General features: G+C 41.1%; 8 protein-coding genes across 13 annotated transcripts; 5 read left to right on the plus strand and 3 right to left on the minus strand.

Moving 5' to 3' along the window:
• Window positions 1-25810: 25810 nt before the first annotated feature.
• Window positions 25811-42051, plus strand: s1pr2 (sphingosine-1-phosphate receptor 2). The gene is given in 3 exon segments (XM_023279640.3): window positions 25811-26516; window positions 38870-39024; window positions 39026-42051. Coding segments are annotated over 2 exon segments (1113 nt in total). The 5' UTR covers window positions 25811-26516; window positions 38870-38989; the 3' UTR covers window positions 40104-42051.
• A 1567-nt stretch (window positions 42052-43618) lies between these two features.
• On the plus strand, window positions 43619-56038 carry dnmt1 (DNA (cytosine-5-)-methyltransferase 1). Of its 2 annotated transcripts, XM_035952551.2 has the most exons (35): window positions 43619-43810; window positions 44260-44296; window positions 44850-44957; window positions 45059-45299; window positions 45390-45462; window positions 45579-45660; window positions 45762-45802; window positions 45879-45933; window positions 46032-46115; window positions 46234-46343; window positions 46467-46585; window positions 46704-46796; window positions 46886-47037; window positions 47289-47476; window positions 47977-47991; window positions 49323-49503; window positions 49642-49739; window positions 49955-50102; window positions 50210-50325; window positions 50409-50610; window positions 50694-50827; window positions 50918-51097; window positions 51660-51884; window positions 51961-52153; window positions 52415-52505; window positions 52592-52732; window positions 52854-53136; window positions 53236-53377; window positions 53662-53828; window positions 53957-54134; window positions 54226-54421; window positions 54515-54678; window positions 55109-55225; window positions 55557-55650; window positions 55745-56038. In XM_035952551.2, exons 1-35 carry the CDS (start codon window positions 43764-43766, stop codon window positions 55780-55782), a joined length of 4533 nt encoding a protein of 1510 aa, XP_035808444.2. In that variant the 5' UTR covers window positions 43619-43763; the 3' UTR covers window positions 55783-56038. The 2 variants fall into 2 exon arrangements, with proteins under 2 accessions (XP_035808444.2, XP_023135385.2); XM_023279617.3 differs by lacking the exon at window positions 47977-47991.
• A 1794-nt stretch (window positions 56039-57832) lies between these two features.
• eif3g (eukaryotic translation initiation factor 3, subunit G) lies at window positions 57833-60960 on the minus strand. Its single transcript, XM_023279627.3, has 10 exons — window positions 60849-60960; window positions 60713-60759; window positions 59951-60039; window positions 59373-59432; window positions 59155-59259; window positions 58837-59032; window positions 58621-58731; window positions 58378-58514; window positions 58018-58124; window positions 57833-57934 (listed from the first exon to the last, which is right to left on the minus strand). The coding sequence occupies exons 1-10, from the start codon at window positions 60869-60871 to the stop codon at window positions 57919-57921; spliced, it is 891 nt and encodes a 296-aa protein (XP_023135395.1). The 5' UTR covers window positions 60872-60960; the 3' UTR covers window positions 57833-57918.
• A 598-nt stretch (window positions 60961-61558) lies between these two features.
• p2ry11 (purinergic receptor P2Y11) lies at window positions 61559-63338 on the minus strand. The gene is made up of 2 exons (XM_023279609.3): window positions 63231-63338; window positions 61559-62977 (listed from the first exon to the last, which is right to left on the minus strand). The coding sequence occupies exon 2, from the start codon at window positions 62915-62917 to the stop codon at window positions 61988-61990; it is 930 nt and encodes a 309-aa protein (XP_023135377.1). The 5' UTR covers window positions 62918-62977; window positions 63231-63338; the 3' UTR covers window positions 61559-61987.
• Window positions 63339-66340: 3002 nt separating this feature from the next.
• ppan (peter pan homolog) lies at window positions 66341-70407 on the minus strand. The gene is made up of 12 exons (XM_023279608.3): window positions 70207-70407; window positions 69724-69894; window positions 69433-69534; window positions 69299-69349; window positions 68944-69114; window positions 68673-68749; window positions 68275-68382; window positions 68022-68145; window positions 67845-67923; window positions 67524-67653; window positions 67284-67441; window positions 66341-67199 (listed from the first exon to the last, which is right to left on the minus strand). The coding sequence occupies exons 1-12, from the start codon at window positions 70219-70221 to the stop codon at window positions 66781-66783; spliced, it is 1605 nt and encodes a 534-aa protein (XP_023135376.2). The 5' UTR covers window positions 70222-70407; the 3' UTR covers window positions 66341-66780.
• A 1539-nt stretch (window positions 70408-71946) lies between these two features.
• angptl6 (angiopoietin-like 6) lies at window positions 71947-76399 on the plus strand. The gene is made up of 7 exons (XM_023279628.3): window positions 71947-72228; window positions 72812-73302; window positions 73387-73524; window positions 73615-73822; window positions 74650-74843; window positions 75852-76122; window positions 76204-76399. Exons 2-7 carry the CDS (start codon window positions 72838-72840, stop codon window positions 76386-76388), a joined length of 1461 nt encoding a protein of 486 aa, XP_023135396.2. The 5' UTR covers window positions 71947-72228; window positions 72812-72837; the 3' UTR covers window positions 76389-76399.
• A 512-nt stretch (window positions 76400-76911) lies between these two features.
• LOC111574831 (hemicentin-1) lies at window positions 76912-81679 on the plus strand. Of its 3 annotated transcripts, XR_004848140.2 has the most exons (11): window positions 76912-77052; window positions 77833-78111; window positions 78204-78518; window positions 78623-78925; window positions 79041-79307; window positions 79724-80050; window positions 80144-80380; window positions 80531-80758; window positions 80865-81134; window positions 81254-81554; window positions 81597-81679. XR_004848140.2 is itself a non-coding variant. In XM_023279620.3 (10 exons), exons 1-10 carry the CDS (start codon window positions 77001-77003, stop codon window positions 81442-81444), a joined length of 2469 nt encoding a protein of 822 aa, XP_023135388.2. In that variant the 5' UTR covers window positions 76912-77000; the 3' UTR covers window positions 81445-81679. The 3 variants fall into 3 exon arrangements, 2 of the variants coding, with proteins under 2 accessions (XP_023135388.2, XP_023135389.2); XM_023279620.3 differs by having other exon boundaries at window positions 81254-81679; XM_023279621.3 differs by having other exon boundaries at window positions 79044-79307; window positions 81254-81679.
• Window positions 81680-82199: 520 nt separating this feature from the next.
• Window positions 82200-98909, plus strand: trip10a (thyroid hormone receptor interactor 10a). Of its 3 annotated transcripts, none has more exons than XM_023279599.3 (15): window positions 82200-82507; window positions 87679-87794; window positions 88389-88445; window positions 88844-88991; window positions 89775-89837; window positions 90240-90344; window positions 90462-90590; window positions 91060-91206; window positions 91338-91526; window positions 93924-94088; window positions 95348-95457; window positions 95699-95831; window positions 96082-96170; window positions 96256-96389; window positions 97976-98909. In XM_023279599.3, the coding sequence occupies exons 1-15, from the start codon at window positions 82484-82486 to the stop codon at window positions 98125-98127; spliced, it is 1761 nt and encodes a 586-aa protein (XP_023135367.1). In that variant the 5' UTR covers window positions 82200-82483; the 3' UTR covers window positions 98128-98909. The 3 variants fall into 3 exon arrangements, with proteins under 3 accessions (XP_023135367.1, XP_023135368.1, XP_023135369.1); XM_023279600.3 differs by lacking the exon at window positions 93924-94088 and adding an exon at window positions 94753-94776; XM_023279601.3 differs by lacking the exon at window positions 93924-94088 and having other exon boundaries at window positions 82201-82507.
• Window positions 98910-122128: the final 23219 nt, after the last annotated feature.

Raw genomic sequence — 122128 nt, forward strand, 5'->3', positions numbered from 1 at the left:
ACATGTTGATTTATTTATAAAGAACATTTTGTGGTGTGTTACACTTCCAGGAAGAAGCAAGTGTGAACCCTGGAGTTTCCACATTACCAGTCACATCCTGTTTTTTAAGCTGTTCCTGATGTCAGGAGTCTGCGATATTCCGGGATATGTACAAAGTTTCCCTGAGATGAGGATAAATTTGAACTTACATGCTGACGGAAGGGATGTTGGAATGCCAACGATGAGTAACATTATGCTCTCGAATTCTTGGGAGGCCTATCTCCGACAATGAATAACAAATCTTAAGGCAAAGACAGACTCTGTAGGAGTGTATAAAGGCAAGTAGTGTAATCGTATCCTCCCTGAGCTCTTGTGACCTGCAGAAATGATGAATAGGAATCAGAATAATGTGTTTGTAGTTAAAATAGGGAGAGTGAGAGTGCTGAGAATAAGCAGATGCACACAGCAAGTTGTCTTTAATCCAGTGGGGGTCAGAGCTCATTTGAGCAGTTCATCAGGTGGGAGCAGAAGGAGGGATAGAAGAAGATATGCAGCGAGGGAGGCTCTGAAAGACAAACAGGATCCTTCAGTTAAGAAAACAAGCATTGAGATTCCAGTCATGTAGCTGAAACACTCTCTACTCACAAAAAAAGGGAAAAAAAAGGAATTACACGCACTATTCTCCTCTCTCACTCCGGGAGGTTTATATGCAGCAGCTATTAAAATTTCAGTCAACTGTTACTGGTCACATGTCAATAGTGAGCTTTAATATCCTGACAAGAGGTCTGTGTTTCCCAGCAACAATGTCAGAGGAATTCAAAACGAAACAAAGTGTTGCCAAACAGAACAAAGTGTGTTGGACCGCTCTGAATTTTATCAAGCCGACAGCGAGATCGCTATCAGCTTACTTTTAACCGACGGTACTTCCCATTCATGCCTAAAGACGCACAGGGAGCAACCTCAGAGAGCCTCACCGACTGACGCTGAAGGCTTTCCAGCTCATTTGGATTAAGTGTGCTCAGATGTTTACCCAAGAATCACAGGGTAATTAATGGTGTGAAAAATGACAGCTCCAGCACGGAATTTCTTTATCTCACAGTAAAAGGTTTCTTGCATGTAATGCTGACGTGGCAATCCTTTTCTAACAGCAGAGTAGGTCATTTTTTTCCTCCAGAAAATAAATATTAAAAAATTCCACAGGACATAGTCAGCATTGTTTGTGTCCCCTCTTGAATCTGTCCTCATGGTAAAAAAAAAAAAAAAAAAAAAGAGGTGACACAAGAGCAGAAATTCCCACCTTTTAGAAAGCTGGAAGTGATGGAGTACCAGGAGGAAATTAACCACATGGTTCTTAATAAAAAAAATAAAATCACATTCTGACTCTCTGTGTGGAAGGGCAGGGAGATAAGGAACAAGTGAAAGCAATGAGTTCTCTGGAAGTTGTCTCAGAGATGCCAGGACACAATGTAACCTCAATAAACATCTTCCTGTGACAAAGAGGAAATGGCTGTGAAAATATGACAATAAAAAGGCAGAGGAAATACACTTGACTAGTTGTAAAAGTTTGTATTCAGGTCTGGTTTCATCCAGAGACTAATGAATTGTTAGATCAATGATTAACACGACCTTGTACTTCTAGAGAAATATCAGCTCTGGTGTCCAGATGCTCTTTTCTCACTCTTTGCTGTATCTGTGTTATGAAACTGAGGGGGCATATAATGTTCAACTGCTTAATTTGCGACAACAGAGACTAAAACAAGGATATTCACAGAGGAACAATATGAGTGTTGTCCATTTACTTACTGAAGCTTTGCTTACTGTAATGTGATCATGGAAAATGCATGAGTCTAACAGAGAAGCCACTGTGTCCACAGATTCCTTGTGTCTCTGTTGGCATTCTGAGGCCTTTTTTCTTTATCTTGTGCAAGAGAAATGATCCCAGTCTCAGGGGGACTGGAAAGATTCTGTACACGAGTTTTGCTATGATGCCTTTCTACACATAGAAAATCATAGATAAGGCTCTGTCTGTGCATATGGTACAGTGCAATTTTATCTTAGCTGCTGGGAATACGACATGGTAAATCAAGTAACGGGATGAGATTACTCGACGTGCTTTCAAAGAGGATATTTTACCACTCTATTAGGGATTATTTCACTCCCAACTTAGTCACATTCTCACAGGAATTTCAGAGTAAGATTTCAGATCCAACAAGCTATTACGCAAAGGAAGTAATTTTTCTTTCTATTCACGTTTACTTTGAATATAGTTTCAACAGACTTTCCTTGATTTCTATATAGACCTCGCATCACACCAACTCCCCACTGCTACATACCACAATGCTGACAAAGATGAATACCCCTGCCAAGGACTGCGTTCTTCCCTCGATCATTAACCTGAGCATATCTGGAGTGCATATGTGCTTTGGGGATGGGTACTGTATATACATCTGATTTCATCTACATGCTGCTGGAAAGATTCCCAGAAGTTGCGATATTCCAGTCCAACCATTCAAAAGAAAGATCTTGACAACACTCATCCAACTTTAATGCTACAAAACAGTGCTCCATACTAGCAACAGTGTGTCTAATACACTACCAGTCAAAAGTTCAAAAACACTCAAATTTTTTTCATTTTTTAATTGAAATTCAAGTAGTGCATATCCAACGAATAGTTTAAAATGGAACAAAGGTCAGTGGTGAACTGCCAGATGTTAAAAAAGGGAAGATTACCCAAAATGTAAATATAATGAACATTTCAGAATTATACAAAAAGGCCTTTTTCAGGGAACAAGAAATGGGTTAACAACTTAAAGCTGTTCTGCAGCAATGCAGGTTGATAAAGCCTTGAAAGTTGGTGCTACCAAATCCTACAGGTGCCCCAACTTTTCTTGATTATTTACAACTCCCTCTGTCTCCATAAAAGTAGTTTTGGAACACACTGTGGCACCATACACTCCAGAGCATTATGTGAACAGTATTATATTGCAAAAAGTGGTGTGTTGCTATAACAATGGTGAGGAAAAGACAATTAACACTTAAAAATGTGATCTTTCCTACAGAGAAATTGCAAAAAAAAGTCAAGGTGTCAATGAGTGCACTTTTCTTCACCATCAAAAGGCACTCAGAAACTGGTGGAAACTCTGACAGAAAAAGGTCTGGAAGACCTAAAGCCACAACAGAATCAGAAGACAAGTTTCTGAGAGTCAACAGCTTGATGATAGGCAGCTCACAGGACAACAGCTTCAAGCACAGCTTAATAGTGGTCGTAGTAGGAAGTCTCAGTTTCAACTCTGAAGAGAAGATTTGGAGTTGTAGGTTTGACAGGTTGAGTTGTAGCAAGAAAGCCATTGCAAAGATGTCAGAATAACAAAAAGAGGCTTGCTTGGGCCATGAAACAACAAGACTGGAGGAAGGTAACATAGACTGATGAATCAAAATTTGAAATCTTTGGTTCATCACACAGGATTTTTGTTCACTGCTGAGTAGGAGAAAGGATAGTTCCTCAGTGTGTGACATCAACTGTCAAACATGGAGGAGGAAGCGTGATCGTCTGGGGCTGTTTTGCTGGATCCAGGGTTGGTGACTTGTACAGAATGAGATATCCTGAACCAAAACAGCTACCACAGCATTCTGCAGCACCATGCAGTATCCTCTGGTATGTTTGTAGTTGGTCAAGGGTTCATCCTACAGCACGATAATGACCCAAAACATAAGTCCAAGCTATTCCAGAAGTACCTTAGGAAAAAGAACAAGATGGTAAGCTTGAAAACATGGAGTGGCAGCACAGTCTCCAGACTTAAACCCCATGGAGCTGGTTTGGGATGAACTGGACAGAAGAGTGAAAGCAAAGCAACCTACAAGTGCCACACATTTATGGGAACTTTTGCAACAGAGTTGGGAAGAAATTTCTGAAGAATATTTGATTTCCATTGTGGAAAGAATGCCATGAGTGTGTTCAGCTGTTATATCTGCCAAAGGTGGCTACTTTGATGAGTCAAAATTTTAGAATACATTCTGGTTTCTAAATAGAGTTGTTTTTTTTACTTCATTCGTTTATTTGTTCTATGCTTTCCTTTTGGAGTACAATGAGACATCAACATGCATAATTTCAAATAAAAAATGGAAAAATTGAGGTGTTCTAACACTTTTTACTGGTAGTGTATATATAAAAACTATATGCTAGCTTTGGACCCAGTATATAGAAAAGACATCAATAAGAGTAGAGTCATACTAGAGATTATATTTAAGCACAGCGATGCTTTAAACCACAGATGAACATAACATGAAAAATGAAGCAAACGCAGAAGTGTCAAAAACTGCAGTTTCTCAAATGGCCACTTGAGACAGAGTCCAAAAACAAGTCAATCTAGACTTCCATGTTAAAATCTCCAGATTTACAGCAGAAATAAAACATGTTTACCGCCTGGTACAATAAACAGCTTTGGTTTTTGCAGTGAAATTTGTTTGTTGTTCGTAGCAACTGTATGACAGTTGACTTTTTCTGCAACTCACCCCCTAAAACTGTATTGAGGCTTAAAGTTATGCTTAATTAAGGGCATGGGCGCTGTCAGTAACAGATGGGTACCATCACAGGACAGTCTATGGCCCAGAGAGCTCCACTTTTGCTCCATACCTTTGCTCATTATCAAATTAGCTGGTAGTTAGGAGGACTCAGGCACTGCAGAGATGGCGAAGAACCACAACACTGAACATCAAAACTGCTGTTCAGGAAACCTTGACGTTTTCACCAATCTGTATACACCATCTATGATCAACATGAGAAAATGCTGATAAACAAGAGCAATGTAAACCATGCTCACCATCATAGTTCAGGGCATTATCATGCTAACTTTTGTTATTTAACACCAAATACAAAGTAGCTACAGCTGAAACATAATTAGTTTTGCAGCTATTTTGTCCTTTAAAATGTTGGATTGACAGACTGACAAAGCCATTAGCAGTTTTATTATCATCAAAAGCAAGTGACTTCAAGTCGTTGACCTTCTCATGTGGATGTTTGGTCAAAACATGCCAAAACAACAGTAATTTATAAGATGATTAGATTGCGATGGAAACTTTCTAGCACATTCAGTATTAGAAGGGTAAACGTATCGTATGCAGGAACCAGATAAGAAACAGGAAATATCGCATTTACCACAGACAATTGCAAGGAGTTTACAAATGACAGGAAGAGTGTGAGAAGTAGAACCATGCTATCAGATGACTTTCTGCCCAGCTCACTGGACACCACATGCTTGGATCCCACTCCTCGTAAAAATTGTTGTCCCCTGTGTCTCTCATTTCCTAATTGTGTTGTATTAGTTTACTAATCACACTGTGAGCATTTTCCACTTTATCAACCTCTCCTCTACCTTTGCTTATTGACAAAGACAATACATTCTGTGCTTTGAACTTACAAAGAGTAGATTTGATCTCCATATCACTGTGAAGACAGCATTGCATCTGCTGACCTAAATCCTTCTCTTGTTTTAAGTTTACCCCGCCCTCTTCTTTCCCTCTGCTCCTTTCTCCTGTCTTCTTTAAAACACAACAACTATTCCTGACAGCTTTTGAAACTTTGGTCGAGACTAAAGGCCTCCTTTGACAGTAACTGCATTGTTTTGTGACATTGTTTTGTGAAAAGAGGCTTACTCCTGTCCAGCTGAGTCATAGGAGAGAGAGCCTCTCCAAGAACAATCTGCCCCTTTCAGGCACCCCCATTTGCTCAACTGTGTACCGACAAAAAAATCACCAAATGATTCCAGTTGCAGACATCAGCAGAAGATAAAACAAGACACATTTAGATTTATACATTGTTGCACAGATTTCCAAGGAAATCTTAATCACTTCACACGTTTGCAACGACATCAATTTTTGTATCCTCTCTTGCTCTTCGAAGGCATTTCCAGAGAGGCCAAAAAAGCACATTCAGCAGGACAGATGTTTTCTGACAGTAGGTTTCAGATCCTCATGTTGAGGGAGGTTCTAACTACTCTATATGGACCCGATGATCCCATGAGAGGATCATTGCTCTATAACAAAAAGCCTGACATCACTGTCATATGGAAATGTTTAGGGGCTGCATTCTGGGGATAGACAAAGTGTTCCAACAGAAGCTCATTCAGTTTTCCCTAATTTCTTTCTATTACTTCTATCACTGAAATTGAAGAAATAAAGTCAATGTGATCATTTAAAGTTGCAACATCCTCAGTTTAGTTAGATTTAACTATAAGAAAACTGGGTTTAGGAGGGGTATGTGAAGAGGTCGTGAAAAGTGATGTCATGCTTTCTGGGAGTAATAAACTGTAAATATTTTTCCAGCTGAAGGCAGATGCCCTCCTACATCATCTGAGATCCCCTCTGAGGAGAAGTCCTCCAAACCCTTCGCATGATATCCTCTAAAGCCCACCAACAACATGTGAACAAGATTGGATCATGGCTTTAAAAGCATCCACAGGGAGAAATTCAAACATAATGGAACGCTTTATCTTTTGGATCTTTGTTTAATATCTGTTCAGGGGCTTTGGTGCGTAAACCAGAGAAACCACTGCATGGAAGTCAGCGACCACCACTGATCTCTGGCTCCCCCTGGAGTTGGAGTCAACAAACTAATCCCACAGTAAATTACAGCACACAGCCTAACAACCTAACAATGGTGGAAATATTCACATTCTTTATTAAGTAAAAATACCAATACATCAATGTAAAATATTCATTTTAAAATCTATAACTACCTTTTTTATAGTTTCACATACAGAGACACCAGATAAATCTGAGAGGATTACTGATAAAATTTGTTTTCAGTTTTTGGACTTTTTCTCTAATGATTTCTGGAAATATACTAGATCATTTGAACAGTCCCTAAAGTGAAATCATGTTTGATGTGTAGAGGGATAAATCATTATTTGGTGAAGCTGTTAACAACTCATAGATATTTGAAATGTGACGCGCCAACACAGTGCTTTTAAGAAGTGCCTAAAAAGATTAGAAATTACTGGTGTAGTATTTTAAAAGCTTGTCAAATTGTCTATTGTGTAAAATCTTCATCTTAAAAGTAACTAAAGCTGTCAAATAAATGTACTTAAATGGAAATATTTATCCTTAAGTAAAGAACAGTTACCTCAAAATTGTATTTAAAATTTAGTAGATAAGTAAATATGCCTTGTTACTTTCCACCACTGCAAAAATAATGTCCATAACTATTTCACATAATAGTTTTCCATTGGTTTCCATCATGCAACACAAACCTGATTGTTACTGACCACTAGATAGCAGCATAGTGTCAAATCACCACACCCCTTAAAATCCGCTCGTAGACCATGATACAAATTTGATCTCCTCTGGCAGTGCAGGGACTTGCGGAGCTGGCTTGGTTTATAGTAAAAGTGGAGGAGGGGGCTCCTGCAAACACTGGGATATCATATGGATTTGGGAAACCTCAGTGGTGGCGACCACAGCGACCGCATGCACCCATAACAAAGCTCAAACCCAATTAGGAAGGTCAGAGCCAACTGGCAAGAAACATGGTATTCCTGTTTGTCAGATTTAATTTGAATTAATCATCATTTGTGACATGTAAGAAAGAACCTCGCGCGGGTTCAAAGGCCTCCACGTTTCTTTTCTTAACCACTGCCATCAAAAAACTGCATAAATAGAAACTGCTGTAGCTGCAAGTCAGTCTCACATACACACTTGCACATACACTTTGCAGGAAATGTGATTCTACTGTGACTGCATGACAAGTCACGTAGCTTTGTGATCTCATGTCACAGTTTAAGGAGAAGGTTCTGCAAAACTTTACTTTGTCTAATACTGGAGTTTTATCTTCGAGAAACAGACATATACACTACCGTTCAAAGGTTTGGGGTCACCCAGACAATTTAATGTTTTCCTTGAAAACTCACACTTTTATTCATGTGCTAAAATAATTGCAATTAGCCTTTCAACACAGTGTAGCATTAGAACACAGGAGCGATGGTTACTGGAAATGTTCCTCTGTACCTCTATGTAGATATTCCATTAAAAATCAGCCATTTCCAGCTAGAATAGTCATTTACCACATTAACAATGTCTAGACTGTATTACTGATTAATTTAATGTTATCTTCATTGAAAAAAAATGCTTTTCCTTCAAAAATTAGGACATTTCTAAGTGACTCCAAATTTCTGAACAATAGTGTATTTGGTGCTCTTTAATACTAATTAATGGCAACCTAGTTAATAAAGTAGAGTATGGTTAATTCAGTCCCACTGTGTTATAATAAGTCCAACTAATTACACTGTAAAATACAGCAGAAAATGAATGTCACATTTAAAATTTATCATATTTTATAATAAAGTTTGTCAAAACTGGTTTTATCACTTTGTAGAAAATCATGTGTGGAATTGTTATTGCTTCAAAGAAACAATTGCAAAATATTAAAGCCCTTTCTACAAACCATTTGGAATTCAAGAACATTTTCATATTTTTTATGAAAACTATGTGCTATCTTCCTTCATTTATGTGGCAACCAGCTGTGCCTCAGCCAGCTGTGTAGCTGTTAAAGAGATTATTGGTCATATTGTGGTGGAATAAACCACAAAACTGACAATTTCTCAGACCTTTGAAATGGTAACATGGTAATCCTCTGTTTGTAAGAACTTTAAACACACAGATTGGCTGTCTTTCTGTGGTTTAATTTTAACCTGTTTGTTTTGGGCCGTCTCCAACATGTGCTGCAGATGGACACTTTCTCACAGAGCTCTTCAGCCCGGAGCTCTTTCCCTACTCTCTCCAGCTTGCTCTCTCCTCTTTGGGTTTCAGTCTGGGGCTCGCTCAAGGCCTCAGCGGACCCACCATCCAGTCAAAATGTTGTTGCGTCGTCTTGCTTCATGTGCCTTTGCCCCAGTCATGCTAGTGATGTCGAATTGTCTGTCCTTGCTCGGCTGCAAGTTGCCAAAATAACAGAAACACCCCATCTTTGGAAGTGGTTCTGTGTCACTGATGGTTGTATTTCGTCATTCACCACCACAAACTTTCATAGCAACTGAGCATAAATGAATAACTAACACTTCTAAGGCAACTGAAAAGGTTCAAATGCTGCTTGTATAGCACTAGCTTTTAGACATATGCCCAGAGGGACTGTGAATGTCGATCATGTCCCAGGGACTTTTAGGGGCCATACTGAGAAACAGATAGGACCCTAATGATTGGCTTGGAACATTGTATAGAACATAAATCTGAGACTGTGACACAAGATCATTTAGTGAGGGTCACAAGGAGAGAGAGGGGGGAAGACAGTAACACAAGCTAGCTATTGAGGGTAGGACATTGATTTTCATGCCAGAGGCTCAATGAATTAGACTGAAAAAGAGAAAGAGGGCAAGACTGTAACAAGTTAATGAGGAGCAGTTGACACAAGATACTCAAAGACCCAACCCAAGGATGCAGACAAATGAAACCTAATAGTATTTACCACCACTGCTGCCCATCTGGATAGAGAACAGCTGCAGAGGACTTTGTTATCCTGTTTGTAAGTCCACCTTCCTTTCCCAAATGTTACCAGGATGTCTTTTTAAACCACACCCAGGTTCCTCGTTAAGCATTTCATTTGAACCCCTGCTGATCAATGCAAAGAGGAGACAGATCAACGATTACCCTGTGAAAGGGAAAGGATCCTGAGGTCCTTTTTGTATGCTCAGTAGGCGCTTGAAAGGTCTTGTGACCCCCCTCTCATCCCCTCCCTTCCCCCCTTAAAGGCCTCCTGGGCACCATTAACACCATGAGAGAGGGGGCACTGACTTCCAAGGTTTTGGTATGGCCAGAAAGTACAGCATCCCAACATCTGGAAGGCATTATACTGTAGCTGCCCAAGGGTGAAGCGTGGGGAGTCAGTGACGGGGGAGAGACAGTGTGTGTGTGTGTGTGTGTGTGTGTGTGTGTGTGTGTGTGTGTGTGTGTGTGTGTGTGTGTGTGTGTGTGTGTGTGTGTGTGTGTGTGTGTGTTTTGACCAAGCTGTGTGTGTTTTAAAGGGAATGCCTTAATTGCATTGTTTTGTGAGCGTGAGGTTACAAAACTGTGACCTCTTGAGAAATACTCAAAGTTGAATGAGGGTGGCATCACAGAGTAAAAACAGTTGAAATGAGATGAAGGGAGATAGCAAAATACTGTATAGTCTTTCTGTGTGTGTCAGAGGGGTGTGCATGGGTGCTCATAGCCACAGTCTGTATGGCTCTTTGTTCATGCGACTTGTTTGAAGACTGGGTCTTTCACTGGACGGCAGGATGTAGAGCTCTGGACCCTTGGCAACAGTGCAGCTCCATCTGAGCCTGGTCTAAAACAAGATGGCTTTGTATGTAAGATCACCATCCTGCCCCTCCCTTCCTTCCCCTATTCCTACCTATAGCCTCAGCCTCAGCCTCGGCGCACCAGGTGCTCCCCCTTGTTAGTGTCACAGCAGTTTTGGTTCTGCCGCTTATATGGAGCAGCACTTACCTCAGAGCAACCTGACCTTCAGTGGGACCAAAGGCGGCTTGCTCTTTAATCAACAGTGCGCTGACATCAGCTGGGAGACAGCGAGAGGTCAGGCAAGCTGTCAGGGGAGTAGCATGTGATACCACAAGTTAGCTATTGCTTATACCATACATAAGTCTCTTTCCTTTTGTCCAATAGTGCTTCATTGTGACAGCATGACAGCTGTAAAAGTTCAACAGACAATAATGCAGCTTGTTGAAGGCCTCATTTTGCTGGTAATAAATGAGGCCTGCCTCAGGATGACGCAGAGCATTCTGGCAAACAGGGTTCAGATCTTTATTTGAACCAACAGATTAACACATAGAGTCATACTTCAGGTCCCTGCACTGCCTCGAATTGCAATTACTAACTGGCCCATATGTGATTAATGAAAAACAGAGCATTTTGTCAGACAGCTGAAGAACATTTTTTAAGCATTTTGTGAGATTTTCCTGGCCGTGTAGCATTCACACCCCCACCCTCTTTGTCTATTTTTTTTTTTTTTTTTTAAAAGAAAGAGCTGAGTCCTCTCCATAATATGAACACATGCTATGTGCCGCCAAAAGCCTCCAGGCCCTGGACGACCCCCCCCCCCCCCCGCTCCTCTTTCACCCCCACATCAACCTGTCATCTACTCCCGCTTCATGTCCCAGTCCTCCTATTCGTCCCTCCTCCTTCTCCCAGCATGCACTGCCGTCAGTCGCTTGTTATTGAGCAGGCATTTTGCAGACACTCCCACTGAGACCAGTGACCTCATCAGCGGGCAGGAAGTCAAAGGGTTCAAGTTCCTCCTGTGAGAGTAATCCCACACATCTCTGCGTATTTGATTCAGGATGGGGGGAGCATTGTGAGGCCATGGGGGTGTGGAGTCCCCACACTCAGTAGTTTCTCACTATCAGACCATGCCACATCATCATATCATCACATGGCCCTGGAAGGAGAACAATCTCAGTAAAAAGCAGCAAAATCCAGGTGTCTCTACTTCCCTGGTTGCAACGTGGCAGTGGAACAATATGGAGGAAGAGATCAGATTAGAAAAGAAAGAAGAGAAGAGGAAGGAGCTTTTAACAAATGATGAAAGATGTTGGGTATATTTAACCATTAATGGTCCAAGTTGTGGTGTGAGGTCATTGATAGACAAAGACGGCTCTGTTCCCTCATCTGCTGTCCTACACCAGGGAATAATCATTAATTTGAAACATCAGGGACACACAAACTGATTGGTGCCTTTTTTTTTCTCTGAAGTGGGTCAATGACCTTGACTGTGTCAGTCCCTTCCTGCCAAAGTTCTGTTGTCTCAACAAATGACATCAGTGGGAATATAAACCAACACTGAGTCAACTCCTGGCTGGACACACCCACCTGGTCTTATCACGTAGAGCTTACTACATGTTATTTCTTTTGCGGTTATGTTGCAACATTTAAGTATTTTACTGAAGTGTGCAATACAATCAAAGTTGCATAAAACTTTTTAAAATGAGATTATAACAATGTGGGAATGAATATAATTTCAAAGAGCATTTCAAAAAGGTATCCTTGGTGATCTTTTTAGACAAAATGCCTGATGTTTTGTTCAGGGTGTTTTTAGCAATACTGTATTGATCCACTTGCCTTTCATCCAGCAAAACTGCGTGGCATGTTTGCAGCAGATCAATGTTGCACCAATTAAATATGTCCTGGAGCTGCATCATGCAAGCACACAGGCTCACCAGTGCACACTACCAAATGTGAGCGTGGATTATATATGTATAGCTATATATATTCACATCCTGTACATAACTCCTACTCTGAACTTCTTTCAGGAGACTAAAGTGACTGAGTTGCAACACGTTTGCTACTGCATTGTGCTGAGTGTGCAGAAAAACAGTTCCACAGAGATGCGTCTGGGCTTGGCCACTCCTGGCTTGCACGGCACAAAGAGGTAAGCACTGCCAGAAATCCCATAGCAATTCCACAGAGAATGAAAAATACAGAGAACCCCAGAGCAGTTCACAAGACCAGGCAAAAATCAAATGGAGGGTGGGGAGTGCGTGTGTGTGCGTGTGTGTGTGTGTGGAGGAGGTGTAAAATGACTGCGAGCCGGGCAGCAACTCAGCTCAGTTCATGTCAGATCTCTCCCTACGGTTACATTGACGGGTTTGTACCCAGATGTGTGGGAGGGAGACAGAGTCGAACAGTCATATCCAGTTTTTGCAAATTCTTTCTAACTCCTCAGACACAGGCCATTCTCGTCAATAAATCTGCCTTACTTCCAGGCACTTGCCGTCAGTGACCAGATTACTGATTTAAACACTTGCAAATAACAAGCTTTTTCTGGCCTTGGAAATTGCATTTGTGTGTCTATGCGCGTGCACTTCTGCACCCCGCAGTTACACAGCAAAGGAGAGAAGCAAAAGGAAGTGTTAACATGTATTTTTACCCCAGACTTATCATTCAGGAAGAAGAATGCGGAGATAAAGTGATGCAATTTAAACAGCACCGCATGACTGTGAGGCCCACTGTCACCAGGGCACATATCACAATCAGTTCTCTCTGCATCAGATGTGCTGTCAATGCGGAGCCTCAATGTGTTTTGAGAGCATTTTCTGCTGCCTGACTCAGAGCCAATATTCATACTTTAGTGAAACAGAACATTCAGATAGAGACAGCAGTGAGACTGGGAGGACATTCACTGATAAACTCTGAACCCTGACAATGAGAACATTCAGACTTTGTAGCCAGAGACGAGCTGCTCTCACTCAACACCCAGCAGATCAACATGGTGCCCCTAGTTCGGAGCCACATGCTGTCGTCATTCAGTCGATTACACATTTGCTTTTACTCTCACTAGAAACCTAGAGCTGGTTAAACGAAAAGAAATGGGGACTGGACTGGGGAAAAGAATGTTGCGAGTATTAGTGCACGGAAAGAGTTGTGTGCTCAGGGAAAGAGGTGATAGTGAAAGCATGTGAGAGTGAGAGAAGGTGCGTCTGTGGAGATAAATGCGGGTCACTGGAGTCTGGTTGCTTGAGGGTCAAGAAGGTCAACGCTGATGTAGAAACATGGAACGTCATGAACCGTTGCTGTGTGGGAAAACTTGGGAAAGGAAAGGGAAATATTTTCAGGTCTGTTTGGGATAATTGAAGTGCGTCCTTCAGCTGGAGTGTGTGTCGACGGAGCATTGGTCATACAGAGGAGAAGAGGAGGGAAGGAGAAAGAGGGGATTTGGTCCTTGAGCAGGTCTGGTTCCCATTAGACCAGAGGCCCGGGGTCGGTTTGTTTGTACAGGCAGAACGTCCCAAAGGAGAACAGAGGCAGCCTGATGTTGCTCCTCCCAAACGGGCCGCCATAGAGGGAATATCAGCTGCAGTGCTTCACTCTTTTGCCCTTCTGTCTCAGTCCCCTTTCTGCATCCTTCATTCCCACCCACCCTTTTGGAACAAAGTCCAAGCGAGTCCTCTAAACTGTTTACGGATGTTCTCTGTTTATGTGCTATTCATGAGAGCTGTGCCGAGAGTTCCTGTCAGAGCCCTTGGCCATACTGTCCCAGAAATGGAGCCGTGTGATGGATATGTTATTCAGATGTGAAACTAACCCAGCGCATTAATTAGCTCACCTGCATCTAATAGGCATGCAGAGACAGGCCTATCACTCACATGGGTTGGGCTAAAGCACTGCAGGCACACTCTCCTTTTAGGCACGGTCCAATCAATAAAAATCAAAGGGTAATACAATGGTTGCGTAACACATTTTTTCCCATTAGCCTGTGTCATGGAACATTTTCCCAACGTAAATTTTGCAGATCTGTCCTTTTTTGTGTGTCATTTCTGCAACATGAGCTCTCCTCCCACAATTTCCCTGCAGGAGTTTTTTGGTCATGCTTGCCGCTGTGCTTCCTATAAAATGACTGTTGAGAGACAGCAGTCAGTCTGACTTGACTGGCACCATTGTTGTGGATTGCCGGCAATAAAGACCTAACAACAACACGACCACATGCAGAAACACTAACAGGTAAATAAAGTGGGGCGACTGATTGAAGCAGCATGACTTTGACGCCACGGTGGTGTGACAGATGGGGGCCGTAAAGATCTGAGCACACAGCGAGCGGCTCAAAGTGGAACAGAGACCTGTTGAGGTTGTGGTAAAACGGTGAGGAAGTTCTCATCTGCTAATTTTGACTGCATTAAAACAGTCAGAAGAGGGGGGAGGTCGGGGAAAGGGAAGGGGATGATGTTTCTCCCTCGGTGCTCCACAGGGAGCGGCTGGGGAGTGGAACTGTGATTTATGGAAGCCAGAACTTTGCTGCAACTTTTCCTGGAATTCGGTGCTGCTCTGAGGGGGTTGGTGGGGATCGGCTAAGGAAGGGGTTAGGGGGCAAAACTGGTCCAATGCCAGGACAAGAGCAGTATTTTACTGATGCCCTTAAATCATTTCACATCAGAAAGCAACAGGGCTGATGAACATGTTGTCTGTTCTTTCAGAAAGTTTCATTGACTTCAAGTCTGCCCAGGTCCCCTGAGACTTCAGGGCTGTTTCTCCAAGATGGAGACATACAGTTTAATTGTGTTTTTGGAACTAGTTGAGGTCAGTGGTGCGAAACATTAGGTGACCAGCATTCACCCAAAGTACAGAAAGCTGGAACTGGAGGAGTTCTTCAAAACAGTAATAAAAGCCACAGTTTGTACAAGGGGACCCTCCTGCTCTTTTCCACTGGGAGCAGCGTGAATTTATTCAAGCAGAGTCGGTGAAAAATGAGACAATCATCATTCAAAAGTGACACCTATGCTGAATAAATATTTAGTACCACAAAATAAAAACATGTTACTGAATTTTTAAAGGATTCAAAATAACCAAAAGCCTGCGTTTACTGAATTGCAGATTACAGATTGCCTGAATGTGCATGTATTTGCAACATCAGACAACAATTATGGGTCTAGATTAGTAACACCATGTGAATTTAGTAAAAACTGTGGTTCTTTAGCTGCTTTACAATAAGGAGGAATGTCTAATTCAATCTGTTTTAGGTTAGTGAGATTACTGCCAGTCATAGAACAATTCGTGTGAGCTGTTAATTAGAGCCACATTTCTTTTTTGTTATCCGGCAGCGATATTCAACAGTTTTATGGAGCATTCTCTTTGGCAGCTGCAGTGTTACCAGATTCTACATTTTATGGCTGAGCATCTCCGACTTCACATTTCCCATCATCCAATTCAGACATCCCGAAGGACTGATTGCTCACAGCGGATGCTTTCCCTATCAAACCTGCAGTCTGATTAGATAATGATGCAGCAGTCGCTTTACTCCACCGTGCAGACTTGAGGCTCTAATGGCATGACTCACAAATCTCTAAGCAGAACCACACCAGTTGGCAAGCAGCAGCATGAGCTAACAGTCATCATCATGTGAAAGCCTCACTCACAGATGTGTGTGTCTACGTTAGAGCTCCTTGAAACAGTGAGGAGTCGATGAGAGGGCGTCGTACTTTAGTCACCATGCCTCATCGTGGACTTCAGTGGGGGAAAAAATTATGGTGAGATGTTATTAGCTAGCGTGATTATTTAGTGATGAGATATTTCACTCTATGTGGGATCGGCTGGCAATTCTTGAGCAATTCTGTGGAATCTGAAGCTGCTGTTAATTATTCTAAGTACTGTTTACATTGTGCTCCTACAGCGACGCTTTTAATGTGTATGAACAGATTAACTTTCAATTGGGTTCTTTCTCTATGGGATCTGGTAACTTTCCTTTAATTGCTGTTTTCATTCAGCTGTGGGTGATAAGTAATACTGAACTTGATTGGATATGGCCATGAGATCATCATGCAATTAGAGTACAGCTGTATCAATATTACCAGTCTGTCTTGGCTACAAAATCATTTTCCTTCTCCACCTTCTCACTTACTTAAAGCGTTGGAGAAGTTACTGCACTTTTGAAACTAACTTTGTTTTTTCACCACAAATGGTTCTTTTCAGTTACTCAACAACAATTTAATACATCAACACAGAGGAGGAAACAATGCCAGAAATGTCAAGTCATTTGGATAGCCCTGCATTATACAGTTGGATTGTACATATACGTTTCTATTCAGCGTAAAAAAACAAATCCTGAGGGCTTGTATCAATGTTTAAACCTTGCTTGTGTCACTGGTGTTATGTGGGAGACTCGCCATTAAAAGAGTTAAAGTATAACTTGTGGGAGAAAAGACTTTAGAACTACGGTATTTTGAGGCAAAGTCATCAAACTTTTTAAATGTTTTCTATTAGATTTGATGTGTGATTTGATGCATGCAGCTTTAAATGTTCCAGTGAGCATTGAAACTGCAGCAATGACTCTCTCTCCATGTCCATTTAGCTAGGGGTCTGTTCTTGTTAGCCTGAAATAACTGCAAAGACGGGGTATACCAACATGCCTGCAAAGATAAAGGTAAGATTTTCCTATAAGGAATCTAACTGTATGCACGGCTTTTAATTTGACATGTTCTGGAACAAATGTTTGCCAAAAGCTAAAAGAAGGAAAAGCTCAAGGCTAAAAATATGAGATGATCTCTGGCTCCATATAAGGATGGGCAAATCATCCATGATGTCACCTATAGGTTTCCCAGACAATGGGCTTAAAGCTCAGTTTGGTGGCATGACTCTGTCTAAGTCCCAGATAATCAAAAAATGAGCAAAGACATGGAGTAAAGCTGAGGTGGACCATATAAACATTTCTGAGCATTGTACTGTATGTGCCATGCTCTTATTTATGCACTATTTTAACTTTATTGCAATATAAATGGGTAAGTTACACTACCAGTCAAAAGTTTTAGAACATCCCAATTTTTCCAGTTTTTTAAATTGAAATTCAAATAGTTCAAGCCCAACGAATAGCTTAAAATGGTACAAAGGTAAGTGGTGAACAGAATTATAAAAAAAGGCAAAGCCTTTTTCAGGGAACAAGAAATGAGTTAACAACTTAAAGCTGTTCTGCAGCAATGGAAGTTGATCAAGCCTTGAAAGTTGGTGCTACCAAATCCTACAGGTGTCACAACTACAGGTGTCACAACTTTTCTGTTTACTTACAACACCCATGGAGCTGCATAAAAGTAGTGTTGGAACACACCTTGGCACCATACCCTCCAGAGCATTATCTGAACAGCACTGTACTGCAGAAAGTAGTGTGCTGCCATAAAAATGGCAAGGAAAAGACAATTAACAATAGGAGAGAGACAGACCAGCATAACACTTAAAAATGTAGGTCTTTCCTACAGAGAAATTGTGAAGAAAGTCAAGGTGTCAGTGAGTACAGTTTTCTTCACCATCAAAAGGCACTCAGAAACTGGTGGAAACTCTGACAGGAAGAGGTCTGGAAGACCCAAAGCGACAACAGAATCAGAAGACAAGTTTCTGAGAGTCAACAGCTTGGTGATAGGCATCTCACAGGACAACAGCTTCAAGCACAGCTTAATAGTGGTCGTAGTAAGAACTCTCAGTTTCAACTGTGAAGAGAAGACTTGGAGTTGTAGGTTTGACAGGTCGAGTTGTAGCAAGAAAGCCATTGCTAAGATGTCAGAATAAGAAAAAGATGCTTTCCTGGGCCATGAAACACCACCAATGAAAATACTGAAGACTGGAAGAAGGCATTATGGACTGATGAATCAAAATTTGAAATCTTTGGGGTTCATCATGCAGGATGTTTGTACGCTGTCAAGTAGCAGAAAGGATGGTTCCACAGTGTGTGACATCAACTGTCAAACATGGAGGAGGAAGCGTGATGGTCTGGGGCTGTTTTGCTGGATCCAGGGTCGATGATTTGTACAGAGTGAGAGGAACCCAGAACCAAAACGACAATTACAGCATTCTGCAGCACCATGCAGTATCTTCTGGTATGTCCCTAGTTGGTCAGGGGTTCATACTACAGCAAGATAATGACCCAAAACATAAATCCAAGCTATGTCAGAACTACCTTAGGAAAAAAAAACAGAGGGTGAGCTTGAAAACATGGAGTGGCAGCACAGTCTCCAGACTTAAACCCCATGGAGCTGGTTTGGGATGAACAGGGCAGAAGAGTGAAAGCAAAGCAACCTACAAGTGCCACACATTTATGGGAACTTCTGCAACAGAGTTGGGAAGAAATTTCTGAAGAATATTTGATTTCCTTTGTGGAAAAAACGCCACGAGTGTGTTCAGCTGGTATATCTGCCAAAGGTGGCTACTTTGATGAGTCTAAAGTTTAGAATACATTTTGGTTTCTGAATTGATTTTTTTTACTTCATTCGTTTATTTGTTCTATGCTTTCATTTCAGAGTACAATGAGACACTAACATGCATAATATCCAGTAAAAAAAAAAAAAAACTGGAAAAATTGAGGTGTTCTAAAACTTTTGACCGGTAGTGTATATAAAAATTCACACCTTGTACAGTTGTCATGGATGGAGAAATTAAAGAGACCGAAAAAAAAATTTGTGCTGGGCTTGAAGCATGTTTATTTCTGCTGTAAAGTTGGGCATTATATCATTGGTGCCTATGGGGACTGACTTGCTTTTGGAATCAGCTTCAAATGGCCATTCAGAGAACTGCAGCTTTCCCCATGTTCAATTTTCAGCCCAGGAGGTTGCTGTTCAGACATGACTCACGCCAAATAACAAGATAGAACCACATCCCCTGTCAACAATCTCATGCATTAGTGGTGGATTTGCCTATTTGGTCAGGGGAGTGATTAAAATATCGTGTGAGTCATTTTTGTAATACTGAACAATTCGGTTATAGTTTCTTTTTTCTTTTGTTTGCATTTTGCCCTAGTCAAAACATGAAAAGCATTAGTCACTATTAATTATGTGTGTTTATGAACTAAATTAAGGTAACATGTTTGATTACTTATTGCAACAGAGAAGTAATGCTGACCAGGTTCTCAGTAAAACCACATCACTGTCAGCTTCCCCATAAAGGTGTCAGAGGTCATGGAAAACAGAACAGAGTTGCAGCAGGAGCAGGTGAAACTGTACAGCTTGTTCAAACATAATTTCCCAGAGACGAAAAAAAAGAATTTATCTCCAATTATCTGCAATGTACTGAAGAGACTAACTTGAAGATCCACATTCAGAAGAAAAACAGACACATTTGATCTAAACTTGTACAGATGCTTTCAGTTTAGAGCGCTAACCAGCGCTAAAGTCAAACAGAGGTGTGCCGTTCCAGCATTGTGGAGTGGGATTTTGTCAGCGTGACCTTGATGGAGTGAGGTCCGAGAGACTGGAGGTGTTCCAGCTGCAACCCATAATAAACAGTGGGGAGGGAAGTGAAATGATGATGGGAAGAATGTGTGCAGTGTGCCGATCAAAGCAACACTTCCCGGGTGGCGTGTGGAGCTCGACCACAGGGGAGGTAATAGCGTGCAGTCAATAAAACTGGGAGTGTTACTCTGCGGTACAAAGGTGATTTAGACTGTCAGAATTTTTTTAAAAAGCAACTGTAATAATAGTTTAAAATTTGCTTCTTTATTCTTATATTAATACTGTAACTGTTCCCTCTTATAAAGTAATTTGTAGTCAAAACACGAGTCATTTTGAGGAATTTATGCAGCTTCCTTTTTGCTTGTAATTATGTTAACAAACAAAAGGACAAATTTGTCGTGGTTCTTGCTGAATCTTTGATCTTTCACCCCATGTCTAGCCAGGTCTGGCTCACAGTGTGTATGTTTGTGTGTTAGCTTTAAAGACAGAAGTGCTTCGGGCTGTTTCAGGAAAGTGTGAAATTTCGACCCCAGCTGCCCACCTGCCATCTCTCCTCGCACCCTTTGTTTTTTTTTATTATGCGTTTTACTACTTTGACAACATAACTTGGTTCTGCGACTGCTCATCTTTATCCGAGGGCATGGAGGTCATGTGAGAGAACAGCTGGATAAAAGTAATGGCCTGACCCTGATCCTTCTAATCTGATGACCCCCAACATTGACCCCAGCAGCCAAGTGCCATCCTCCCTTTGGGCAACACAGGATATGTTCTCCTCGAGGACAGACGTGCGTCTTTTGACGCAAGTGTCAGGACAAACGCTCTTTTGTAAATGCACTTTCACAAACAAATACTGAGGCCTCTGCCTCAAGGAAAAATACACAAAGATCAGCTCACTGAGGTCGGCTTCTCTGTCTCAGCCACACAACATCCATGCTTCTCCAGGCAAGAATCCAATAGGTGCATGCTTGACCTGGTTACTGAAAGCTTATTTTACCCTCTATTGACCACCTCCACCTCACTTCCTTAACTCCTCTGCTCACACACATCCATCTCTTTTCTATTTCCTTTTTTAACTCCTTTACCATGCCGCTCCATTACCTCCTTCTGTCCCTTTCTATCGTAAAATCTTCAGAAGCTTTCCGCATGAGAAGAAAAAAAAATCTTTCTTCTCTCAAGCTGCTATGGAACATCTGTGGTTTAGTCTTCTGTCTTACAAGCACGTAGCATTCTTTCAAATCCTGCATAGCAAAGGTCAAAGAGTGAAAGCAGGTGTTATGTAGCTATTACACATGTGAGAGAATAGCAAACTACATCTCATGACCATCTTATACAATCTGAATGTGGAACGACAGACTGTCCTGTCTATCACCACAAACAGGCAGTAATGCGAATCGAGTAAACAGGAGGGACTCTTGCTGATGAGTTACATTTTGGATCCTGGTATTGCTTTTCATTACAAGTAACACACACAGATGCACACACACGTGCACATGCAAACCAATGACTAACCTTTTGAACTTTTTTTGAGCAAATTAGCAAAAAACGTCAGGGTTGGGTTTCTGCGTCGATGCAAGAGGAGCCACTGATGGCTGCCATATGGTTTCAGGTCAAAACAACAGATTTTTAGCCGTGCCCTTTGCGATGCCTCTGAAGATTAAATGACAGGGATCCTATCTGTGGCTCTGCTAAATGCCAAACCTTTGAGATGTTGCTACACCTCACAAAACACACCTAAACTTCTAACTGCCAGATGACTGTTGGACCACAGCGCAAACAGCAGTTGCATCACTTCTTCTGCAGCTCTTCTCAGCAGTGTAAAAACAAACACTTTGAGTTCTAATGTTAATGGAAGACTCTCATAATGAATGCGTGGATTTGGATGTGTTTTGCTAAGAACACTTCAGCATGGCTCTATAAACACTGCTCTAATCTGCAGGAAGCCACAAAAGTCATGACTTGCCCCCCCCCACCTCCACCCGCATGGGCCCCCATCTTTACTATCCACTAACACTCTTTCCCTCAGTGGACTGCAGGATTGTGAACACAACAGACACCTAATACTAATACTCAAGCGTGGCAACCAGTACACAGAATGATGCAAAACTGGACCATGGGAACAGTCTTTTCAGGCCTTACTGTAAAAATATGGTAACTTTATCCTCCTGTGAGAGACACTTCAGTAGATGGGTGGAGCGCCAAAATATTTTAAAAGCGTCAGAGAGACATTCGATTTAAATAATAAAGACAAATCTGTAAGGAAGTATATACAAACATGTTGCAGAGCCTGCAGGATAAAATGCCACACAAGAAGATGCAAACCGTGTGAGTTACATCAGAACTTCTGTTTTTATAAGTTATCATTAGTTACACATGAGGCCTATAATTCTTTTGTTTGTGAGCAGATAAAGTGACCTGAATGCAGACGGTGACCGAGGCTTTATCCCTGCACAACAGATCAAGTTCTTTTATGCAGGAAAAAAAGTTCCTAGATGGTCTACAGATAAGAAGTAAGAAAACACTGCAGGTTTTTTGAGGGGGGGCTGGTGAATGCGGGGTGGACGGATTTCTTCTAAACCTGTGAACAGCAGAGACATGTGGCACATCCATCACTTAAGCCCACTGTTTAGAGTGCAGAGAGAGATAAGCTGCCCTGACTCCAGGCAGCACTATTGCTGTTAGGTATTAAGAACAGAGACCAAACTTCCAGCAGTCTGTCTGTGCCAATTAACTGCATGCACGGAGCCTCAAATTAGATATTTTATTGATTTTAACAGAACAGTAGAGCAGCAGCTGATCCTCTTTGAGAATTAAGATGCAGTTTTATTGTTTATTGTCATCTATTACGAAACTAAAAGGAATTATGTAAGTGCAAGTGCAACAAAGTGATGGTTGTGCCAACAGTTCCTCACTTCCAAACTGACCAGATTCCCTCCTCTCTTTGTGGGAGTTAAAACCCCATCATCCAGATCACATCAGTCCTGAGTGAACTTTGATGCGCGTGATCTGAAGAACATTCTCAGCGCTAAAAATACACATCTAACGTTGGTCAGAGCATCTGTGAGGGAAAAGAGGAAGGTTTCCACAGAGACTGTTTTATGTCTGTGAGGGTTTTTTTTATTTGGAAGAGGAAGTGCTGAGATATCTTTCTCTTACGGCTCACTTTCTATGTCTATTTTATTGTTTGTCATTGAAACAGTTCATTGTCTTCTTGCCTGGATAGATTGGTGCATGCGCCAAGCACACCACCGGTAGAACAGAAAATGTGAACGCAGTGACGTGTTGGGGCCTAGATCGGGTGCCCTTATTTCATACTTTTCACATTGACAGCTGCATCTGTGGTTCTACTTTATGTACTATAAACAAAGGATGGAAAGTCCCAGATCTCACACGACACAGAGCCTGAGAACAGTTAGACTTTACTGTTAATGACTTCCCCGGTGTAATCCTGTGCCTAAAAGTAGGACTTCAGAATATTTAGCCACTCTTCTCAGGCCACTTTGCCTTTTTAGGTCTTTAGCTCTGTGAACAAAGGTCTACAGAGATGAGCAACACAAATAAAGCAGCGTCTTCACTTTGTAAGTTTGATGCAGCGATTTCTGTTGCTGCTCAGTCTGTGACATAAGACCTGCTTACTGTACCACTTCTTGCAAGTTCAAACGTAGGCCAAGTAACCACAGCCCTCGAGATGGTTTTGTAGTCAGTTTTGTGTGAATGTCAAGATAATATCGTCTAAGGAGTAGTTCAAAATACGGGGAAATAATGTTCTTATCTCTTTATTTGAGAGTAAGATGACAAGATTGATAGTTATCACTATTATGTCTGTGTGATAAAAATGATGCTGGAGTCTGCGGTCCACTAGCTTAGCTTAGCACAAACATGTTAAACAGCCTGACTCTAGTCATATGTAACAAAATCCACCAACCAGAAACCCTTAAAGTTCACTAATTAACGTCTTCTTGTTTAATCTGCACAAAAAGTGTAAAAGCCAGCCTATACATGTGTCTTACTCGATGTAAGCTGTGGTTATGAGCCTGCTATTCGCTTGAAAGCTGTGGTTATGAGCCTGCTGTTGGCTGCACATTTCAAATGAGTTTCTCCTTCCCTTCCACTGTCTACATATTACCCATTTCAAAATCCGTGACAGTATGGGAAACAACAATACCATCCTCCAGGCTAGCAACTCACAGCACTGAACATTTCAAGTTTTTGCAGAGGATTTGAATCGTGCAGCGAGGCAGCCCTGCAATTTTTTTCTGTAATTTAGCTATTTTAATGACAGTGTTCAGCTCTGTGTGTGCAAATGTTCCACCAAAACAATTCCCCTTGTTGCTGAATAGAGTTTTTTTTCCCACCCTATAGCCTAATAATATTGAGATACAGTCAGACAATTCTGCAGTACAGTACCATCCACCTATACCTGGATCTGTTAGGATGTTCAAAACTAAAACATGTAAATTAGCAACCTTTGGAGGTATAGGTTGGTGTTACTGTTGGTTCCCCCTGTTTTCAGTCTTTGTGCTAAGCTAAGCCAATCAGCTGTTGCCTGTAGAGTGACATTTAACAAGCAAACACAACAACAGTATAACTCCGCATTAAAGGCCTTCCTAAAATGTCAATTGCCTTAACACCACTCCTTCTTACTGTAGGAGTAAATTTCCAAAATGTGCTGTCCAGGCATGCCAGGCTCATGAAAAGACACCATCCCAGAGAGTTTATTTTGAGGTGTGTATCGGGGCGCACATCCACCAACACATGTAGTAATCTTCCTCGGGGGGGGGGGGGGGGTTGGGTACAGGAGGTTTGCTAATAACAGCTGCCAGATGTGCAGAGTCCCCCGAGCCTGTGCACATTCTCACAGACAATGGAATGCTTGTGAGGAGCCCCAACAGGAAGTGAGGTCAGGGCTCTTGACCCCTCCCCTAAAATCTCAGTGAGAGACACAGCAGTGGGGCAGCTTTAGTGGAGCAGCGTCCCGTCATAAACCCGCTGACAGTGAGCGGTGAGTCCATAAAGGCCGTCTGCTGCACATCCATTACAGACTAACCTGCACTTCAGCTGAGAATGCAGAAAGCGAGAACAAAAGCTTTCAAGATGCACCGTTAAACCGTTAAAATTGGCTCCACATCCGGGGAGATTGCAAGTAATCAGATTTTGGCAACTTAGAAGTATTGCAAAGTATTGAATTTTTTTCTTCACAAGCTCTTCTTCTTTTTCTTTAGTGAGCACTTTCCACATAACAGCCAGTGCGGGGGTGGCAGGGATGAGTGCGGTAAGGGTGGATTGTGCAATCTTTCTTCCCCCTAACTCAGTCGCGACATGAGTCAAAGTTGTTGAAACTCTGGGAGAGCCCAGACGCACAAAGACACCAATGGAAACTGCCAGTGCGTTTCTGCTGTGGGTCATTCACTCCTCTAGGTGGGCTACAGTTACTCTGTGTAATGTCTTTTGACGTCACCCAGTCAGGGTATGACGTGTGAATCTGAAGAAAGCCTGATGAAGTGCCACCTGCTTCCTGCCGTTTGCATTGTGGTCGTTTTGAGAGGAAAAACATCTGAAACTCGCTCTCTTAGTCACCAGGCAGGTTTGTTTCACTTCAACCAAAGCCTTTCCTTTTCCATTTTCTTTTCACACCTCTCCCCCTCAAGAAAAAAAAGCCAAAAAAACCAAAACAAAAAAACCCCAAACTATTTCAGAAATGCTGCACCCACAGTCCCTTATGCAAATTTCCATAGCATAGGATCCAGCTGGGTTTCAGGTGTTTTGTTAAAGTACTGTGATAACATTATGCAGCTCCTTCTTTTACATGACATCATAGCCACTTAGGATGACTTCGGCTTTCAATTTAATGACTGTGAAGGCATTATTACCTCCTCTGGGGTTGGATAGAGGCTCTTTCACTGCAACCAGCACTTGCCCCAGTGTAAGTCTAGGCACATCCCTGGTGACTAACAAGCCCTGACTTACCTTCACCTCACCCTCCTTATTACACCTCTACCCAGACTGGAGGGATGAATATGTAAATTACAGCTGAGTCACCAAAAGCAACTAGATCACATGTTGATATTTACTGCCACACAATACATTTCATTTCATTTCCCTGTCACTGAGCTATATGTGCATTTTCATCTGCTCTCACGGGAAACTGAGCCAGGATGAGCTGAGAAGTGTGGACTCCGGTTCATGCTGGGATCTGCAAGGAGAGAGGAAGTGAGGAGGTGGAACATCTGGACTTCATTTGTGCGCTCCAGAGTGGAGAAAAGGGTCCAGAAATCGGCTCGAAAACGTATTTTCCATATTAATCGCAGTCTACAAATCCGCACTGTGATTATATTTCGACACTGAAACTCGCGTCTCTTTATGGGCATGACGTTTCCATACACTCCACGCCACCTCTCGTGTGTGGGTGTGTGTTTACGCGTGTGTGTGCGAGCGCGTATTGTGTGCGCGCCTACATGACGCTCCGCAGCCCCTTGGAGTCTGTTGTTCCCAGAGAGCAGTAGGACAATCAGACGGACTGCAGGATTAGAAGGACAAAAGAGAAAGTGCGATCGTCACTTTTCGGAGAGAAAGAAAGTCCGTTTTTGTCATTTTTTAAAAATTTTGGAACCTTCGCTCTTTGTACGGTTCCGCAGTGGCGCACAGACCGGTATGGATTTACCACTGACTAGACAAGACACGCCGTCTAGTCCTCCACCAAAGTTTTGATTGTCATCGTACTTGTGGACGCCGGAGCAGAGGAGAGCGCTGAACTTTTACGCAGCATTTTGTGGAAAGTGGTGACCACATGTGAGGACATTTGGAGGCAAATATTTACCGGAGCGTGTTTTCGCTGCTCTCTACGATTTCTCTCATGGGGTAAGCAAATGGCACCTTCATAAAAAATATTGTTAGTGTAAGCGCATGTGCTGCAGCAACCTAACAAAAGGATCTCCATTAGTACTGTAAAATCCTGCATCTAACATTAATGTGATCATTTCAAGGAAGGGCTTCAAAAATGAAACAATCGTTCATTTGGAAACTCGGATTGCATCAAAGATTAGTCAACAGCGAATGGAAAGTGTCCCCTGACGTTTAAAAAAAAAGTCTCAAAATGAGGACGTATGACAGCATGATGGCCCACATTAAGCAACACGCCACTTTTGTACTTGCCAGAGGCAGAAACACTATTGCAGCCTCAGGCCACTAGAAGTACTTGGATGTGACAGCTGCGTTTGTGAAACACGCTGCGTTTTATTAATGGATAACATTGTTTGGTGTTAAATATTAACACGCGGGGTTACAGCTGTCGATCATACAGGGGAGGGAGAGGGGGGCAGTGCACAGTCGGCTGCATCATATGTAGACTGCATTAGTTGTTGTTGGGGGTGCTGAGATGAGCTGGGTGCAGCACACATTCACACTGGGTTCCTTGGAGCCGTTGCGCAGCCTGCTGTGCGCCCCCCTCCCGCCTCCCTCAAACGCTGACCTCCGACGTTGTTGGGGCTTGTTCATCCGTCACTCTAAAGAAGGCATTGTATTGAGAGGATGTATTAATAAGACAAAAGCCCCCATTATCCCCATGTACCGGAGTTAATCTCGTGGGGTTGGAGATGGGCTCCTCACGTCTTACAGTATATTGTTGTCAGGGATTTACGCACAGTTCACACTTGAATACACTTTTATAATGAAATACAGTTGCATTAAACAGAATTTAAAGTTGACCTAGTAGATTCGTTAAGCATAGCACATGTTGTTTCAGTGTGCAAAAGAGTAAATCTTGTAGGATACATAGGTGTCAGCAGTCCAGTAGACACCCTGGGAGATTCCTCAAGTCCCAGTGAGATAAGATGATAAGGTAGAGGAACTAATGTTTATTGCCCAGATAAAAGCCCCATCTGTCATCCTCTATCCTGTGATCGCCCTGCTTCAGTCTGCACAGTGTGGTGCTCATTAGCAGGCCTTCTGAAACTGCAAAGGCCTGCGATGATATTATCTCGAGCCCCAGCAGAGTTAATAGGGCGAGAAACCAAGCTCTCACATGCACACGGATGCTGCTGAGTTGCGACTAGCAAACATCTTCTTGTGATAACGTCAAGAGCGGGATGATGAAGAGGAAGCACAGTCAGCAGCGTGAGGATGGGACTGTCGAAGGCCCTGTCAACAGGTTCCTTGATGCTGCCGTTGTGCAAGAGCGGTTTGGTTTGTTTAAGGCGTGCATGGCCGCTTCAGGACTCGGGTGGCTCTCCCAGCAGGTCTTGGACTGGCTGGAGTCAGGGCATGATACGGCCACCCGTCCATCTGTGTTTGGCCCATGTGCCTACATGGCTCATTGCTCCTGAACAACACCCGCCACCCCACTGGGCCCGACCGCTGCCAGGCTTCCTCACACATGCACCAGCCTTGGCCTCGACAGAGGTTGCTGTGAACAGCGTCAACTCATTGGCCAGATACTCCACATCTCCGGCCTGTCGCAGAAGTGGAGCACACATGGTATTAGTCTTGGCAGTCTATATAGAGGAGCTTTAAAATCTTTTATGTTAGGGAGCAGTGCAGCAGCCCATGACATCATGAGTTCAGGATCTGTGTGTTTATGACCCAGCTCATTGCACTCAGTTTCTCTCTGCAAGATGAATGCTGTAACTGGACCCTTCTGAATGGGGATTGCCAGAGATAGCATGAGAAATGAAGACAAATAGATACATTGAATAAATAAACAAATCTATAAGCGAATGGACGAATAAATAAATTAATGGTAATTCAGTGGTGGGAACTAGATTTGTGGGACTTTTTCTGATGGAATAGGTCACTAGGGGGCTGAAGGCGGGGATGGGTGGTGGGTGGTGGGTGGGTGGGTGGTGTCGATCCCTGAAGGATGCTCGGGTTTCAGCTCAGGCCTGGGAGCGGTCCGCTAATAGGAAGCAACGAGAAGGCTTTTCCTTGGGGAAACTGACTTGTCTTTTGTTGTGTACGCTCACCGCTTTATCCAGCCAAATCGGGCGGGTAACAACACTGAGAGATCAGAGGAGTGACCTGCCAGAGGCGCCCCATCTTTCACCTGGTTAAACGAAACCAGTCAATGCATGCATAGATACTACTAAAAGAAGAATGGAAGTCATGGCAGATAACAGAAGACTGTGTGTGTGTTTCCACACTTCTTTTGGGATCTCTCTGTGATATTAATTGTGGTCTATGGACAGCCATCTGGGTTCTACAAACTCAGAGTTCTAGCTGCTACTCCCCTTTGCAAAAAAACACTTTCCTTGGGTGTGGCAGCTGGAGCAAAATAAACGCCTTCTGTTCACAAGCTACCGAAGCGCAAGTCACAACACACAGCTGACAGCATGTAGCTTTGTGATTCACAGCCAAGAGCGGGGAGTGTCTCAGATCTGAGAAATAAATATGGCGTCCTTTGCTTTTTACTCATTCTGTACACACACGACTGAGAATGGGATGTGCCTGATGGCAGATAGACGCTTACTTGCCCCATCCATCTCCTCTTTTAAAAACAACATCTGAGCTGTAAAAAGCACGCTGTCAGCGCTGTTCTGATTATTACATAAACATTTACATAAAGTGATATTTGGTGAAGAAAAAAAAGGTCTGAGTATTTTTGGAAGGTGTTTTACCCAAGGAAAGAACCCATTAGCTTTAAAGTCTCCTCTTACATTCCTTTTCCACTTGAGGGACTTGGGCAAACTATAAGACCCCCCATGACCAGGCACTGATGCTTGTAGCAGCATGCCAGGATTTCCTGACACTTTCTGTTGTGGGGATAAGTCTCTTCGTCTACTCTCACATTTCAAGCTTGAACCAGCCTATGTTCCAAAACGCTGCCAGTTGGAAATAATGCAGAAAATGGTTTTCAGGACTCTGACTGGCATTTTTCATTGTGCAACACTACTGTGCAGACAGGAACATTATACGTCTTTCAGAGACAGTGACAAGTAGATTGAGTGCAGGGTTTCTGGTTACTGCCGCGGCTTTGGATGGGATCGGCAGCACTTTGCAACCTGTCCGTAGGTTGTACAGTGTGATTTATGAACTGAGTGGGAACAACCTCATACTGTCTGTCCTGGTGGCAGGCTTAATCAGTGTGGTCATGTCGTGGTTTCCTCATTTCTGGTCATTCTCGGAGTTCACTCCGGAGCAATCTTGGAGCAGGTACACATGAAGATGCTGTGGTTTTGGAGCCCACCTCCTCCACTTTCTTCTTCCCTCTTGGATGTCTTTGTTATCCAGTCGGCTTTGTTTGTGCAGCTGGAAAACTCAGCGGGATTACTTCAACAGCCCACCTCCCCAGATCCAGAAGTAAGCTGGAGACGGTTTTCTTGGATTCTGAATTGCCCCGGGCAGCCAGTGAGAGCCTGTTGAAGCCATTCGCTTTATTTGGAACTGAATCTTAACTTGGTCTCTCATCCTAATGAGCTCTTTTAGCCTTTAGATTTCCTAGTGACTGTCAGACTTGGACATAGTCATGTGTGATGGTGTGTTATATTAGTAATAGCTATTAAGATTGTTTATTCTGTAAAGACCTCAGCGTGATTCTTTCCGAGCTTAAAGACGTGATGGATTTAACCTACAGCCCAACACAAGCCGGGTCATGATAGAGGCCAGACAGCTCTGATGGAACAGACAGATTGAGTGGAAGTGGATGTTGTTTACTTAACTGGAAACTGCTCCAACATGTCCATTTTAGATGAGCCTCATTTAAGTCAAAGTCAAGTAGCTGTCCTGTGCCTCCTGAAAAGCTACACCATAGCCGTAGTCACATTCTGACCTGTTCTCTATTTTTGAAAAATATCCCTTGGCAATCTCCTCTACCAAAACCGTGCATAAAACTCTGCAAAACGGTACAAAAATCCAAGCTATTTATTGTTAAGACTTTTGTTTTGAAAGAATTTACTTGTGTAGTGTTGCCAGGATATAAAACAGACACAGCATCCATCCAGAAAGAGACAACTTTAAATACCCTCAAGTCTTTTCCACAGGTCTTTAAATGCACATTGTAACTGTACTAGCAAAGCGCATTTTTTCACATTTTAATCTACGATGTGTTCATGTTGAAGAGTTTTTCAAGGAATAAGTTCTTCTCTTCAAAGCAAGAAATTCTTAAATTGTATAAAATACTTGGATACAGCTGTAGACTGTGTGGACACAACAATGTTCCCTCTCCAGGCAACCGTGTTTTTCTCCAAAAACACAGCTTTGTTTAATGGATCTGTGTTTGCCAGAAGAGTCTGGAGTTGTTTTCCTATGCTGGACCAAGAGGAGAGGTGGAGGCCCTCCATCAATTCATCATCTTATCAGTGGGCACAAGGCAAAAGCAATCAGGGTGGCTTTGTGCCCCTGTGCGTTAGCCTGTGCAGACGTTATCATTTTCCATTGTGTGGTGCTTTGCTTTGTCACTGGCACCTTCCCTGTTCTCTTCCCCTGTGTCTTTGATTTTGGCATGCTGTCATGTTACTGTTTGTTGTGATGTTCAGTGCAGTGGAAATCACTGCAGCATCAGTGGAACAAACACCAGTTTCACAGTCACATCAGCTCCTGACACTATCAATATGCACAGTGTGCATGCATCAATATGTGTTGCTGGCACGCCATGTAACAAATGATCACAAGTTCTCACACGGCGTCCTCACAATTTCCCAATGAGGCAGGAGAACATGAGAAGGGGTGGAGTTCAAGGTCTAGCAACTGGGTTGAATTGGAGCAGCGACAAGGACAAAAGACACCTAAAGAGGGCTGAAAACCATTCATTAAAGGAGACCTGAACATAGTAAGGTGCAAGAGGGGCTGAGTGGTTGAAACTTGAATCAAGCACAACTCAGGCGTCAGACCTGAGGTTTTCTGATGCAAGCAATCCTGATTTAACATAGGTTCATTTTCTGCATCAAGGAGAGACCAGAGTGTACATTGCAGGTGGCAGCCACAGAAACCATTTTAAAAAAAGCCTTGCAAAGTGCAGAGATGAACTGACTGTGTGCACACGTAATGCATGCATGTCCTGCGTCTCCGCTAATGGCGCCATGTGGTTAACACTAACCAGTGTATGCGCATACATACCTAGAAATAAAAAGCTCGGTATTCGTAAGTGTGGTTGCCCTCTGTCCTGTATAAACCTTGACTACTTAGAACAGTTTATCACTTTTTTTTTAAGCTGAGCAAATCTCAGGACATTTTGTACATCAGACTCACATCTAGCACGCTGAAGTGATGCATAAATATGTCTCCAATAGACAATGACAAGGATGATAACTGCACTTTTTTGGAACTATTACCAGCAAATCTGCATGAAAACATTTGCGCTTTGTCTGAAAATGTAGTTTCTTAGTGCAGAGCTTGAGAGTTTTTTTCAATCGAGAGCTGATTGCACACTATGTGCTGTAATGAAGTCTTTAATAGGGGGCTATAAGAACACTTCAGCTCCAGATGTGTGCTAAATAAATCCCTCTTGATGTGCATTTAATCACCTCTTTGTGGCTTTGTCTTTTGATCTCTGTGGTGAACTTTAAAATATACTAGGCGGGGAGGGGGTGTTAGAGTGAGGACGATGTGGCTCTGCAAATCAGGGAGCAGCATGAAAGGGAAATATGCAAAATAGAGCAATCTAAAAAGATGCATAATTTGGAAACGAGACTTAAGTTGACAGGAATGGTCTGAGGGTGAACGTATTACAGTAATTGCCTCTCAGGCGCCACCTTTGGAGATTCCCCCACCCCCCAGTGGGGTTGAGTGGGGAGAAGAGGGGGTGGCGGTGTGGTGGGGGGCTGTGGCACCTCAGGCTGTATGATGCCCTTCTTTATGCAGCTCTTTGTCTCCAGCTTGCCACTCTACGAACCCCATAGCTCATGAACAGCTGCAATAAATAAAGCATTGCAAAGCTGCAGAGATGAAGTGACTGTGGAGAGGAACAGAAAATATCACAAGTCACTGTGAAACATGGAGTCGGGATAAAAAATCCAACCTCTTTTTGTTCCAGACTGAACTGTGTTGACAGATTGGAAACCCTCAGAAGAGGCTGTACCCAAACTGTCAAACTGTTTGACAAGCGAAAGGGTAATCCCTAATTATATGTTGAATCTCTGTATTGGGGACACCCACTCCCCTAGTATCCAGCAGCTTATACATGGTTTTAATGAAGCATGATTATGTTAGCATAAGACCAGACAAAGAGACAGGAAGATTGCTGTTTGGAGCTAAAATTAAATCTTAAAGTCAGCATGAAAGCACAAGAAGTAACTGTTTAATCTGTTAATGAAAAAGGAACTACATTGGTATTTACCACTCAACTAATGCCACAATGTAGAAACAGACACACAGTTGTAAAAAATACTTCTGTATTTCTTTTGACACCAAAAAAGGATGTGATATGTGTAGGTCTGTGACATAGTTTGGCAAATCACAGACATATCTTTGCCAAGTTTTTGCTTTCTGTTAAATTTGTTGTTCCCCTAGTTTAGTTCCTCTCCAAGCTATAAACTGTGAGATGTTGCAGGCCCCATCTTTTGTTTTTCAGTCGGCTCTGCCACTCGATCACGCAAGTCGCACCACAAACTGAAACAGACTTTCTTCTCTCTCCTTTGCACTTCTCCTTAAAACTTTTAGTTTTTGTTTGTCTGGTGATTTTGTGAGCTGCTGGTGCTTCAAAACAGCAAAACCAGCCTACTTATATACTAATATTCCACTCATCTGTCTTTGAACCGCTTTGTTTTTCTTGGTCTCTTCAGTGTGCACTTGCAGTGTAGAAAATCACTGCTAGAATGCATCAGTTTCTCCTTCTCTCTAGAGTTTACTACTGTACTTTCCGCTGTTTGGGAAATATCAGTAAACACCTGTGGTTATCTAGTCAAAAAGACAAAGAGCAAACATGACGTGTTGACTTGTAGAAATCTTTAAAATCTGCTGTGACATTTAGTATTGTGAAGATGCAGTATTAGGTTAAGGCTTGTCATCTTGACATTTCTACTTTAACAGGACTTTCAGTGCATGCCATAGTAGGAAACTGAGGTTGTTGCTGCTTAAAATGTCATCTTCGTGTCAGCTGTGCTTCTTTATCGTCACTGTTTTTGGCTTCAGTTTATCAGTGAGCTTGTCTACAGTGTGGCATGTAACAGAGATAAGAGCAGCGGCTTAAGATAAGCTCAGGCAGCCATGACTAAGTAAGAGTAAGTAAGTCATTGTACATGACTATAGGGTGTGCTGTGTCCAAGGTGATTTCAAGGACCAGGACACAGTTCAACAACATGAATCCTCCTCACCCCAGTTACAGTATCACTGGAAACATGGATGTTTTTTTTTCCTGGAAATTGCCAGCCAACGATCAATAGTGTTGCTGTTCTGATGTAAAAAGATTTCACAGACTGAGGCCCGGGGCTCCGCAATGGAAAGAGCGGCAGATAGACTCTGCAGCCATCTGCCAGCAGACAGTCCATCCCTGTGTGTTCTGGTTGCACAGCATGATTGCATCTGGCTGCTCAGTGCAAAAAAAAAAAAAAAAACGGCCTGTTTGATGGGCCAATGTGTGCACTGGCTTGTGTGGGCTCTGAGGAGTTATCAGAGCACACACAAGACAAGGACCTGTACGCCATCGCTGATGAAGTTTAAGAAATGGAAAACAGGTAGAAATGGAGAACGGGTTCAAGAATGCCATGAACGTGCTGCTTTTGGTTTAGTCATTTCCTTAGAACTTCTGTGGTAGCAGTGGTGAAACCTTGTGGCAGTAAGAGTTGTGTTTTCTCTTTTGCGTCTGACATGTCAACACTTGACTTGGGAAACTTTGTGACTACTTTGCTTATATATGGAATTCACTTCCTTAGGAACCTCAGCTCTTGCGTTGTATTTGTACCCTGTTTTGTCAAATGTTTTGCTTCCACTGAAAATGAAATACACAAAAACACACAAAAAAAGTACCAAGATTTTTGCTGTTCAGCTGACTAACTTCATTATTCTAATGCTTCCCACACAGTCACAAGGTCTCCAGGTCAGTTACAGGATGCTGGACATCAAGAGTAGAGGGAAGAAGAAGGATGTAGGCTGATCTCGCTCGTAGTTAGAGCAAAGCACTCACAGATAAGATAAACAGTAATATTAACGGCACGGAAACTGAACAGGAAAGAACAAATCAAAGCAGCAGAAGCTTTCATGATGGATTACTTTGTAGCTGTTCTAAAAACTAAGGAGAGATTAAGTGTGTAGAAGAAAAGTTCAGTGTCTCGTAGAGGGTGCAGGAAGCCATTAAATCTCCTTAAAACGGAAAATGTGCATATTAACTTTTTCATATTATAGTCTTAACAAAGAAGACCTTTTATTTTATAGTCTTGTACTGCTGCCTTTTTAGAGTGCTATGAGGAAACACAAGGGGCTGGATTAGTGCTGTGTTGTCACTACAGCGGCTTGTGAGCACGGAGTATGAAGGGCAGGTGGAGAAAGATGTGTCACAGGATGTTTCACGCCACAAACTGCTCCATGGCGATACACTCTGAGCAAACAATAAACACAACTGAATGCAAATAAGATAAGATGAAAATATAAACTAAACTAAATTGAAAGTTAGTCACTGTCCTCAGCTAAAACAGCTGTGGGGGACTGTAAAGTGTGTTCATGGATGAAAATGCCGGAATTCTTGCTTCTTGTTTTAAGTGCTTCCCCCCCAGAGAAAGTGGAGCCGAGTTCAAGCAGAGTGTGACCGGTAGCAGGTGGTGTCATGGGGGCAGCATTACCTTGGTTTTTGGTGAGCAGGCGTTCTGCTAATTGGGGCTTATCAGGTGTTTCTGGGAAAAACACCTGAGGCTTTTGTGTCGCCGTCAGTCCCCGTGGTGAAGAGGTGAACTAGAATTAGAAGAGAACAAGAATCATCTTTCAGTCGCAAACAAAAACCCTTTTCAGTTACCTTTTCGCATGTTGTCAAAATCTATGCAACCGTGCTTATATGGTCGAATAGAGGTTTTCATCTGTACATGCGGTTGTGAAAAAGTAGGCGTAGCTGTGAAATAATGAAAAAAGTATTGGCATGTGTGTCTGAGAAAATGCACCACAAAAGCATCTTGGAGTAATTTCTTAGATGCTCAAATACATTTTTCAGGTCTGGCAATGATAATAATCTAATAATCTTTCTAACAGAAGATCCTGCCTCAGGTGTTTGTCTCTTGTTTGACTTCCTTTGTCTCTATGTCACCTGCTCTCCTATCAACAGTTGCTTCTTTCAACTCCTCCTCTAACCTTGTTTGAGCCGCTGTGTGAAATCTCGACAGGATGTTGTGTTTATTTTTATTTCTGCAGCCTTGCTAAACATTCGCCTACATCACAGCACAGGAGGGAATAATTCAGCTCAAAACTAACTATGCAAAATGATGTGACACACAATATCAGCATAGATGTATTTCCAAATACTTAATACTAGCTCAATGCACTTGCATATTGTTCATGAAATGAAAGAACAGACATAATGAAAGAACTTGCAATGTTGCACAGCATGTTGCATCTAAATTTAAAGATTATTAATGCAAATAATTGTGCATATATTATTTTGAAGTTCTGTGGAAATATATCTCAATACATAGATGCATTAAATGTAAAACTGCACACCTCTGTAGTGTATAAAATTAATTCTAAAGTGTATACAGTGTTCAAACACATTTTATGAACTTGGATATTTGCAATATCTAGCATACTTTTGTATATTTTAATACAGCTCTAGTACGGCTAATGTGAAATACTTAAGCTACTCTGTTGATATTGTAATTTGAGTGTTTTGCTGTTGTTTCTTTCCCATTGTGTTAGTTAGGAAAAGAGTCATTGGTTGACATGGCATGACAGCATTTTTTGACAATGTGTTATGTCTGCTGTGGAAGTGTGACAGTGACGTCTGGGTCGAATGCAGGGCACAGTTTTGGCGACTGCTCAGGAGGGAGGGGATACACTGCAGGAAGTGCGCACCGATGATGACCAATCACTGTGGAAACTTGCGAACGCCACACTGCAGGTAGAGGGGCGGGGCGCGGCTGCTGCAAGACTGTGCTGTAGGCAAACCAGCCTGTCAGGTTTCCCTCGTACAGTGAAATCCCTTGATGACAGACACCAAAGACTCCTTGGTGACAGGAGGACCTCGAGCTGTCTGCACGACAGATGGAAAAGAGAGCCGTCCTGAAAAAAACCTGGCAGTGCTGAGAGAAAAACCGAGATGAAACAATGCAGTGTGCTTTTGGGGACCGTGGAGATACAGAGCGGGTCTTTTCGGTGAATGAAAAAACATTACAGACTCCTATAATGTAAACTAATGTAATTACCCTGGTGCAGCTGCCACATGTGCTTAAGCTCAATCCTCCTATTTGTGTCTATTAACAGAGCTAAAAAGGATGAGGAGGAGACGAGCTGTCCTGATACAGCAGTCTGATAAGCGAGTCCTCAGCTGTAAATAAATTTTTGCTATGATACAGTTGCCCCAGCCAAATGGAAGTGTGCTGTCCCATTATTAAGGCTGAAGGCCAACGCTATCCACACTGAAGGAGACTATTGTTCTTTGTTCCTGCTTGAGGAAACAGTGTGCTGGTTATTACTGGCAGCCAATAGCAGCTGTGCGCTCAACCTGCCTGTATACGGCGGAATGCTTTGCTACATTGCTCTGTTTCTGTCACCATTTGCAATGTGTGCGAAGAAAAATTTCTGTGCACGAGTGAAATTCTGTGATGAAACACATCACATCAATGAGTTTGTGCATGTGCGTGCACGTCACAGTGATGTCTCAGATTCCTGCCTTTGTGTCCAGATGCCGTTCCACATGCATGCTCTCTGTCAGGCTTTTGTCTCATTCCTTCTTTATCTTTTAGTCTCTCAGGTTTTGATTCAATGCCCGGCAGAACTGGGAAAAGGTTCAGGCCCACTTTCCACTATTTATTTATTTTTTTTATAGCCTAGAGTTGCTGCAGCCGTCCAGTCTAGCAAAGACATGCAGTGGAAGCATCAGTGTTGAATTACCTCGGGAGCTGGCCTGCAGAGGGATCTTGTTACTTTTGACAGGTTTAAGACACCAGCTCCACCTCTAATTAGATTTCCAGAGCCTTCAACTTTCCTTTGTTCTTCAGTCCTGTAGCTGCAGCACACTTTATTTTGTTTTTCTGTTTGTTTATAGGTTTCTTCTTGAAAAGAGAAATTTGACGACAGGTTAGCGGTTCACAAGGTGTTTTTGCTGTTATTTCTTAAGGTGATAAAACTCGACACTTCATTAGCTTTACGTTTTTCTGTGTTGATGTCACACCAGTAATTCAGATTAAAATTGCACTGTAGCCATACACCAAAATCAAATACTAAAAGGCTTTTTCTCAAAAACTTAAGGAAGCCCTCATCTCCTCCTCTTATCTATTTGATTTGCTGTTCAATTTTTTTGTAACTTGTTGGAAGTGGGTGGTTGGGCAGGTCAGGATGAAGAGGTCTGGCTGATCCACATGCTATGCTGAAGTTTCAAGAGGTAGCTCACTGGAGTGGAATGGTTCGCTCTCCACAACAATGCCATGTGTTGACAGCCGAGTGCACGGACGGGGTTAGTGGAATGTTCCCCTCAGACTGCGAGTGCAGCCTTTTGTCTGAACGCCAGCACTCACAGAGCATTCATTCATTTACCTGTAGATGATCTCTGCCTGCCCAGGTTGACCATTCAAAAACAGGGAAGACGTTTGTATGCTTTTTTCTCCTCAGAGCAGATTTAAAATTTCCCCCAGAGTAATTTTTTATGATAACATGCAAAGCCCTTGTGAGTCAGTGGATTATTACTTTCCATTCCTCTCAGACCGCAACAAACTGCGAGGGTTGCCTTTGTGGGTTTTTCAGTTTGGGATGTAACAAATGGACACAGTGAGTGCAGCGTGTTCACTGTGTGGTCAGTCACATGTGTTATGTCATTGTAAATGCCAACTCCGAATTCTGAATCTGTTATCTGTTAGATCAAGTCAAGGACTTCTGATAATGAGAGGGTTTTATTTTGAAGCTTTGCTCTATTGCTGTTCCTGCTTATTTTAACTTTGGGTCATCACAGGGGAGTCTTCAAGTGAATTAGTTTAGTTTCCACTGTGCAGACTGAGGAACAGGTTGTTGCCTGGATACTGTGTTTTGCTTTCTGCTTTGCCTTTGAGAGTATATTTCTTTGCTAAAAAATTATGTTTGCCACAATTTAGTTCATGATTGCCACATTTTCTCTGTCACTAACTCTGGTCTTTTCTCTTTCTTTGTGTCTGCAGGTGACCCACATAGAGCTCCAGAGACGTGACTGTAGGACAGGCAGTCTCCCTCCCAGCCCTCTTCCTGTCCTTTCCTTAAAGGCAATAATTATTGGCACAGACCCTCTGCACACTGTGTGAATGAATCTTTGCCGTAAAGCCGCTGTGCTCTGCCACCGTCACCATGAAAAGCAAGTATTCTGAATACTACAATCGGAGTTTGATCCACTCCTACTATGCCTACGCCAAGAACATGACCACTCAGGAGATGGATAAACACATTGAGAATAAAAAACAGCTCACCACCCTCAACATTGTCATTGTGGTCCTCTGCACCATCATCATCCTTGAGAATCTGCTGGTCCTGATTGCCGTCTGCCGCAACAAGAAGTTCCACTCTGCCATGTTTTTCTTCATAGGCAACTTGGCATTCTCTGACCTGCTGGCCGGCTCGGCCTACATAGCCAATATTTTTCTATCAGGGTCAAGGACCTTTAAACTGGTGCCTGTACAATGGTTCATCAGGGAAGGCACAGTGTTTATTGCGTTGGCAGCTTCAGTCTTCAGCTTGCTGGCGATAGCATTAGAGCGCTATATTGCTATCACCAAAGTCAAGGTGTACGGCTCCACCAAAACATGCCGCATGTTTCTCCTGATTGGAGCTTGTTGGGTCACCTCCATTCTGCTCGGAGGGCTTCCCATCATCGGCTGGAACTGCATCTACAACCTCCCTGAATGCTCAGCCGTACTGCCTCTCTACTCAAAGAAATACATCCTCTTTGTTGTCACCATTTTCAGCCTGATACTGCTCTCTATTGTCATACTCTATGTGAAGATCTATTTGATTGTACGCTCCAGCCACCAGGAAGCGACCAACTCACAAGCCTATTCCCTTTTGAAAACAGTCACAATAGTGCTGGGGGTATTCATCATGTGCTGGCTGCCAGCTTTTACCATTCTACTCCTAGATTCATCCTGCAGGATACAATTCTGCCCCATCCTCTCCAAAGCAGACATCTTTTTTGGCTTTGCCACTCTGAACTCGGCACTTAACCCAGTGATATACACGCTGCGCAGCAAGGACATGAGAAAGGAGTTCCTGCGTGTGTTGTGCTGCTGGGGGGTGCTGCAAAGTGGGCGGCCTTCTGACCGTTGCCTGGTCCCTCTAAAGAGCTCCAGCTCTCTGGAACACTGCACCAACAAACATGAACACCAGACCACACCAATCATGCAAAACTGTACCACCTGTGTTTGATATGGTGCAAACACATCAGATATCTGTGAGAGACAGAGGGGATGTGTGCATATGAAATCAAGCATGGAAGCTGTGATGAGATAGACAGATGTTCAAAGTGAAGCACACTCTGGCACTAAGATGTCTGGTAAGGCTGGGACACAGCCGTCTGTTGAGACACGCTCTACAATGCAGACTTTTTTTTCCTGTTACAATCAAAATTGTGTGAATTCACAATCAAATTCACCCAGAAAGAGACTGTAACAACAGAATGTTTCAAGAGGAAATCAGCTTAGTGGTGAAAATGTTCAGAAATGTGAAAATTGCTTTTTCATGGGTACTTTTATTAATTACTATGGAGCAAACCATTTTCATGTATATGTCTATCATCTTGTTTCACTTTTCTTTCTTAACATGTAAACCCTTACTAAATGCCAAAAATACAAACATAACATGCATAATATCATAGTTATGGTGAGTTGTTTTGAGCCTTTCAATAACTGTGTCAATGCAAAGCTTGCAAAGTTGCACTTTGGAGATTACTGTAGAGATTGTTGTCCATTTTGAGGTTTAACCACATAACTCTCCTTCACTGTTATATTTCTAAATTAGGCCTAAAGATTCATTGTTCATTCTTTTCAGAGCCAGAGGCAGTGATCAACTCCAATGAGCACTCCGTCTTACAGAAGTCAAATTACTAAGTGGCCCCTCAGCAAAACCAGGGCTATATATTCTCTATATAACCTTGCTTAAACCATTTGATAAACTACCACAAACTTACATAACCTGCTTACATTTAATGCATGAAATTCTAACTTATTTGTAAGTGCTAATATGTATGATATAATCTAAGCTCCAGCTTTCATCACTAACACCCCTTCCCTCATTTGTCCTCATAATCTGTCCCTCTTGCTTTTACTGTTGTCTTTTGTATCTTAACAGTTTCCGTCGAGGAAGGCCTAATCAGAAAGCACATTTCCTTAAGTGAGTTGGCACTGATGTATTTTACTCAATGACAGCTGTCCAGCAGCTTTGACTCACGGGACCGGTGTCCTGACAGTGTTGTAGCAACATAGCAGCAATGTGTTGTCTCTGTTTGTGCCTTCCTCCTGAGTAAAAAGGCTGAATGTACGTATGAAGTGTTTGGGGCTTGTGCTCCATTGTTGACAGTATTATTGATCATCATTTTGAACTACCAAGGCCTTGACAAGCAGAGAGTGGGATGAACAGGGTAGGCCACTCTCACTGTGAAGTCTTAAATAGCATCAAGAACAAAAATTGGTTGTGAACATCCTGGCCGAAATTGCTAGCCATATGCCTTTTGCAACTAAAGATGTAAACACATCTCATCTTTCCAAAGACCCCTTACCTCCTCTACAAAACAGGAGAATATCCGGTTTCAAACGCTCAGGAGGGATCTGCCCTCCTGGGAGGTCAGCTTCATCCTCATTCTCTGACATCCTACAACACGCAGCTTCCTTAAACTGTAGGAAGTCCTGTTTTCGTTGTCCGGTTCCTGTTGTTCAGGGTTACACTAACCTTCTCCCTGTAGACACAGAATTAAAACTCTTCTCTTTGTCGGTGTTCTTTATATTGACTTTCAAATTTAGATGGCCAAGTAGAAATGGTGAAAAGCACTTTGGCAGCTTCAGTGATGTTTGCTTTCCCCCAATTTATTTTTTGAGATGGAGAGGTGTTTTAATATGCGTACCTATGACTTCATTGTATGTCTGACTCTGATTTTTTTATGATAAATATATGAATAACTGTATGTTTGTAAGTATGTATGTATGTATCTATGTACAGTATGTATGATTTTATGTTGTATGAAATGTCTCGTGTGCAATAGCCTTGTGTGTCAAGTAGCACGCTGCCTGTGTTAAAGTGGTACAAACACTAATGTAGGTACATAAGCATTTTGTTATTTGCATTCCAATTTTATAAAATAAATGAAATAATGAAAAATGTATTGTGCGTTCAAGTTTATTTTTGACCTGTATTCAAATTACCAGCAGCTGTAACCTCTCTGCAGGTCTTGAGATGTATTCTTCTTGTTCCTCATCTGACATGTACTCAAATAGCAGCATTAAATCCAAACATGCTCTGACAAGGTCAGAAAAACACTAGCTTCAACATGAAATCCTGAAATTGTGCATGCAAAAGCTGCTTGGTCATTAATCATGGTTCTCTTACCTAATAAAATTGTTCAATTGCTTAAAGGCTGAAGCAAGACAGGGATTTGCTGGAAAGCCGGGCAGAGCTGGGAGGCTGAAATGGGGTGTGGTGCAGAAGACCGTGTATTTGTATGATAGCCTGTCTAAGAGAAGCATAAAGAAAGGCCCCAGGAGAGGTTTTCGGCTGAGGGGGAGACTTGGGGTGAGGGGAGAGGCTGACTTACAGTGGCCTTGGGAGAGTTGGGCCTGTTTCCTGTCAGACGTCCAGGATTCCTGGGTGGGAACATTGGCTGAATCAGCCCCAGGAGGCTGCACTGCTGGGATGTCTGCCAAGTCTTTCCATTGCCCTACAGGATATTACATCAGACTTAAAAACCTGTAGGTGAAGTTGTATACACAAAAACATTTAAATTCGTTCTTGTGAAACAGAACAGTTTGGGATACTTTACAAATGACACTTTAATTAAAGCAAAACATTGACAAAAAAGACACTTGTCAATCATTTCTGTTACATTTTCTGACAATAATGAACACACGCACACACCGATCACTATTCAATTACTATATGTCTATAGACTAGACTTGTGCCTAAGCTGGCAGTAAATTTGGCCATGGTTGGTTTACATGTGCAAGTATGAGAGGCAGATTAGAAAACATTATTTGACTACCTGAAGAAGATACGGACTTTTGTTTACAGGTTACAATGACAATTGTGCCACCTTGTGGTAAAGCAGGCAAACATCTGGCCATATTTGAAGGACGTTTTTTCCACACATTCTTTAACTCTATAGCTCCAAAAACAGCATTCTCTCAAATTTAAATGAGACTCGCATCAACACATACCACCGAGGTACCATCACCCAGCCAGGACTTGAATCATACTCATGCGTTACAGTAACACTGGAAACAAAGTTACCCGCAGCTGGAACCGTGCAATAACACAACTTCATCTTGAAGTTTTATATTTCTTTACTATTGAATGGTTTTGTTGAAAGTATAAATAGGAATGCATACAGTATTTTTATCTTAAAGGGGAAAACTCAGACTGTTATTGTGTATTAGTAAACAATATTCATATTGCTTCCGCCTGGTCAGTTGACTTCGACATCTATCAAACAGTAGGGATGAGTCGAGTAGGTTTTTCATTTTCAGAAAAACATAGAGATTTAGAAAAATATCATGTACAGTATTTATAGCTATATATAAAGTAGATACGATACAAAATGTTTTTTTTCTGTGAAAAACTGTGCATTAAACAGGGAGATATTCCGTTCCACACTGAAAGTAATTTACCCGTGGATCACTTTAATGGTACAGTCCACAACACCCGGGTTTCCGCGCGAAAAGACGGCCCGCGCGCCCGAATTGCATATAGCATCCATTGGAAGCAGCAGCACGCGACAGGCAGTCACAGTGGAGCCGAGCTGTGGTGAACAACGGCGGCCCGAAACAGTGTTTTAACGCAGTTTTATCGTTTGAGTCTTACGTTTTTAGATAGCTGTTTACGATGCCATCCAGGACGACCCTTTCTCTGCCAGACGATGTCAGGAAAAGGTGACGATAGTAACCTGAATGCTAATACTGTCCTGATGATGTAGCTAGCATGCAGCTTGTTGTCTCAATTCAGAAGCAACAACAACAACAACAGCAGCAGCAGCAGATAAAACTGTGTGACTGTCGCTCCCGTAGGCTTCCCCGTATGTCGTAAGCGTGTCGATCACTTTACATTTTGCTTGTATTAGCAGCTGCAGCTAGCGTTAGCTTGTTGCCACTTGACAGTCGGGGTTGATACGGCATGCATTAGTCCCCCGTTAACGTTAGCCAGTTAGCATTGGTAGCCCTTAAATGGATGGAGCGGCGTGTAAGATTTGGCGCCAATCCGGAAGTTTTGTTACCTATATTTCTGCTGGTTCGCTGTCACAATAGTTTTGTTCCCGTAGCATTGCAAGGTGTGCGCTGTGTAACTTGCCGTAGCGTTGTTTTGATGTGTTGTTTAATTACAGCCTGCAGATGCTGGAGGAGGATGAGTTTTCAGACGAGGTGAGTTCTCTATGGACTTATTGTTACTGATATCCTACTAGTAATCTGTAGAGGTGCTACTCCAGCTGCTCGCTAATTATTGCAAACGAAAACACGGTTTGGAACTTTTTATGCCATCAACGATGATTGCAGGTGCACAATAAAGAAAAATCATGTTAAAAAGTGGCTTTGAATGAGTCTCTCAATATGCTTAATAGCTATTAGACTAACTATGCAGATGACAGTTTAAAAAACTAGCCCCAGGACTGCTTCATCTATGCCATGCATGTTTCAGAACAAATCTGCATTTAATGTCACTGTCAATCCCAGAACTGTCATGAAGAAGCCATTAATTTAAGTCTTGATTTGTGATGTTAAGTTTATCTGTGCATTTGCTTCTGGACATCATCTGTACTGGAATATTATATGTACATATGTTGTGTGGAAGTATTTCATTAACTGTGCAGTAGGACTTTATTGTACTTTTTCTGAGCTGCCAAACTTAAACTTCTAGAATGTTTTATGTCTTTTAAAGTGTAGCTTTAAAGACAGCTTTTTAAAAATGTCATTCCAGGATCATGTGAAAGAAAAGCTCAAGTTGGTGCAGGACTTCTTGCACATCGATGCTCAGGACCAGCTGACTAACCTGGAGGAAAAAATGAAAAGTTCAGAAATCTCAATGGTCTGTAACTCTTTAAAATAAACAAATCAATACTACTCCTCAAGCTTTGCTGCTCGTTGCTTTTTCTCTGACTTGGGATGCATGCCATCTACTTTCCTCAGGAGGTCTACATCTCTAAAGTAAAAGCCTTGCTGGGGAAAGAACTTCATCTTGAAAATGGCTCTCACGTTGATGGTGTGGAGCAGAATGGAAAGACGAATGGCTTCACAAATGGTTCCCACAAAGATGAGGATGATGAAGCTGTAACGTTGGGCGTACAGGAAGAAGAGGAAGCTGTGAAGTCGCCATCTGGGCCCAAAGGGAAAGGTGGACGCAAGAGCAAGACAAACTCTGACACAAAAAGTAAGTTTTAGATGTTTGTATGTTGCTCATCTAACAACTGGTATTCAAAATGAGATGACCCACAAGAAAAATGATTTTCTTCTCTTATAGAGTCTCCACCCAGCACCAGAGTCACAAGAAACAGTGGGAAACAGCCAACCATCTTGTCCATGTTCTCTAAAGTGTGCGTATGAGCTTTATCTTTTCTCAAACATTGTGTTATATATTTTCCAGAAAGTAAAAAAAAAATCCGCTACTGTAAAGATGCTTTTTTTCTAGTAAAGTAAATCTGTCTTGCAGTCAAAAGCGCAAGTCTGAAGACTTGAATGGCGAAGCTGTCAATGGACAGAATGAACTCAAGAAAGAAGATGACACTGAGGAGGTGATCCGTTTTTATATATCAATGATGTTTTAACGTCTGAACAGGCTATAGTTTTCAGTGTCTGGTGAATAACACTGTTCATACTTACAAATCTTTTGTAGTCTCGGGAGGAGAAGCGTCTCAAAGTGGAATCAGATGAAAGGTAAGTCTTTTGCCTTCGAACACTGATGATGATGGCAGTTGAACAAGTGAATGTACTAACAGTTTACTTTCTGCAGTGCTGCCCCAGAAGAAGTAAAGAGTGAGATTACTAAGCCAGTTTCTGCTGCAAAGGTAATGAATTATGTCCTACAGCTCTGAGCCATAGCTGTAAACGTTTGTCAGTGCTTGGTAATTACATGGCCTGTATATTTGTACTTTTTTCTTTTCAGACGCCGCCCCCCAAATGTCAAGACTGCAGACAGTACTTGGATGACTCAGATCTCAAGTTCTTTCAAGGGGATCCTGATAATGCGGTGAGAATTTGTCACATTCAATGTCATTCAAGAACTACCTTTAACTTTTTTTTTCTTTTTAAAGATGTCATTACTTAGAATTTGAAACCTGACGCATATTTTCTATTTGCATCTTTAGCTGGATGAGCCAGAAATGTTAACAGACGAGCGCCTCTCCCTCTTTGACTCAAATGAGGATGGATTTGAGAGCTATGAAGACCTGCCGCAGCACAAGATCACAAACTTCAGGTAACTGATTCTCCATCAGGATTGGTGTAGAGGACTGGATGTGGCTCTTGCGCTGTTTGATAGTTCTATATTCCAGCCGTTGAGGGTTTATCGGTCTGACAAATTAACTGCCATGCCTTGCAGCGTTTATGACAAGCGTGGCCATCTTTGTCCGTTTGACTCTGGACTGATCGAGAAGAACGTGGAGCTTTACTTCAGCTGTGTTGTTAAGCCCATCTATGATGACAACCCCTGCTTGGATGGTATGGAAACCCACCTGTTAAGCATAGAGTCTTAATCTTGCTGGTACATCTTTATTTTATTAGCCTCTGCAAACAAAGTCATCATAATTTTTTGTTTTGTGTTTTTTTTTTCTTTCAGGTGGTGTTCCTGCCAAAAAGCTTGGGCCCATCAATGCCTGGTGGATCACTGGTTTTGACGGTGGAGAAAAGGCTTTAATTGGTTTCACTACAGGTAGCGAAGTTTTTTGCTCTCTTTTTTAAAATGTATTTTACATCCATATACATGATGCACTAATGTTTATTCATGCCTTCCTTATCCAGCTTTTGCTGATTACATCTTGATGCACCCCAGTGAGGAGTATGGTCCCATCTTTGCACTGATGCAGGAGAAGATCTATATGAGCAAGATAGTGGTTGAATTCCTCCAGAAGAACCCTGATGCTACTTATGAAGACCTTCTCAACAAGATCGAGGTGAGGTCTTCTGTGAATGGAACAGGCCGCCATCTTTGATTGTCTTTTACTGCCATGTTACTTTTTTGGGAATTTAAAAGATATGTTGTCATATTCTGCGTGGTCCCTTCCTTCTAGAGGTTGTCCGTCAACACTGCTATTATGCAATTTTTTTGATAAATTTTGATTGTACTGGGCTCCCCTAGCAGAAGTACTGAAGCTCTTGACAGTGCAGCACAGTGCTAACGAACTGTTGTTCCTTCTGCCGCCAGACAACCGTGCCTCCTGCAGGGCTCAACTTTAACTGCTTCACTGAAGACACGCTGCTGCGCCATGCCCAGTTTGTGGTAGAACAGGTGGAGAGCTACGATGAGGCTGGTGACTCAGATGAGCAGCCCATCATTGTTACCCCCTGCATGAGAGACCTGATCAAGCTTGCTGGAGTTACTCTAGGAAAGAGGTACTGCTTAAGATGATTAATTATATTTTTTTCTTTCTTTGAAGGTAGTCAACGATCCTAAAGGTTTTGATTTTTGAGTCCTTCACCTTTTTAAAGGAAAAGTATTCAGGTTTATAATCATTAGCCTACGTCACTAATTTACATTTAAAAGGCTGAGTGTTTTAAACAGGGTCAGACTTTGCTTTTGAATTGTGAGTCTGCAGGCTTGTGACCTTTCAGAATATACAATCCAGAAATATTGCTGTAAATACTTCAATTGGAACAAGTACGTTTTCCATAGCTGCTGTGTGTTAAACAAACGAAAGCAGTGCCATTGCACAGTGCTACATATTTAACCTTCACCTAGTTTATCTAGCAGCAGATTATTATTATTTTTTTTTAACACAAGCTTCCCAATTCTGGGGTTTCCATTTTATTTATTTTTTATTCCTGTATCTCTTATCCTCCTCGCTTCTTGTTCTCCCTAATGTCTAACGTTCCTTTGACATTTCCTAATGCAGCATGCTGTTGTACTGGTAGGTAGGCCTTATTGTGAATGCATCCTTAGCTTGTTTGGTGGTGTGTTAGTGTGAAGCATTTCAAAACTCTATTTAATACTGGAACACAATACTAGAGTTCATGCTAAAATTTTGTTTCTAGTTTTGATCATCTATATATATTTTGGCTTTACATTGTGGTTTATTTCAGTTTATCTGGCATATTTGAAATCTGGCCATATATAACACTGGACCAGTGCCTTTTTGAGTCACAACGGTTGTGATTAATTTATAGCACAATCTGGCATGATTAAAAAAAGAATCAGGAAAGTTCTTAAACCACATAGACTGGCTTACCCCATTGTCACAAACTGTACCGTTATGAAATTTTACTATTCAAATATGCAAAGCTGCTTGTCTCCTTGTCACTCCATACCATCGTGCAGAGTCTATTTCAGCATTTTTGACAAACATTTTGCTATGGAGCATGTAGAGTGATTGGATGAGATGTTTTCAAATGGTAAATGGTAGGCAAGGGAAGCAGTTTTTTCCTAAAGTTTCAACTTGTTTTTCATGCAAATGATTTTTTTTTCTTCAAAGGAAATCCGTTAAAACCTTGGACTTAAGCAGTGTCTATTAATGGTTTTTCCTCATGGTACTTACTCCATGGCACAAGAGACTGTGGGACTTCCCCACTGCCGTGGTGTAAACATCAGAGTCGGAACAAAAATGCTGCATTCTTTTCATTATCTAGTTAAAAGTCAGTAAGTCATGGAGACTGTGCTCCATGAATGCTAGCCCTGTTTGATAATTGATGTTTATTTTGCATTGCAAATTTATCCAGAGCTCAGTAAATCAAGTCCAGACTTAAGGGTCAAAATTAAAGATGGTGAAGGCTGTAGGAAAGGGTTCTCCATAGTGTCATTTAGAAAGACAAAGTCAATGCTATTTACCGAAGAGTTTAGCCAGAATGAACAGAACATTTTATTTGAGAGAAGTCTTCTCGAGATGCTTATTTCTAACTTTCAGGGCAGGAGGAACAAAAGCCAGATGAGATCAAAGCACCCTAAATCTTTTAGTAACTTGGCGTGTGTTGGTGTTTTCTGTGCCAGCCAGATTGCTTCCCAGTTTGGGAAGAACTTTATTGCCACTTACATCTAATGGAAACTCTGCATTGTACATCTTTACTGTGTTTTGTTTTGTTTTTTTTTTTTTTAATTTTGTTTGCTCGTTTCTTATGTTGCATGGCCTGATGCTGTGGTGTGTTGACGGCCAGGGCCTTCATAATGCCATCGCTCCACATATCATCAGGTATTTGTGCCAAAGCAAATAGGCTTCTCCTCTAAACACAAATTTTATTCTGTTGACAGGAGAGCTGCCAGAAGACAGGCTATTCGCCACCCAACAAAGATAGAGAAGGACAGCAAGGGACCAACTAAAGCGACCACTACCAAGCTAGTCTACCAGATCTTTGATACCTTCTTCTCTGATCAGATAGAGCAGAATGACAAAGAGGGTGGAGTCAAAAGGCAGCGCTGTGGTGTCTGTGAGGTGAGTTACAGAGAATGAAGGCCTTTTGTGACAACATGCAATTGCAAAACATATACTTAACGGCATCTGTTGTGTGTTTTGCTTGCATCCTCTGTAAACGTTAGCCGTTAAGATCCATACTGTTATGTTTGTCTTCAGGTTTGTCAATCTCCTGATTGTGGCAAGTGTACAGCTTGCAAGGACATGATAAAATTTGGAGGAAGTGGCAAAAGCAAGCAGGCATGTAAGCAGAGAAGGTGAGCATGTCTCAGTGCAGTTTCTAAAATGTTTCATCTGTTGTCCACAAAAGTCTGTTCTCAAAGGTCTCTGTTAGCTCGGTTGTTTTCAAGATGGAAAAGCAAATGTTTGCATTACTCTTCACAAGCTTACATGTACTGTTGTAATGCCATGGTACATTTGTGTCTGTAGTCCTTATTTCCTTTTGTTAACCAGTATGCGTCCCTCTGTGTAGATGCCCAAACCTTGCCGTGAAGGAGGCTGAAGATGATGAGAACATTGAGGAGGAAGATGTTCCAGTGGAGAAGACCAAAAAGGTTTCTCATGCCAAGAGAAAGAAGCAGACCCAGTGCAAACTTGCATGGATCGGAGAGCCTGTTCAGGTATTTGTTTTTTTTCCTCCTCCTTACTTGTTGAGCAAAGTTTTCCTGTCATGCATGAGAAGCCAGCAGTGTGTATACAATATATATCTATCTCAAACCCTTCTTAGACTGAAGGGAAGAAGCAGTACTACAAGAAGGTATCTGTGAATGATGAAGTGCTGGAGGTGGGAGACTGTGTCTCTGTTTCATCAGAGGATCCATCCATTCCTCTATATCTGGCAAGGTACAACATTTACAAAGATGTTCCTTGATAACATTTTGTTGCCACAGAATGTTTTGTATTAAACTAATGGGGTTTCCTCTCAGGATCACATCACTGTGGGAGGACGTTGGTGGGAAGATGTTCCATGCCCACTGGTTCCTTCGTGGGATTCACACAGTGCTCGGAGAGTCTTCTGATCCACTGGAGCTTGTTATTGTGGATGAGTGTGAAGACATGCTGCTCAATTATGTCCAAGGCAAAGTCAATGTCATGTATAAGGCCCCATCTAACAACTGGTTTATGGAGGTAAGTTAACTTGACAGCTGATCAAATTGCTTTTTATTGTTTTATGTGTTTTACTCCTCTCATTGTTCCATTTTGTCCTTCAGGGTGGCATTGATGTTGACATTAAAGTGATTGAGGATGATGGGAAGAGTTTCTTCTACCAGTTCTGGTATGACACAGAATTTGCCCGATTTGAGACGCCACCGAAGACCTCTCCATCAGAACAATGCGAGTTCAAGTAAGCACAAGCCACATGTGTATTTGTACAGCTAATGATCTTTGCTTTGTTTCTTGTTAACTTCATGAAAATGCATGTCTTTGCTTTCAGGTTCTGTGGCAGCTGTACACGGACTAAAAAGAGAGAGGAACAGGAAATCCCTTGTGCATTTGAACCCCTTGCAAATGAAGACAATGACAGCAAGGCTCTGTATGCTTTGGCTTGTTTTAAGGGAGTGCAGTTCAAAGTGGGAGACAGTGTCTACCTGCCTCCTGAGGCTTTTAATTTCAGGTGAGGGAATGGATTTTTACATTTAGGCAAAGCTGTACAGTGATGAAAAATAGACATTGATTGCATTGTTCATCACACTCGTGGGACCTGGATGCTGTCAAATATTTGCTTATTTTTGTTTAAACTGAAAGAGAAGCTGTATCAGTCTGTGTGTGGTGTGTAGTGCAAGTTGCACCATGAGACGTCCCTCAAGATGCAAGTAACGGAACAGGCAGGCAGCCAAGTGTTGATTAGGATACATGTGCATTAAGCCGAGTAAAGATCAATTTCTCTTTGACTAGATTGCTTGGAGGCTAATTGGGCTATATTATTCAGCCTTTCAAAAATAATGTATAGGCCTATTTTTGTGCCTTAAGCCAAAACTCCTGCAAGAATAATGTTTAGTCCAGATATTTTTAGCAACATTTCAGTTGATTCACGATGCAACAACAAAATATGAGTCAAAAGCTTTTAGTCCTATATAGTTTGTCCTTTTTCAAAGTTGATAAGGTATGAAAAAATTGTTGTCATCTAAGCCAAATGAGTGTATATGAGATATATGGCCTCTGTGTCTGGTTGTCAGTGTGAAGCCAGCCAGTCCAGTGAAGCGCTCCCACAGGAAGGACGATGTGGACGAGGACCTGTATCCAGAGTATTACAGGAAGTCCTCAGACTACATCAAGGGCTCAAACCTGGATGCTCCAGAGCCTTTCCGTGTGGGCCGCATCAAGGAAATCTTCTGTCACAGGCGTAGCAATGGGAAACCCGATGTCTCAGAGGTCAAACTGCGACTGTACAAGTTCTACAGGTAAAATCCATTACCAATAATTTGGCTCCCATTTGGAGTTTAATGTTCAGAATTAACTGGTTGTCTCTTCTCCAAGGCCTGAGAACACTCACAAAGGTGTCAAAGCCAGTTACCACACAGACATCAATCAGCTGTACTGGAGTGATGAGGAAGTGACAGTCAGCATGACTGAGGTGCTCGGCCACTGTCAGGTGGAATATGCAGAAGACCTGATTGAATCAGTCCAGGACTATTCTAGTGGTGGACCTGACCGCTTCTATTTCCTGGAGGTACAGTTTTTAATATTTGTATCTGTAATGAGTTAAAACATCTCTTTTTCTCTCTTATCTAATCTACAAAGTGGTATTTTGCAATAGCTACCCCACTGCACTTAGTTTCTAACCCTGCAGAGGTGAGAAAATAAAGCCATGAAACCATTTTAGATTTTGCTATATGCAGTTGGACAGTCCTTTTTAAAAACTCAGACTATATTTGAATATGTCTGAAGTGCAGTGTACAAGCTTAATGTTATACTTATTCCTCCCTCACAGGCTTATAACGCAAAATCAAAAAGCTTTGAAGATCCTCCAAATCACGCTCGTTCTGCTGTTCATAAAGGAAAAGGAAAGGGCAAAGGAAAAGGTACAAATGCAGACACGGAAAAGCAGATTTTATTCATAGTTAGTTTTATAGTCAATTTCCTAATCTAACAATCCTTTGCCCACAAGGTAAAGGCAAAGGAAAGGTGCCGGCTGCTCAGGAACTGCAGGACACTCCTCTAGAACCACAAACACCTAATGTGTCCAAATATCGCACACTGGATGTGTTCTCTGGCTGCGGCGGACTTTCTGAAGGCTTCCACCAGGCTGGTAAATGCCAATCATGAAATGTGTTCTCACATCCACAGATGGTGACTTGCAGAAAGTTTGGGCAGCTGCAGTTTCATTTCCTACTCTTAATACTCAAAACTTGACTGCGTGTTGCCTTTAGGCATCTCTGAGACCCTCTGGGCCATAGAGATGTGGGAGCCGGCAGCACAGGCCTTCAGGCTCAACAACCCAGGCACCACAGTGTTCACGGAGGACTGCAACGTCTTGCTGAAGTTGGTCATGTCTGGAGAGAAGACTAATTCTCTTGGCCAGAAGCTGCCTCAGAAGGGTGATGTGGAGATGCTGTGTGGAGGACCTCCTTGTCAAGGGTTCAGTGGGATGAACCGCTTCAACTCACGCACCTATTCCAAGTTCAAGAACTCACTTGTGGTCTCCTATCTTAGGTAGGTACAAGAATATATTCTCAGTTTTCCCCTTGGGCCACATCAGGTTTCTTTAGTTTAGAGCAAGCGGTCCTTAACTACACATTTTGTTTGTTGCAGTTACTGCGATTACTACAGACCCAAATTCTTCCTGCTCGAGAATGTGAGGAACTTTGTGTCATTCAAAAGCTCCATGGTCCTGAAGCTGACTTTACGCTGTCTTGTGCGAATGGGCTACCAGTGCACGTTTGGTGTCCTTCAGGTGGGTCTGACTATACAGACTAATGTATTTTTTTGTATGGACTATTTAGAAATTGGCATGACTCTATAATTGTGAGGTTCTTCTGGAAAAGCAAAATGACAATTACTATCTGACTTGTCATGTAATGCTTGTCTGGAATTTTCTTTAGGTAGTCAAAAATCAGATTTGGCTCTTCCCATATTTCATTGTCAGAGCTTCTGTTTTTTTCATGGCAGTATTTTTTATGTTGACTGAAACCGGCTTTACAAGATCACTAATATGCTCGTTTCTCTCCATCTCGTTAGGCTGGTCAGTATGGTGTAGCCCAGACCCGCCGTAGAGCCATTATCCTGGCTGCTGCTCCTGGAGAGAAACTTCCTCGCTATCCTGAACCCCTACATGTGTTTGCTCCCAGAGCTTGCTCTCTGAGTGTGGTGGTGGACGAAAAGAAATATGTCAGTAATGTCACACGGTATGTAAACATCGTCTTCTACCGGAGTGTTTTATGTTCTGTAATCCTAGATCACAAACCTTTGCAGCTCCTCACAAAGAATATGATGCAACCTCAGTGCGATTGTTAAATGTTCTGTCTTCCAACAGAGGTAACGGCGGCATCTACAGAACCATCACTGTCAGAGATACCATGTCGGATCTGCCAGAGATTCGCAACGGTGCAGCTGCTTTGGAGATTTCCTACAACGGGGAACCTCAGTCTTGGTTCCAGAGGCAGATCAGAGGCACGCAGTATCAGCCTATCCTCAGAGATCATATCTGCAAGGTGAGCTGTACTGTGGTAACGTAATACCACTTTTGGTCTGATTGTTGGCAAGTGATGATTGTATAACAGATGATGTGATTGCTGTTCTCAGGACATGAGTGCTCTGGTTGAGGGTCGGATGCGTCACATCCCCTTGGCTCCAGGCTCCGACTGGAGGGATCTGCCCAACATTGAGGTTCGGCTAAAAGACGGCACCATGACCAAGAAACTGCGTTACACACACCCTGATAAAAAGAATGGACGCAGCAGCACTGGTGCACTCAGAGGTGTTTGTACTTGCGCAGGAGGTATGGAGGTCTAGTGTCGTCTATAAATAAGGGAGATTGCAGAGCTGAGGTCTTCATCGTGGAGAAGTGTCATATTTTTGCGTGTCGTTTTAGGGAAGCCTTGCGACCCTGCAGACAGGCAGTTTAACACCCTGATCCCCTGGTGTCTGCCCCACACTGGGAACCGCCACAATCACTGGGCTGGACTCTATGGCAGGTTGGAGTGGGACGGCTTCTTCAGCACAACTGTCACCAATCCTGAGCCCATGGGCAAACAGGTAGACCAGCTTTTTTTTTTTTCTTTTCTCTTTTTAATTGTTTGAGTAGAAGAATTTTTGGCCACAATTTTCAACACTAGCTTAACCATATATTCCTACTGATCTCATTCACATAGGTGAATACTTTCAGAACAGGAGATCGATTTGATCATAGGAACCTCAGCTAACTCAGGTTTCAAGAGATTCTTTTAATATATAATGATGCTTTAGGTTTAGTTAAAAAAAAAAGTGTACTCCAATTGGAAGGAAATTGATGCTTTCTAGGCCTTTAAAAAGTTTCCTTTTCCTTTGGTTGTTGAAATAAGCCATAATGAATCCCACAGCAGGACCAATTATGCTAAAATGTAGTGACATGAGTAGAAAAATGAACACGAAATATACATAAATATTGTGGATATTGTACAGGGTTAACCCAAACGTTTGGTTTCAGGGCCGTGTCCTGCATGCTGAGCAGCACAGAGTGGTCAGTGTGAGGGAGTGTGCACGCTCTCAGGGATTCCCCGACACCTACCGCTTCTTTGGAAACATCCTGGACAAACACAGACAGGTAAAATCTTGACCACCATAAAGTTTACACCAAATACAAGCAGAAGTACAGTGAAGCTCAGTGGTGAACTACCAGTGTCTGTGTTGCCTGCTAATTAAAGGTTCACCAGATATTTTTTGCCACTGAAATTAGCAGACAATTGTTCTGTTTAGCTTCATAGCGTTTTTCATTTGTAGTGTTTTTTTGTTTTTAACTTTACTGTTGGGATTCACAATTTTGTTTCTCCTTTTATTTATTAAATTTGCATGTACATGTGGCCAGAATCATGACTCCACATGAATAGTTTCTCTTGTCTGTAAACTCATCTAATTGTTCTGTTGCTGCCTCCCAGGTTGGAAATGCGGTGCCGCCTCCACTCTCCAGGGCCATAGGGCTGGAGATTAAGAAGTGTGTTATGGAGAGAATGAAGGAAGAACAAGCATCAGGTGACTTCATCTATCTGAATTTTACTTTTATTGTTCCTGATTGAAAGCTTGAATACTGAAACCCTCATTTAAACATGTATTCTTCCCTCCACAGAGAACATCAAACAGGAGAAGATGGAAGTTTCTGATTAGTCCCTCGTTTCCCTTTCCAGCAAGAATCTGTCAGGACAAATCCTGATGATGCTGATGTCGGGAAATAATTTCATTTAAAATAAGCTGGCTTTTAACCGTTTCACTAAGTGGCCAGTATGGACATTCAATGTAGTATCATTCCATGTTGCGTTTTAAATGTGCTTTTAATCACGTTGTTCAATGTAAACCTAATGTGGGATAAATTGTATGTAGTTTTTATATGTAAAATTTCAAATAAAGCTCTTACAAAATCTTACTTGTAAATTAATTATGAAGGAAGCCAGTGATGTGTTACAAAGACATAAATATTCAAACTAAGATCCATATATCCACACTGATTGGATGGTTGGCAGTTTTAAGGGTTTTGCCAACAGCTTTTAATCATACATGCCAGCCTGTGTTTAACACAAACCAGTGTACATTGTGAGCCCACTTGAAATTTTTCAACACAAATTTTCTTTATACAAAGCTCTGGGGTTTGTCATGGAGAGCTGGGGAAGAATTACTACAGGAATGCTAAATATAATACACTGAATTTGAAAAATTTGCACCAATGTAGGGGAATTGGATCTGCTGGATACTTTAGTTTTTCTCAGTCGCTTTGGTACATTTTTTGACTCATCCTCGACATTTGCAAAAGAGTTAAGAGCATTTCTCAAAACAATTGGTACAAATAGCATAACATTGTGTATTACCTGCAAAAGCCAGTCTTGCTCAGAATCCATAGTTCATCTCTTAAAAGTAAATGTCTGTCAATGAACATGTCAGTGGCATCAGAATGACAAGTCCTTGCATCATTGTAGGAATAGGACAGTCAAATTGCTTGGTCATGTCATTACAACAGCGGACTCTGGAGGGATGTTCTGATGTAAACTATGGCTAAACATTTGATGACAGTTATTGTAAATTGTAAGTTACACCTTAGTGTATGTGGGAGATTGATTGCAAGAGACTGGACAAGAGTCACGTTGATGCTTTTACTGTTTGTATTGTAATTTGCTGACAGGCTACGTCATTGTGATACAGAAAGGAAAACAGTGCTGCATAGCATAAAGAAAAAAAACAAGAAATGTGAGCATGGGACAATCTCCTTAGGGAAAATTGTACATGCAGTGCTGTAGGAATTACAGTGCAGTCTTCCTACACCTCCTGATATTCCTGTCTGTTGGGCCACAAATTCTCATCCACATCACAATTATCTTCTCGTGTCTGAGCGATTTCAGAAAATCTTAACTCTTCACACATTTCCCTTCATTAGAGAGTCAAGATTCACCTGGGAGCAATTTACCAATTCAGGACAGATTTAGAAAAAAAGAAACAGAAATGTATACAAATATCCTTGACATGTGACAACTTGTTCAACCATTTTGCATGTAAAGACTAATGCGATGAACTAATGCCTAAATGTTGTGGGGGGTGAGACTATTCAACAGAGACCCATGATAATACATTTTGATAAACACGACAAATTGATAATGTAGGAAACAGCAGAGAATTGTTCATATCATTTGCATGGATGTACCAAAGCATTTGCAACTTGTTCAAAGAAATGAGAAACTGCTTTTTTGATGTGCACAAATGACACAATGATGTGAAGAAGGAACAAGTAGTTTTGAGAATTTCGATTGTGATCTGAGAAATGTATCAAAGCGAGTGAGAAAAACTAATAGTTTTTAAATCAAATGTCCACAATGCACCAATGAAGTCAATAGTTGCTAATGTGCATTTAGCAATGCAGACCAAGTTTGCTGGAAAAATATCCATGGAAACAGTTTCAGGTCTCACTGCAGGCAGTTTCAGGTCACAAACAGTCGATCATGTGGTCCTTTTGAGCAGCAAAGAAAGAATTCACTTAAAAAAAATGTGTATTTGTCTTCAAGTGTGTGTGTGAGTCATTAAAATTTAATGCTCTTGCATTTACATCTGCTTTGGATCTTAATAGTTTTAATGTTAAGACGATGACTGTAGCTTTAGTAAAAGTAAAGAACTGCATGTTGAAGTCAGAATAAAAGCCTGAAAAGTTACTGTAAACAAAACACTGACAAGAAAATTGAGAGACTTCTTTTTATTTGGGTAACAGCCATATTCACCATGATAAAATCTGGCCATTCCTGGACACATATTCTGTCAAATTCCTTAGTTGTTTGATGGTCTGCAAAGAGAGTTGAATTAGGTTAGCAACAAGATTACATGAAATGCTCATCACTTAATTGACAAAGCTGAAAATTAACTTACTTGGCCCATTCAACATTGAGAATAAGATGATCATATCCGAATCCTGACACTCCTGCGATGGCTCTGGCTGCATCCTCCCTCCGGTGGAAACTGATGAAGGCAAATCCCTGCAAGAAACACAGCAAGCAATTCATAGATGAGAAAATGGGACCACATTGTCACACAAAAAATAACATTGCAGTGCCATCTTGTCATTACCTCAACAGAACATATTTTGTTAAACAGATGCAAAAAGCAGCACTGTAGTCAATTTACCACCTACAAATTATTGCACTTGTGTGACATTTGCAAATGATGTATACGGTCCACAAAAGTGAAACACCTGCTTTAACAACTCCTCACAGCAAGATGAGTACTGACCTTAGACTGCCCCGTGTTCTTGTCTTTGGCCAGGTAAATCCTCGAGATGGAGCCAAATGGCCTGAAGAGCTCCTGTAAGTCTGTCTCACGGGTGTCCTCGGACAGATTGGTCACACGAATGGTGGCATTGTCATCAGCTGTCAGGTGCAAACATATTCTGTTTATACTGAGCAAGACCATTGTTATCGCACAATGACTCAAGTACAGGATGAATGTTTAAAGGTTACACCAACATACACTCACCTCTGCGGTTAGGCTGCATGGACTCCCCTCTCCTCGTGCCTCCATCCCTCAGGCTCGGGGGAACATACTTCCCTGTCTTGCTCTGTGCAGGCTGTGCTGGCTCTGGCTCCGCTGGTGAATGAGAGGAAACATCAGGTCAAATTAATAACAATAACTTTAAGAACAATTAATCTCCAGCAGTAAATAATTTGGTTGTGAATGGTGGGCTGAGGGTACCAGAGCCAGCAGGTTTCTCCTTGTCTCCAGTGGAAAGCCCAAGCTGTTCAGCCAGCTCCTTCTGCATTGGGCCCAGGGTGTCCTTGTATGGACAGCGGGTGGTCCAATGGTCACCTTTGCAAATACGACAAGATACAATCTTCTGCCCTTTCAGTTTGTTCATGGGATCCTCATCCTGGTCTTGGGCATTCAAGTCCTACAAGAGTACAGGTTGGATAGTCAGGCACAACCAAATACAGACCAATAAAAAGTTTTAGCAATCAGCAGCAAAATAAATAAATCTGTAATTGTAAGCTAATGCTCATAAAGCGTTCTCACCTCTTTGCTGGAGATGAAAGTCATGAAAACATCATCGCTGACTGTGGTGGTGGCAACATTAGGACCTGGTGCATCAAACTCAGAGTTGCCAAATTTCTTCCAGTTCTGAACGAGAAGGCAAAATACTATATGACACCACACCTGACTTTATCAGAATCTTTTTCCAGAGGCATATCTAAATTAATGCAGCTTCAACTTAATTCAATGTAAACACAGACCTTTCTTCTGGCAACAGCTTTGGAGGCTTTCCTCGTCTCAATCTTGAAGGTCCGCACAATCTGGGGGACATTCATAAATCAGTTTTACATTACAAATGCAAGTGTTTTTGCTTATTGTAGTCAAAATGTTCAAAGATTAATGGAAGTTAAAAATTACCGTGTGTTGTACTAATTGTGATCTATAAAAGCCACAAAGCGTACACTATATTTCAAGTTCTACTTTTAGTAATTAAGATAAACAAGCATGGTAGAGAACCAATGGTATACAAATGAATTACTAAATCTGTTGATTTTCCATTTTACACTCCAAATGGCACGTTTGCAGTATGTCAACCTATGTCAAAGGAGGTACATCAAGAAAGACAAAACCCCTGCATTGTGTTTAAATGAAATTACCAACTACTGATGTTTGTACGACAAACTAATAAACACCCCCGTACCACAACCTGGGTTTCATAGCACATGTACTAAAATGTAATATCAGCTTCATCAGCTGAGGTTGCACCCAGAAAGTGGAATCACATACAAAGCACAACAGTGAACACATGAATTATATAGCTCAATAAAACTTAAATTACCTTGAACTTCTTTCCATCATCATCTATTTTATATTCTGTGATGGTTTTAATATTTCCTTTGATGGTTTCCTTGGGAGATGGTAGTGTGCCTGTTAAAAAACAGAACATTGAGTCATTCACGTTGTTAAGACAGGGAAACATTTTTCCTGCCATTTTCTTAGATGTTGTGTTTGTGCAGCTTTAGCAGCTGCTTTGGTCTGACTGTTATCTGTGCTAAAAATTTAATTGACTGTTACTATTTAATATAGTGTCCACACGGTCTACGAAGGCTCCTGAGTTTTTTCATTTATTGATCACACCTCCAGTTTTGATTTAGTCCAGGACTCACTTCACACCCAAACGACAGTGTGAATATTCAAGAACAAAGAAATATATCAATTTCTCACGCTGTCACACAGTGGTCGAGTACATAAATTGACATGGACCCTCTTTAACTCCAGTAACACAAATATCTCGCTAATGCAGCTTGCTAGCTGTTAGCTTTATTCATGTTGCTACTGAAAGACTGCAGAAGTCACAGGCCTCAGCATGTTGGTCACACGCTTCTTTAAAACAGTCAATCTATGTCAGTCACTCAAATTTTCTGATTCGCACCTTTAAATTGATAGATAACCAAAACGTACATAAATAAGGACATTTTAGCCAGCGTATTATGCCCGACAACCACGTGGAAGTAGAAGCCGCGTAGCCGGCCTCATCCTGCGGCCACTAGACTACAGGACCTCTGCTAGCATTAGCTACAAATGCTAACAAGCTCTTTACCTTCATCTCCTTCCTCCTCGACTTGGTCTGCCCAGCTGGGCTTGGAGCTGGAACAAACACACAAATGCGCAATATTAGACCAGTAACATGCTTCTCATATCACCAGAAATTTGTAAAACTCTGTATGAACACTCACTCGTCGTATTCAATCGACGGCATCCTCTCAGCTAGCTTCTAGCTTCAGCGTGGCTAGCGGACCGGGAAACGCGCCTCAACGTCACGTACCTCCAGCGCTTTACCTTCGCAATAAAAGCGCGGATTTTTGCTTCACAATAAAAGTCAAACATTTTGGTTCTTACACTATTAAATATTTGATAGGTGGGGTTGATAATAACGAGAAAACATAAATATTATTGTAGAGTTTTAATGCTGAAGTCTATGCTCAATTTAATCCTGATCAACTTCTAAAAAATTAAAATAAAAAATATAACAGAGAAAAGATAAACTATGAAGGGAAATACTAATACAGAAAACAATTTTTGGAAATTTCTCTGAATTAATCTTCATTTATTTCTGTCCTTTTTTTGTTAAGGATAATAGAGTTCATTCATCATTTTAGATCTCAAAATGTGTAATAACTGCTCACTGCCACACATTAGAATATTACAGTAAACACTGGTTCCTAAAAAATATTGGAAAACATTTCAGCACAGAGAATTGGATTAAATCTTTGTTAAATTCTGTATAAATTGGAGTTATACGCCATCCTTGAGAACAATGTCTGTTTATTCATTATGTTGATTAATGCAAACGTGTTACTTATGCATAAAATTCAGTTTCAAAATTTGACATTGCCCTGACTTCAACATGCATTAAATATTCTTATCTCGCATTAGCCTATGTGATTCCACTTAACTTTTATCCTGATGTCTTTTGTTAGATGTCTTTGTATTTTTGTGCAGTCATATATTGTATAAATACACAGGTCTTCTCTGAAATAAAGCAAAATGCCTGGGATTATGAACCCAACATGCTGGTATGGGTTGGAGATCCTGATACTGAATAATAATTCTTGAATCTAATTTTCATCCTGATTCCAGTCAAACAAGGAAGTTAATCAGAAGATAATCAAAACTGTTACACATTACAGAAGCAATCAGAAGAAATCTTTATTACTTATGGTTATGTTTTCAAAGTTAATATGAAACAGTGACATTTGTCATTAATGAAAATAAGTTTCCCTTGTAAGGAATTCCTGGGTAGAAAAACAATCTTCGTGAGTTTATGAACATGTAATAAGAATGCACTTTACTCAAAGGTTACCAAGCAGCAGCTCTACTTTCTGCTCCCTCTCCTGATGTTGTCCTCTGGGCTCTTCCCACAACAAGCTACTCTTATACTGTCGAACACAGCCATATAAAGGATTGGATGTATGCACATATTCAGACTTGCCAGGCCCTTGGACGCTTGGTACATGTTGTAGATCCAACAGATTGTGTTGTGGGGTTTCTGAATTCTCAAGTGCAAGTGAAAAGTCTGAGAGAAATGATAAGGAATGAAGGAAATGGCATACAGCACAATCACTGATATGACTAACAGGGCAACTTTACGTTTCTCTAGTGAGGTTATACTGACATTTTTCCACACTACCCTAATCACTGCACAGTAAGAAGTGAAAGTAACCAAGAAGGGAAGAAGACACCCAAACACAGCAAGAAATGATTTGTAAATAAAGTGAGGCTTTTCATTCTCAGGGCCACAGAAGGACACACACAGAGTCTTATCATTGTCCTTAATGTGGCAAATGGAGGCAAATTTCAACACAGGGCAGGAAATGACACCAACAATAATCCAGATGATGACGCTGGTGGCTTTGGCGTGGGCAGGCTCTATGTGGGAGCGGGTAAAAAAGGGACAAACGAGGGCGACGCACCGGTTCACACTTATCGCCATGATGAAGAAGATGCTCACATAGAGGTTGCAGGTGAAAAGAAACTTCTCAATTTTGCATGCAGCATCACCAAACATCCAGTGTTTCCCCACTGAGTAGTAGACAATCAGCAAAGGCAGGGTGAGGACGTACAGCAGGTCGCTGATGGCCAGGTTGCAGGACAGGACGACTCCAGTGTGCCAGTTTCCCCTCTCTCTGACCACCAGCAGCCACAGGGCAAACAGGTTTCCGGCCAGAGCCACGACGAACTCGACTCCAAACACTGCAGGCAGCACGCCTGTTTGAAACTTCTCACATTCAGAGAAGTTGTACATCGTTTTGCTTTCTGCTGAAAATTATTTTGCTTTTCAGCTGCTTTCACACAATTTGATTACCTGCAAGAGAAAAAAAGCGGATTTATTCAACTCCATCATTTGAAAAAGTCACCTTAATTTTGACTCACATATAATCTGTATTCGATTTTTTTGTGGTCAAGTAGAGGAAGTTAGAGAATCTCTTCAGAGAAAGCACTCATTTTTAATAAGCCAAAACAAAACAGTGCATATTAACTGTTTGAAATGCTATACTGTTAGGAAAGTTAATAGAATAATTTGAAAAGCAGAAATTAAAATGCCAACTTTGACTTACCGAAAGGCAGATGTGCAGTGTGTGAAGATGAGTGAAGCCTGAGAGTTCATTTCCTGTGTGATGGCACAGAAAGCCTGAAACGCTCCACCGCTACAATCTATATCTCAGGCTAAGATAAAAGTGATCATCAACCTAAAAGTTACTTCCTCATACCCTCTGTATGCATTTTGCAATTTGGAGAAGCAGAACTATGACGACACCAGTGCTGTGCATTTAAAAACCAAACTGGCAATAAATAGCCCTGAGTTTGCGTTAGTCAGATAACAGCAAAGTGCTTTATCATTCACATTAAATTCATGACTTGTATCTAACTGATCTCTAATGCCGGATATATCGTGACTCAGACCTGCTACGGATGTTGCTTCTCTCTCATCATAACTGACACAAAGTGTTTCAGATTCACTTTTCCAGTACTTCAGAACCAATATCATCACAGATTATTAGTAATCAAGGAGGCCCAAAAACATTATTTGGAGCTGATGCATGTTGTGGAAATCTGGAGGAGCCGCAGCAAAAGCAATCAAAGTGCAACAGTATGTGTCTTGTATTTCATTGAAGGATAAAAGGAGTAACAAAGAATAAGAAAGAAATGAAATGCAGAGTGGATATTTCAGCTGAGGAGCAGCGCTCCAACTGTGTTCAAAGGTCCAACCAAGATTCAGACAAGACAACTGAGACTTTTAGTGTCATCTGTCCTTCAAGCAGTACAGCTTCACCATCACCACCTGAAGAGTCTGTTATTCTCACCATTATCTGACCTCGGTGCTTGATACTAGTCACAGCATAATTACAGTCAGGCTTTTGTTGGAGTCGTGCTTCAGTAACTCTACTTAAGATTAAATATCCTCAGTGGAGTCTATATTATTATATGCTATTATAATAGTGGGGGCAAAGTTTAGGGTTGTTTCATGATAAATTCACTTCATTCAGTGAATCTTCAAAAGGAAGATTTGCAACAATATACAGTGGTGGTAAAAAAAAAAAAGCTTTCGGACACCCTTTACAAAATCTCAAATATTATCATGAAATATTTGTAGAAAAATCTTTTTTGTGTTTCAAAAGGTGTGGCTGCATTAGACAGACACAAACAAATATATATGTTTTGGGTTTTTTGCTTTTTGTTTCCAAGAAAAACTAACAAAACTAAATTCTTGACAGTTTCAATATGTCAGTTCATCATCACATCATCAAATTAATATTTAGTAGTCCAGCCATTAACACGCAGTAGAGCTCTAATCCTGGCTGGCATGTTCCCCACGAGCTTTTCACTCTGTTGAGGGGAAATCTTGTCCCATTCTTCTTGAATTACTGCTTCTAATTCTTCTAAATTCTTTGGTTTACGCTTTGAAACAGACCTTTTGATAATCCACCACAGATTTTCAACGGAGCTCATGTCTGAGGATTGAGATGGTCACTCTAAGACCTGGATACTGTGCTCCTGCAGCCAAGTTCTACTGGTTCTGGATGTGTGGCAAGAGGCATTATCTGTTGAAACATCCAGTTTGACCTTGACAGAACAGAGCACGTGCAGAAGGGAACACGTGGGTTTCCAGAATGGCTGGTTTCAATGTGCCATCACAGACAGTGAGATGACCAACACCAGCAGCACTGCATCCACAAACCATGATACTGCCTCCACCATGCTTGACAGCAGGTACTGTACATGCTGGAGATAATGCTTCACCTGGCCTTCTGCATCCCCTCACATTAGCAGGACGAAGATAAAGCTGGAAACTGGACTCATCTGACCACAAAAAATTATTCCAATTCCTGCCTATCCAGTTCTTGTGTGCTTGGGCACAGCGACGCCAGGTAAACCTCTGTCATTGATCAGGGGCTTGTTGACAGCCTTGCAGGACCTTAAAGCATGATCTAACAATTGTCCACGAACAGTGAGGTGGAAACTAGACACCAGTTTTGTTTAACCACTGCTGCTGAAGCTCTTGTGATGTCATTCAGTAGTTTTCCCTGCACACGTGGATCAGGATGTGGTCATTTCTTGCTGAAGAAACCCTTGGACGCCCAGATCTTAGTCTTTCAAGCTGTTGGTTTGTCTGTATTTCTGCAGAGTGTATCTAACTACTGAAGGACTGCATCTGCACTTCCTGGCTATCTGGTGGCAGCTGTACCCTTCCTGGCTGAGAATCTGTATCCTCAAGCGTGTTTCCTGCGTTAGTTCCTTGTTTTAATCATTTTTGTCTCTGAAGAACTTTCAAATGTGCTGGCTTTATATAGACACGAAGCACGGCAACAAAAATTGTCTTTTAGTAAAAAGCACAGCCTTCATTAGTGGATCACTGGTACCAAAATGACCCAATACTCAGAATTTGTGTTTTTATGGAACCAATCAATCTGAAGTTTTTAATGTCTTTTTTTAAGGATTTGTTTAGTATTCTGGCTGTGACTGTACTCAAAGAAATTGCCCTTGAAGACCTAAGAGTGATTCTTAGTGCAGTATTTCACAAACACATGAATTGTCCAAAAACTATTTTCCACCACTGTATATGTGCAAGAAAAAAATTCTAAGTGAAAAGAACACCACCTCCAACACTAAATTTATTTGGAATACATTTGTTTTACGTAAATTTATTTAAAAGACAACTTATGAACATTTTGTTAAGCCATTATTTGTGACACGTAAGCAGTCAGAGTACTGCAGGCAGGACGTTGCTCAAGATCTGGATGGTGACTGCAGATAGAAAGAGGCAGCTGAATAAGAGCCAAAGCCAACAGATTTTTATCAGGAGTCTGTTATGAAAAATGATAATTGCAAAAAACCTGAGTATCAGACCCACAACTCCACTAGGCCAATAATTGTTTTACCTTTATTTTTTAAAAATCTAAGTAAAAGCAGAGCTCCCTTGTCATTTTATTAATTCTGGAATTATCTGTTGTAATTGTACAACACAAACCCCCAATTCTAAATCACTTATTCCATGAGGACATCAGTGGAGAAAATCAGTTGTCACTGGTGGCATTAAATTAGTCTTGCTAAACAAACTGACCTGTAACGATAATTGAAATTTAAGTCATGCCTGCTGCTGCTTTCATTAAATTCCAGCTTCAATTATTTAGTCTTATTTCAGCTTAAAAACCAAAAAGACCAAAAGTCATTAAAAAGGACCCAGTGGCATCCCTTGTATTTATTCTTTGTGTGTAGTTTTATATTCAAAGATCTGGGTTTGACAAAAACATATCTGCACAAAACTGACAACACTGCAATAACTTTCTGCAATGATTTCCAGAGCTGTGGAGCTGAATTATAAAAATATACAGCATTTTTGTGGCCTTGATGATGACAAACATCAATGTGGACAAAAAAGAAAGGACATTTCAGTATATGACTACAACCAGGTATTATCCTAAAGAAGATGGCTGTATCCCTCCCACTCATCCCAAGATGCTTTCGTTGCTCATTTTTTTCTCTCCATCTACTGAGCAACATCACTAACAGCTGAAGTCTTCAAATGTAAAAGAGAAAAATTCTTATTTGCTGCCATCTGTTGCTTCAGAGTAATACTGCACCCAAAGTCCAGAGAGAAGAGAAAGTTCAGCTTTTTCCTTTCCTTTGTGTGAAGCTTTGCTTAGTTCCAGCACCTTTCCTCTTGAAGCCCGACTTGCCTTTCTGACCTTTAGATTTAAATGGTTTGTCCTTATTTTTGTTTGCATTAAATTTCTTTTTCCCACCAAATTTATTTTCTCTATCCCCATGTCTCTTTGCTCCGAAAGCTTTTCCTCCAGGTTTCATTTTCTGTCCAAATGATTTTTCACCATCCCTGGATTTCTTCCATCCTTTTTTCTGTTGGTCTTTTCCTGTTTTGCCTCTAAAAGGTCCTCCTGGTCCTTTTCTCTTTGGTGATTTGGAATCTCTGTCTTTTCCCGAGGGTTTACCAGGAGATTGCTTCCTCTTCTTGGCAGGTCCATGAGACTTTTCTGAGAACCGTCTCTTCTTGGCACTAGGGAACATATCTGCAAAAAAATACATCTTGGTCAATATGTAGATTAAAAACAAACTCAAGAGCAAACAGTTTGAGGTTTATCAATTATAGTCACCTTCATCAGGCTCCTGCCCCACAGCCTGTCTGTAGTACTCCACCTCATCATCAGATTCAACAGCAGCAGCCTGATCGTCCTGCATCCCTGGATCTTCCACCTCACTGTCTGCTTCATCTTCAGCGCGTTTCCTCTTAATCCCTTCCAGGCTCTTTTTCCTGTAAGGAAGAGAAAAGACTGTTTACACTTCAACCAAGTGTACAATCGATAAAACAAAAGGGTCAAATTATTTTAATTTACTTGTGGTCTTCTTGTTTCTCTTTCTTCTGAGCCACGTTCTGCGCCTGTTTCATCCGGCGAGCCTCCTTCTCTTTAATCTGGGCCTCCTTCCTCTTCAAAATCTCCTGGATTTCTTCCTCTGTCTTGGAGACTGTAAGCATGGCGTACAACAAAATCCCCATTAAAAGTCTGGTTGTGACAGGTGCCCATAAAACCAAGTGAGCTCTGGATGCATCAGTAAGCGTTTACTTTTAGAGAGAAATCATAGAACTCATACTGTTTTTTGTCATCATGTACACCCTTTTATATCAAGCAGAAAGACAAAATTAGGAATGCACTCACGAGTAGAGTGATAAAGAATATTCCCATCGCCCATCCCTTCTTGAATCTTCGCCAGCTGCAAAGTCATGCGAGGACCAATCTAAGGACAACACAATGCAATATTCAGCTGCTATTCATGCATCACTGACACACTGTTTTCCAAGGAAAAAAAAAGATTCACTGCCTCTGCATACTTACTTCGGTCAAACGGACAGCGCTCTGCTGGGACGTCATGTTGCCTCTTCCAGAGTACACTTGTGGAAGTTCAGTTATGTTGTGCTCCCCGTCTTGCTCAGGTTCACTTTCTGAAAGGTTCGCCCCCCTAAGAGTGGTCACAGAGCACAACGTATTTCATCAGATTACACAAATATCAAACATTGTGCAACAGCTCCACATCTAACCACATTTCAGCCTCGGGACTACAACAATTGTACCTTCATAAGAACCTTACTTCATCAGCAGCTCACTGATATCCTCAAACTTGCTCATGTTGGGGAACCTCTCCTGCATCAGCTTCTTAACTCCGCGACTCATGCCCACAGGGACCACCTTCAAGCTGCTGCAGGTTCAAAGTAACATCACTTTGGTCAGTTTGACATACTAATAAATAACAGAAATTAGTTTTTTTTTTTTTTTGTCTGTGTGTAGGGGCCCATCAGTGCGTTTACTTTGGACATACATCACTGAACAGTCAAGTCGTAGTCTGTCATCATCTGAACCCAACTACACAGTAGTTAAATTAAAATCTAATTTTAACTAATCAAACCAGTTTGGCTAGTCACATGTCTATAAGACACTTAGATTAACTGACAAAATAAATACAAAATAAATGTTAATATTTTTACTTACTAATGTCGAAACTCAATTTCCTGGGTCTCGGGGTTGTAATTTAACAGCACACACCTCTTGATGTTGTTGAGGCTTATCTGAAAAAACATTATTTCTCAGTAGTATTCAGGATTATGCTTTCACATTACTGATGAACTCATTAACAGAGAAATCAGAAAGCGTTTACTTTTGACAAATCTTCACAAAAACTCTGAAGACTATACTTTCATCATGCCAACAATGTTTTTAACCTTCAAACCAAAAAAGACAACGGTTGTACAGCAAAACATACCGAGTGCACATTTATGGAAGGGAACATGTTTTGAAACATGGTAGCCATGAGTTTGACATGCATGCCGTCCACTCCAAAGTTATTGAGGATGAGCAGCGGGTGATGGGTGAACTGCTGCTCATGCATCCTGTGCTTCTTCAGAGATGAAACCACATCTTTGACAAGAGAATACTGAAAAAAGGAAGGTGAGATTACTAATAATTGAGGGAAAATATAAATGTAAATATGACATTGGTAGTCTGGGCACATCAGTGCGTTTACTTTGAAAAATATCACTTCACAATCAAGTTTTTAAATGTCATCATCTGAACCCAATATTTTATAAAAACAAGTTTTATTCAGGAGTTATATTTACCTTAAGGACTCTGAAGTGAAGCATGGGACCTTTGGGAAGTCGAGCGAGCCTCTGAAAGACAAAAAAATGGATTGTTAGATTGGTTGGAGTACAAGTTTAACATAGAAAAACTGCGAGTCTGATTATGTTCTCACCATGTTGATACTGCTGGGTGTTTTGCTGAAGATCATGAAGTGCGTTACTCCCAATGGTCCTGCTATGGCCACAAAGTCTTTGAGCACATTCTTTTTCCTAACCTGGTTTTAGAAAGGATAAAAAGTCCAGACATGGTGTGTGAGGAAGTGTGCTTTGACAAAACATCTTAGCAAAAACAATGCGAAGAGGTCTGCAGCAACCCTAACTCACAAATCAAAAATATAACAACACGGCCACCTAAAACAGCTACTTGTATACTCCAGATAGATTTGATAAGCAGACACACGGACCTTCAGAGACTCTGCGGTGAACGGCTCCATGACTCTCCGCACGTCCAGGATGAGTTGACCCACGTTTTTCCCAACCTGACCCCGATTAAACACGAAGGAATGGGGCACAGCTCCGTAAGTCTCCTCGGCCACATGGTTGGCTACTGCTCGGGATTTCTTCTGGTTCTTGGTCTGACAAGCACAATAGCAACATGTCCATTAGTGTGACAAAAAATGTTAAAATGACGCAGTTCGCAAGTTGAGCTCGAAGTTAACTTTGCTAAAACAGACAGCTAACTTTATAGGACCTCACTACGAAGCTAAGCTAACTTTACGCAAACGCCATTTCTCAATTGCAACTTCCAAAGAGCCGAAACTCAACAACAAGCTTGTCATTTTATACAAGTTATATTTTCGCAAAATAACAAATACCTTTTTCAAAATTAGCTGTACAATACCGGCTAACCAGTTTTAGCTAACCTGCTAGCACAGGCCGTTACTTACCTTTGATTTCCCCATTATTCACCTCGATAAAAGCTGGTAAATTAAGTCAACGCACTCAGTAATTATCCCTACACTCTATTTAAAATACCAACAATTACTACGTTCATTTTTTTAAACAAATGCATTCAACGGCAGTATTGAAATCTCAGCTCCGAAGTCAACGCTACACTTTCCACATGGTTCTACTCCGGTGTCACATACTAATATGTCCGCCACGTGTTGTTAATGGGACTGTTGGTTCCTAGATGATCTGGTCATTGTAATTTATAATTGTGGCCACTAGAAGGCAGAAGACAAACAAGGCAGTACTATGGTTTTAAAAGATGTCGTATGAATAAAATAATATAATCAACAGATTGCAATTTATATGAAGGATGTAAATACAGAAATAAATATGAAGAGAAAAATAATACAGTAAAAACAAACATATTTCATTTGTTTGTTCATTTATGTAACCATGCTTTTGAATTATTCAAAAAGGAAAATATCAGTCTAAATGAAGGGCTGCAATTTAAATTGCCACTAAAAACTACATAATCTCCATCCAGTTAAAAGATGAAAAGATGGCTGATATGCAAGATATGATTAACATCACCACTGTAGAGTAGAAGTGCAGCTCAACCAGCTGCTGAGAAACCACAAACAAAAAAAGAAAAGGTGTGGTGATGAGAAGTCATACTTTGTCCTCTTCACAGAAGGAGTTTTCACAAGTCTGTGGGTGGTTTGTCTGAAACAAGATCAGAGATACTGGCAATGCTGTTGTGTAAACTGTCCCTTTTCCCACAGTACGGTATACAAGTGGTATCATTCGAAAGGCGTATGAGCTGTTACACTGATATTAGTCCAGCTGATCCAGCGATACTGGAGGACCATCTAAGAAAACAATGCATCAGTAATGACATTTGGAAATTTGGTGCTCTACTAATCTAAACATTGCTGACCACAGAACATCCATCCATTCATTATCTATACACCGCTTAATCCTCATTAGGGTAGCGGGAGCCTGGAGTCTATCCCAGAACATGGTGAAAGATAAACTCTCAATGCCGAAACACCAGCAAGCAGCAGCACAGGCAGCTGTGATAGCTTTTGAAAGACACATTTTGAAACTTGTTGTTGTTGCTGTTGCTGTTATATTATTTCACAATCTGTTCCGACCTCAAACCTGATGAGCTTCGATATCACGGACTAGGTGTGAGTATGAGTGTAAGAAAACAGACTCATCCAACAACAACACTCCAATTAATAAAAACAAAACATATATATCCACATTTAAGACTGCAGGGCTGCAGCTTACTAACAGTGTTACAAAGAAGTACTGCAACTTTCACTTCAGTAAAAATGATTTGTTATTTCTTCCTCCTCCCTGCACCAGTCAGACAAAAGATAAAAATTCCTATGTTGTTAAGAAGACATAAGAATATGGATACCTAGAAGGCTCCAAGGCAGTTGTATTATTGTTCAGAAGGCATCTATTCAGATTTATTTTTTTTTTTGTAATAAAAGTGCAACATCTCTAACAGATTAAAAAATGTGCCAGCTTCAGAAGACAAAAGCCACGAATCAAACTAAAGATGTTTGGATGATGGGGTGAAAGTTTAAATCACAGCATTAGCACACCACATTTCGCTGTGGGATGGAGCCTATGGCAGAATAACACTGATGGCAGAGGGAGGAGACATCCTAGATTCCTGCACTGAGCACCAGGTAAACAAGTACTGAGAGGCGGCGCCATTAGGATGGTTTGTAATTAGTTGTCTTCTTCTTCAGGGACAGAAACTCTGGGGTTGAAGACATATTGTGGCTCCGGACTGGTTTCTCTTTTTTCTGGGGATTTATTTGCGACCCAAATCTGCCCACCATCAGCTTCAACTCAACATTTAGGGTTCAACAGTTGTTTATGCATTTCTTCGTGATCTTTAAACATGTGATTTTTAAAAAGCATTTGTCTCAACTTCACATCCTTGCGTGTTGGGAGCTGCTGCTACACACAGAAAGAGAACAAAGACATCAGCTGCCACAGTAAGTTATAAATGATCTCACACTTTTCAATATAATCTGCATTTAGGAAAATGTAGGGAGCAGGGAAATGCATTGTTTACAGCACTGTTTAAATTATTATAATGTAAATTGTTAATCACCGGTACTAGAATAATTCATATTCTTGCCCAGAGTAACAAGAAAATATATTATTTTGCACATGACGGCATATTTTTTGTACCAGTAAAATATCACAGTGAGAAAGTTGTATATCTTTAGTCTATTTGCACTGTTTATGGTGTTGACTATGGTTGTTGTGGCTGGATGTGGAGCTAGTGGTTCTGTTGACTGTAAGATGGAGTTGTGTTGATTCTGGCTGGTTTCTGTTGACTGTTGTCCCTCCGGTGTTGACCAGCTAAGTTCCGGCTTGGGAGAAATGTGTGTTTAACTCTACAAAGAAACATCTGGTGAACAGTCAAGACCCACCAAAACACTCTTTTACTCCTTTCTGGGCATTTATCGAAGCGTTCCAAATGTTTCTGAAACATTGCTTCTCAGTTACAGATGATCGGGTGTTATTTTTGTGTTATTGTTGTGGTAATTGTGTTTTCTACTCCACTACCAGGTTGTTCTCAGAAGCTTCACAGATTCATGGAGAAGACACTGACCACAGGTCTGGCTCTTTTCCTTGCACTTTGTGTGGCCATTCCACAAGCTGGGGGGTGCAAGGAAGGAGGCAATGCAGAAAACAAAAGTTCATCACGTTCTTCAGATACAAAAGCAGGCCGCTGCTCTTACACCTTCATTGTTCCCCAGCAAAAACTGACAGGGGCACTGTGTTTGAACACGCAGTCTGCTGCTACCAACTACTCAGAGGTGGCAGCGCTGCGGGTGGAGCTCAAACGGCAGCAGGAGCAACTGGAGAAGCTCCGGGGCCACCTGGAGCAAGAAGGGGCCCTTGCCATGGAGGTAAGAACTCTGCGCAAAGAGAGCATCAGCATGAATTCTCGCATTGCTCAGCTCTATGCCCAGCTGCTACATGAAGTCATAAACAAGAAAGACCAGGCTTTGGAGCAGCAAAGGGTGGAGAACCTCCTGTTAAATGCGACAACACAGGTGAGCAGAGAACTGCAGTGTCAGCTACATCTTCTTTTAGTCATTATCAAACTTATGTGTGTTGTGGGTGTTGGGACATCTCAGGCACTGCAGGTGTCCAGTAATTACAGGGAACTGGAGAAGAAATACGGAGCCCTCACCTCCATGATGAGCTCCCAGAACCAGTTTATTGCTCGTTTGGAGAAGCAGTGCCAGTGCAGGGACTCCACCCAGTCCTCTCTGGTAGGGAACCCACTGTGGTCTGCATGTTGCACGTTTATTCTGGGTTATACACAGGAACTGAGAATGCTGTTTTTGTGCTGGTCTGAACAGGTGTTGACTGAAGCACCAAAAAGCCAGTCTATATTGCATCCTAATTACAGCTCTGAAGTCAACGAAATGACCAATGATGTTCAAAGGGACCAAAGTGCTCCTCCACCACAACAAGCAAACGCAGGGAGGGTTCATTCCCTCCCCACCACGACCCCCAGCGCTCCTACAGACCCTCCCTTCATTAGCTTCCCCGTCACGAAGACTCCAGGTACATCAGTGTGAAATAGCAGCAAATGTTTAGAGTCAGACTTGTGTGTTTCAATGTGTACATTTTCTGTCAGAGTTATTTAACTGCTGAGATAAGCAGTAGAAGCTGATGGGGTCAATAAACCTCCCTGCTTGGGAGAGGTCTTATCTCTCTGGGAAGACCTAAACAAAGCCTAAAACAGCAGAAAAACAGGCAGCTTTATAATGAAGACATACTTGTAACACTGCTAGTGTAAGCTTGCACAACTGGAATGTTTAAAATGACAAAGGGCTGCACAAAGACGATTTGAGTTAGCAGAACCAGGGTGACTCCAGCATGTGTGTGACTCAGTGCTTCCTAAAATGTCTAATGAAAGAGCACACATTGCCACATCTTGTCTGTGTGAATGTGGTTGTTGTGGCAGACCATTAGGTGCTATCTTTTGGTATAGGAGATTTTCCTTCATGTATACATTTCATCAGTGCAGATTCCTATGTTCATCTTATCACTGTGACACTAAACACTGGCCATGTGCTGGAGGAAAAAATCTTAAGCTTCAGATAGATAAGCTGAGGCTGCAGTGTATACAGTATGTGATCTTCCTTACATTGAAACAAAATCCTAAGACTTTCTGTAAGCAGCACCCTTTTGTATGTCCCAAATCGCCACTCTTAATGACTCGGACACAAAATAAATTCTCCATTTCAAAGATCCAGTCTATATTTTTCACATTAGTGGTTGATATTATAAAATTTCAAAGTATTATGCATATCATAAATTCTTAAACATTTCTTCATATTGCTTATTTTTACACCCTCATGCAGTTGCATATTTTTGCCCCAACTCAGGGCCATGGAGGGACTGTCAGCATGTGCAGGAATCAGGTGAGACCACCAGCGGGATCTACCTGCTCCACCTACAGAGTGCCAACCGACTCCTGCAGGCCTGGTGTGAGCAGAGTCGGGCTCAGGGAGGGTGGACGGTCATCCAGAGGAGACAGGATGGGTCGGTCAATTTCTTTAGGACTTGGGAGCAGTACAAGGTGATTTCATGCATCTTTAAAGTGTGGAGAATAATGGTAAAATGGTACAAGCAAGGCCAGGATCTAAGAGGCTACATCTTGTCATGATGACATTTTAATTCTAGATACTAATGTCAAAGACAGTTGGTACGTGCCTTCAGGTAATTGGTTGTAAACCAAAGTATTTGACAAACTGTATATTTGACCTGATGATGATGAAAGCCAATGATTAGTTGTTGTAACTATCAGCATGTTGGTTGTGGTATTGGTAGAATCCAAGAATCACCAGAGGCAGTGGGCCTTATCCCCTATGAATGTACATACAAAATTAAAATTGTTCATTCATTTGCTAATATTAGTTATTAATGTTCACCATTAACTCTTTAAGCTCCACACTTTTTTCAACCTAAAAATCATCTCTAAATTCATTCAGCGACCACTCCAAAACTGCAAATTAGAGATAAAACAACCATAGAACAGTGAGATAGTAAACACTGATGTTATTATATCCAATTTCAAGGTGCTGCTGATTGCTAGAAGTTCCATACATTTTGTTGGATTTATACAATGACAAGTAAAAAGCCTCTATTTACTGCAGCTGTTCAAAAAATTCTCAACTGTAACTCTATCTGATATAATACTGCAGAATTAAAGCCCAACAATGCTGCATCCCTATAGTTGTAGTAGTATCAGGCAGCCTCTTCAGTTCATACACCAAGCATGAGTACTTTTGAAAAATGACGTATTTGGCCTAATATTGGTACGGGGACCTCAAGGGTGGAAGTGGAAATTAATAATATACATTAAGAAGCAAATATTTCACAAGTGAAAACACTGGCTGCTTGTGACTGTGAATAGGAAAAGTTATCACCAAAATGATTCTAGTTCATCCTGAAGGGGGCATGAATGCATTTATCAATTGCCAATCCATCTCTTTGCTAGATGCTGCTAATTGTAAAGCTATGCATCTAGCAAAATCAGAGTAATTTATGCACATTATGAGGAAACCAGTGTCCCACTGTGTTACAGCAAGGCTTTGGGAACCTAGATGGAGAGTACTGGCTCGGCCTGGAACACCTCTACTGGCTGACGAAACAGGCCCAGTATAAGTTACGGGTGGCCCTGGAGGACTGGCAGGGTCGGCAGGTGTTTGCTGAGTATGACAGCTTCCACCTGGAACCAGAGAGCGACTGGTACCGACTGCGGTTAGGACAATACCACGGCAACGCGGGGGACTCCCTCTCGTGGCACAACAACAAGGCCTTCACCACTTTGGATCGAGACAAGGACAGCTACACAGGTCTGGCCCTGTTGTTCACTCTCTGTTGTCTGGCGACTTTTTTTGTCAATAAATTTTTCTGTTTCTCTGTTGTGTCATCAGGCAACTGTGCTCATTACCAGAAGGGAGGCTGGTGGTATCATATGTGTGCCCATTCCAATCTGAATGGTGTGTGGTATCGGGGTGGACACTATCGAAGCCGCTACCAGGATGGGGTCTACTGGGCGGAGTTCCACGGAGGGTCCTACTCCCTCAAAAGAGTTTCCATGATGATCAAACCCACATAACATGTTGTCATTATGAACATGTGGAAACTAAGCACATAAACTAATGTGGAAAAATCTCACACACATGTAAAAAGAATCAAGCAATGTCTGCCCTTCAATGTCTGTTTGAAAAATAAATAGTCTTTGCATGAATCCAGTCAGTGAAACTGGAGAATGACTAAGATGTACCAAGTTAACAAATCTGCTCTCTGTGTTGCAATTTCCTGTCAAAAACCTGATGTTTTTCAGCTTGCAATGTACTTTTCAATAAAAAAAGATGTGAAATTAGTTCCTTTATGACATTTAGAAACACTTTTGAAAACATACAGTGAGTGACTACACAAAATATGGGAGGAGGCAACATATCATGCACAGTTGTTCACAAAAAGCTGAATGTGGTCATGGTTTCGTATTTCCGCTTTACTGGCAATTTCCTGTTCATCTGGGCGTTGAATTTTTCCAGTAGCACTGTATTTTTTTCTACCTAAGCTCTTGTAACAGCCAGCAGCATCCTGGGTCAGCTCTGAGCCAGGTTTGATCTAATACAGAACTTTGAGCTGGACATCCTCTGGACCATCCTGAAACAGACCTCATCTCTTCCATCCACCTCCTCCCTCCTTCGTCTGATTCAGCATGCTGCCACTGAGGATGCTGGGCATTGGCTTGCTCATGTTTTCACTGTGTGGTGAGTGATAATGATGCTCTATAACATGTCTGTATTGATTTTAAATGCTGTATGCTATTTTATTCCACAGCTAGAGATAAATACGGGGTTAGTTTTGTTGCTTGCTTTTAGTTTCACTTGCTCCTTGTGTTACCCGCCATGTGAACCACAGAGCTGTATGCCAGAAAATAAAATGATAGAAAATATTATCCTTTTTGTGTGACTTTTAGAGGAATGTAAAGGAAGACAAGATGCTGAAAATTGTAGTGGACGCAGCATTTGACTGTTTAACAGAGTAAAGTGTAACAGGCAAAAAAATTAACTTGAAATATGAATTTGGGAGGGGTAGGTGGCATCATGTCTGAGGTTTAAAAAAAACTAAAAAAACTTCCGCTGTAATATCACTTGACAGTAAAAATCGAGCCAGGTGCATTGAGTGGGTGTGATGATGGACTGTATATAAACAACAGGATCGCATAATTAAAAAAAAAAAGTTAAAATATAATACCTCCCCCACCCACCCACCCACCCACCCACCCAATGAAAAAGAGAAAAAAAAAGCCAGATGCAAGTTCTTACTTTCTGTGAAGAGTGTCAGCATTGGTGCTTGTTTTAGTGGAACAATGGTAAAGTCTGGTGAGACAAGATCACAGATTTGGCGGTTTAGCTCTCTTTTTACTGGAAACTTTCTGAATATGACCGCGTGCTGCGGCCATAAATCAAGCATAAGTGAGCACAAGCATGAGTGAGCCACCAGAGTGCAGCAAAGTCTGTTTTAAATAACTCTTTGTCTTTCCACAGATGCAGACACTGCATGCTCTGAAAAGCACAACCCCCTCAGCCTGGATCCTCCTGAGATCATAGGGGAATACGGAACTGAAGTCTTGGTAAACTGTACCAGCACTGTTCTTCATGATGGGATGTACTGGAGAGTTAGAAATGAAAGCTTTGTCATCGAAGTGCAAGAAAACTTTATTGGCCAATCAGTGTTGCTGTCAGACTGGAATGTGACAGCCGAGTGCAAAATAAAGTTGAATGAATCTCATGAGTGCAGCAAAGAGCTTGAAATTACTACTTACAGTAAGTGTAATTTCAAATGAAGACAGTGCAGTTGAAAGAACAGTCATGGAAAATGTGTTTATGTTACTGACTTTTATTATTTTTTTCAACAGAGAATCCAGAAGTCCTTTCTTCAATAAAGCTTGTGCATGCAACACCAAAAGAGACACAATACGAGCTGAAATGTGATACCATCAACGTTGCTCCTCTTCAGAATCTCATTGTGAAGTGGTACAAAAACGATAAACTCATCAAGACAAACTTTTTTAACGACACAACCAAGACACCAGTGAATGAGTCTTCTGTCCTGCCAGTCACCGTCAGCAGAGGGGAAGAAGTTCAGATTAGGTGTGAGGCTCAGCTGAACTTGGTGCCACATGGTCTACAGCTTCCTGTTGTTTTTCAAACACTCAATGTTTTGGCACAATGTAAGTACACAACCTGCTGTGTTTAGTTTAGATCCAAAAAAACAAAACTTGGTGTATTTATCTAAATATTTGAATAATAAAAAAATCTATATTTGCAATTTTAGATCCTCCTGAGCTCAATCCAAAAAAAGATATTGACTACATTGTTGCATCTCAGGATGGTGAAATTACGCTAGAATGTAAAGCTGAGGGGAACCCACCGCCTGTCTTTCATTGGACCTATAATGGGATGACTATGTCGGAGAGCTCAAACACTCTCAACATTACTCGAGTAAATGCCAGTGCAACCTACACCTGCACAGCTAGCAATTATCTGGGAAAGACAACTAAGCAAATCTTTGTTCGTGTGATACAAAGAGAAGCAGTTCCTGCAGCCCTGCCCACCGCTGAGGCAGCAACACCGGAAGGTAAACATCCTTGTTCCCTTTACAGCTAATATCAGTGTTGACCACCTTGTCGATGATACATTTCTTATTGTACATCAAACTGAAGTGCTGATTGAATATGTTTGCTTGTGAATAGCAGAGGATTGCCCCCTTACGTTGACGCCTTCTGAAATAGTGGTGAGATTTGGAGATCCAGCTTCGGTTAACTGCAGCACATCAGCCACAAATGCAGTGGGAATGGGCTGGGAGTCTTCAGTTGGAGGCACAGGTTTTGTACCACCTCCTATTGTCACTTGGATGGTTGCAAAACTGGAAGACTGGACTGCAGTACCCTCCTGCTTTGTTACTCTGAATACTACTGATGATAAACAGTGTTCGAAGAGTCCAACCGTCATTCTTTATAGTGAGTACGCATCTACAGATTGTCAATCAATCAATCAATCAATCAAAATTTATTTATAGAGCACTTTACAACACTCAAGGTGACCAAAGTGCTTTCCAGTTTAAATCAAACAGTAAAATTAGACATAAAAGCAAATTAAAAGTCATTCACATCCCACAAAATATTTGGTATAGTAAAGTGATGATGCACAATTTTCTAGCAACTCTTTGCAGTATGTACATACACAGTGCCAGTTCACAAAAGCACTAAAAGTGTGAGATATTATAGTGTGCAACAGCATGGAATAGAACAGATATCACTTTGTTAATACTAGTAAATGCATCTGTGCATATTTATTGTATTGTGGTTACAGTGTTTGGGATATTCATATTATGCTTGGATTGTTTTTCAGTTATTTTCCTTTGCTTTATCTACAGAGACTCCAGACACCGTGTCAATCTCTGCAGTGCATCCTGGTCCGATGGTGGAGGGCACAGACTTCCACTTGAAATGTGACGTCAACAATGTAGCTCCAGTGCAGAACCTCAAAGTAAAGTGGTACCGCGACAATGAAACTGTGTCCGAGCAGATGTTTCTCCACACCAACACAACCCCACAGAATGTGTTCTCTACCCTCATCATTACCGCTAAGAGAGATTACAATGGATCACTATATAGATGTGAGGCTGCGCTGCATCTTGGACCCAATGGACCGGAATTCATCCCGACTGAAACATCAGAACCTTACACTGCTATTGTGCACTGTAAGTTTTCCACACTTCTATTATTTCTTTAACCCGCTAAACACTTTTGCATCTATACATTTCAGATAAATCTGTAATGATGTTCTCTTGCAGATAAGCCGTTCATCAAAGATTGTCCAAGCAGTTACACTGCTGTGGAACACAAGCTCAGTATGGACACGTTGCCCTGTTCATCTGAAGGAAACCCTCCACCTATTGTTCAGTGGTATCACCAGGGTAAACTGATCAATTCATCTGAGCCACTCACCAGGTTTGGCACGGGAAAGTACACGGCTGCAGTTGGAAATAGCCTTGGCAGTATCAGCACCTCTGTTGAAATCACAGTTGAATGTGAGTGCATCCTCTGGCTGATTGTATATTTCATTACAATATAGATGATCAGTACACATAATTGTCTGTGATTCCCACAAGCATGATACTGAAGAGATTTATGAGAAATTTATATTTACTCTGAAAACCATATTGATACTATGTTCATAGATGAACCCTCTTTTAACTGCATGGACCACTATGAGATTGAAATGAATGTTGGATTCCAAACCAAATGTGAACCAGAGGGAAATCCTGCTCCCTCCCTCACATGGTTTAAAGATGGAACACTTGTGGATTCCCCACTGCGCTGGACAAAGCATGATAGTGGAAAATACTTACTCAAAGCGACCAACAAACACGGGACAGCCGAACACACTGTACATCTTGATGTTTTGTGTAAGATTTAATTTTCAGAATTGCATAAATTGTTTTTTGAATGTTGTTTGTTGGGGGGTGAATCTCAAGTCTTTTGCTTATTTATTATTTTCAAATCTCACTACAGATGCCCCTCAATTCGGGGAGGGAAATTCCAATAAGGAGATGAGCCTGGGTGAAAATGTGACTTTAGCGTGCAGTGCTGAGGGCAACCCTACCCCTTCCATCCACTGGATTTGGAACTTCAGCTCTGCAGCGAATTTGAAAGAGACCACTATGGGGCGCCAGACGATCATCACTATCACTAGAGCCACGTCTACCAACGCTGGTGTTTACATCTGTGTTGCCACGAATAAAGTTGGGACCATGACAAGATCTGTCACACTGGTGATGAAAGGTAGGACTCTGTGCGGAAATGGGCACAGTGAAGTTGTGAGTGATGTTAATGTTGCTATACACAGAAAAAAAGAGAAATACTTTGTCAATTTATGTTATTTTATGTCACTTGTTTTCCAGGTTCCAGTGCCACCCCCATGGCAGTCATCTGGGGACTGATTATTGTACTGATCATCCTAACCATCCTCATAGCCATGGTCCTTTTACACAACCGCCAGAAAAAACATGGACAATATAGTTTTGTCCCTGCAAACACCAAGGACGGTTCAAATGTCCCCATGACTACTATGTCTGAAGGGGGGACAGCTTGATTATATGATGAAAGCTGAACTGTACTTCACACTTGTGGAAACAGAGTGAAACTGTGTACAAAGGAGAGGTACCAAGAGTGAGAAACAGTGAAAATGTGTACAAAGGAGAGGTACCAGGAGTGAGAAACAGTGAAAATGTGTACAAAGGAGAGGTACCAAGAGTGCAAACAAGCAAAGCTATGGGTGAAACAGCTGTAATAAAGCTACACTTGCAATAAAATAACCATTATTTTTACGTTGAGTTTCAGTTTGGAAAGTTTTTTGTGTTTTTTTTTTGTGAGTTAAGACAAAATTTTGGACGTGTAAAACTACGTAAACTGCAGGCCTCATGTGACCTGCAGCTAAGGAAGGGGAAAACTGAAAGGGGGTGACAATGATGACTGGTGTTGATTAGAAAACAAAAATACTGCACCCTGTTTGTTGTTCAGCTCTTCATTATGAGTAATTTGTGGCTTGAATCGTGCTATGTGAATGCCTAAACCTGCCCGTGTGTTTTAGCATCAGCTGATGAGGACAATGTGTGATGGTTGATGATGAACTCCAGGATATAACTCGTGCGTAAATCTGTTGCTCCGCCAGGGCGCATAACATCTCTGGCAAAAAATGTTCGGGGATACTTTTTTTCAGTCAGGGAGATAGCTATTCATAAACCAGGACAGAAAAGAGCAAAACAAACACTTAAATTCAACCCCAAGATGAAGCACAGCCCCTCTGGTTAGGCTCGTGTGTAGTTCGGCGCGCTGTCCCTTTAAGATTTAGGATTTGGGAGTGACGCGGATACGAAAGCTAGTTAGTCCTTGTTTCCTTCGCTATGAAAAATATTTGGACAAACCGGACTAACGACTGCCATCCCAAGTTAATTACTTAATTATGATGCTGATTCACAGTATTTGTTGAAGAAGCAAAAAGCGCAGCACGTCGTGGTTGGCGACTTATTTATCACGTCGGGATTATTCTCGCCAGGGCCGAGCTGCTGGGATAACTTTGGAGAAGTTCTTTGTATTCGGGATAGTCACACAGCTTGGCCGACAAGCTGAACATGGATTGGGGAACAGAGCTTTGGGTGAGTCCCTCATCTGGCTCGCTTGTAAAATCCTAAAAAAATAAAAATGAAAATTCAGCATGGCAATGGTGCGCGCTGGGAAAGCGGCTCCTCCAGTGAGGAATAATAAGTGTCTGGAGAAGCGGTGAAACGCTGCCTCCAACTACCCGCTTGTGTTTGCAGAACGGTGCATTCACGAACACTGTGCCATTTTCGGAACGTTTTCTTTTAGTTTCAGCTGAAACAAAGAGTGAACCCAACATGTTGCTCAGACGGAAAGTGAGGCTTAATCCTGGACGTTTGCGCGGATAAATTGGCTTCTGTTTGGATCTTTGGTGTTTACCACAACCCTTTTCTCTCCGTGTCCTTCTAATTTAAGTCACCTACTTTTTTTCTATCATGTCTGCACACAGTTGGTTAAAAACTAGTTGGACAGCAGGTTCAGATCTTATGACCTGGACAGGCTCTTAACAACAATGAAAGCTGTCCACATGCTTCAGAAAAACGCTGTCAAAATACAATTTATTCTGTGCACAGAAAGGGTTTTAACTGCAGAGGTGGATTGTACCCTGTGGGATGCTTCACTGTTTACAGTCTGACACACCTTGCTTCCATAGAGATGGGATCAGATACTGTGATTTACCTTGGCAACAACAAGCTTCTTCACTGATAAAGTGCATTATGTTTCTACTTTTGTGGCAAACTGTGTGCTGATATCAAGAGATTTCCATGCGATAGGGTGCTGTGGTCGACTGGCTGTTTACATAAATAGATTTGCAAGGATGTGTTTTCTTAGCCTCAGTTGACCTATATAGAATAGTTTGTGAAATGGCAAACTGTGAGCCCAACGTGGATGTAAAAGCAGTGACAGTTTCCAGAACCTAAACAAACCCTTTTGTCATACATGCACATTCTCATGGAACCTGTAAAAAATGGAGCATTGCAAAGATGAGGACAGGGAGGTTGTGACCTCATTACAGTGTCCCCCTAGGCCTCTTACCCCATCCCTTTTCTGTCCTACGAGCTGGTGCAACAGCCTAATTAGTTTTGCCCTACTTTGATCGATTCAGAGAAACATCCGTACCTCAGTATTAATCAGAGGCTCTGTCTCCGTATGAGTCTTTCCTGTTCCATCGCATGATGCAGTTTCACTGCTTGTAGCGGAAATTCTCTGCACAAAAGCCAGTATCCTGCAATCAGCTGTTATGATATAACAGTGATTTCATTCACAGTTTTTGTACAGTCTGTCCCTTTGGTTGCAGCCTCACCTATCTGGTTAGACAAAGCCCTGCAGACATAATTGGTTCTGTTAATGTTTCGCCCTCAGCCAAGTCAGCTCGATGGCATCTGTCTCCTGATTGTCGTTAATCCACCGGCTATTTTTAGGCACCAGTTTGCAGAGTGTAAGATCAGTGTAAGCATGAGCTGTGATAGTGAGCGCTACGAGGCCACTCCTGAGAACTGCAGTGAGGCAGGTCTGGCCAGGACAAGGCTCTAATTTTCTAAAGACAGAGTGACTCAAGGCTGAAACATCCATCCAAGCCTTGTTGGTTGGTGACTTTTAGGGTGACTCCTTTAGAAGCTATGTGGTTTTCACGTGATGCCAGTTCCTTTCTGGAAGTACTGGAAGATAAGGTGGAGAGGATGCTTTGGATGTTTGCTTTGGAGCTCCCAGATGAGACTTCATGATCACGTTTTTATTGCATTCCCCTTGCCTAAATCTGTGCAATGAAAAAATAGGTTACTGCTTTCCTTATTTGGAAGTTCTATAATTACCACAGGGCAGAATATTTACCCAACCCATCAAAAATGATGGAATGAGAGAAGGCGAAAAAGATACAAATGGTGCTACCGACATTCCAAAGGAATACATTACAATATTTCAGAAATACTGTAACTCCAAATGTCTAAACTATATAAAGGCGTGCACAAAGGGATGAAGTTGTAGTGAAATAACAGACCTACAAAGCTTTGCAGTCTTACCTCAAACATGCCATTTGCTCTTCACAGAAAAGCATTTGTAAGTTGTAAATTATCCACCATTTGTGATTTATGAAAATCAGTTCGGTTCAAATTCATTCTATGGGGACCTATAAAGATTTTGACTGTGGCTTCGGATGGTGATAAATGGAAATAATCTGACGTCCGCTGCTGTTTGACAAGACTGTGATTATACAAGCTATTTTTGACAAGGTTGGCATTTTGTGATTGAGGCATTCTTGTTTTGAATTAAGTACTCATAATGAATTTATGGAGATTAGCATATGCTACATTTTCTACCATTTGTAAAAAATATAGCTACTTGTAAGCGTTCATTCAAAGGTCATTTACTTCCAGCAATACTGCACTCCACCTGAGAACCACAATATGTGCATAACTGTTTGCTTAGACTGAGAAAGAATGCATAACCCAGTTTTTTTTCCCTATATTTTAAGTGTGAGTTTACATCATGAGCTTTAATGTGTTTGGTTTCCCTCCGTAATATGTGATAATTTAAAAGTGTGAAAATCTTTCCACCTTGTTGTCAGTTGCTGCTCAGGTCAGTTTCCCACTTTTTTTTTTTTTTTCAACAAACTGATACTGTTAATGATATTGTTCACTGATGAAATTACTTATAGGGGTGATTTTGCAGGAACAGATACACTAATGTGTAGCCTGACTACATTGTCATAATAGCAGTGTACTCTAATAGCTTCGAAATTTGGACAAGGTACAGTGTATGTCTTGTTCTTTTTGTTACAACATGCTGTAGCAGAAATGTCACATCACTCTAATGATCTTCTGGATAAAGGACACTCCCAAAAAAATCTGTTTAATAAAGTCACAGTAACTTTATTATGTTCTATTGAAGAATGCCAGGTCCACTCATTGTGTAGTGTTCCTGGCTCACACATGCTTTTGGCTGGTGGAAAAACAATGGTTAAACTTCTGGATTAAAAAAAAAAAAAGAATTGCTATTTTTATTCTAAATTCTTATCAGTTTGGCACTTGTGCTTTTCCTTTAGGGCTGCCTTAAAGCCTTATCTTGGGCACCAAGAATTCCTCAATGCAGGAAAAATCCTGTGTACCTCAAAAAGACTATTGAAGGATGGTTATCATTAAGGACAGCTGTAATGCAAAGGGATTTTATCTTTGTGCGGATGTGCTCCATTTTCTTGCATATATTTCCTGAATCAAATCATCTTTGTAAATATTAAAAATTGTGTATCATGCAGCTGAATTGTATACAGATGTGTGTAAATGTTGGGACATCTGTATTGGCACATACTCGGAGTAGGGGTCCCTTGAAAATGTTGGTCCGGGGACAAACCATCTGCCCATCATACACAGAGGCTACACACAACACATAATGCATTACAGTTTCTATCGTCCCTGTCCATCTCCACAGTTGTTGACCTTTTCTGTACACCAATGCCACACACTGATCAGCAGTCCAGAAACTGAATATGCAAATGGTAGATTTATCTATGCAAATGCATGTATCAAGAGCTGAAGGCAGAATATAACTTTCCATTTGTGCTGCCACAGCCTTACCATAATATGATGCATACACTCCTTGTTGTCTTAGAAATCTGTAAACAAAGCCTCCAAATCTTAGAAATTAATCTCAGTTACCCTGATGCAAGATTTGACCATGAATCTGTTCTAACTGCTAGTAAATGTAGCTTCAAGTTGATGACACCACACCTCTGTATTGCGTACCTTGATAATCTGGTTGTGCTGTTAATGTTTGGACACTATTATAGATAGTGCAAAAATGTGCAAATTGTACTGATAGGAAATATAGCAAAAAGTGCCAAAAATGCTGGTATTTCCAAAAAAAAGTGCAAAATTGCTGGTATTTAGAGTAAAATAGAGTATTATAAAAGACAAAATACAGTAAAATAGAGTATTACAAAAGTACAAAGATGATAGAATGGACTATTATAAAATTACTAAAAGTTGCAATGTGAAAATAGATTGATTCCTGCTGCCCTCACTTCTCTGTTCTTTTGTGTGTTTGGAGTTACTGGGTAAAGCTAAATAGTTTCGGGGTTAGAGGCAACACATCAAGTTTTTCCCAGTTATGTTTCAAAACCTAAATTAACTGTGTTTTATGGTCACTGTAGGTAATTGCAGCCTTCTGCTTTGCTGATGTGGTAGATGCAGGCCTCTACTGTTCAATTTCAAATCCTTTATAAATAAATAGTCACTTTTTAGCTTTAAGCAAGTCGCATTTGAACAAAGTAGCACACTAAAATCCTCTATTTTGTTTCTTCACTACTCTTCTCTACCATCTTAAATCAACATCTGTTGTTAACACAGTCACCTTGGGAAATTGGAAAGCTGGCCATGTTGACTATCATTACTTCTGTTGCACGATTAATGACCCTAAATTAAAACCCCAACAGTGCCTATTGGTTAGGTGTTATTGTGGCGATGGATTGCAGGCCTCAGTCCCATCTTTTAACTGTGTTCTGTAATTAGGTTAAATGTAGTCTCATTCTTTTGGGGTTTGTCTCTTTTGTTTTACCTGAAGGGCAGGAAGGGTACAGAAGAACATGGCCCAACTTGTCAGGAATCCCATTTCACAATGCCCCCACCTCAAATACTAAAGTCAGCAGAGCAAAGAAAGCTTGGGGGTGAGTTGCCTTTTGTGTAGACTGAGAGAAGATTGTCTTCAATATCATCTCTCGCTCTTCACAGACTTGTCTGAGCTTGAAGGTGTCAGAAAGCACCTTACCACATGAAACAGGAAGAGAAACAAAGTACGCCTCAGTTATACTGTACAGTGTGAAAACAGAGTCAGCAAATTCCGTTGTAAATGAAATCGATCCACATTAATAGGGAGTCTTGATAAAACTGTCACATTGTTTTAAAGATTACTATTGCAGGAGAGTACCTCAGTTTTCGTACCTGATATGTGTGACTCCTGTTGTGACCCTTGAGCTGTCGCCTTCTTCGAAAAACTTGGCTGCCCAGTGATTTAAAGTTAAGCGGACCATTGCCAAGGTTTTGCACACATGGAGAGCATTCCTGGAATCTATCATGCAGGAATAAGCCTTGATGTGTTTAGTTTATTGCCCTCCATTCAGGATTCTTCTAGCTGACCTCAAACTCAACCGGAGGAACATCCCAGTCACTACCTAGAAGTTAGCACATGTTCTACATCTTTTCTTTTCCTTATTTGTCTCTCGTGCTCTTTCCCCCAGGACCAATATGACATCATTGAAAAGCACACGCAGTCTGGCCTGGAGCTGGTGGAGAAGTATGTAAAATTTGTGAAGGAGAGAACAGAGATCGAGCAAAACTATGCCAAACAACTGAGGTAGGCCTTGTTCATGTCACTGTTTTCCCGTCCTGACTGTCTCAAATGCACGAGTGTGTTGCTCAAAGCAGCTCGCGTCAGTGTGTGCGCGTTTGTGCTCGGGTTTGCATGGGTGCATGTTAAAAGGCTGCTTATGAAATGTTGTGTTGGTCGTATGACTGCTCTGGGACAGAATCACACTTGTCTCTGAAACACTGGTCCGATTCTCCAGCTGCAGCTCGCTCGCTGTCTCCTCATAGCTCTCTTCTCTGGCTCCATCCATAGTGCTTCCTTTCCCAGTTGTTTCCCAGGTCGCAGGCCCACATCTGTTGTAGTGCTGAGCTTTGCTGGAGTGGAGAGGAAGTGGGAGCAGACTGGCACATGACAGACAGGATGTGGTCAGATGGAGAGTGAAAGGAGGAAGAACAGCTATTTAAACATGTCCACAGTGGAGTTTTGTTTTTAATCCTATTGTGTAGAAAAAAGGCCAGTGATTACATGAGAGTAGTTTTCATTTAATGAGCTTTCTTCTGCTGTCGTCCATCTGTTCAGCTGTTTCCCCTCTGTGTTAATTATCTATTTAAAAGTTGCCTGATGCACTGTCGATGCCCACAGGAACCTTTCAAAGAAATATAACCTAAAACGAAGCAGCAAAGATGAGCCAGAGTGCAGGTGAGTGGGTTTTTGTTGCAAAAAAGTGTAACTGTTCACAATTTTTGAGGTTCAAATGCTAGTTTTAGTTGCAAAGCAGCGTCAGCTAAACATGAGCTTACAGTACCAGTTTGGTTTTACTCCCTGGCCCTAATGGCATGTTAAGCACTCACTGTCAATAATATCACATTTCAAACTGCGAGGACTTACAGTTACTAGTTTCATCCATGCAGTTGTTGTTGGTGCCATTTAAACGCCCCTGGAGGGAAGCAGGAATAAGGAAGCCATGAACTTCTTATCATGACTTGACTCACTGCTGACCTCTCTTTGAGCCTGTGTGTTCATCATCTTATCAGGTGCTCCCATCGCTGTGTCCTTATTTCTCCACCCTTTTCCTTTCGCCTCCTCTTCAATGATAGGTTGTCCAGCTACCAGTCCTTTTTGGACATCGTGAACGAGATGAACGACTACGCTGGGCAGAGAGAGCTGATCGCAGAGAACTTGATGATGAACATTTGCATCGATCTCACCAAGTACCTGCAAGAGCTCAAGCAGGAGCGAAAGACGGTGAGCTTAACTGGGTTACGCTCCGTCCTGCGCTAAGTGGGTCTTTGTAGTGACCCGTATACTCCAAATAAAGTGAATTTGGCATGTTTTCACAAGTGAAACAGTGTGCTGGTTCTTTTCCTGCAATTTTGTGGACATCCTCCTAATATCCATTTACCTATAGCCTGTTAACTATGTTGTGGTGATCTTTTGGGCCAGTTTTGGTTTTATTTTCAGACTTGTTTCATTGCCTTTTTAAAAAAAAAGATGTAATCATGCCTGAAGACAGGCATGATAGACTTCTTTCTATCTGAGATGCAGTCTTCACTGGTGTACTGGTGTGTGCCTACAGCACCATGTTCAACAGAACTCTAACAGCATGCCAAACAGGATTTTTATTTGCAATATGCAGCACACACTGCTGAAGAGGAATGTAAAGGATAAGAGGGGAGGAGAAGGAGACTTAGAGGAGGAGTGGAGATATGGAGATCTCGCTACTGTGGCAGGAAAGAAGCTGTTCTTGGTGTCTCCTGAGGGAGGCGTTGGTCTGAGCGGTGGTGTGCCATTTTTCTAAGAGGAATGCTTTGGCTTTGTCCCGTTGGATTACAAAACAGTGCAGCCATGTGCAGGCCTTTGCTGAAGACGTGATGTCTCAGACAGACACATTGGTATTTGTTTTCTAGTCTGTTATGCTGTGTGGCTTTTGGATGTCGTTGTTTATTCTGTCTGCCCCTACACATGTCTCTCTCTCTCTCTGTCGTCTGACCCTCCTCTCACTCTGGCTATTTTTATGAATGTCTGCAGTATCTGATGGAGGCCAAGAAGGCCCAGCAGAGTTTGGAGAGCACCTACAAGCAGCTCGACAATGTAAGTCTAGTCATAGATAGAATTTAAAGACTGAACATCATCTGTTTGTGCAGAACTCAAAATGAAAGATATAAAAGTCTCTGTGCAAGTGAGTGTGGTCAGTCAGGTGGTAACATTTGTGTATAGTAAAAGCAGATGAACAGAGTGGAAAGCCAGCCCCTTTTAAACTGCTACTGCATCATCAGTCCCTGACCTGTTCAGTGATGATGCGAGATGTTATGCTCCCAAAGCCTGAAAACCTCCCCTGACCCTCCTTTCAGACAGCAAAAATTGCTTTGCTCAAAATAGTAGGACCTCTTCATATTTCATTCAGGCAATGGCCTCACTTCACTGGAGGAACTGAACATAGCCTTTCTTTTATTTTCTCTCTCTCTCTTTCTTTCCTTCCTGCCTCTACATCAGAGTAAAAAGCGTTTTGAGAGAGAATGGAGAGAAGCAGAGCGTGCAGCACAGTATGCAGAGAAGACGGATCAAGACATCAACGCCACAAAAGCGGACGTTGAAAAAGTAACAAGGAGGGAAAACCATATATGAAATATTTCTTAAAAAAACCTCGACATGGTATTTAGAATGATAGAAGATGAGATGGACATTGTTAACCTGATGTATTATGTGTGGTTTCAGGCCAAACAGCAGGCTCATATGAGAGCACATGTAGCAGAAGAGTGTAAGAATGACTACGCTGCACAGCTCCAGAAATACAACAAAGAACAGAATCAGTTCTATTTTAATGACATGCCACTCATTTTCAATGTAAGTCAACGACCTTTTGAAACATAATCTGCCATCAACATTTGTTTGAATCGTGTGTGGAGTTATAGCTGGTGTTAGGCTGCCGAGACTTTACTTGCATGTAAAATTGCAAACTTAAGTAACTTATTGACATTGAGAACAATTTTGCTTCATATTTAGTACTTAAGTTTCTTCCAACTGAGTAGTCAAAAGACATTTATTGATTTAAAGCCAAGATGAAATCTTCAGATAATCTATTTAACTAAACTTTAAACTTAACGTTTAGCTTTGAAGATTTCATCGCAGCTTTACATATGTTTTATAATCATAAATAACTAAACTTGTTCAGCTGTTATAAGTTATTATTTTTTTCCAAAGAAGAAATATTGCAAACACAATATTGAAACACACATTCTGGTTTGGGCAAAGCATGTGCTCGGTCTCATCTCTAATATTTGTTTGTGAGCAACTGTTGTTTTGTGTCCACTAGAAACTGCAGGATCTTGATGAGAGGCGAGTACAGAAGCTGGCGCAAGGCTACATCTTGTTCTCAGACACAGAGAAGCATGTGATGCCCATCATTGGCAAGTGCCTGGAAGGCATTACTAAAGCCGGCACTAATGTTAATGAGAAGAATGTGAGTTGTTCTCAGAAGTGCTAAATGGTTTTTAATATGCGATATGGCTGTTTGCAGCTCATTTGTTTCAGCTACACATCAGTTTGAAAATAACTCTTGATTTCTCTTATCCATAACTAAATTTAATGCAGGACTCCATGGTTGTAATAGAGCAAAACAAGTCAGGCTTTGAGCGTCCTGGAGATTTGGAGTTCGAGGACTACAGTCAGGGCATCAACCGAGCCTCCTCTGACAGTAGCCTGGGGACACCTAAAGGCCCCATGGACCTTCTGGGGAAGAACAGGAGCAAAAACTTTTGGCTTTTCAGCAAAAAGAGTAAGGTAGGACCTTTCACTCAAGCAGAGCACACTGGGCTAATTTAGCCAAATGCCATAGAACATCACACTAAATCACACAAACAGATGTGTTTTGTTTGTTTTTTTGCATTATGGAAACTGTGAAGTGAAGTGAATGAGTTAGTAAATCCATGCATTAGTGATTTTAAATTCAGTCAAATTAGTGGGTGACTTCTTGCATGGCAGAGCCTGGAAATTCCCTACATGGTGAACCCGTGGCTCCAGCTACACACGCACACACACACACACACACACACACACACACACACGCACACACACACACACACACACACACACACACACACACACACACACATACAGCAACACACACTAGCTTTTCATCTCTAAAGCTCAGTATAATAATGCATGAAGCTTTTTCATTATATTATACATGAACTCACACACATTCCCACAACTTCTAGAAATGGTCCCTTGCATGACTCTGTCCCTCGCTGTGAGTGAATAAACCTTGACCCCCCTCCACACCCTCCCTATCTCTGCAGCGTGGTTTCCAATAGGTCAACTGGCAGTCAGCATTCTGCTGTGCTTGTGCTTTCATCAGCACGGGACCCAAACAACACTGAATTTTCCTCTGCAGGCATCCACAAACACACTGCTTCCATTATACTGCCCAGAACCTGGCATTATGTGTCACATCACAATAAAATCATTGTACCAACATCAGAATGACACCAGGTTTACCAGGTCAGAAAAACTGAATCCTGTTCAACCATACGTTCATGCTTTGACTGTTAATGCTAATATTTGCACCTTAGTATCTATTTGGAGCAGAGCAGCTTCACTAAGTTGTAAATCAGGAATGTTATCTCAATGGAGCACTCTTGCTGAGGTCCAAAATTAAACTGGTGATATGAGTGGCTGACCACTAACCAGCTAATGGTTCCCCTCCTCCAGTCCCAGCTCTAAATGATCCCTTCTTTTCCACCCTGCAGTGTTTGCTTGTTCAGCACCTCTCTTCTCTCTGCATGTCTTGGTGGCTGTGCTCTGCTCTGCACTCTCCCTGTTTCTGTGTATGTGTGTGGCACAGTGCTCTGTGTCATCAGTCATGCTCTCCCAATTAGGAGTTAGCAATATGAATAGGAGGCTGACTGCATCGCTTTGACCGAGCTCTTGGTTTATGTCTGGCTCCTAAACATTCCCATTCTTAAGTGCTCTCCTGTACTTAGATCCCCATAACTCTTAAGAAAAGTAGCACCTACGCAGTAGATGTTCACATAATAACAGTGCTGTACTTTCGGCTCTCGGCATTTGCACCGGGGACCTTGTCGAAGGGTTGTTTTAGATATTCAGGATTGAGGACTAGGAGCCATCAGCCTCCTGTGTAATTTAGCTAATAGATCCCACCCCCTCCTTTCCACATAGATGTACAGCTCACACCAAGAGATTTTTACACAGTTCACTCCGGGCATGTTTTCAAGTTAACCTCTTTCTGATAGGTCACATGGGGCATTCATCAAGCCTCCAAAAATCTATATGCACAATCCCACTGTGGTAATTAAGCGAGCTATTTATAACAACTGTACTGATAGTTTATCTATATAGGTCAGACTCATACGGAATGATACTATTTAAGCCGTTAGGATTTTTTTTTGCACTGAATCCTAACGATTGAGTTAGCTAATTTCGGGTCTTATTTTCACAGTTTGGGCAATGATACCTGTCATTTATAATAATAATGAAAAAAAGCCGACCATTTTTACTGTGGACGCTCCGGAATGCTGCAACCAAACTTTACACAGCTTTGTAAACTCTGAAATTGGTGTTATCTAAAAAAAATAATAAAAAGATCTTTATTGCAAGTTGGAGTTCAGCAAACACAAGAAATCCCAAGCACTCTGTAGTTGTAAAGCTTTGTCTGCAATGATTGCAGGCAGTGAAATGTCTTCTTATATTATTTATTATCCTAAAATGTTGTTTAAAAAGTCACGTTTTTCAACTCTGATCGATAAAAATGTGGTTTAGTCTGCCGGCTTGCTGCAGGTCCTCGCTGAGGCTCACTCTGCCCAGGTGTTGGGTTGCTGTGGCACCAGTGTGGGAGCTGGGGTTGGTTGCTTGCTGTGTAGTTTTTGTGTGATTTTATTTTATTTTTTTCAATGTCTGTGTTTATGAGGGCCAAAGAGACAGTTTTGTGTTTGTGCTTTCATGCTCTTTGGGCGTGCGTGCTGGGTTCGCTCCAGTGTTGTCTTCCTGGCATTGTGGTGTGCTTTAAGGTGTTGACGGTGTCTTTTTCTTTCCCCTTGTCACCTTGTTGTTTTTGCCTTCCCAATTTCTCCATTACTCCTTCCCCCCTCCCTCTTACACCACCCTCTGCCTGCATACCTCATTCTTGGGTGCTGGTACTTTGGTCTCGCCCCACCCCAGCTCTCTTCCTCCACGCTCACTCCTTTCTCCACACCCCCTGCCCCTTCACCCGCTAACGGACCCCCTTCCCCCAAGTTTGGCCGGGACCCCCTGTCGTACTGTTTGAAGGAGATCAATAAGACAGTCAAACCCAGAATCTCTTCCTTCCGGACACTCAGGAGATCGGTGAGTCACCAGAGGAGACGGTTCGGGTGCCAGGAGACCTCCACTCATAATTCCTCACTCATCATCCTGTGTTCAGGCTTAAGAGAGAGTCACTGAATTCCTCAGGATTTGCATTTTTAAAGCAAACATGAACACTCAAAACTTTGGGGTCACTTAAAAATGTCTGTATTTTCGAAAGAAAAGCTTTTTTTTCAATGAAGATAACGTTAAATTAATCAGAAATACAGTCTAGACATTGTTAATGTGGTAAATGACTTTTCCAGCTGGAAATGGCTGATTTTTAATGGAATATCTCCATAGCGGTACAGAGGAACATTTCCAGCAACCATTACTCCTGTGTTCTAATGCTACATTGTGTTAGCTAATCGGAAAGGCTAAAGGCTAATTGATAATTAGAAAACCCTTGTGCAATTATGTTAGCACATGAATAAGAGTGTGCGTTTTCTTGGAAAACATGAAATTGCCTGGGTGACCCCAAACTTTTGAACTGTAGTGTAGATATGCAGTATAAATCTTACAGTTTGTGTTTTAGATCTTTATGTATGTTAAAATATGTAATCAACTTCTTTTTGGGGTAGAAAGGAAGAAGCACCTTTAAGGTTATTATGAGATTTTTCAGTTGTTTTTTTTTTATATATACATACCGTTTCTTCTTCCCCCTTAGAAGTTTACTCCAGAGAGGACCATGGTAATATGGACAACAAAGCTGGTGTGGGAGTCTCGATGGCCACCTTTCCTTTACACAACTCATATCATTATAATTTCCCTTTTGCTATTCACTGAACATGCAGTGTGCTTCATGTTATATGTGGCAAGAAAGCTTCTCCAACTGAGACTGTATTGAAGAGGTGGCCACCTGGTGGTGGAGGAAGGGATTAATGTTTGGTATCACCTGAGGCAACTGAGCACATGATTTTGAAATGGTGCACTTTTTGGTGTCACCTCTTGCAATTAAAGCTTCATTTAATAAACTTGGTAAAAAAATGGGACTCTAAAATGTTGGGTGGTGGTTCTTGTGTTCAGCTTACTGTACATCATTTGTTTTTACATTAAATCGAAGCCTAGCGCTTATAAAAGTAGAGGATCTGAAAGTAGTATTTGTCAGTTGAACATTGTTTCCTGAACTGAACTCAAACCACAGGCTTGGTGTTCCCCCTCGGTTGTATTCTTATCTCACCATGGTGACTGTCTTCATGAAACTGTGTGTATATGTGAGAATGAGTTCAGTGCTAATCCACCCTTCCTGTGACCTCTTTCAGCCTACGGTGACAGAGGACTTCGCCCATCTCCCTCCAGAGCAGCGCAGGAAGAGGTTGCAACAGAAATTAGAGGAAATTTGCAAAGAGTTGCAAAAGGAAGTAGATCAAAGGTGTGTATGTGTGTGTGTGTGTGTGCATGTGGGCATCCTTCTGCGTGCTAATAACCATCTCTGTTGGAACTTCTCTGGCGGGAGTGTGGATATAATATTCATGCAGTGTACTTACCTCTGACATCTGTTTGTTTGAATTGTTTACTCACCCCTGAGCTCTGCAGGGAACTGGTTTCTGTTGAAAGTCACTTTCCCTCTTCTCCCCTTCCTTGTTCCTGTTTCTCTTTCTTTCTCTTTTCAGTGAAGCACTGGGAAAGATGAAAGATGTTTATGAGAAAAATCCTCAGATGGGAGACCCTGCTAGCCTGGCATCTCAAATAAACCAGACATCCCAGAATATAGAGCGGCTCAGAGCAGAGCTGAACAAATATGAGGTAATCCTGACCTCTGTTGTTTATTCATAATATGAGGCCCTCATTCATTAATTCAGTTATATTTTTACGTGGTTTTCTTCCTTGGTGTCTGCATATCCATGAGTGCATCGCAAGCAAAAACTGTTAATCACTAATTCAGCACACTTTTAATGGGGTTTAGGCTATGCAGATGAAAATGGCTGCACATTTGTATCCCTAAATGCTCATAAAACAGACACTATTGATGTTCCGTCTCCTTTTCATCTTGTAGACTTGGCTGGCCGAAGCAGGAGGTCGAGGGGACACGTTGCGCTATAAAACTCACACATTTAACAATAATGGAGCTCATGATATGCACAGGTAAGACCAAAATCTGCTGTGAAACAGAGGTGTGTTGTTAGCTCTGTACAGAAAACCTCTGTAAACCTCTGTGATTTCTTTCCAGCCCCGATGGAGCTCACTCAGATGAAAGCACTCCTGATGCCTCCCAAGCCATTTACGCTGAGTTTGATGATGACTTTGAGGACGAGGAAGTCACTGCTCCCATTGGGAAATGCACAGCCATGTACAACTTCCCAGGTATGTCACAGGCTGGTTTACTGTTGGAGAGCACATTGAAAGTTAAGGCACATAGTGGACTGACCATGTTGGCTCGTATTTGTGTGATGACATGAGATGAGTTTCTTCTAAACTTCAGCTGTCCTAGTTATCTTCCTATAAAATGGACTTGTAAAGTATTATTTACCACTGTTGTTGTATTAGTGATGTTTTTTAGCCAGGGAATCTTTGGGCCACCTTTTGGCGGAGTATTTTGGTTTTTGGTGAATAGTTGTGAGCTACTACAAAGCAGGTTATACATTGCTTAGCTTTCTTTGTGTAGTCTGCCTCACAAAACCTAAAATCTCAATCAAAGATGATGGGTATCACAGTGGTTGTCAACTTTTAATTCTTAAGCATGGCTTTCTTCTTCAAACTCTGTGCGCGCTCACGTGAAAGGGGACATTTAGCATGTCATGTGACTGTTCTTCCACATGAAATGGACCAATGATGTGGTGCTACTTCAGTCAAGAGGCACAGCATGTTTTAATGGAATATAAATATTTATTATTGTAAAAAGCTGTGTTACTGCCAAGGATTCAAGAAAGGAATTCTAGTAGGAAACTGTTAATCTGGTGTTGATAAAAGTGTTTTACTCATCATTGCAGCTGCTTGTTTGTAACGTGACAGTTGCAGATCAGTTTAACTGTGATTTTAAGGAAGTGCATTAAGGTCTGATTGTTCCATCATGAAGAATATGTGCAAATCACTTTAGCTTTAAGTCAAAATCAAAGTGTAATTCTTTTATTGACTTATTATTCTCTGTTATATATAATATATAGTGTTTCTAATCTGTGTTCTATTAGCTGCAGTAATAGCAGCATTTCAGGACAATATGCATTTTCTGCATCGCCAACTGAATGCATGTATATTTCTGTGACAATGCGGCACATACAGTGTGCAATACTGTAACTGCACAGCTTTGTTCAGTTGGATTACTAATGTACAGCGCAGCATGTTTGCAGATGCAACATAATCACTCAGCTGAGAATCTCTATTGCTTATAGAGAATCATCAGGAAACAAATTGGTTCAAGTGAGATGCTTCTTACAGCCAATTTATATCTAAAACTCTGAACCTAATCTCCTCTGAAGCAGGTTAACCGTGCAGCATAAATTGCTGTGGCGATCTAGCAGGTTTAAAGAGAGCCGCTCTTATGACACTGAAAACTTCGGCTCAACATACTTCACTGACCCACTAATGCCGCTTCGTACTGGAGCCCTCTGGAGATCAGGGTGGCTTTTAGTTAACAACTGCATGGAAAGTAGCGTATCTTTGAGTTTTTATCATTTTTGAGTGCACGTATTTTTCTCGACTCTAGTCCGTTGCTTTCTGATGAGCAAATACTTCCTGTAGCTTCTGCCAACCTCCTAATATGTCCAGGAGTGTCTATATAGCATTCAGTAGGAAGGTTAACATTAATCAAACCAATATGAGAAGGGTGATCCCAACCATTTATTGAGAGAAAGTCATGAGTCAGTGTTTTTCTTTGTTTGGACTGAGCAAGGTTTGTGCAGGAACTAACTCAGCAATGTTGGCTATCATCTAATCTAATCTTTTCCTTTCAGGTGCCAGTGAAGGCACCATCTCTATGCAGGAAGGGGAGGTGCTGGCTGTAGTAGAGGAGGACAAAGGGGATGGTTGGACCCGTGTACGTAGAAACAATGGGGATGAAGGCTACATACCTACATCATATGTCACCATCAACCTAAACAAATGATACAACACATGAGGAACAATATAAAAATAGATTAACACTTCACAAACCTGAATGCAGTTCTTCCTATTGGACCAGTCCTCAAGAAGCCACAGCAGTAATGAGCATTAGCACCTAAAAGATCCAAATAAGGCGGCACATTTGTGCAGAGAGATGGTGCTAACAGTACGTTCCACATGGATAACAGCACATTTTGGTAGTCCCAGTTATACCATATGGTTCTTTTATTTTCTATATCATGTCATAATGATGTTTTGGTTAGAAAAAGTCATGCTTACATCTTAGGCACGATTACGGTACAAGTTTGCCTCGTTCCACAGCCTATTGAGGCATTAGTTTCTGAATGTGAGAGGAAGAATTAGAGGAGGAGGAGGAAGATGAGGGCTGCTGTCATCTTTACACTGAGTTCTAACACCAGTAATTCTTAGGAGGAAGTTAACCTCACTTGTTTACCCTTTTTAGTTTAAAACTGACTCGCTCTGACCCATGGCAGTCCATTCCACGGCTGAAACTAGAATATATGACCTGTTTCAGCTCTCATTTGTCTCCAGTGTGCCACTTTCTACCTTTAATAGCACTTGAGTGTCCCCAGGGGATGAATGAGGTTTTTGGGGAGAATGCTTTTACTTTTGGTTTCCAGAAGACCAAAGCTCTCCTGCCATGGTAAAACACTCACACACGCACGCACGCACACACACACACACACACACACACACACACACACACACACACACACACACACACACACACACACACACACACACACACACACACAACCATACAAACACTTTAATGTGCAGACAATCACAGCCATATCATTTTTTAAAGTTCGTTTCACACCTTTAATGAGGCTATACAGTAGCTGTTGCAGTTACAACCTGAACATTGTACTAAAAATAATTTATTACAAATGTGTATAAATATAATGATCATGTTTGACAGAAGTTGTACTTTGTATTAAGGATGTTTTCACGATGTTCTTTTCTCCTTGCACACATAGTGGACAGTCTTTAGCCACAAAAGGGAGTAAATAATGCACACATAAAATGTGCTCCATTGTATTTATGTAATAAATAATATATATTTTAGCTATCACAATACCACTATTGTCTTATTTAGCTTTTTAACCATTTAAATAAAGATTGTTACATTGTAAGATAAAACTAAAAGGATCTAATTTTGTTGCTAATGATGTTTTATTTGGATTTACTTCACATGTTCTCGAGTTGATCCATGTCCTGTTTTTTACAGAGCCAGCAACAAGCATTACTTTTCAAGTGACTGCTCATGTGTCTTTGGTGCCTTTCTGGTTAAAAGCATTGTGTATATACCATTTTTACATTTAAGATATTTTCTTTTTTTTGTTTTTCTCCAAGATTTAATAAATGTAAAGCACATTTTAAAGATAAAAATGGTTGTGTCATCTCTGGACGTGAAAAATTTAAGATTTTAAATGAACATGTTACGTGGCTGTCTAGTAGAGTTTGTGCAGCCTTCTTGTGGCTATTGTGAATTTAAAGTTATTTAATACAGTTACTAAGAGTTTCTGTCCTCAAGAACAGCAAAGTCGATACATTTCCTGCTTCACAGCACATTTAAATCAATACTTGTGAACATGCATCACTTTTACTGAAGCCAGAAACTGGAGAGCATGAGTTTGTGGTTTCACTGGAATGAAAAATGTGGCTTCATGCACCATTAAATGAACGAGGCTGTGAGTGCTTGGCTGGTAGGTTCTGTTTTCAGACTTGTTAACAAATTTCACATGGAAATCTGTATTTTCCAAATCCCCTCATGGCTTCACGTGTTAGTCATTGTTTTCAGAGTATTGTCTAGTTTTACATCTGCATTATAACAGTTGTTTGTTGGGTTTCTCTTATTTCCAGATGTTCACTGAACACAGAAGTGACATAAATTCTGAAGAGTTTACCCTCTACGACTACAGATTTTTAAAATCTTGTAAGCACCCAGAAAACTACAAAATTTTCAGTCCAGCCACACCCAAACCACTGATGAGAGTGACGAATTTAAAGTGCATTGTAGTAATGAGTGTTCTTTTTCTGCTATTGTTTTAGGGAAACAACCCTGCAGCAGCAGCAACAACAACAGCTAAACACAAAATTCCAGTTCCTAGATAAAATGAGGAACAAGGTCAAAATTTATTGCCATGCATCTCATCTACAGACTGCATGCTACTCACTCTCAGTAGGTGGCATTGTTGCATCACTTCTTAGGGAAGAGTCATAGATCTGCCATCTACTCTCCTCTCTGCATAATTATGTTTTCAATATATAGGCCATGCATTTGCATACCCGATTAATTTGCACTGGCTTCAGAACCATAGTGTTTATAACGACTAATTAAATAACCTCAAATTGACAAGTGCCCCACTTTCATATCACCTTTTTCGTAAAGGCAGACAAGTGAAGAGAAAGACAATAAATGTGGACTTAGTTTGAAAAAAACAAGGTTTAAATAAATTAGTCTATCATATTTTTCAGAGAGAATTAAAAATCATCAGGAGAAATGATGGCGCTCTGCTCAGCTGAGGGAGCTTTCAGCAGCAGCATGCTGTGGCATTGACTGACTGGCCAGATGACTGAGGAATCAGATCATCATTTGTATGCAAAGCGTTTATTCTCAAGATGCGTTAAAGGTCAGCTTTTCAATAAGACCACTGGATCCAGCCAACATCCTGGCCCTGCATGCAACCAGGAGAGAAAACGCTGCATCTTGGCACCTCAGCTCACCCTGGTGGGGAAACATACAGCAGAGATTAAAACAGCTGCAGTGGGACATGCTGTGGGGTCATACTTTATGCATATTGCACGTCTGGCCACACCCCAAGTGACTACAGCAACACCTGTTGTAAAGATCATGGCTGGAGTCCGGGCAGAAAAGCAAACATGTTGGGAGGTTTGAACCAACACAGGGTGGTGCAATGGCTTTCCTGTGTCCTTTGTGAATCATGAAAAATGTATTTTTAAAACAGATAACAGAGCTGACTTAATTTCCCCGAATTTAGCTATTTCTATTATCTCTCACCTAGGAGCTGTTCCACTGGTTTGGAATATCAATCCTGCAGAAAGATCTTTTGGCACGTGCCACTTACTTAGTGCAGTGCCTCAGTATAATCTTTATTTCATTAATCAAACATCTCTATTTCGTCAAATAATAGAAAGCATTTACTTGTTTCAACAATGTAGAAAAAACATAAAACTAATGCCCTTAATATTTGATACATGATTATTATTTGTCTATGTAAAGTAATGCATTTCCTCTAAATTTTTTATAAAAAATTCCATCACTTCTGCGGAGTCAGTGGATTTCACTTTAAAAATGTGAGCCTGAAATGATTGATTCTCCCTCGAGAGCATGTGGTGATGGTAAATGGTTGCTAGTGGATTACTGTGCCTTTGACATGTCTCCAGTAGTAAAAGATGAATTGGGCTGTCGGACCTTAGAGGTTGCTGAGGTTCATGTGGTTTCAGGAAATGTCTGTGAATACTTGTTTTTATTTTAGCTGAACTAAAGGTAACGTTGCTCACCTTCCTCCATAGACCTAATCTGACCAACAACCTGATCGTCATTAGAAGTCTTTTCAGGTTAGTTGAATAATATTGTAATATAGAAATAAAAGAAGTACTGTAAACTGTTGTCTCCTGGCAGTAATTGAGCCTCTGTATTCAGTGTCATTCTCCATAGACTGAAACGGAAGTATCACACTGTTTATTATGGTGGGTGCGCTTACAAAATAAGCAATTATTTCTCTGCCTACTGCACCACAGGTGATTAAAGATTTAAGAAATCGATCTTCCACCAGTTACAGAAAATAAGACAAAGATGGAGGGAAACCTTTAAGCCTTTCAGCAGCTCTGTGTGTTCTAATAGTGTATGATCGCATTATACCATTAAGAAATTTGAAAACACAATTTACAAGATTAGTTGGACAATCTCTGAATAATTAATATTTCAGGTTTGTCAGAGTTTGTGCAGCACCTACTCTTTGTGATAATGAAATTCCCGAATAAACAATCAAGTTTTGCAGCCGCTTTGTAAAATTTTTAATTGTTGCTTTACTGTAGATAAATAAATAAAAGTCCCTCAAATTAATCACTGCCTCATGCCCGCTCCTTGCAGCACAGCTTGAGGCCAATTTTCTGTCTGTTTACAACTTCTGTCTTCTCATAGCCATTCTGCTGAAACTCCCCCTCTCCCTCCCTGCCACATTGGTGGCATGCTGCATGTGGATCCAAGGAGCATCTAATAAGCTCCACCAATCAAAAATATTTTAACACTGCTATCAAGCCTGCTATCAGCTCTGGCGGTGCCAGGAATAACGCAAAACTGCTACGACTCAGCTGTCAGCTTCATTACTCGGACAACAATTTTTAACACAAGTGTAAATCCTTATAAGTGGTAAATAATGATCAGTGTAATATTAAGTCATTTAATTCTCTGAGAATTCACAAAACTACACTTTGATTTTCATATTATAGTCACCTTTTCAAAATCCCAACAGAAGCTTTCTTTGCAAGCATTAATTAAAAAGAAAAATGCCATAGTTCAACTTGCCTCCTTTATGAAGTAGAAATTTGCAAGAAAGTAATATGATTAGACTTGGGTATTATTTCAATTTAAGCTTAAATCTATATTGTTTACATTATAAGTGATTGGGGTACGGTTTGGGTTGCATGTGACTGTTATTACTCCGCCAAGGAACGTGGCGGAATTATGTGACGATCGCCGTTGGTTTGTCTGCATGTCTGTCTGTTCACAACATTACTCAAAAACAGACCAACGGATTTGGAAAGAATTTTTAAGGAAGGTCAGAAATGACACAAGGACCACCTCATTAGATTTTGGCAGTGATCCGGCTTATAGTCTGGATCCACGTATTTGTTAAAGATTTCCATATCACTGTGAGATAGCGGCACAGCGTCACTGTAACTATGACTACAAGTGAACACTACGTCAGCTGCCTGCTGACAATCATGATTTTAATCCTTCTACAAATTGACTGTTGTGGAGTTGTCAGGACTTATCCACTGGAAATGATGCAAGGAACAACTGAATAAATTGTGGGGATGTTTCTGAGTCCCATCAATTCCTGCCGTTCGCTACATATTTAGGTCATGCAATTCGGTGTCCCTATATGACGTACACATGCATAATACAAGCTTGTCCTCAGTGCAAGGTCATTTTGTTTGTGGGTGCATCTATATTAAATGGCCACATTCTATGTTGCCGTGATTTCTGATCATCAATAACTAATAAACAAATGCTGCATTTCTCCAAAAATATGCATTTTTAACAATGCCATATGGGGCAATGAACAGCCTTGGTGGAGTATGCGCTCTCTGAGTGCTTTTCTTGTTTTGGTCTGTAGCAATGATGTAATCAAACTTCTTTTGGATGAAGCAAACAAACCAAAGAAAAAGGCAATAGAAGGTTATATATGTAACGCAGGTTCTTTGTGAAAGACTGTCCTCCCCTCCTATATATTCCTTATGTTTATGTTAATTCCAAGCAGAGCCACCTGCTGCCACAAAGGCATCAAATGGTAATTGATTTGAAATAAGACTTCACTGCTGCAATGTTTTACTGATTTAAATAAAGCCCTTACAATGTTGATAGAGTATCACCACAAAGATGATGCTATTTTTTTGTAATCTGCTCATCATAAACCAAAACCTTTCCAGGTTTTTGGCTGCCCTCACAATAATATGATTATCCTTCTTATGCAGGAAACACCAAAAAAAAAGATAAAATACCATAAAATCCAGATCATCAATGATGATTTGTAATGCTATCCAATATGCTACATCCATTATCCTTTTCAAAATGCATTCTATTTCACTGAGATGCTTCTTTTTTTGTCATTAATTACTAAAGATAACTTCACTACATCAACACCAGTAAGAGCTACAAGGCAGAGGCATTCTGCTGTTTTCATTTTAAGGTTCTGCTATCCAAATGGCAATTATATTTAATAAGCTTTGTTCAGTTCGAAACTGCAGCAACACACCACAGCATAGATTTGCTTTAAAAATGATTTACTCAATAAAGGATTTCTAAATAAATCGACCTTAACAAACATTATCAAAGTGTAAACATTTTTAAACACTATTGACTTCATGCCCTTGCACTACATGTAGTGAATACCAAGAACTTTCTAATATTTTCATAAAGTGATAGCTAAAAAGCTAATCTATATAGGAGTTTAGTTGTGGTTGACACTAAATTAAAATGCTTACATGTGCATTTTATTTTTATCATAACCTTACATGTCATTGTCAATAGTTTTCAGCACCAATTATCTCTCAAAGTGGCAAACCAAGGCAAGACTTAAATGAATGGTACCATCACCAGATTATAATTAAGATTGTGGTTGGAGGTCGAAGTCAATTTAAAAGAAACTGATGTGATGACAACATATGCTAGAATTTAAAAAATGAATATGTGCTTCAGCTTGAGTTCTCTAACTCATGCTCATCACATGCTTCAAAATGTTCTTTTGTTAACAAAAATGCACTGAACAATGGAAAATTCAATTAATGGTCAATATTACAGTTTTCCACAAGAATTCATCAAATGAGCAGAACGTAAAACAGACATCATTGTCGGCAGTTTAATATTTGTTCCCATAAAAAGATCTGAATGTTTGATGTACAGTCTATGATCTTATCCTTGACGGCTATTTATTACCTCAGAAAACGGAGGCTTTTTAGTCATTGGTGCTTTATTTTCTTTAAAATTAAGGCCAATATCTCTTCAGATTCAAGACGTTGACAAGTTCTACACATCAAGTTGTAGGAATTAATGTTTTTAATTGAATTACAGGACACACAAAAGAGGTCATCACATGTTACATATTTGTGTAATGGGGGTGATTCAGCTTAACAGCTCCTCAGTCAAATTGCCAGGTACTTAATGAATAAGTATTTGCAGAGTTCAGATTTTTGCAAGCAAATAGGGGTGATTAACTAAGTGAGGCAATTTGGCTGCTGAGACATTTGAATAAAGGCTTGACAGACATTTGTACTTAATGTCTAAACTGACAGACCAACAACAGAAAAGCAATACGGACAGGTGGAGGATAGAGAGACATTTTTCTTTTGGAGGCAGCGTTTTTGTCCCAATTTGATCTCCTCAGGCATCATGCCTCAAGGCCATGCAATGTCCTCTAGAAGTTCAACTAATTAAGCGGTTATATGTTTGCATTAGGCTTGAGATTCTTAGGGTTATGGCCATGGTTAGGGTTTGGATGTCTCTCAATCTGAGTGAAGGAGGTGGGATTTGTATTCAGCATGAGAGGAAATCCTGTCTGGGAAGCTCAACTGGGGCAACAGAAGCTAATGAGCTCTTTTCACAGGGAGAAAATGCATGCTGCCAAAATGTATTCTCGCCCTCTATATTCCAGAAAATTTGGACTGTAATGAAATGCTTTTGTGGGCCCGGGGAAATTCTGAGAGTGATACAAAGTACTGTGTGGCAGTCAGTTGTGTACATAGTGAGTTCATCACATCTCATGATATCTTTTCCATTGTTGCTGTATCCCCCCTTGCCACTCTGTGTGCTGAAAGTTCCAACTAGGAGCACGAAATATGGAGTTTGTTCATGGCCTCTAGAATGATAAATAGCAGTATTTTCTGATCTGACCTCCCTGTTGGCGGAATGACATGACAGTGGCCTGCCCCTAAGGAGAAACCACATACAGAAGTGACAGTGCAGACATAATGTCAATAATTATACTGACCCTTCATGCAGCCTTTCAGTTCACCCTCTGTTTGAAACAAGCTGCTCTCCACAGAGCCGCTTTCTTCTGATTGGCAAGCTTCTGGAAGTCCACAGGGGGTGAGTGTGAGCTGCTTCATGGGTGTGCTATGATGCCCATAGTGTCAGATGCGGGGGCGTACTCCATTATTTGAAACTCTGGCACATGTTTAATCTGAACATCCAACATTGTAATGCTATATGTCAGACAATATAGAAAAGGCATAGTTATGGCAAACATCCCTCAAATCTAGAAATGTAGCATGCAAACAGGGAAAGCAGGTGCAAAAATAAAGAAAATAATCTAATTTTCTCCTGCAGAGGCACTCTGGGATGTAAAGGGGAATGATTGGCTCGATTTGACCTTGTGGTTCGATAAATAGGCAAGTAGATCCATGACTCTCTTAGTGTTTCTGTGTAGCAATTTATTACCTTTCATTTTCTGCTCTAAATAGATTCATTGAGATGGAAACTGACTTTCTGGAGGAAGAATGTTAACAGATCCAAGGCCTAAAGTAAAAAAGCTGAAGGATACACTTTGTTTTATGACAAAGCCTTGTGCTGATATTAACTGGAGTGATTCTTAAATGCTTAGTTCTGCTTTAAGGAAAATTATGGTAACTTTGAGTTGGAAATGGAAAACAAACAGCATTTTTTTCATGCTAAAATCTGGCTTTTTGTTGGATTTGTGCCCTACATAGGCCATAATGTCACCCGACTGCCTCCTTTCATACTAACCCCTGCAACTATTCTATGCTCCACTAGGGAGCTCTACCTCTTGAGTGCAAACTTACGCTTGCTTAAACCCTGTGAGATAACCTAACTGTCGGAATGAGCTGGATTTATAATTGAGAATGCAAGAACAGTAAAATTATAAGGGTGGTATTTCTTAAAAAGAGAAAAATATCTATAAAATCAAGTTTTTCCTGTATATTTTGTGTGACTGGTCTTTTAACTGTAAATTAACAAATTTAGTGTCACAATGCTCACGTACACTACTGTTCAAAAGATTGGGGTCACTTAGAAATGTCTTTATTTTTGAAAGAAAAGCATATTTTTTTCAATAACGATAACATTAAATGAATCAGAAATACAATCTAGACATTGTTAATGTGGTAAATGACTATTCTAGCTGGAAATGGCTGATTTTTAATGGAATATCTACATAGAGGTACAGAGGAACATTTCCAGCAACCATCACTCCTGTGTTCTAATGATAAATTGTGTTAGCTAATGGTGTTGAAAGGCTAATTGATAATTAGAAAACCCTTGTGAAATTATGCTAGCACATGAATTAAAGTGTGAGCTTTCATGGAAAATTGCCTGGGTGACCCCAAACTTTTGAACGGTAGTGTATAACAACACACTATCAAGTATATTGCAAGGAAATGCTGCTAATAATTTACTATACTTAGATTGTTCAAACCTGATATAAAGGGTAGACATTCATCATATTTATTCAGATTTAATTGTGTCTATAATAACTAGGCTAACAACAAGAAATTAAAGAGTGCACATTCTTTGCCAGTCAGTTGCAACCATTCCTCATGTTATAATTGTGTTATGACTGTGACAGCTGCATGCCATAGCTGTGGAAAGGCAGCAGTAACGCCAAAGGGCAGCTTAGAGAGAAGGTAAATCAGAGTGAAGACGTGCGGCTCATCTTTCCTCTCATCAGCGTGCTTCCAAGCCACCGGGGATGAATGGGCTTCTTTAAATAGCTCTGATTAATTAGAGGTTTTAATTGGAAGGGTGTTGGTGGCAGCCACGCTCTCGCTCTTCTCCCAACCAGTCATTTAGGGGAGTGGTGCATGTCAAAAGGACACCTGGCACTGTCTGACTCAACACCATCAGCCAGAACTCAGCCTCTTCTGTATCGACTCAACAACAATCTTAACCACAACGTCTCTGTGTAAGTGTCAGTGACAGGGAACATGGTTCGCTGTAGGTACCTCCACCTCCATCTCTCCGACACTCGCTTTGCTTTTCATCTAATTTTCCCCCTTTTTCGCTCTTTCTCCTCTGTTGCATCACCGCTCCATTCCTCTGTAGTGTGAGTGATTAACCCCCCACACACACACATTCTCAAATCTCTTGGGTCTCTTTCGCTTTTCCTTGCATTGTTTTGCATCACTATGGAACCTCCTTACTGTACCTCCATTCAGTGAATTTATCTATGATTTCTCATTTCCCCTTTTCAAGTTAATGATGTGCAATTCACAAACTACCTGTATATTTGGCTGACCTTCTAGTGAACTGATGATGATTTGACTCGTTGACGGCGCTAGCTTTGTTTCAGCCAAGGCTCTGAGGCATGCACAGAGCTGTGTGTCGCTACCTGAGCCAGCTCACTCTTTCCAACAAGGCTCTCTTCTCTGCTAGTCATGTTTGCTTTCTTGCTGCCTCTGCTTTTCTGTTGATGCGAAGATTAGTCATGCAATTAAACTGTCACTATTCAAGTATACATGCACAGAGATGTTAGCCTGAAAAACCTTGAGGAGGAAGTTTATTTTTCCCCATTCTAAGATTTACATATCTATTTCTGACCTGATGAAAACAAATGTAAAGGTTATCTTGTCAAATCACTAAGTGGTTTAAAGTGGTAGTGTTTTCTTCCCGTTCTGCAAGTCGCTTCTTGGCCTAGTGAATGACATTGCTTGGCCTTTCCCACCTTCTGCAGCCTGCTTGAGTATGCACAGTAGCCCCCAGTGATTGATGAGTGGGCAAGGGGAGAGGAAATCTATCCCCAGGTTACAATGCTGCTCTGGTGATGGATGGGCCCTTAGAGGTCTTCGCAGAACTGATGGGTCATGGGCCTCAGAGAGCTCCGAGTTGGGAGTGGGAGTAAGAAGACAGATAGGCGAGAGAAGGATGAGGATGCAGGGACAAAAGTGGGAGTATGGGAAAAAGCAGAATGCGTGACACCACCTGTGTATTTTTGCCTGCAAATAAAGCAAAACCAGCTTCATTTTCCTCTCCATGAGATTAGCTGTACGAGAATCACTGTGAACTTATCAGGTTTATAGTTTTGCTCTTCATACAGTGATATTGCAAATGAAAAATAGCAGGTACGATTTTTTTCCCCTTCCAAGCAAAGCTTTCTTCCAAGCTGCAAGCAAATCTTCCCCCTTTGCAAAAATGAGCTGAACATAGACCAAAGTCCTAACTTTAACCTTTGATAACCTTCTGTGGTGGATATCTGTGGATTGAGAGGAAAGGAAGGCTCAATTTAAATAACAAATACCTCAATAACAAGTATTATTTTAACCCAAAAATGTTACACATCAGCTTTAACAATGTTCTCCTTTGGGTGGACGCTGTTCTGCATTTTCTCCAGGTTTCATCACGCTATTGAAAATAAACTCAATGTGCCTTTTTCAGTTTGTGACAGCTTAAATGTCAGCATCATCCTAAATGAGGTTTTGTCTGGGAGACACACCGAGGCTCTTATAATCTGTTGGTGTACCACCTTTGTGAGACACACGTTTGATCATCCCCCTGCAGTGAATTTACTGAAAATCAATCACGATGATGCACAGGGAGTGTGAAGAAACTGACAGAAAATAATATAATCTGTGTTTTTATTATCACAGGAGATACAGAAGATGCCCCTGAATACCGACAGTGATTTTTAGGGCAATATTGTGCCTGACAGGTTTAGCCCTGCGAACACATACAGCTCCTATTAGACTGGGCCTCTTGGTGTGAGCTTCTTTCATAAACAAGCAATGAATACTTCTACATTGCCTTATGCATGTGATCATCAACCATCTCTCAATGCAGCAAATATGGTAATGAACCTCTCAAGAAACTTTGTAATGCTCTTTTCCTCCCTAGGCTATTGAAGAGATTCATTACTGTATCCCCTCACAACAGTAAACTTGGCCAGATGCCATGTAGCCATAAAAGGTGCAAACAATTGTTTCTTTTATGACCATCCTCTATTTTTTTTATTCAAATAAGAACAAGCACACCTCATTCCTATATATAACACATGCAGCCCCCATGCACACATACAAAGAGGAATAAAAGGAAAAACACCTGCCATTTGCTCTGCCTGTGCCGGAGGTTCACTCTGAAGCAATATACCACCCAGTAGGATGTGCTGCGGTGGGCTGCAGTAGTGATAAATTGGCATGGATTAAATGTCAACACTAGAGCAGATTCAGCCTCACCGGAGCTACAGTGAATCTCTTCATATGAGAACAGGTCAGACAAATTAGTTCAGGCTCCATCCTTAGCTTAACATAATGTTTTTGTATGGGAGGACAATTTACCAGACAGGAAGACTGACAGAGGCACAAGTCAGATATGACGGCACACAGATGAGTTGAGACTTGCTTTAGGCAGTAAGTTGAGAGCAGCTCTGTAACTGAGGGTTTACACCATGTCTTGCTGTTTCAGTGAATACAAAGTATTGGGAAAATATGATTGACTAATGAGACCCTTAAAATAGAAACCTCATTGTCTTGGCACTAAACTTGACATTTACGAACACAATCCCAGTTGGGAATTTGTCTATTTCAGCACAAAGTCAGATACGAGTTCCTGAGAGTGTAACAATAGTCTGCATTCAAGCGCGACAGGGTGGTAAATACAATTTGGACCACTGCTGGCAGCCACATGTTTTCCCTCCCTTGAGGCCTGCTTTTAGACCTCATTGTGCAGGTTCAGTGGCCCAAACACGTGTATCTTTGATTAAATGTCTTTCTTACATGATGTCCATTGTAGCCATCTTTCTCCAGTCCCATTATATCTCAATCATGTCCTCACACTAGCAGGAACTACAGTGCGGCAGTGGCATTTGGAAAATAAAAGACAATTCGATTAGACACTGTTTGGATTACAGGAATTCATTTCCTCTCGGGCAATGTTTCAACAAAATCAAAAAGCTGAAAGAGAGTTGGATAGCTCACCAGTCTGAGAGTATGAGGGTGTGAATTTGTATGTGCTTCTAAGTGTGTCTGCAGAATTTTGAGAGCGCTGCTCATTCGCCCAGGGGCTGAGTGATTTCCCATGCGAACGGCAATTAAACAAAAGTCTCTGGTGTAGGAATCAGATCAAACTCCACAAAGTGAGAACCTAAGTTGTATCGTGTTTTTATAACCTTAGGCTAGCACTGTAGATGTCTCTCGAGGAAGACTTGGTCTTCCCTTTCCTTTGTAAAACTTTTAAACTGTGTCTTTGTGCCTTGTCTTCTGTCTGAGTGCTTCAAGCGGCTGTGATGTGATTTATAAGCACTCTGGCTCCCCTTTGGCAAGTTCGCATTTGTATTTTAATTTAACAGAGACCTATCCATCGTGCTGCTTCAACAAGCAACTGCTGAAATTGCTAATTGGCATCTCTGTTAGTATATACTATGTGTTTAGACCTCTGGTCAACCCCCCAGACATGCTGCTATTCCATTATGATGCTCTTGCATGGGCATGCAGGGATGCATGATACATACAAGCACAAGATGTGCGTTTGCCCAGGGGCCCCCAGAACCATTACCGAGCTTTCAAAAAAACATTGAAATCAATTAGCATAAATGTGTGAGCCATCAATCATTTACCTCCCTGCACAGTTCCAACTGCCGCATACATTACAGATTTTTAATATCTTTATCCTTGCTTTTCTGCCCAGTTTGGACTCCATCAAAGGTTGCAGCAGTGGCAGAATTTGCCAAAGCAGACATAGCTTGCAGTAGTGATGACACAGAAAACAGGGTGCATTCACCAGACTTTTTTAATAGCTACAGAGGACAGACCAGAATGTGTCTTGGGATTGCTGGTTTGTCTGGCAGTCAACCAGGCCAGAGATGAGGGCTTGGGATTTATCAAGCTGGACAAAATGGCTCCACTTGTGCTCCCCCTCTCTCTCTAACACAAACTGTGTGTTTGGACTCTGATGGACGACTGCCCAGAACTAAGTTGTTTCTGGGAATGGGGGGTTTGGAGTAAGAGCACAACGCTTGTTCAAAGAGGGGCTGGTGGGGCTATTTTTTCATTCTAATGAACACAGAGGGCAATCATAAAACACAAACTGCCTGGCAAGTGGGATGCTGGAAATGCCTGAAAACCTAATTATTACTGCTAGAAGGCAGTATGTGAAATCAGTGATCTGCATCATACTCCAGTTCGCAGACCTTTGTCAGCTTTCTCTGCCACTGCTTGAGATGCAACCAGCGCCTGTCAACAGCTACTTAGTTCCTTTGGATGGGCAGCAGATTTATAATACACCTGCCTTCTCAGTATTGCCTGCTTGCCTTCTATGATGTGAAGAGCACACACCACTGATTTGGCACTAAACCAGAAAAGGTACTGCAGTGGCAGAGATGTTCCATTGAGGCGGCTGGTAATTGATGTATGGCTTCAGCCATGTTAGGGCTGTGTAGAGGAGAGGAGGAAAGCAATTTGTGACTCGGCTAGGGGCCCTCTCAACAGCTTCAGTAAGCACTCCAATTTCGCTTTCATTCTGCCCAGAGCTTTTGTCTGAGGATAAACGGCAAGCTGTGAATTTCCTCTGATCACATGGGCTCTCTGTTACTCACACACACTCATGGATGGATTGGGCTTTTTGGCCTCTTCAAAAGAATGTTTTCAAGGCACAGCAAGTATAAGTGGATTCTTTACTTCTGATGCATGAGTAGGACACGCAGCGTACACACAGAGGGGGAAGAAACGGTGTGTTTGGGTTTTTGCAGACAATTGATTGAGGGGCTGTTTGGGCTCACAGATGAAGGGAGTAGACTTGGTTGCATTTTGGGGCTTTCAGCTGCTATACTGAAGTGTTCCCATGTGGACCTCTGTATAAATATTCATCTTCCTCAGTGTTCTGCATCAACAGCTGAAACACTTTCATCTATCTGCATTTGCAGTTTCGGAAAATAGATCGCTCCTAAGTTGTGAACAGCATAGCATTTGCAGAAGGATTGACTCTGTTAGGACTATTATTTCTAGAGTAGTTAAACACATGGCAATGGTAGCGGACAGAAAATCTAGGGGTTTATACAAAGTGGATGACAACGTGTTTGATTTTTGTCAATTTGTCTTTGCTTTACAACATCAGAAGCTACACAAACGTGTCATACGGCAGACTGTGCTCTATGAAAGTTGGCAGCTAAGATTCTTCAAGAGAAAATCCTTTTAACATTCCAATATATGCACATATAATGCATTAATGGCACACTTGTTAACCTCATTTACACTTAAAAATACAGTCAAATACAGACAAAATGAAATTTGCATTTCTACCATTCTCTTAATTTATAGTCAGGGACTTTGTTGGAGGTTAATGCAACAAAACCTGCTTGCCTTGAGCCAAGAAATTAGCATAATGACTTAAGTGTTGATGCTGGAGGGATATTTTAAAGTCTTACTGCAGTAGGTCTTGGTGGTTTTTTGACACATTTATACGTAAAAGTACAAAGTGACATCAAATTTGGTGCAGTGTGTGTATATATTCCATAAATATATTGATTTTTTTAGGATGAGAATGTAAAACAAAACAAAACAACCCAACACATTCAGCTACTTATTATTATTATTATTATTATTATTATTATTATTATTATTATTATTATTATTATTATTATTATTATTATTATTATTATTATTATTATTATTATTATTATCATGTGAGTGCAAACTTAATAAAGAAAATATTGCCAGTCAATTGATTCTGAAACTATTTACAGATACATGAGCCAGTCAATTTGAATGAATTCTGATTTAATGAAATTCAGATATTTTCAGACATGGAGGTGTAAACTGAAAAAATACATTTAAATTTCCATTAGATTTTTTTACTCATAATTTATGTCAATGTATGCATGTATATTTGCGATATTAAGCCGTAATATATTATGTAAATTTAAGAATACACAGGCGTTTTTCCAATGCTTCGTGTGGCCTAAGTTAATGTTTTTGCTGTAGCTGATGGTTAATCATAAGCACTTACTGTTGATGAAAAGCCTTGTCACTGTTTATCTACTATGTTCAATTTTCAGTTATTGCAAGGAAATTAAACATGCCTGTCAGTTTGTGTTTCCACTGAGGTCCATCATGTTGTGACAAACAGGGTGGAACATTTTTCTCCCCTGTGCTCTGCATTTCTTTCTCTCTCTCTCTCTCTCTCTCTCTCTCTCTCTCTCTCACACACACACACACACACACACACACACACACATGCACACACAAACACACAAACACACCTGTTTCGCCCTCGCTGCAACTGCGTGCTGTTCCGCATGCATCATCTTTCCTCAGACTATTACGTGGGCCTTATGGATGTCAAGAGGGAATAAATAATAATAATAGTAGTAGTAATGAAAAAAAGGAGAGAAAAGAATCTCAGAAATAAATCAAAACATGTCTAGAATTTAGGTCTCAATAAGGCTTGACTTTCTGTGTTTTCCTATATTACAGTTTTTCATAATTTTTGTAATAATTTTGCTCTGAACTGGCTGCGGTTTCCCTGGCGATGCTGCTCTAGCTTGTGTTCACTCAGAGATATACATGATAATGTTAAGTATAGTATGAAGGGGGGGCCTTGAAGCTCAGTTAGGGAGGGACTGCAGTTTAAATGGTCCAGCTGATATTATGAGAATTATTGTAGCACATCTGAAAAACCTCTTGACATTAATTAAACAACCCTCTGCTGAAAGTAACTCCAGCTTATCCCATAAATTAATCCATAAACCCAAATGCAAATTCATCTCTTCATCCCTTTACTTCCTTAGCTGTTGCTACTTTTGCAGATGGTTTAGAAAATCAGTCGCCCTCCTCTACATCATTCATAATGCATGAGTCAGACCTTCTCAGTTGGTGATCACAATTCTTATTTTTCGTGCTCTCTTCCTTCAAGGTCCATATATTCTTCTATTATTCTCATCTTTTTTCCCCAAGTGGACGCACTCACACACACCTTTTTCTCAAAACAGCTTAAATATAGCACGTGTTTCTATTCTTTTCAGTCTGGGAAGGCATTAACAATTTTGGGAATGTGCTTGCCCTTTTCATACTCTCTCACAGTGCCAATCCTCTATTAAATAGGACATGCACTGACAGGATAGACATTCAAGAAAGACTGCAGAAAGCATAATTTCATAGTTCAAATATAGAAACCATAGAAACCTTTTAATGAGATTTGAGGTGGTTATTATCACAATCATTTTGCAGCCTAGAAATCCTGCAGTACTGTCTAAAATATCTGAGCAATATCCAAATGAAATAAAATAAACATTCTCTAAATTGGTCTAAATCCGTTAAAGATTTAGATGATTGATGATTACTGTGAAAAATGAACGGATGCTACTATGTGTAGCAGCACAGCAGAAATGAAGTGCATTCATTTTAAATATTTTGGAAATGATTTTGGATTCTTCTGTTACAGATGAATTTTAAGGTAACCATCGCACAACTCTTGTCTTAATTTAGTTAACTTTTATTTAACTGAAAACACTACATAGTATTATGTGCAGACTTGAAGTCAGTCTTAGGCAAAAAAAAAAAAAAAAAAGCATTTGTATGCCATTATGTAATTTTGATAATGAATTTTAATCAATCCTAAGCAGGTGTCATGTCGTAGTTCTGTTCTGTGCTTCATTTGGACATTGTATTTTTAAAAAATGGAACTCTGGCTGCCTGGAAAGAAAATCCGAACATACAGGAAAAATCTGAAATGCTGTGATACATGCCAGCAGAACTGTTCAATGTGAAAAACACAGGTTTGGCTTTTCAAATTATTTTTTTATGATGTCTCTCAGTTAACAGACACTCCCTTTGCCACTGTAATTCTATTCTTTTTAACTCCAAATGAGATTTTCACACAAAAGACCTATTTTTTGTATTAGTTGTGTTGTACTTATTATGTTTTTCATTCAGGATTCACTGAGTCGATTGAGGTGAATCTTACAGATCTGCCAACTCACTGTCTGGCTGCTCTTACCACCTTATCTTTTTTTCCCCCCTTTAAATGCATCTCCTGAATATGTAGGGGCTGTTAAGAGCAGTTGTACCTCTTGTACCTGCACAGCCCAAGAGCTACAGGGAGTCATAAAGGACCAAGCAGGAGAATAGCAATGGAAGAGCAAGTGCAGCAAAGGGACCTCTCTAAGCTAGCGAATGTGTGTGTGTGTGTGTGTGTGTGTGTCTTTGTGTGTGTGTGTGTGTGGACTATACTGTGATGTGAATAATAACTCTTTTCATTCACCAGTGGCCCTGAGTGTCTGAAGTCACTGCAAATCCTCATTTTTGCCGACAAAGCAAAATGCCAGGGGGAAAGAAATGAGTTTTATTTTAAAGCTTTGTCTCATTCAACAGATTACATTCCTCTCCATCTTAGGTGACTGCATACAGCCTGGTTATCTCACTGCACTGACAATATGTGGAGACTGTCGCCCAATTTTACAGCCTGACTTATAATGTGATGTTGTTACTGCGGCAATTTACTCCAACTCAGAGTTGGCGCTCGGGGTTATTATGTTGCCTGGACCAAAGTGGCTTCCTATTATATCCATATTTTTATCCAGTCAACCTTAAACTTTGAAATAGCATTGCTGTGCCTCAATGCTATCTATTATTTCGATAACATTTAATCCTCCTATTTTTACTTCATGTTCTTGCAAAAGCCAATTATGTGTTGCTTGAAGCTGCAGCTAATTGAGGTTTTTTTTAAAGTGCTATTTACAATCTCAGACATACCAGTAATTAATATATTTATTTGCATGCATGCACAGCCTTGTTCCCCCTGCAGTTACAGAGCTATTATAGAAGAAAATCTGAAATGCTTGCATTCCCTGCAGGTCTGAACAACTATTTGTTCAGCTGTTCGAATTTTCTCACTGCAGAGAATATCTCAGACTGTCCTATCTTGCAAAAAAAAAACTAACAAAAAAAAGAATTCTTGCACATTGTAACACTTAAATTCATAGATTTCTATAGCAGGAAAGGACGTCTATGTGAGAATTATGTTTCTAGAGATGGGAACTTTTGGAATTATTTTGAAAAAAGGCTTCAACTAAAAAAAAAAAAGGCTATTCAAGAGAAACATAGCATTATAAACGATGATATTGTTTGAATCTAATTCAAAAACACAATTAGACTCTATAAGGCAACAGTTTGGTCCCCAGCAGCAGTTGCTTTAGGAAAGAGGACATAAAAAAAATCCTCAAAATAACAAATTTCTATGAAAAGCCCAAACAGCAGTTCAGTCACAAGAGGGCTGCCAGGCGCTCCTGGGGTGTAATTGGCTGGCGTACATGAGTCAGCAATTTAGCTGGCTCTTACAGCAAATCTTCTGCGCTGGCTCTCACTTTCTCCCTCTCCATTTTCCTACTCACTCAGGCACATGTATGCACACCTTAATTGCTAACTATAGCCCTGCACATATGTGTCATACACACAAACACAACCTCTGTTACAAAACCCCTTTTGGAAGCGGTTCTTTCTCTCGCCAGAATCCATAATGGAATGACTCACTTTTGCAGAGAAATAAATAAATTCACCATTTTCTCTGCATCCTCTAGGACAAACCTTGTAGCAGCAGAGCTTTGCCAGCTCCAGGGAGCCCAAATCCTTTCTGTTGCTTTCTCATCCTGTGTTTACCTGCTATTTGTTCGCATTATGCTCGCTACAGACTGAAGGGATGAAAGCTGATTTTTTCAGACTAGAGTAACTTTGACAGCTGCAGTGTAAAAACCCAAGTGGTCCGTTCTTTCTTGACATGACCACTTGTCACATGCTGTCGTTTCAGCCTGACAAGGGTCATTGATGCAATCTTGGCTCGTTCAACACAGTTAAACTCTTTCATAAAATCACAGCACTGAGTCTTTCCTGGTGGCTTATTTTTGTATCAAACCTTCCAGTAATAGAATTTATAAGTTGTGACAGAGCCCAGATGAGATGCTGCAACATTAATCTTTTTAATCTTGGGTTATACAGATTGGTACAGTATAAAACTTTCTTTTATTTGTGCAGACGCTTTTGTGGGAACATTTTATTTATTGCCTTGGTCTGCTCTCTTGATGTGGTGTAAAGAGAAATGAATCGATACTTGCGCTGCTTCAAAGCAAACAGTTAAAGAACAATTGAACGAGTGCCTCTCAGACTGAGACAAATGACTCTAATCTATGAGTGATTGGGCTTGTTGCTGCCTTGGCCTTCGTTGCCTTATATTTCATCCTCTCTGCTATTCTTCTTACTGCCGTCTTCCATGCTAAATTGAAATTCAAATGAGCCTCGGTGACTCGGCAGCAAACGATATTTGTCTGCCAAATCATCTTGTAGACACTTTTGAAGCAAACATTTAAAAAGCTAGGATGAGATTTAATGGAAGTTTCGCATCACGTATCTGTATTAGTCGCTGGAGGGGCTTGTTTGAACATCCAGGTGTATTTTTGCTTCATTATCCTTCTATTCCCTGTTGACATTCCAGCTGATGCCGGCACAAATTGCTTCAGTGAGAGTCTGGCAGTCCAGTGCTTTAGAACTAAGAGAGGAACGGATACGGAGTCCAATTATAGATATAGATGTCTATTTTTATTTTTAACAATATACCTTGAAAACTGGGTAAGTGGTCGTTTCTCTGCTTCATTGCCAAGGATTTCCTGTGCGGTTCTCGTTTCACACGTGCAGAGACAGGATGTCTTTATTCCTATGTTATCCTTGCATAGTCTGTTTGTGTGGCCAAATTAACAAGATGTATTTGTTGAGCTGAATCTCAGGACATGGGACTTAAAAACTACACTTCCCAGAATGCACTGGTAGCAGCAAGGAGGGACCTGACACCTGGTGCTTGACACCTGATCAGTGAGCACTGATTTAGAGCACCTGGGAAGGACTGGGAGAAGCTCAGTCAATCAGGCAAACAATCTTCAGAAGAAAGACACGAGGAAAGAACAAAGAAGATCCAAGTCCACTCATGGATTCAGTCCAAAGACGCCAATGGTTGGTGAAATGTTTATTTGCTTTCTTGGTGATTTGAAATGTTTCTTGATATGGCCAAGTTTATGTTAACTGCACTGTATGATTGGTTGATTTAAATGGTTAAGTGACTAATATGACAACTTTTTGGTTCTGTGTTTGATGGTATGAATGTTGTTTCTCTGTCTTTAAAGGTTTACAACCTATTGAAACATCATGACCAACCAACTAGAAGGAAAATAAGTTTGAGTTGGAAATTTAAATTGAGTTGTCCTCGCGTCCTTTGGAGGGAAAGAGAGGTGGACTTGACCAGCACCTTATGTCCCACTTCACCTATGATTTGCTATATATTTAACTGAAATTCACAGTGTTGTTGTGGTGATATGACCTTGTATTGTTTCTAACTACTGGCAACTCTTTTCTCTTTCTCTCATTGTTTTGTTCTTCTTTGTTCCTGATCATTAATATTTTCACCTAACAAGAAGCGATAAGCAGTATCATCATACCAAAGTCCTACAATTTCTGTGAAATACAGTGTTATATGGGCATGCATCCATCTATTGTGAAACATTGTGCATGAAGGAAACAGGACAGATGGGAGGTTAATTAATTGTTTGGACTCGTATGACACCAGGATGCACAGATCACATTCATGGTAGCACCCATCCATTTCCCTGCTGATCTGGATCCTGGTTTATCTCGATGTGAGAGTGTTCCTGCATACTTACATAAGATACACTATTATATGTACAGAAAAGTAGGCCAAAACCTATTTAAAGTGGCCATGTTAATTAAATGCACAATCTATAATTAGAAATCTGAGATTGCAGTGGTGCACTCGTGAAGTTCCTGTTGGACGGTATGGTGAATTGTTACGTGATGTAGTGTACTGCAGCTTTCATCACTGTCTGAAAAACACAAATTAAATAAATTGCTGCAAAATGCAAATGAAAAAGGTGCATAATAAACCAAATTTGCCGTCCTTCTGGCAGTAAGTGTCCAGCTGTGACCGAAAGTTAGGAAGACTTAATTCACAGCCACGCCCAAGCTACTTGCCGAGTCCATATGCTATGCTTTCTGAGCCATGGGAATAGAATTTAAATTGCAACAACATCCACTTTCTAAGCAACTCTCCTTCATTAATGATATATGATGCTTAGAGGTCAAAACAAATCCACTTTTTTTCCACTGCAGTGTGCTTTGTGGGATTATTCAAGGTCTTTGTTTGTCTTTGATGTCTGTCCCAATAATGTCAGCTCTTTTTAAATATGTGTGGGAGACAAAGTGGTGACTAAATAGCTAGCTTCACTTCGCAAAGTGGCAGCCTTTGGAAAGACGCCCTCCATCTGGAACAAAGATCAGAAGTGCAGGATGACCTCAATCTCTCACTCATCATGAGAGATCCCCATTCACATTTCACACTTTCCACATCACACAGATGTTTGCTTTGACGCTAACCCTATGAACACACACGTAGCTTTATATGTATATGGTGTATATGGTGGTGAGAAAGCATTACATCCTTGTCAAACTTAAGGGGAATTAAGTCTTAATGACAGCTGCATCTTAACTACACATGACACGTGCAGTGTGCTTTAGTCATGTCAGCAGCTGTAAACCTTATTTCATGCATGGATGTGTACATGTGAGACGTATGCACAAGAAAGCATGTGCTCTGTGTTCTTCTGCTCTGCCTCCTGCTGTAGAACCTGTCAGCTGCTGTCAGGTACTGCGTTTTGGCGCGATGGAAAACCTTAAAAGAGTGGAGAACCCGCTGTGGTAGTGTATGAGTATTCTCTGACTGGCTGTCTCTTTTTTCTCTTTGAAAAGACCTCAGAATGGCAGGTCTTCTGTAAGCCTTCTTTCCCCCTGCTCTGCTCCTGCTCTCCCTCTGTCTCTCTACCGTTGCCTCCCGGTGTGCACGAAGAGCCCCGTTCCTTTCTCCGCTTTCAATTTTGGCCTTTCTTTTCCTTCTGTCAGAAAGTGAGACGCAAGGTCAGCCTCAAAGCAGTGACCCGCAGAAGGGTTGCTGCATTCTCGAGAATATCAGAAGGCAAATAAAGCAGTCAGTCGAAGGGTTTGCCGAGCAGAGATGAAACGTTGGGAGTCACATATGGGAGAGAGAAGAGGGTGACAAGGAGAGCAGAGGGATGGTGGTGTGGGGTGAAAAGGAGAAAGAAGAGAAAACCTGTACAGCATATTTGCTTCCACAGAGTTGAGTTGTTGCTGTTGAAGTCGGGTAATAAAGCTCCAGAGATTCTCTTCAGAGTGACAATATTAGAGTTTGTTGGCTGTCTCGCATCGCCCTCATCTCTCTCCCTCTCAGTTTTCTTCCTCCAGCAAGAACTAGGAACACTCTGAGCTGCGTAATCATAATCATTTGGTGTCCTACATACTTCGAAGGAGGGTTATTAGTAAGTGGGAGGAACTATAGGCCAAGAGGAAATAAGATAAAAGACGAATTTTGACCCTTGTGTCACCTTTGGCTCATTATTATTGTAGCACCTGTGTTAGAATTTCCTGTGTTGAGTTTCCTCCTGCTTTTTCCTAAACACTGGTCCTGGTGGTGGCGATGGCGATAAGGACACTGAATGTGAAACCACTGGGACACAGATTGCTCAGATAAACGTGATTGCAGATTTCTACTGCTAGACGTTGAGTTTTTGAATAAGCAGACATACCAAATGATTGCAATTGGCTCCTTGTCACTTGATAAGGATCCCATATCTGGCCTGTTTTTACTTCTAATCATTTCATCAGCCGCTCTTCTTTTTGCTCAGCTGCTCATCACAACCTCTTCATCCTCTCTCATCTTTGCTGCTGCATTTTCGCTCGCATGAATTCGCCCCTTCGACAAAGGACTTGTTTACACTTCTCTCAGCATCTGGTTTCTTTATTGCAACTTTCATTCTCAGCCACCCACTTGTGTGAACACCTCATCCATGCTGTCTGACAAAGTCTCACAAAATATTGATTTTGAAATCACACAGTTAACCTCTGCTGCATGATTTATGATGCATCTAAGGCTGCACTTCCAATGACATTCCTCTGTTGTGAGCTATAACACCTGTCCGCTATCGTTGGGTTATTTACCTGGTGGATTGCTTTTCCTTCATATATATGTGCACAATACAGCAACAAAATGGATTAGCTTTGATCCAAATGGCCCTTGCGCCACTTTTCCGACCCTGTTAGACAAATGCACACAGACGCAGATATGAATATGTGCTCATACATATAAATAAACAGATACTGAGCCAGTGAAAAGAAATTCCCCACTTTGCTTATTTCCCATCCAAAGTAATGACAATGCCTTTGTCTGG

This window comes from Amphiprion ocellaris, chromosome 19, assembly GCF_022539595.1.
Source record: "Amphiprion ocellaris isolate individual 3 ecotype Okinawa chromosome 19, ASM2253959v1, whole genome shotgun sequence".
In the NCBI taxonomy this organism is placed as follows: Eukaryota; Metazoa; Chordata; class Actinopteri; family Pomacentridae; genus Amphiprion; species Amphiprion ocellaris.

What these genes read in the sequence shown, in the direction of transcription:
- LOC111574831 (XM_023279620.3), top strand. Translation starts at nt 77,001, where the DNA reads ATGCTGCCACTGAGGATGCTGGGCATTGGCTTGCTCATGTTTTCACTG. An exon ending in ACTCAATGTTTTGGCACAAT is followed by an intron (nt 78,519 to 78,622) that starts GTAAGTACACAA and finishes TTGCAATTTTAG; the next exon opens with ATCCTCCTGAGCTCAATCCA. An exon ending in TCCAACCGTCATTCTTTATA is followed by an intron (nt 79,308 to 79,723) that starts GTGAGTACGCAT and finishes CTTTATCTACAG; the next exon opens with AGACTCCAGACACCGTGTCA.
- ppan (XM_023279608.3), bottom strand. An exon ending in GCGCTGTCCGTTTGACCGAA is followed by an intron (nt 67,924 to 68,021) that starts GTAAGTATGCAG and finishes TGTTGTCCTTAG; the next exon opens with ATTGGTCCTCGCATGACTTT. An exon ending in TATTCTTTATCACTCTACTC is followed by an intron (nt 67,654 to 67,844) that starts GTGAGTGCATTC and finishes CCATGCTTACAG; the next exon opens with TCTCCAAGACAGAGGAAGAA.
- trip10a (XM_023279599.3), top strand. Translation starts at nt 82,484, where the DNA reads ATGGATTGGGGAACAGAGCTTTGG. An exon ending in AACTATGCCAAACAACTGAG is followed by an intron (nt 87,795 to 88,388) that starts GTAGGCCTTGTT and finishes CGATGCCCACAG; the next exon opens with GAACCTTTCAAAGAAATATA. An exon ending in TCAAGCAGGAGCGAAAGACG is followed by an intron (nt 88,992 to 89,774) that starts GTGAGCTTAACT and finishes GAATGTCTGCAG; the next exon opens with TATCTGATGGAGGCCAAGAA.
- p2ry11 (XM_023279609.3), bottom strand. Translation starts at nt 62,917, where the DNA reads ATGTACAACTTCTCTGAATGTGAGAAGTTTCAAACAGGCGTGCTGCCT.
- eif3g (XM_023279627.3), bottom strand. Translation starts at nt 60,871, where the DNA reads ATGCCGTCGATTGAATACGACGA. An exon ending in CCGTCGATTGAATACGACGA is followed by an intron (nt 60,760 to 60,848) that starts GTGAGTGTTCAT and finishes TGTTTGTTCCAG; the next exon opens with CTCCAAGCCCAGCTGGGCAG. An exon ending in CTTTCATCTCCAGCAAAGAG is followed by an intron (nt 59,033 to 59,154) that starts GTGAGAACGCTT and finishes GTACTCTTGTAG; the next exon opens with GACTTGAATGCCCAAGACCA.
- angptl6 (XM_023279628.3), top strand. Translation starts at nt 72,838, where the DNA reads ATGGAGAAGACACTGACCACAGGTCTGGCTCTTTTCCTTGCACTTTGT. An exon ending in TGTTAAATGCGACAACACAG is followed by an intron (nt 73,303 to 73,386) that starts GTGAGCAGAGAA and finishes GGGACATCTCAG; the next exon opens with GCACTGCAGGTGTCCAGTAA. An exon ending in GGACTTGGGAGCAGTACAAG is followed by an intron (nt 74,844 to 75,851) that starts GTGATTTCATGC and finishes ACTGTGTTACAG; the next exon opens with CAAGGCTTTGGGAACCTAGA.
- dnmt1 (XM_035952551.2), top strand. Translation starts at nt 43,764, where the DNA reads ATGCCATCCAGGACGACCCTTTCTCTGCCAGACGATGTCAGGAAAAG. An exon ending in TGAAGGCTTCCACCAGGCTG is followed by an intron (nt 52,733 to 52,853) that starts GTAAATGCCAAT and finishes TGTTGCCTTTAG; the next exon opens with GCATCTCTGAGACCCTCTGG. An exon ending in TCAGAGATCATATCTGCAAG is followed by an intron (nt 54,135 to 54,225) that starts GTGAGCTGTACT and finishes TGCTGTTCTCAG; the next exon opens with GACATGAGTGCTCTGGTTGA.